Source organism: Acinonyx jubatus, chromosome B1, assembly GCF_027475565.1.
Source record: "Acinonyx jubatus isolate Ajub_Pintada_27869175 chromosome B1, VMU_Ajub_asm_v1.0, whole genome shotgun sequence".
Taxonomy (NCBI): Eukaryota; Metazoa; Chordata; class Mammalia; order Carnivora; family Felidae; genus Acinonyx; species Acinonyx jubatus.
Window position 1 is genome coordinate 40,443,974 of NC_069382.1, and position 126,104 is coordinate 40,570,077.

The following is a 126,104-nucleotide window of genomic DNA, read 5'->3' on the forward strand; positions in this document are numbered from 1 at the left end:
AACAGGGGAGTGGCAGACAGAGAAGGAGAGAGAGAGAGAGAGAGAGAGAGAGAATCCCAAGCAGGCTCCATGCTGACAGCAGGGCTCAAACTTACAAACCATGAGATCATGACCTGAGCCAAAACCAAGAGTCAGACGCTTAACTGACTGAGTCACCCAGGCACCCCAGGTTGCTCTTACTCCTAAGGCCATCTCCCCACGGTGGGTCCAGAAGTATCAGCAATTCACTTTTGCTCCTGAGGAAGAGAAATCTGTACCAATCCTCTAATAGTAATCAAAGGAAATAGAACCAGTCTTAAATTTTAGCACGGATCCCTAGAACTATATAAGAAATGCAAATATAGGTTCGTTTTATTATTTCCCCATGAATCTAGCCCATTCCAAGCCCCACATATTTATCCATGCCCTTCAGAGAGAAAAGAACCAGAAGGAAGTTTCTAATTTCTTTCCCTGTGTAAGAGAAAGTTAAGGTAACACACCTTCGATGACAGATAAACCTCAAAATGTCATTGAGAAAAAAATTTTTTTAGCATAGATCACCCAGGAGAGCCTGCTAACAAGCAGTTTCTGACATCCACACCTGGAACTTTCAGATTCCAAAAGTTTGCCATAGGGCCCTAGAATTGGAACTTTGAACTAGTGCTCTAGGTTTCCCACATACCAGCAATCTGCTGGATCTTACTTTGTAAAATATTTTGTTTGGACATTTTTTTTGGCCTGGGGATGACAGGCGGGATATTATTTTGGTATTCCCCCTTATCCCCACCCACATACTCCATATTGCTGCAGCCCTTTCTAAAGTTCTGAGTTATTCTTATTAGGTATTAGTTAATAAAAGAGGTCGGTTAGAGACACGAGGGCAGGAATGAGCCTATTTCCTTTAACTGGCTACATGTGGCTTCCCAAGTAGTGCTTCTCAGACTTTAATATGCACAGGAGCCACCAGGAGACTGTATGAAAATGCATATTCTGATTGGGCAAGGGGGTGGGGCCTGAGTCCTGCATTTCCCATGTGCTTCTGATGAGAGGCTGACTTCTGGTCTGCCAAACACACTTTGAGGTTGAGGCTGGAAGGGGTAGGTGAGAAGGGCTGCAGGGCTCAGCAGGATCTTTGCTTCCTGCCGCAATAATGCCATGTCTGGGATCCCTGTGTACAGCCCTGCTTCAGGTTGGAAAGAAAATCACACTGTGGGAGAGCTCCAGGTAGAAACCCAAAGCTGTGGGCTAACCCTCCCAACCCACTCCCTGGATTTCACTTTTGTCCCAGATCTTGACAGTTGATTCTTCTTGCGCAGACTCCACTTACTCTGGAAACTCACAGATCCCTTCTTTTTTTTCCTTAGCAATCTATTAACACTCCAAGCCTCTGCCCTCCGGGGAATCCCCTTAGTTCCCAGGCCTGGACCACCAGAGGTCGTTGAAGTTGACCAACTGGCGGTATTTACCTCGACAGCTGAAGTCATACCAGAATCTGACAACAGAATTGGGACTTTTCATGTTCCATTTGTTCACATCTGGGCAGTTTCAAGCTCAGGTTATGGGAGAGGCCAAGAAGAGGGGAAAACTGAAGTATTTGGAAGGGAAATCCCACCTCTTTGATAAATTGAGGACAGCCTGCCGAGCAGGGCTGATTTACTGAGGAACAGGCGTTAGGAATTTCTGTCAGCGAGGGCCTTTTTTGTAGGTTTGGAGAAGATGGGTACCAGAACGAGCTTCAAATAGGAGCAGAAAGCTCCTGTGTCTTTATACATCTGTGGACTATTTAGATAAGAAGGAGCTGTATTTAATCATGGAGAGAATTGTTTGCTTAAATAAAGGGAGGGAAAGTTGCATGTGTGTGTTTAAGGAGAGAAAGAGGAGGTGGGAGGAAGGAGAAAGGATCCAGCAATTTTCCACAGCTGAAACCCAACCACGTGGTTTTAATTAGGATGACCTTCCCATCACCTGAGTGCCAGAAGTGGTGGATGGGGGCTGGGGTGAAGGCTTTGGAATTCTCATGGTCCCGTCCTCAGGATTTCAGCTAAGCTCTGCCATGGGCAGTGTGAGCTCCAAGGAAAAATTCTTACTTAGAAAACTGAATTGATGGTGTTGTGAATCTTGATGAAAAAAAAAAAAGGATTATGGGTGGGTCCCAGTCAGTTTGGATCCTAGCAAAATTTCAACTACAGGGAAAGAGACCCAGTTTTACATCAACCCCTTCCCCAGAGTACCTGAGTCCTGGGCCCTAGAACCATGTACGCCCAGGAAGCCTGTTCATTAGCTAGCCAGGTGGGATCCCTGGCCAGAGTGTCTTTGAGATTCCTTAGATGTCAGGGCTTAAAGATAAATAAAGCAATCAAAACCTAGAACTTAGATTTCCTTTCAAAAAGGGGAAGTACAAAGAAAAGCCCCTGTTGAAGTGCTTTGTACATAAACTCATTTCTTGCACATTTTGATAACTCACACCAGCATCCACTGTCACTATTTGTACCAGGAATGAGTGAGTAGGGGGTGGGGGCTGGGGTAAGGACCTTAGTTTCCAGTTTTGCTATCTAGTTCTCTGGAGAGTTTATGCAGATCTGAGTAGTTGTGCCTCTTTGCCTAGAAGATTAAGCCTATAATCTGAAGGAATAAAGGCGACACATGCCAAAACCCAAGTGCCTATTTCACAACGTGGCCCACAACAGCCAGGGTGGGTTGCACAGAATTAACTGGATTCCTCTGGGGTCAGCGCTCCCTCCCAAGGCTGGCAGCCGAGGATACCGGGAATCGAAATTTGGCTGCTATGCTTGGCAGGTGACTTGGTGACTTCTGTGGTATAGCCTTCCAGCACGGTAAATCAGGGCCTGACCTGGGCCAGGCCTGGAGGAGGCCCCAAGGCCCCCCCCCCCCACCCAGGGGTGGGAGGGGACGAGGAGGCAGCTTGTAGTTGGCTAGAAAGAAAAATAAGCACCAGCCATAAACTGCAATTAATGTCAGCATGAAGCCTTCCTAGGTCTGCCCCCAACTTGCCAACTGCCACCACGAGTAAACCATTAGCATATTCTGGTAATTCTCTCAAGCTGCCTCCTTATGTTTGGATGCCTCATCTTTGTAATGCCAGGACCAATGACTGTTTATGATATGGAGGCCAGATATGGGTGATAGAGGCATCCCACAATGGAGGCTAAGCCAGGACAGTTTAGATATGTGCCAGAACCTATAGACTTGCATTGCTTTCCATTAAATGGAAGGAAAGAACATACCTTAAAACCTTAGACACTGGATCCTTGGCACCATGAATCGTGATTGAAAAAGGACAGCTGATGTGGCCTAATCCGTTTGGATCCTAGCAAGATATTTCTATCCTAGACCCTCCTCACTGTGATCCTACCTCTAGTCCTGGATTGGAGAGCACAGCTCTACAGTGGGGGAACGTTCTTTTCTCCAAGTCTGAACATTTTCCAGCAATCCTCAGACTGAACATAGAGCAGGTCCAGAGAAAATCCTGGCCTCTTTTCTGACTCACAATTTCCTCCCTGCCTGGTGGATGGAAATGTGTTTGCTCAAGAGAAGTGGTTTCAACTGCAGGGGAAAGAGATCCAGCTTTAAATCAAGTCTAATGAAATTCATGTGTTCTAAAAAGCATACACACACACACACACACACACACACACACACACACACACATACACACACACACACACACACACTGTCCACATGTGCCAGGGAAGGTCACAGCTCCGCCCCAGGAGGACTCTCTTTTCTAAAGCACAAACTGCTCCGGGTCTGAATTTGTTGCTATCATTTTTATAATCACTGTTATGTGTTCCGATGATTGTGAGTGGCGTTGGGAATGTTTGTTCTCATGTAATTGCTTGTTTCCTACTGAAATTTCCATGTCAGACCCTTTCATTGTTCTTATTATCGCTTGCCTCACATTCTGCCTGCTGGGGAAGACCCATCACAGTGCCTTTGGTATTGTTGGTACAGATTATGGAGTCCGGGTGCAGGATCCCCCCCTCCCGGGGAAGGCCGTCAGGCGGCTGTCACAAGCCAACCACAGGAATTCAGGCCCGGGAACTCCAGCTCTGTCCTTTCCAGCTGGGGTTCCTGGTTGCTGGGCCAAACTTCAGGGCAAGGGAGACTTGACAAGGTCTGCCTCCTAATTTGGGATTAGGCTAAATTTGGAGTGCATTTTGCACCCCAAGTATTTTAGAGGGAATGTGACCCTTGTGTTTCAGACTCACTCACATGTACTTAACTCATTCAAATGTTGATTTACAAAGGGGCTGTGATGTTCAAACAAACTTCTAGGGCTTCTAGTCCAAGCCAGCTTCCCCCTCGCCCCTTAGGACTTTTTGTGAATATGGTAGGTGGGAGGAAGAAATCAAAGGTTACGTCTTTGAACCAGGATGCAACCTTCCACTCAGGATGAAACGTGGCTGGGAGTCCAGCAACACAGACCTCTGGAACTGAGTGGGTCCTCTACTGGACAAGTCACGTGCTTCTCATCTGGTCAGAACCACCTGGATCTCCTCAAGGCCCAGTTACTGTCCAGGCAGCACAAAGCATTTGAACTTGACCTGTGCTGAAAATGAGCCAGACTACATTAAAAGACCATTATCTGTTTACAAAAATAAATGCATGTCCATGGAGAACATTTGGAATTCTGGAATAAACAGTCCATGCTTGCCATTTCTCTTCATCTGAAGTTTCAGCAACCCCCTCCCACGAACACTAATTCACTCTTTAAAAAAACCCGATGCTTCCAGGAACTTACGGTGCATTTTCTTTTGGGGTGCACACGAAACCTGTTTGGAATGGAGCCAAGGGGTGATGACATATAAGTTCAATCGTGAGTGCTGTCTTGGGTCACCAAACCTCGCTAAGGAGCCCTGGGCATTTGTCCATTTCCCAGTTCTTTCATGAGGAACTGAAAAATAATTTACCCTTGAACTTGTGTGTGAAAAGCACATCTCTTTTCGAGGTGTGGATATATACGGATGGGCATCTGTGTGTGGGTGTGGGTGTCTGTTAGGGTCAGAGCTCATGGGTGATGGTTTTGGGATATGTGTGCTTGCTTTTCTGTAGGTGTCTGTGGGGTGTGTGGCTTCAATATGAGGCCACTGGGATTTCCTTTCCTCACAAACCCCTCCTCTGTGATACTCACCGTACTTGCTGTCCTGTGGAATGTTCAACTGTGTGATACCAAGTCCATTTCATGCTGATAACTCTGGTTTTGGGGACATCTTTTTTCTTTTTTTTTATGAAGTATGTTTTTTTTAAATTTATTTATTTATTTTGAGAGAGAGAGAGAGAGAGAGAGAGACAGCACTGAAAGGGCAGAGAGAGAGGGAGAGAGAGAGAGAGAGAGAGAGAGAGAGAGAGAATCATAAGCAGGCTTCGCACCATCAGTGCAGAGCCGGATGCATGGCTCAAACTCACAAACCATGAGATCATGACCTGGGCCGAAATCCAGAGTTGGGTGCTTAACCGACTGAGCCACCCAGGCACCCCTCAGGGATATCTTTTAATCACTTCGACCTGTCTGTAGGCACCATGAAGTCTAATATTAATACTGAAGTCTACTAGAATCCATGTTATATATTACAATGCATTATACTAGTATTATACATGTGTAATTCAGTTCTGTGCTGCCCTTCATCACTGCCCTTGCCCTCAGCACTGTGTTGAGGCTTGCACTCAAGTCATTTGGACTGGATGGTTAAGAAGGAAGAGGGATGGATGCACACAACTGGATTATCGCAGCGTTGCAGATTGTGGCCTATGCTGGGCATTCCAGGAGAAAGGAACTTTATGCTAAAGGGGTGAAGAGCTTGGCAGCATTCCAACAGCTTTGCTGTCTCTGCACACGAAGCCTTTTCTTGTCCCCTGTTGGCACTATTGGATTGAAAGTGTCTTCAATAAACTGGCTCCACCCGCCCCCATTATGAGAGAAGAATGGTGAACTCATGCCAGCAGATTTGAATGTGTGAAGGTTGGTCTGGGTTCACAGATGGTGTCCATCAGTTGCTGACATAATCAATGAAATTAGGGAAAAGCTGGTTTTCCAGTATTTCTTTGGCAGAGGACCCAAGAACTGACACTGGATCTGAATTAGGGCTCATAAAGCATAGAGGCAGGACCCTGAGTGCTGAGCACCCTCTTATAAGATGCTTTCCACTCCTTATCTTTCTGAACAGTTAAATGTCTGCAGTTGGCTAACTTCCTTTGGGACCATTTATTGACTTTTTAGGATTACTCCCTTCTGCTGCAAATAGTGAAGATCTGAGCTGGCCAGAAAACCTGGGACCTTTTCTCCTCAATAAGGGGTTCATTTTGGATCTTTTGTGGACAGTTCAAGATTCCTTGCTGTAGGACCCAACCAGCAGCAAAAAAACAACACAAGCCAAAAACAAAACCCTAAAATTAGCATAGGTGTGCAAAGTAAGACTTTCTTTTTTTAAAAAAAAATTTATTTATTTATTTATTTATTTATTTATTTATTTATTTATATTTGAGAGAGAACGCGAGTGAGTGATGGGCAGAGACAGAAAATCCCACGAGGTGCAGAGAGAGAGGGAGGAAGAGTGCAGAGCCCAGAGCAAGGCTCGAGCTCACCCGATATGAAGCTCGAATTCATGAGCTGTGAGTTCATGACCTGAGCTGAAGTCAATGCTTGACTGACTGAGCCACTCAGGCGCCCCAAAGAAAGAATTTCTGATAGGCTCATTTACAAACTCTGACACGAAAAGAAACAGAAAGGAAAAGTTAGCTCCTAACCTGGTCCATGCCTGCTCCCTTGGGGCTGGCCTGAGCTACTGGGGCTCATACACTTGCATTCACTGGGACGGGGTTCTATCTTGTTCTTTTACTTAACAGCATCTTGAGAAGAGCTGTAATATTGAAGTTGGCTTAAAATACGGTTCCTTCTAGGCAAGAAAAGAAAAAAAAGAGATTAAATTGGATGACTTCCAAATTTAAAAATTATGTGCATCAAAGGACACAGTCAACTGTAAAAAGGCAAAGGCAACCCATGGAATGGAAGAATTTGTAAGTCATATATGTGATAATATAATATCCAGAATATATAAAGAATCCCTACAAGTCAAAAACAGACAGACAAAAAAACCCCAACCTGAATAAAAACTGGACAAAGGACCTGAATAGACATTTCTCCAAAGAAGACATACAAATGGCCAATAAGCTCATGATAAGATGCTCAATATCACTAATCATCAGGAAAATGCAAATCAAAATCACAAAGAGATACCATCTCACACACATTAGGATGACTTCTATCAAAAAAACTCAAGAGGGGCACCTGGGTGGCTCGTCAGTTGAGCATCCGACTCTTGATTTCAGCTCAGGTCATGATCCCTGGGTTGTGGGATAGAGCCCTGCATCGAGCTCTATGCTGAGTGTGGAGCCTGTTTGGGATTCTGTCTTTCTCTCTCTCTCTCTCTCTCTCTCTCTGCCCCCCTCGCCTATCTCCCCCATTCACACTCTCTCCTTCTCTAAAATAATTTTTTTTAAATCCCATAAAACAACAAGTGTTGGCAAGGATGTGGAGAAATTGGAACCCTTGTGCACTGTTCATGGGGATGTAAAATAGTATGGCCACTATGGGAAATAATATGGTAATTCCTCAAAAATTAGAAAGAGAGTTACTGGGGTACCTGGGTGGCTCAATCGGTTAAGTGTCCAACTTCAGCTCAGGTCATGATCTCACAGTTTGTGAGTTCGAGCCCTGCATTGGGCTCTGTGCTGACAGCACAGAACACACTTCAGATCTTCTGTCCCCCCCTCTCTCTCTGCCCCTTGCACACTCATTCTCTCTCTCTCTTTTAAAATAAATAAACTTAAAAAAATACAGCGTTACCAATATGATCAAGAAATTCCACATCTGGGTATATACTGAAAAGCACTGAAGTCAGGGTCTTGAAGAGATGTTTGTACACTTGTGTTCATAGCAACATTATTCGTAATGGCTGAAATGTGATAAGTGGATAAATAAAATGTTGTAATATACACACAGTGGAATATTATTCTGTCTTAAAAAGGAAAGAAATTCTAACACACGCTGCATCATGAATGAACCTGGAAGATGTTATGCGAAGTCAAATAAGTCAGTCACACGAAGACAAATACTGGAAGATTCCACTTCTATGAGGTGCCCAGAGCAGTCAGCTTTGTAGGGACGGAAAGTAGACTGGTGGTTGCCAAGGGCTGGGGTGGGGGGGCAGGACTGGGGTCTTGATTAATAGGTACAGAGTTTCAAGCTTGTAAAATGAAAGAAGTTCTGTAGACTGGTTGCACAACAATGTGAATATACTTAACACAGTTGAACTGTACACTTAAGAAATTGGTAAGTATGGCAAACTCTGTGATGTGTATTTATCACAAAAATAATTAAAAAAAATATTGTCCCTTTTCTCTTGGGCATTCTGGGACAAAAGAAACTCTCCAAAGTCCAGGGATATATAAATTGGCAGCTATATATGCAGCAGACCCTTATTTTGGAATTACTTACGCGGTTTAGTGGCCTCCTAATGGAAAAAAAACTTCGCGGAGTGTTTTTTCCACCTCCTCTGCTCACCACACTGGGGATTACAAGAGGAAAACAGCTACACCCAAATCAAAAGTGATCAGAACTCTTGCAGCGGCAAAATTTTCCAACCCTGGCAGGAGAGTTCCGCATTAGTCCCTCAACACACACACACATTCACACGCGCACACACATGCAGACACGCACACGCACACACACATACAGGCACATGAACACATACACGCAATACCCATACACCCATATATGCACACACACATACGTACACATATACACACATATGCACATGCACACGCACGTACACCCACATGCGCACACACACATACACGCACGGGCTTTTCCAGCCACCTCAGCAGACATCTTCCGTGAAATGAAACGGTTTTCTGGTCTCTGTGCTGCGCTGGGGTGGAGCCCTAAACTCACCTTGAAGGGCCTCCCAGGACTTGGGCTGCCAAGGAGCAAGAGGAAGGGACTTCTCCGGGCTTCATGGAGAGACTCACAGCTTTCCCTGGGGAGCCCTGCTCCTTGCTGGCGGGATCAAGGACTCCACCTTGGAGGGGAAATGCATTCAAGAAACATTTATACCAGTCTACTAGGCTCCCCCAAACTGTACCACTAATGTTTATTTACCATCTCTTCTCCCTAGCTTTTAAGATTTTCTTATTTTCCTTTTTTCCCCTGCTCTCCTTTTCTGTCTTTTCTCTTTTCCATTTTTTTCTTAAAGAAAATCTTTCTTCATATCTTCCCCTCTGGTTCCTCCCAGCCCTAGCCCCCTGCAACCTCCCTACCTGCTTTCCTAGCTACCCCCTTCTTTCTCTCTTCCTCAGCTCTCTTTCACAGCCAGATAATGATTCTCCACACAGACACTCTTGTTGGAGGGGTGGCACAGCAGGGCCTAGCTCAGGGACCCTGGCAGGGAACCTGTCCCTGCCATAGAAGTTTGGGCAGCCTCCTTCGCTCAGACTAAGTCAGTCTGGAGGCTGTCCCTGCTCCTCACATCTCTCAGTTGCCTTGTCCAGACTGCCTGTGACTTGGGGGTAGCCACGCCTGATTTATGGCAGGGCCAATGTGGGGGAATTGCAGGCACCACAGCCTCCCCAAGGGGCTGGAGGGACGTGGGTTTGGTTCCTGCAGGTATGAAATGTGGCACGTTGAGCTTGCATGCTGCCATCCGTCCCGGTGCACCCTTGGATGCAGGAACAAAAACAGCCCATGATTGTTTTCCAGCTGGGCGGCACATTCCTTCCACAGCCCATCACCCTGTAATCAAGCTTTGTGCCTGTTGTGCACACGGGAGTCTAAACAAAAGTGGTTTCCCTTCACACAACGCTAACCTATCTTCCATCTGTCAAGTCTGCTTCCCCATCTTGGGACAACTGCCATTGGGCTCTGACACCCCGCTGGGCAATAAGAGGCCTAGGAGAGATGAAAAGAAGCGCCTGCTTGACTGAGACAGGGGACAGCTGGTGTCCTCATTTTCTGAAGAGCTTAGAGAGGCACGGAGCCCTTCAAAAGGGTCCACTTAGCAACCAGCCATTTTCCTCAGTGCTGTTGGGAGTTCTCTGGCTGGGGTCCATCAGGGCCTGGAACTTCCTGGCACTCGAGGTAGGAAGAGCAGACAAACGGCTATTTATCTGTGCCCAGCCAGCTCCATCCGGAGTCAGGGAGAAGGTTGTCTTGTTTTCAACCATTGACAAAAGCCCAACTTTATTAGGTAGCCACCGTCCTGGCTATTAGGAAGTTTGCAAAGGTAAAGCAGAAATGAGTCCTGTCCCCAGGTATCTTACAGTCTCTTAGGGAAGGTAACATAGGAACATAAATCACCACAGTGCCGGCAGGACATAAACTATGCTTGAGACAAGTATGGCTCAGCCCCCTTGAGAAACCTCAGGGCAATGCTATCCAGGAGGATCTGAAAACTGGGGCAGGTGGCCCTGAAGCTGGGCCCCACAGAGTAGTGAGAGCTGGACATGCCAAGTCAGGAAGAGGGTATGTCAGGCCGAGGGAGTAGCATGATGTTTGAGAGAGAGAATTAAGGCATGGAGCTGATGCTGGAGGACCCAGAAGGTTGATGCTTGGAGTTTCACCCCATCAGAAGTTGGCCCAGGGAGCCTGAGAGACCAGCAGGGAGAGACTGAAGGTCTCTTGGCCTGGGTCTATCAAAATCCTGCAAGTTTTAAGGACTGACCCACATAGAAGCACAATGGCTCCCATTTAACTGAGCCCAGCTGGTGCCACGCAGCACCATCCGTGGCCTGGCTGCCACTTACACGCAATGAAATGAGTGCAGAAACTGCAATCGATTGGAGTAGCTTTGTGTCTGTCGAATCCAATGCAAATTTTGAGCTTGTATCTTGCATGCTTTGTTTTTATTCAATTTTTCCTGATCATTTGTCAGGATCAATGTAGTTCCATGACAGCCTAGAAAGAAGAAACAGCTAGTCTTTCATGACATAGTTTGAGTAGCACCCACCTTAGCATCTCCCTGCCATTCTTCTTAAAAAACGTTCCATTTTTCCTTGGTAACACATGTTCCCACCTCACGCTCTTTTCTGAGGCCTGTTGTCTGTAACTAATCTTTCCTCGTTCTCAGTGGAGCACAGAGAGCATATGTCCTGTCTGCATTGTGCTGTTGGAGTCCCACATAGTGGGGCAGGGACACGAGTTTAAGGTGTCTGTGAGAGCAGGGGCTGATATTTTGGGCCCCGTCCCAGCGGGTTCGCACTCACAGGTAACGAGGAGGATCTGGCCCCAAGTCCTGACACTGCAAGACCACTGATATGGACTTAGGAGAGACCTGGCCACAGCCTGATCTTTGTCTCTGACCTCTGGAGTCCCATATCTTTTCCTATAACCTATTTTCACATATGTAGGATTTGTAACTGGTTTACTGAATGAGCTGGACTTGGCCTGAAATAATGCAATAATGCTATATTTCCCAACTATTGCCTTTCCTACCTGTTCAGTTGGATCCATATCCTGAGAACTCATGTAGACACCATAGCTTTCTGGTCCCCTTGCTGGTACTAAGGATCAGTCTTATTCTCGTGTACCAAATAATCCAGACTCATCTACAAAGCTTAAAGTTCCTATTCAACTGAAACTCCTCCTCCTCCATCCCCCCACATTTGCCACGAAGAAAGGATAGGTGGTCTCTTCTTCATCTTGTCCTGTCTCCTCCCCCACCGGTTTTCTTGGTTATTGGGGAGTGGCAGGTGGGATTAAGGAGGACAAGTATGGGTGAAGTTATTATCTTTGGCAAATGTGTAGTTGTCTGGAATAGATGCCCTCTATTTTGACTCATGTTCAGTGCTAGGATCTTTCTCTCATGGGGACTTTTCATGAATTATTGGAAATCCTTTCTTCCTACCCATGGAGCACCTTATCCTTTAAATGATAACCCCTTTAGTTCCTACTTCTAGAAATACAACCCATAGCTGTCTGTCAGAGCCCTGGAGGGAGTTTTCATGAGTATACTCTTTAGATGGATTCAGCCCAGCCACCATTTCTGGCCCAGTGGAAAAACCCAACAGTCTGGCCCTGTTAGGCCCTAGAAAGCCACTCCCAGTGCAGCTTCTCATAATGCTGCCTTTCCTTGTAACTACCCATCTTCTACCTTCAGAGGTCTTCTGTTGAGAGTCAGACACATGATCCTGGACCTGCAGCTCCAGGGGACACTTTTTATTCTCCCCTAAGAACTTTCCTACCCACCTCTGCTCTGGTCCCAACCAGTGTTCCTTTGCTTGAGATGGGGAGAAGGACAGAGAACATCCATATCTACTTTAACAAGCTACCAATCCTCTTCCAAGAAATACATCTCACCAACCCTTTGCCTCCATCTCTTTTCCTTACCCTTTAAACTAAACAAAAGTGATTGCTCCTGACAGGAGAGAGGAAAATAAATAAATAAATAAAAGAATGTAGAAAAAGAGGAGCAAATTAGCCCCCAAATAAGTAGCAAAAGTAAATAACAAAGCAAAGAACCTAAGCTGATGAAAAAGAAAGAACAAAAAAAGTGAAATATGAATGAAATCCAACCTGGATCTCTGCACGGAATAAAATGGATAGACCTCCAGCCGGATTGGCAAGGAAAAAAGAAAGAAGACAGAAATTACCAATATCTAGAATGAAAGAGAAGACTAAGATGCCACATGCATTGAACTCATCATAAAAGGATATTATTTTTAAAACTTTATGCCAACAACTTTGACATCCTAGATGGAAGGGACAGTGCAATAAAAATCACCAATACCCAAAATTGACTCAGAAGAGAATAAAACCTAAGTAGACTCAAAGTAATGAAAGAAATTGAATTCATCATTTAAAACCTTCCCACAGTGACTGCTCCAGGCCCAGGTGGCTTTGCCGGAGAATTCTATCAAATCTTTAGGGAAGAAATTATACGAATCTTACACACATCTGGAAAATAGAGGAGGAGGGACACTTCTCAATTCATTTTTTGAAGCCATTTTTACTTAGGCGGTTCTAGCCACTGTCCCTTATACCTTTTGGCCTTTCCTCTGCTGCTCTCAAGTGACCTTCCCATTCCTCTAAATCTCCAATTTTTTTAGAGGACTGTACTGACTCCTTTTTGGAACCGTGGCTGCACTAACAAGTACCGAGCATAGATAGCATCTCACGCAGCATGGAGATTCCTTTTAACTATTCATGTGAAACAGTGTCACCCAGGATGGATGGATTGGAAACTCTTTGAGGGTGTGTGTTACATACATCACGTGGCTCCACATGTACACTACAGTTCTGACCTGGGCTTGCGTCCATTTTTGGATCTCAGCAAAGAGCTCCTCTTTGAAACTGGGATAACATTTTGCAGTCATCCACATGTACCAACATTCCCAGCACCAGCCTCTCCCAGCCTCTCTGTACTCCCCAGGTACCTCTTCAATTCTTTTCCCAGTCTCCCTCTCTGTCCATTTCTCATTTTGAGATAGGATTGGATTTTCATCCTGTGCACAGAGTGACCCAGTAGGAGGCAGAAACAGCATCCAGAGCCCTGCTTCTCAGCCTTTTGTCAGGTACCTCTGTTGGATCTTACAAGCCCTTTGGGGACCATATGACCCAGGTTGCCTGGTCAGTCCCGTTACACCATTGTCTGTCATAATTGTTTTAGTATCCTTTTCATTCTCAGAATTTCTGATCTGAATGACAGTTTCATGGTCACCCTAGAGGCCCATGGGAGGAAGAATCAGACATTCAGGATTGTTGTTAAGGGTTGAATTGTGTCTCTGAAAAATTTATGTTGAACTCCTCACTTCCAGTACCCCAGAAAGTGACCTTATTTGGAAATGGGGTCAGTACAATGCCAGTGTGATGAGGTCATACTGAAGTAGGGCGGGCCCCTAACTCAATATGACTGGTGTCCTATAAAAACCACGTGAAAAGACCGACATGCACATGGGGAGAACATCATGGAACATGGAGACAGAGATTGGGGCGATGTGTATACAAGTCAAGGAAACTCAAAGATTGCCAGCCAAACTCCAGAAGCCAGGGAGAGGCCTGGAACAGATTTTCCCTATATTTTCAGAGGGAACCAACTCTGTGACACCTTGATCTTGGACTTCCAGGCTCCAGAACTTCCAGACAATCAGTTTCTCTTGTTTTAAGCTGCCCAGTTTGTGGTACTTTGCTGTGGCAGCCCTGGGAAACTGACAACATTTGTGTTAGCTGGAGTGGCCCCAGGACATCTAAGCAAGTCTTCATGACAATGAAGAAACTGAAGCCCAGACAGATTAAGCCATTGCATAAGGTCACTATGCAAGTGACTGATGCTTGGCCCACTGGAGCAGTCAGTGTCCTGGGTGCGCCTTTCTAACAGCCCTTTCTGGACAGTCTTCCTGGAACCAGAAATTATCTTCCCTGAGTGGATGTTTTGAGTTTGGAAAGTTTATGGTCACGGCCCACTGCTTCTGGGGGCTGAGCCAGCCAGAGACTGGGATGTTGGGAATTAACAGTGTTTAGGGAGGTGAGGTGCAGGTACTTGAGTTGGTTGAGAGGCAAGTGCACGTTGTAACTCTCTCATGTTCACTCCTGGCCAGAGCCAGGTTTCTCTTATCTCTGCACAAAGCCCCCAGAACTGTAGCCTTCAGGTGCTGTAGATCAAGTTCTTGCCAGGTTACTAGGATGACAAGTTACGTAGGGTAGATTTCAGCACACTTGATCAGAGAGTATTTGCTGAATGAATGGTTGTCACAACTAATCTCTGAGTTCCCTGGGAGCAGGCAACATGCCATCCATCTCTGCAGAACCTGACTCTGCCTCAGGGATAGGCCTAGAGCAGGAGCCCATTCTTTCTTGTCCTGTGTTCCCTGCTTCTCTCAGGGACACCCCATCCTTCGTGTCACCCTTCCATGCTTGACACACCCGTCTTCTCCCAGGACCTTGCACACTGAACCTGGCTATGCATTCTTCCCGGTGACTTCTCACTTCCCGTCTTGCCCTTTCATTGTCTCCCTCCACCTCCAGTCCCTCATTAGCTGTCATGTGGATGGCCATGAGATAGGCTTTTGTACCTCAGGCCTAGAAAACAACAAGGATGCAAGTGACAGCGGGAATTTCACTAATATATATTCCAAGTGCCTGTAACAGTGTCTTGATGGATGCTGAGTGATTAAATCTTTCCCTCCTTCCCTTGTTAAGAGTCACGTCTTAAACTGCAGCTCTGATCATGGCAGTTGCAGCTCCAAAACTTTCAGTTATTCTTTACAGATAAATTGCATTTTTCTATACCATATAGTTTGGTTCCAAATTAGGTGACCCTAAGCTAGTTGGGTGTATACCACTCTAATACTCTTCTCTATATATGTTTTTGGACTATTTCTACATAGTACATATCCATAGCCATCCATCATAACAATAATAGCATAATTTTGTATTTTAAAGTTTTATTTAAATGGCCTCAAACATATCATGTATGTATATATCATTCTCCAAATTTTAGAAACTGAACTTTTTACTATTATCCATGTTGATAAGTACATGAATGAAGTCTATGGATTAGTATACATTAGACTGTGCATTTAAACTATGTATTATATGTGTGGCCATAATTTATTGATAAATGCTCTTATTGATGGATGAATAATTTGCTTCTATTTTTTGAAAAACTCTAAGAAACCTCTCTGGGCTCTGCTTTCCTGTTCGACTCTTTTCTGATCTTTACAATAAAAGCCCAGAAGTTGAACTATGAGGGAAGGTAGAAATCTTCTCAGCAGGTAAGAGGAGAAGAGAGGCATTGAATACTTGTGTGAAAAATATGTTTTTCCCCAATACATCAACATATTTATTGGGTGCCTTGCTAACTATGTGCCAGGATCTCTGCTGGGCACTCAGTATGCCATTGTGCATGAAATAGTCTAGATTCTGCCCTTAGGAGCTTACCATTCGGTGGGAGGTACTGGCATGGAGGAAAGGCAGAATTAGAAGAGGTTCTAGAAGGAATTAGGAAGTACTCAAGATAGGAAAGGTGTTCCTCAGTTCATTTCCAACACTACTACCTCAGACCACTCATTAGTGTCTGAAGACTTACCACCATACTGGCAATAGGCTGGGACATCAGTAATGAGCCAAAGCTAATGGAGTCTTGGGCAATATGGTTGGAGCCCAAGAAGGAGAGGTAGAGCTGGGTGTGGGATCCTGCTCAGATGTTAAAGAGGATTTAAGAGCTGTGAGTCCTCAGGGCCTGGTTGGGGCTGGACATTGAGCAGAACTGTGTTTACTGAACCCAACAAGGGCAGGTGCAAGAAATGGAGGGTGGGAGCCTCACACCCAGCAGGGATGCTCAAAGCTAGCTGGTCTGGACATAGGCATTTTGGTGGCAGCTCCGGCTGAATTTGTAGGAAGGGACTGTCTTCTTCTATAAATAATCTTTACAGTGTGGCCCCACCTTCACAGGGAGGACTTTCCAAGCTGGTTTCAAGAGAACCATTTTCTAAGCTAGTATCTGACAGACTAAATGTAGACACATTCTTTAAGATAACAGTAATAAAAACTAACCATGTGCCGCGCCCCTATCCTAAGTACTTAATTTGTTTTAACTCATTTAATTTTCACAGCACCCTGAGGGTTTTGTGCAGATGAGGAAACAAACCCTGAGAGGTGAAGTAACTTGCCCAAGTTTTCACAGCAAGGAAATGAAAGAGCTAGAAGTTGAACTTGACCTCCTAATGCTTGGATCTGCAATGGACCATGTGGTCCAATGGCTCAGGGCATTTCAGAGTCAGATTGCAAACCCTAGCTTTAAACATGCATCCATCTAATGACCCAGCAATTCTATTCCCAAGTGAAATGAAATCATATGTCTAAACAAGTCCTTCTACAAGAATATTCACATCAGCCTTTTTCATAATAGCCCCAAACTGGAAACAGACCAAATGCCCACAAACAGGAGAATGGATTAACATACTGTATTATATTCATACTCAGCAATAAAAAAGAATGAACTACTTATAGACTCAACATTATGGTTGAATCTCAAATAATTTATGCTGAGTGAACAAAGAGAGCTACTAAAAAGTACTTACTCTATGATTCCATTTTAATAAAATCCAAATATAGGCAAGTATGATCTGTAGTAAAAGATAATCAGATCGTGGTTGCTGATGGAGGTAGAAAGATTCTGTATCTTGATTTGGGTGGTGGTTACAAGAGTACATACAACTGTCAAAACTTATCAAATTGAATACTTTAAATTTATGGATTTAGTTGCATGTTAATTACACTTTAATCAAAAATAAAGTCTTTGCCACCTATTGTGTGCTCTGGTATTTGAGTTACTTTACCTCCTAGGCTCAAATTTTCTCATTTATAAAATGAAGGACACTGACAGTGTTTCCAATTCTTATATGTTGTGATTTTATATATTTTATGAATCTTCTTAATTACCTAAAAGAAAATAAAGGAAAACATCGCAACTGGTGTTGGAATGGCAGAGCTTTATAAGCATGGGATAAATCACAAAGAAAATGGTTGTTAGATTTAACTACATAAGACAAATAAAAACCCAAAACTGTCCATATTCAAAAAAATCCCTCTATAATAAAAATTAAAAGTGAAATGAAGAAAATGGCAGAAGTATTTGCAATGAATATGACAAAGAATAAACAGCTTTATCAAGTCAATAAAAAGATGCAAATACCCAACCGAAAAATGACCAAAGAAAATGAACAAGCAATTTGTAGAAGAAATCCAAATGGTCAACAAACCTAAGAATTGGTCAATAGAACCATTAATCAAAGAAATATGAATCAAAATAATGAGATACCATTTCCTCCTATTAATCTGGAAAAAAAAACATGAAAAAATACTGACTTGTTTATGCTGTGCTTTTGTGTTAACATGTTGCTGATAGGACTATAAATTGGTACAAAATTTTTGGAAACAATTTGGCAGTGAGACTTTTTGTAAATATATTTATGTCCTTCATCACAACAATCCCACTTTTAAGTATCTCCTAAGGAAAATAACCAGAAATGTGATCAAAGACTTGTGTGCAAGGACATTCATCATAGTTCTATATATAATAGTTAAAAATTATAAACACCCTGAATGTCTAAAATATTATTCAGCTATAAACATGGTGTTTTTAAAGAGTATTTAACGGCAATAAAATATTTACCATAAAATGTTAAGAGAACAAAGCAGAGTAATAAAACACTTATAACATCTGATTCAATTTTATTTAAAAATACAGTTTATATTTATATGCCCACCAAAAGGAATACACCAAAAGGAATACACCAAAATGTAAATGATGGTTGTCTTGAGGAGGAAAAAAAAAAGAACTTAGGTGGGGTACCTGGGTGGCTCAGTCGGTTGAGTGTCCGACTTTGGCTCAGGTCATGATCTCATGGTTCATGAATTCAAGCCCCGCGTCAGGCTTTGTGCTGACAGCTCAGAGCCTGGAGCCTGCTTCGGATTCTGTATCTCCCTCTCTCTCTGCCCCTTCCCTGCTCATGCTCTGTCCCTCTCTCTCTCTCTCTCAAAAAGAAATAAGCATTTAAAAAATAATATAAAAAAAGACCTTAGGTGACAATTGTTTTCCTCTTAAACTTCTCAGTGTATTCACCCCTCCAAATTTTCCACAATAAGCATAAGTTACTCTTTCACTTATTTGTTTTTAATGGACAAGTATTACTTTTGCCTTTATAATTAAAGAACAAAAGTATGTAGGTTTTTTTTTTGATTTTTTCCTTGCCAGATTTGGAGACACAAGTGTGGCCTGAAGCTCCTTGAAGGCCATGGGCCAGTTGGGGGCAGCAGAATTATTCTTCCATGGTGGTGCAATTGGGTGCATTGACATCTCCAGTCATTGAGCCAGCTATGGTTCCTCAAGGAAGCCTCACACTGACACTGGACCTGGAGGTTCCACATGATGGCTGTCCCGAGCAGAAGGTTTTGGTTTCGCTGTGTATGGTTAACACCTGTATCTCTGACTTGGGTGAGCCAATCCTTAAACACAGGAATTAATCATGGACTGGAAGAGAACATGTGTATCAATCTGTGTCAACCTATTCCACTGAAAAAACAACTAAGTTATAATTCATGCCCCTCCCACTCCTACCCCATGGCGAATGAGGAGTGGTAACCATGTCTTTCACACAGAGTGGATTTCAACTAGCCCCACCACTTCCTAGATCTGTAGTATAGCCAACCATGCACAACTTCAGGCTTTTCTAAATTCATCTACCTCTTATTCCAACGTCCACTGTGCACAGATGCCATTGACCTCATCCAGTCAACACTGACAATGCCTCACCTTATATTCACTTTGGATTCTCCTTGTCTTTAGCCCTGGGGCTTCCCTGGACTCTACCCAACAGTTATGCATATGTATCCTCCTGCCGCCAGATGCATGGTCATGAGTCGCATCTTATAAAGCTTCTTGTGGGACTGTCTGATGGGGTCAAGCAGTCAGCTGCATTTAGTCATAACCAGCTTGGTGATAATTACACCCTCTGTTCTTCTCTCCTCACTTCCTTTCCCTCTGGTTTTCCTTTCTGGGGGAATCTAGGCAAAAATATGTAATCCTGTGGAGATTTTTTACTTAACTTTTGTGAATGTCGTCATCTTTAAAGTAAGGATGATGTAATGGTATATCACTTGGAGGGGTGTTGAATGAATAAATGAGTCAGTGGATGTAAAGTGATAGAGCAGTGCTTGGCACATGATAAGTGGTCTGTGAGTATGAACTATTACTATTGCCTGTTAGTTGGTTACTATGTTACCCATGTGAATATCTCACTTTAAAACAGTTTTGCAAGATTCATATTACCTTTTATTCCTTCTTTATTATTAAGGAAGTAGATTCTTAAAGAATTGCTCAAAGTCACAAGGGCGGTCCCAGGTAGAGTCACGATCTCACTCAGAGCTCGCTGATGTGCATGATTGTGCCCTCTTCTCCCCTGTACACTGCTTCTGGAGCTCAAATCCAATCCAGGTCTCCTGCTTCTACATCCTGGCCCTCCTGCTCATCAGTGACTTTGGGGAATCACTTCAGTATTCTGAGTTCCAGGTTTTCATATGCAAAGTGTAAGAAATATCTAACTGATCTATTTCACAGGGTAGTTATCCTTCAGGACAAACTAAGTACAAAAATCTCTTTTAATGAAGTATTTGTAAACTGGTAACTGATCATAAACCCATAGCTTAGAGGCTGTATCAGTTTGTTCTAGCTGCCTTGACAGAGAAACCTCATTATCTCACTGCTCAAACATAATAAAATGTTACTTTTCATTCATGTAGAGTCCTATTGGTGGGGACTGGGCTCTGCCCTAAATGGGCATTCAGGGATATGGGCTGATGGAGCCTCTGGACGTGTGATTTCCAATGTTGCCTTGGGGGCCAACTCCCTGCCAGGATATAGGAGAAGACAGCTTGGAAAAGGCTCATTTTTCCTTGTTCATTTCAGATTCAAAGTGATCCAGTTAGATCCATTCATCACTTTGAGAACTAATCACAAAGGGGTCTGGAAAATGCAGTCCCTGGCCAGGTAGCTGCTTTCCAGAGGCAGGTCTACACTGGGCTTTGGTGGACATTGAGCATCTCTGTCAAGGACGCAAAATAAGCCAAGAATGGTGATGACATTCACTCAGGAGCATAGGTCTTCTGACTCACACCAAGCACTTCCATTGTTATTGTCATCTTTGTTACTATTATTAGGAGGTAACTCATGGGATAAACTCTTTTTTGTTCACTTCCCATTGTAGAGGCCTGTCAACAGCAAAGCTGGGGTGACTGTCTTCGCTGGGTTTTCTGTAACATCATCCAAGCTTTGCTGACATAATGTGATAAATTGGGGTTGACAGGACTTCGAAGACCTTCTTCTCTGTTGACCTGTGTACAGTTGTATTTTCATGATATTTCAGAAGGGACAGCCTTTTCTTCTGGTACAGACTCAGGCAGAATGTTACTGAAATGTCCCATTCTCCCCATGGAGGCAAGTTCATCTGTTACCCACCTCCGCCTCCACTTCTACCCATTCTTTCCTCCTTTTCCTTGCACCCTTGGGTCTGCTAACTGACTGTTACGCCCCCACTGATGAGGATCTCTGAGAAGGTTTTCATGCTTCACCTATTTTCACTTCCTCTCTTCCATAGACATTTCTGAGGGAAACTTGAAGATGTGACAACTTTCCTTCCTTTGGAGAGCTCATCAACATGTCAAGTTTCACTGCCTCTGGCTGGAGTGATATCAGTACAGGGTAGGAATGTTGGCTTTCTCAGGCTGATGAGCAGCTTTGATTATTTTTCAGTCATAAAAATGGAAACAAATTATTTGGTATTTAACAAACACAGTTTTGAACTGGGAACATAATTAAAAAAAGATACAAGGGAAAACATTAATAAGTGGGTCCTATACAGTTGTGAACCATAACCATCTCAACACTAGGTATTAAACAGCCTATGGCATCTTACTGGTTTGACACAGTTGACGGCTTCTAGCTGGACCTATGGCTGATTCAACATGTCAGTGCCTTTTAAGGTCTATGGCAGCATTGTATCAGCCAGGGTTCAGTCAGAGAATGGAAACCACTAGGATATATAATAAGATACTTTTATGGGGATTTGACTCCCTACGATTGTGGGAATTGGCTAGAAGACTAATGAGAGATTGTATCTTCTTTGTCTGGTGCTGGAGCCTGACGTCAACAAGCAGGCAATTGGGAAGGAAAGGTGTTCATGAAATGGGAAAAGCAAGGAGAAACTGACTGACACAGATGACCAAGAAGCCATGAGAATGGACAAGAACCCTTATTGACCCTCTTTTGCCACTTCTAAGCCTCCAACTTTGTTGACGGGTGGTGATGGGCAGGGGAAACTGGCATGTACTGTCACAGAGCTCAGCACATCTGGCCCAGGAATTGATAAGCTGAAGGGAGAGATCCGACAGGGGTTGGAGTTCCTGTGCTATCAAGGTGAGCCAGCAGATGGGTGGCAGTGTGTGTGAGCTGCAGTAGTTCCTGGTACCCTGCACCAACTTTCTGAGTGTAAGAAGAATATGGCTTCAGCTTTACTTTTGCCTTTCAGATCTCACACAAAATGTGTCCTGTGGCCAGTGCTAACCCAGAACTTCTGGGAAACATCGATCCAATATAGCTGAATTGACTTGATACAAATTTATGACAATTGACCCTTACATTTCTTATCCACATGTATCACTTTTAACATATTTAATTTCCTAACAAGGCAATATGAAAATTATGCTTTCACCTAATATAATACAACTATCCTTTATACAACTAAAAACAGGCTAACCCTTTCCCTAAAAGATAAAGTCCCTTTTTCTACCTGTGGATGAGTTTTATTCTACTTCTAGCTGGGTGACATCCCCCTATTAATATCCTCTAATTTAAATACTGAGATACAACGTTAACTATTATTAACACAACTCAGATGGTAGGAATTGGAAGACAGTGCGAAAGAAAAGAATTGGCCAATATGTACATAAGTATATGTTTATCAAAATAAAAATATTCATAACATTATCATTCCTATACTGTAATTGTGCACATGGTCACAGCTATGATACGTATCTTCTTGCTTTTCTCCATGCTTGTTTATTCCTTTTGTTCTTAACAAGCATGTTAGCTTGTCATAGTTCCCTACCTCATGGGGTGACCCAAACCTTCATTCCTGACAAACCTGGGCCATTTGCCGTACTGTCTGTAGTTTTCCATTAATTAGTTCTAATTCCATTAACATTAATTACAGTAATTTAATCATAGGGCATGGGAGTCCTAAATGTACTTTGTCATTGATCGAATTGTGCCCCTTAAAAATATATATGTTGAATAACCACCAGTCCCTGTGAATGTGACTTAATTTGGAAATAGGGTTGTTTCAGATGTCTTTAAATTACAATGAAGTCATTATGATAGGCTCTGATCTCACATGATTGGTGTCCTTATAAGGAAAGGAAAATTTGGACTCAAGACCACACAAAGAGGAGAACACCTTGTGAAGACATGGACACAGAAGGAAGATAGCGATGTGATGCTGGAGGTAGAGATTGGAGTCATGCTATAGAGACTGGAGTACCTGGAATGACAGGAAGCTAGAAGAGTCAGGGAAGGATCCTCCCTGAGAGGCTTCAGAAGGAGCATCTTGATTTTGGTTAGCTAGCCTCCAGAACTGTGAGAGAATGAGTTTCTGCTGTTCTGTGGTACTCTATTATGGCAGACCTAGGAAACTAACATACATAGAAGAAAGCATTTACTGGGTCAACACCTACATACAGATTCTGTGGGATGTATTGATTTTCCCCATCACCTAAAAAATATCAACAGCACCTGTAATTGGAGTCACTATCTGATTAAGTTTACGGTAATTTGCTGTCTTTTCTCAAGATCCATCTTTCTTTCCTTCTTTTCTTCTTTTTCTTTCTTTCTTTTTTTTTTTTTAGTGTTTATTTATTTTTAAGAGACAGAAACAGAGTGTGAGCAGGGGAGGGACAGAAAGAGAAGGAGACACAGAATCCTAAGTAGGCTCCAGGCTCTGATCTGTCAGCGGAGAGCCTGGCATGGGGCTCAAACTCATGAAGCACAAGATCGTGACCTGAGCCAAAGTCAGACGCTTAACCAACTGAGCCATCCAGGCACCCCTCAAGATCCATCTTGCTAATGCACAGCTTAAATAGGTGAGCTGAAAGAGGATGTGGTAGAAATTACCACCCATACAATTTTCAAGGTTTTAGTTGTGTTATTAATCTCTTCAGTCCTTCTAGAAATTGGTATTGCCTTAGGTTTAATATTGTTTTTTGTAGATAGAAGCAGTTGTGGTGACTTTTATTTGTCTTTCCCTGCCATAATAGCCCTCGTTCCATGGGTCAGTGTAGGATTCTGCCAGTTGCTGAGTGTGTGTATTCCCATTATGTGTTCCCAGACTAGGGAAATAGTTACAGAGTAGGCTTAGGTGTTTGGGGACTTACTGGGCATACTGTGAGGTAAACCTGGGATAATACTTCTTTGATTTTTGTTCACCATAAGCTTCTACACTGACTAGTGTACCATTGTGGTGTTTGGGTTTGTAGGAATTCATGTCAGTTCAGAGTCACTGTAGTATTCTCCCCAAATTCTGATTATCTCCTTTTCCCCAAAGCACAGTAACCCTGGAAAATGACTGCAGGTGCCTTTGGAGGGGACCAGGAGGAAAAAAGTACAGTGCAACATTTTGGTTTTATAGCAGGGTTCTTCCTTAAAAAGACCTGGTCTCCCCTTCATTCAAGGGTCTGTAGGATGTGAATTGACTTTCATAGCAGAATGATAGTGGCCATGACTCTCTTTTGTGACAGAAGTCAGACCCAGAGTTTCTTAGCTTAAATGGATCAAGAAAGACTTCAGTCAGTTGCCCATATATTATCAGTTCTAGAGATATCAAAAGTCTCAGCATTCCATTACAGAAACTGTGTCAGTTACCTTTCTCTACAATATGCCAGGGAAATTTTGGCATTTCAGTCATATTTAGTATGAGTCACCTTTTGGTCCAGATTTCTGTCAACCAGCCAAGCAAAATGTTAGAAGCCACTATCAGCCCCTTAAGTGAACATTTGAATCTGAGTGGCCCATATCAATAAATTTGGCTTGATCCAACATTATTTTCCTTCCAGTCTGATCCCACACCATGAGAAGCCATTTCACATGTTTCCTGGGTTCTCATCAACATAAATTGGAAAAATCATGTGACTCTTTTTGTGTATATCAGACTTCCTTATGGATCATACTTTGTACTTTATCTTTTGGGGCCTGTGAACTTGAGTCTGGCTAAAAACTTAGAAGCATGGAGAAATGGGAAAAGCAGAGCTAGAGAGATTCTTATCCCTTGGACTCCTATCCTATCCAAAGGACTCCAATCCCTTGCAAGTCACCTACTTTAGGGAGAGTGTAGTTTCTCTGGCCAAGAGAACTAACCTCCTTGGAATCTCCTAGGCTGGAATCTCCCGATATGTCTCTGTCCCAATTTTTAGGGTTGCACTCCTTCAAAATTAATGCCATAAGATAAGAAATTCATGGGAGTGGCAATTCAATTTGTGTCACAATTTAGCCACCTGCAGAACTAGACTTTAGGTTTAGATTTATTTTTTAGGAATCTCAATCTGATGGCTACAGGAGATAGGCTTATTCAGGGTCATAATAGAAAATGTTGAGTCCTTCATATGATGGGAAATTTAAAGCCTTAATTTCATCATTTTCTTCCTCAAAGTTTTCTGGTGCATGTGTAAACAGTTAACCAGTTCCACTATGTTTTTTATTTTACTAAAATTTTTAGTGACCACAAATATTTTGTTGCTAAATGTCTTACCTTTTATAGGCACTTGATTACAAGTATCTGCAGGTGATAATTCAGGTAATTATTTTGCCACCCAATACCATAGACTATCAGTGTCTCTTTTACCACTGGAAACAGGGTGATTAATGCCTTTTAATATAGTCAGAGCAGAAAGACAATTCCAGAAAAGCCAGGCCCAATTCAGAGAACCCATTCTTAAAGCCTGTTCCTCTGGAAATTTCAAGTACCTAATTCTGTATCAGACAAGGTTCAATCAGAGAAGCAGAACCACTAGAAGTTGTACACAATAAGGATTTATTATGGGAATTTGACCTTCGTCTATTGTGGAAGCTCCATGAGAGTCTGTTGCTTCTGAAGCCGATATTAGATCCTGAAACCAGTGAAGCACTCTGTCTGGAAAGATTGTCATGAAGTAGGGGAAGCAAGGACAAACTGGAACCTAGACAAATGACCTAGAACCCATGAAGATGGACCAGAATCCATGCTGGTCTCTCACCGTCTAAGCCTGTAACTTTGATGATGGGTGTTATGCAGGAGAAATTAGTGCCCTTTGTCACAGAGCTAGAATATACCTGACCTGTGAGTTGAAGTTGTTGAAGAGGAAGATCTGGCAGGATCTGGAGTTGCTGAGGGCATGGCTGCTTCCCCATGTCAATTAGGTGAGCTTCCAGTAAGTGACAATGTGCATGAGCTGTGACAGGCAGCAACTGGTATGCTGCCCTGACCTCCTGAGTGTCAAAGGAATGCGGCTTCTGCTTTCCTTCCAGTTTCACAAAGTTGACACCACACAAACCCACCACAGTCACAAAGCTTGGGATGTGCTCTTCTCAAGACTCCACTGGCCTTTGAAATGCTGATACCTTGGGAGACAAGGAACTTTCCAGCTGAGTATCTGAGAATGAAAACATATTGCCCTGCCATGCACTGATGTGGTCATCTGGGTATTGAGCAGCTGGTGTGAGTGACAGCTCCGGGTTCAGAGTCTACGGATGGTCACAGGCCTGCTCTTGCTTATGTCTTCCCATCCCAAGGGATCTGCAGGACTTTGTGTTGGATTCTGGGTGTCCACACAAAAATCCATGGTATTTGTTTCAACTTTGAAAAGTGCTTTCACATACATACATATTTCCTCATTAGATTCTCACAGAAACTGAAGCCAAGAGAGGGTTGACTTGTCTAAGTCATCTCCAAAAGAGACAAGGTGGTGTGAGAGTCCTGAGTCAAGGGTTCAGGATAATTTTTACCTTCAGAGAATCTTCTTGTTAAGGGCTAAGAACCATGATGCGGTTTTCAATTATCTCCTTGGCAATGTGGACAGAATTGTGCAGAACTGGGAACCAATCATATTAATTACTTATCACTTCAGCTACTTGGAAACCAATCATGCTTTGACAGAAACCCAGGAGCACCTTGAGTGGTTGGGTCTCCTGAGAAATTCTTTGAAAATATGCATATTTAGGAGGGGGGATATCACTTTTTTGAATACATATTTACAGTGGGAAAGTATAGAATGATTTGTGGGTTTTTGACATCCATTCCTCCAGTTATGAGCTATTATTCTATTCTTGACACTCAGCACAATTCCTGGAGATAATTATTCTAATAATAATAAATTTTGCATGGTGAAAGGGCTTATGCAGTTATAACGACACACAAATATCAGTTGAAGACCTTAAAAATACACTTAAATCTTATGTTGACATTAATTCAGGAGATGGTATATCTAGGTGCTTATAATTTATAGGTCCTTCTGGACTCTGTACAACAAAACTGTGTCCAAATTCAATTGGATGACCCAGAGAAGGAATACTGCATTGTTGATCTTGTTACAGTGGTTTCTCTTCAAGGAAATTCTTGGCTCTTTTCCATGAAGTAGTCATTTTCTGTAATGGAAATGCTGATGATGTACTCGCACTGCAGGTGTGCAGGAAGGGGAGAGGTCAAATGGCTAAGTCTTTTGGACTTCTCCCTCTTCTGCTATTATCTACCCCATTATTTTGCATTGCTATCATGCAAAGCAACTAAATCAATCTCCCAAATCAGTCACTAAAATAAAATGGCCTCCAAATTCCAGATCAAAATTTATATATGTAATCACTGTGTCCTGTTTTGAATTCAGAAAACTTTTTCTCACTGGTTAATGCATTTTCAAGCAGATGGACTCAGCTTTTTTTGTGTGTGTGTGGCTGACCCCTTCCAAATAGGTCAGCATGGTGCAGAATGTTTTAAGTTGGGTAATGTTGTTTTATAACAAATTCAATATGCACTCTGGTTTTTTAAAGGCAAGGACCTATTCCGCTTGACATCTCCTATAATTAAATAGTTTCTAGTATATAATAAATTCTCAGAGAGTATTTGTAGTTGAGGGTAATGAAAGACTTTGCCCCAATCAGATAGGAGGCTTCCAAACTAATCACAGAATTGTATGCTACACTTAGTTATAGGAACCTACTATATACTATTTAAAGGATCCATTCCCAAAAAAACAGCAAAGCTTAATATATGTCTTAAGCCACATTTTTCTCCCCCGGAAATGCATTTTTTATCTTCCACTGAAATGTATAAAATTCTCTAAAGGAGGAGGGGTGAAAAATAAGAAATTAATAAACAAGGGTTTTTTGAATACTTATGACATCCTGAGTATTGTGCTTGAGCTCACAGGAATACTCAGAATAAGGTATTATATATGCTTTCAAGGAACTCATGGTCCATTTGGGGAGGGACTAACCTGTAGAACCATGGTAAATGGTTCTGTAGGAGTAAATGGTATGGTTAAAGTGTAAGGTGACTAAGGACGCTTAGTGGGCAGGGAAAGTTTCTAAGGGAGTGGGATGCTGAACCCTGGGTTCAGCACAGTGGGTAGGATTTACAAGAGGATCACAGAGGGAGACTAAGAGGGTGAGGCAGGATCCCCTGAGCTGGCTGGCACCAACCATAGCTCATCACTTCAAAGAGAGAAATGATACAGGTCTGGGTTACTTGTGTCCATGGGCTGTCTCTCTCACTTCTGGATTTTCCTCAAACAACAGGCCCACTTCACTCCAGAGCAAGTCTTGACCACAGCAGGCACATCTCATGACCCATTCTTTGTCCCTTCCAGCAGTGGTCTTTCTATCCTTAAGGGTACTTCTGTACCCTGTGGGTTTCTTCTCTCCCAAGCTGCTGTGCTTGGCCAGTGTGTATGACTAGATTGTTGCTTTAATTCCTGTGTATGGTCTAACTAGTATGCTGAGGCCCTAACTGCCTGGTCAATCTTTGCCCTGGGAATCAGGCTCTGTTGTCTGTAATTCTAGTAGCTGGTAGGTACCTGCTCTAAACCAGAGGGTCCATTAGGCAGCTCTTCATGTATCTCCTTGCACACCACTTCCTGGGACTCCGGCTGTGGGGCTAACCCCACCTTCTTGGGCTTGTTAGGACTGATCCTTGCAAAGTCAAGTTTACCGTGACTCAGTGAGTCCTCAATTATTGTGTACATATAGGCCAGTCATTGCACACACTGATTTTGTCTTTCCCCCCAAACAATTCAGGGAGGCATAAATTATTATCCCCTTATAGATGATTGAATTGTATCCTCAAAAAGGTATATGTCCAAGTCCTTACCCCTGATACCTATGGATGTGACCTTATTTGGAAATTAGGTCTTTGTAGATGTGATCAAATTAAGATGATGCCATACAAGATTAGGGTGGGTCTTAGATCCAACGGCTGATGTCTTTATATAATAAAGGAGAGGCACATTCAGATACAGAGACACAGAACACCAGACATGGGGAAAAGTCCACGTGACAGTGGAGGCAGACACTGGAGCAGCAGAGCTAGAGGCTAAGGAACACCAAGGATCATGAACAGTAACCAGAAGCTGAAAAGAGGCAGAGAAGGATTCTTCCTTGGAGCTCTGCTGACAGGTTGATTTTGGACTTCTGGCCTCCAGAACTATGACAGAACACATTTCTGTTGTTTGCAGCCTCCCCGTTTGTGGTATTGTGTCATGGCAGCCCTAGGAGGCTAACATGAGTGCTTTTGACAGATATGGAAATAAAGGCTCTGAGAGAGTCCGTAACTTGCCCAAGGGCACACAGATCCAAGTAGCCTAAATGAAACATAAGCCCACTTCCTGTTGTAAAGCCTGGGCTCTCTCCTGCAGACCCCAGCTGGGAGACAGTAGCCTCATGTTTACACACACTGGCCCTCACTGCTAACGGCGCTATTCTCCCACCTCTCCTTCTCCTAGATGCTTTTGGGAACTCAGTTCCCAACATGGGCACTAAGATGGTATTTTGAAAAACGTACATATGGAGAGTGCCTCACACATAAAATGTGTCATTATATTAAAACAAAAAGAGAGTTAAAAATCCGAGCCCATGTAAGCAAATGCACATGTCTGAGGCTGTGGCTAGGCCATGCCAGCTGTTTGAATCGCAGAAGTGGTAAATGTTCTTTGAGCCAGTGTTCTCTACTATAAAAATAGCTTTGGGGCACCTGGGTGGCTCAGTCAGTTAAGCATCCCCGACTTTAGTTCAGGTCACAATCTCATGGTTTGTGAGTTGGAGCCCAATACTGGTCTCTCCGCTCTCAGCCTAGAGCCCGCTTCAGATGCTCTGTCTCCTTCTCTCTCTGACCCTCCCCCATTCTCTCTCTCTCTCAAAAATAAATAAACATTTTTAAAAAAATAATAAAAAAAAAGCTTTAATCTGGAGAGTGTTGAACCTTGTTTGTGGAAGTTCATAACTGATTCAGTTTGTAACAGTGAAGGCAATTTTTTAAAAAATTCTTTCTCCTTTCTTGGTGCCTCTGGGACTTAGTTCAACACAACAGAAATCAGGTCAAAGTTTGATCTCTGAGGTAAAAGTTGACGCTGTAGCTGCTCTGGACAGGCGCCAAGTTTTTGCTGTAACTCCCGGGGTCCCTGGGGTATATCCATTTAGGTCTTGGTGGGGCTCCTCCAGTAAGAGTCAGGTTGCCACCCCAGCTGCTGTGATTGCTGCTGGCCTGACTTTCTCACAGAAAGGACAGACGCTCCTTGCCTGGCCGACTAATACACACTTGTGCCAAGTGTCAGAGAAATGGCAGCTGCGGTCTCTGATTCCAAGGATTTAGGATCTCAGCAAGGAGTCAGGACTCATTTCCTCAGTACAAGTGAGGCAGCCAAGCTTCAGGCCTGGAGAGGCTAGAGGGTTTCAGGGAAGGTGTGTCCCTGTGGCTTGTAGTGGACAAGGGAGTCTTCATGAAGATGAAGGTGGGGCCATGCCCCCCAAGGGGAGGATGGAAGTTTAGGAAGGCAGAGGAGAAAGGAGGGAACAGATTCTCCACCCAGTGGTCCAGGGTCTGGGGATGCTGAAGAAACCAGGTAGCGGGGAGACATGGTTGAGAGGTAGTGAAGACCAGCATGCCTACTGACTTTGCAAGTCACATGGAGGGGTAATTTCGAGACGGGTAGCTACTTCTTCCCAGTTGCTTAATGAGGGGCTCTGGGCCAACTTTGGGGATGGAGGTGGTAAAGGATCTGGGGATATGGAATGAGTCCTTAACATAGACAATGGCCAAGATTTTGTTGAGGCTCTGGGGAAGGCTCTGGTAGGTGCATTTTGTTTTGTGTTTTACTTGCCCTCACGGAATTATTCTTATTTACTTGCTTTGTTTTGCTATGTTACATTCTTAAGTACGCCAGTTACTAGGGCTGGAAGGTGCAGTTGAAAGTGGGGAAGCAGGTCTCTTGTGGGGAGGTGAGTGTGGAGCGGGTCCCTTGTGAGGAGGTTGGTTCATGGTAGTTTCTGGTGTTCAGCCATCCCATTTATTTGGGGAGAAGTTAGTGTGTGTGTGTGTGTGTGTGTGTGTGTGTGTGTGTATGTGTGTGTAGGTGTTGTCCTAAGCAGACACACTCACTAACCTTATGCTTATGTCTTCTATGTCTGTACAAAATCAGGAATAAAATGAAGCACCAGGATTATTATCCAGCTTAAGCCCCATGGCAGAAAATTAAGAAAGGCTTCCAAATTTTTGATATTGCTAAAACTCACCCCTGCAACTGGTAGGCTGGCCGCCTTTCCTCTGACTCAGCCTTGCTCCCCACTGCCCTTTCCCTGGATTGATTGAAGCCATGTGAGAAATGAACCCGTGCAACTTAGCCACTGAGAAACTACACAGAAGCAAAAGGGCACCAGGAGATGCTTGTTTCCTGAAGCTGGTGAGGTTCCTGATCTTTATCATTAGTGTTCTTGTCACTCTAGTGGTCGCTCCTGTCCCTTTGGGCTTCATCTCCCAATGCCCCCTTTCTCTCCCTGTCTTCATTCTTCCTTGAGGTACCCCTGGGAAGAGCTTGGCATGAGTCTGTCATGGTACTTTCTGGGCTCTGGAATACTCAGGATTGGGGTTCCCAACTCTAGCTCTGCCATTTACTATGTGACCTGAATCTCAGTCTGTTTCCCCTTCTGTAAGAATACCTGTGTTATGGGGGTTGGTTTGATGCTTAAATAAGGTGTTTTGCTCTCAGTTGGGGACTGTTTGATCCCGATGCTGGCTTTCCTGCTGCTTATTCCAGTCACAGTGTCTTGGAGAGTGAGGTCCTGAGCCAGGTGGACTCTGGGGACTATCTGCTGCCTAGCATCTTAGGGCATGAATATCTGAGTCAAATCTGACTATCAAGACAAGCTTAGAGAACCAGTTTCTTTCCTCTGCATGTTTGCTGATTGGTACTTCATCTTGCAAAAGATAATTTTGCTTGGAATTTTAAATGCATCATCCAGGCCACTCCTAGCACTCTCCTAGCCTTCTGATCAAGATGGAAGAGAAAGCCTCCTCCACCCACAGAAAGTGTTTATACTTTCCTTTCCATTTCATATTCTGCCCTCTCAGTCATCCTAAATGTTTATTTAACGATGCTCAAAGACCTTTTAAGCTTCCTTGGTTTAATGTTTGCTAAACACCCTGTCACTTCCACTTCTACTGATAATTTCCTGCTTGCTGCAAAATTGCCCTTGGTTACGCACCGTCTGGAAACTCTTAATAGAATGACTAAAGGCTCAGTCTCTCAGCGATGGGCTCCCCACAACTGTGTGGGCAGCCCATGAGGTCAGGGTGCTCTCTGGGGCAGAGAAATGAAGAGGGACTGTGGAGTCGGAAACTCACTTGGAATTTAGGAGTTCCTAAGATTTTTGGGAAAAGTTTCAAATAGTTGGTGACAATTGTCAGAATCTCAGTCAGCAGCATGTTGGTTCATCCCAGATGGCCCCAGGCGCTTGGTTTGGCCCAAAGCCTGGCCCAGAGTTTCTTCATCTTGAGCAGGGAGTGAAGGACATGACCAGACTCCAGGTGGTGGTTTAGCGCAATTCTTGGCACATGAACTACAGAGTGCCGAGGAGAAGAAGCTGGCTCTTTCTCAGGCCACAGGCTGAATGCTCAAACTCTAAGCTCAGCTGATGTTCTGTGTGATCTCTTTTTTCTTCCTAGTGGCCATAAATATACAACCATAAAAAGATGGACTTCTGGCCACCTTGGCAACAGGAAGTTGGACAGTACTGCCAAATGCAGTTGCACAGGTTATGCACTGAGCAACTCTACAGGGCTAAGCCACATTGTAGCCTAGGTGAACGGCACTCTCTAGAGTTGTGTAGTGACACACATTAGGTGTAGATCCAGAAGCAAGCTGGGCAGTTCTGTGTTGAAGAACTGAGGCAAGTTCAGTTCTGAGGCTGAAGGTGATACCTGTATGGCCAAAACAAGGGATCTCAAGCAAGACTGTCCTCACCATGCCAGCCCCAGGGACATTCTACTCAGTACAGCAATTCTAAATGGGAAAGCTGCTAAGAGGTATATGGTAGCCTAGGATTGTTGGCACTTAAGTATGGCATCCAATCATTCACAAAAAAATATTTTTTGAAAAATGCAAGGGATTTCTCCACTTCCAAGCTTACAGTCTAGGGGAAGTCATAAAACTGAATCACCAGCTACATCAGGACTTCAAGTTCCTCCAGTAAGGATATTAAACAGCAAGAACTAGAGTATTTCAGAGCAGAGTTAGACCATTGTCAGCTGCAGTGGTTAGGAAACCCTTCTTGGAAGAGATGGGTCTTCATATGTGGCTTGGAGAATGGGTTAGTTTGGATGGGCATGGGGGCCAAAGGAGCAGTGTTCACATGTGCAGTGACTGAGGTGAGGGCCAGAGGGTGGGAAGCATGTGAACTTGGGCCTGGATTGAGAAGTGAGCCAGAGTGGGAGTGAGGAAACATGTTAGTTGACATTGTGTCCATGCCGAGTGGTGGCAGAGACATTGGGATTGTCAAGTGGGGCTAGATTTGAGAGGTTTTAATCCATAATACACTCTGTTGGGGAGCATAGAAGGCTTCTGAGTGGGACAGGCTTACGAAACAAGAAGAGTGCTGCAGATGGATCCCCCCTCCTTTTTCACCCAGGCTTCTCCCACTTAGGGAGAGCTCAGGAAGTCCTCTCAAGAGACCCTAATGGGGACAATTAGCCAATTGTCTTAGGCCCACACCTCTGCCCTTCCCCAACCCGAGTTCCATTCTCTGTAGGCCATAGTAGAGCTACCCACAGGGACAGTGGTGGCTGTCTTTCCTGGAAGCACAGCCAAATCTCTAACAATGACCACTGCACAGTGGGTGAAACAGGCCAAATTCCCTCGTGTTGCTCCTCATTGTTAATGGCTGGCTACTTCTAAATGACTGAGAAACTCTGCCATTTCATGTGGTCTGCAAAGGCCTTTCCTGACCACTGTGGAGGTGGGGAACCCAGGTAGGAAGAACCTCAGTGAACCCCAGGAGTAGATCTCAGCTAATGAGGGGCTGCTGCCCTACTGCTGTCCCTCTCCAGGGTGTCAGTGTCCAATGGCACACCCATAAGTTGCCATTGGCGTGTTCACCAGAGCAAACATGTATTTGAGGTGATGTTGCATGAGATGGCTGTAGGCAGTTTGGTTACTTCAGTCCCAAAACCTCAGCCAGTATTAGCACCAGGGCCTCCACACCAGTTAGCTTTTCCCTCAAGACCCTTGCTCCCCAGTTTGAGCTTGTGGAGATCTTTCATCTCATCCTGGTGAGGCTGAGGCTTCTCTGGGAGTTGACTATCCCAGGCTTAGAGCCTCCCTGTCAAACTCCTATTCTCAGTCTGAGAGCAAATTGATGAAGGACAAGAGCAATGGGCCTGTCTTGCTTCCATTCAGTCTGTCAGTGAGCAAAACCATCTGCTCCCAATTATAGCTGTGGAGGCTGAGCAATGGATTGATGGGGCTGTCTCCTAAGCTGATAGGAAAACCCCATCAGTCTGTAGCTTCCCAGAAAACCATCAATGCATCTCCTTATCAGCCTGGAGGAGCTGCCACTGAGCTTGAATGGTGACTGTCATTGGCTAGATGCAGGCTCTGCAAAGCAAAAACAGAAAGTGGTTCCATTTCAGTAGTTCCCAATTCTGACTTGTGAAGCTCACTTGAGAACTGATGAGGGTTTCCTATTCAAAACAATGGAGAGGCAGACCAGCAGCACAATCCATTATGTCTTCTGACTTCAGCATGCCACAGGGAACCTGGTGAAGCCAAGATGTATCATTTTAGAGCAAAAGAAGGTGCTTCAAAGTGTCAGAGCCTTACAACACTGTTGTTGAGGTCTGGAGTGACTGAGACTCTAAGACTGTGGAAGATTCTAGAAGTGAGAGCCACTTCTTGTCTTCTTGGGTTAGGAGGCCTCTAACCTTTTCTGTTCTTGTAGAATGGTATCTGAATTTCTCCTTTGGTGGCCTTAAAGCAGATCATGGGATGGTTAGCAATTCTCTTTTCTTTTACTGTTTGTTATATCAAAGACAGATCTTAGATCTCTTCCTATATACCCCCTGGACCTGGACCCTAAGAAACTGGGGCTTAGGAGGTGGAGTAGCACATTGAGGGTCATGCAGCTAGTGAAGGAGGAGTTGGACTTTGAAACCTGATCTCTTCACTTTCAACCCAGGGTTCTTTCCCTCCCACCAAACTGCTTTCCGCTTTCTGAATGTTTACATCTCAATCAGTGCCAGGAAGGAGGTGGGGATTCCACCTTTTGAGCCCTGGCAAAAATATCTTAAATCCACCATCCTCCCCATGCACAAACACACATAGACATGAACACACAATTGATTCTAATGGAAGGTAAAGTTGAAAACAGAAATTCTGGGGCAGATGCCTGGCCCCAGCCCTGACCTATTAAATCAGAATGTTCCATGGTGAACACAGCTCTATAGGAATTCTGAAGTTCAACCAGCCTTGAGAACCATGGCCCCATGAGTGCTTTCTGGGGGGCCCCAAGGACAGCAATGCTGATCTGATGGAGGTGAGAGGCAATTGAGGCTTCTGTAGGGCGGTTTGAACAAAAAAATCTCTGCTTTTCAATTCTTTCGAGTGAGGATGGCTTATGATAGGGAGGGAGCAGGTGGGAGTAAGTGAGACCTGATGCCATGACCATGCAAGTCTTTGAGGACAAGAAACCTCTTGACTGTACAGTCCTGGCTCAGTGCTGTGGACATGAGCAACCTCCCTGACTATTATTAAATGAATCGATGCTGCAGCTGGAGATTGTGCCCTCGTGCAGCTAGGAAAGGTCTCCATCCTGCTCTGTGGATGCTATCCATTCAATCCCAATCCACTTAGCCAAATTCAACAGATGCTGGTGAAACCTCTGCCGAGTGTAGTCCAGATGCTAGGGACCACACACATCTGGGTGAGCTGAGAGCTCTGACCTCAAGACCCCTTGCGTGGAGAGGGGAAAGCCTCAAAGTGCCGGGATCCCTGGAAGAATGGAAAACTGACCCCAGAAGTATTGGGTTCTGATCCATAAGTGCAAACCCAAATCTTAGCTGTTCTTCAAATAGCTTTACTGGGAAGAGAACTGTCATGTAGGTCTAATCATGTGTGTGTGTGTGTGTGTGTGTGTGTGTGTGTGTGTGTGTGTTACAAAATACTTTCTTAGGCAGCCTGAAGCACTCATTCACTTTTGTTGACCTTTTAGTTATCCTTAGCATTTTCAGGGTGATGATATCATTATTGGAAATGAATGGCTCTGTAGAACAAGGAGGTGGCTATGGCCAAAACTCAGTCTGTCCATCCATCCATCCATCCATCCAAAATTTGTCACTAATTTTTGTCTGAAGTAGACAAGGTGGGTACGTACATAGGTTCTCAGACAGTTGATTCACTGAAATGGAGGAAAGCAGCTTGGAAAAATGCAAATCCTGTATATGGGGAGGTTTTCAGGGGAGGTTAGCAAAACTTCAGAGCTTTTACAAAAGTGGAGTTCAGAAATGTTGAAGAAGTTTTAACTCTGTGGCCTCAGGCCAGTGGCAGGAGAGCTGACAGGGACTTTGAGTACATAGAAATGACTGCCAGGTCCCAGGTAATCCTGTGTCTGATAAGGTAAGGGATTCCAAAGTTTAGGCAAGAGGGAGACTGAGACCTGGAGGAAAAATAGTTGCTTTTCCTTATAAGAGTTGTAAAGAATTTTGCTTTTTAAAGTTGGAAAGATGATTACTGGCTGAACAAACTATCCTCCAGGCACCTGGTTAGTATGGTTACTTTCTGGGAGACCCCAACTCCCCTGTAGAGCCTGGGGAATTGCCTGTCAAGCCTCATAAATGTTGCCACAGGCCTCGGGACTCTCAGCGGGTGTGTGCCTATACATGGTCTCACCACCTTCGGGACTTGTTCTCAGCGAGCACTGTCTCCTTTCAGGTTTGGGTTTCTCCCTGCCCACACTGGGCCCACCTCTGCTTCTTGGCAGACCCTTGTGCTGGTCACGGCCACAATCAAATCATCCCTGACATTTGTATAATCTCTTTATAGTTTACAAAGTGCCTATCCTGCACCATCTCATCAGCTTCTCCCAGCAGCCGTGAGCAAAAGGGCATGGGTTAATTAGGCAGAGTCAACACACATTTATGGAGAGCAGACTGTGGGTGGGGGCCAGGCACAGCTAACCGGGTTCTTGCCTTTAATAACTAGATTGTAGGCTCTCCGAGAGCAGTGCCCTTGTGCATTTCTTCTCAGCATGCTCCCAGCTCCTAGCAGAGTGCCTAGCATACAGTGGTGCTCGATGAAAGGATGAATGAATGAAAGCTGTCAAGTAAACTCTTAGTTCTCCCTGTGTGGAAGAGATGAGGGACAGAGAAGAGACTGGACTGGCTTGCCTGTGGTCACGCAGGTAGGGCATGGCAGATGCAGAAATTCCTGCCTCCATACCCCACCCATCCCTTCCCCTCCCTACAGGCTTCTTGAGAGCAGCCTGGGAGCAAGCAGGACCTGGGTGGTGTGGCTGCAGGAAGCTCCACCCTCTCCCCCATAGAGTGACTTCAAAGAGGTCTGAAGCATCTATGCATCGGGAAAGCCAACACAGGCTGTTCTCAGGATGTTCCCAGGAACTCTGAGCTTCTTCCCAGAATGTCTCAACCTGAGAAAGCACATCCCAGGCTACAGCCACTTTCCAGAGGGATGCAGCCAGCTGGCAGGCCCAGAGCTGCTCAGGCTTGCTCTTCCCTCAGGAAGCAGCCTTGCTAGGATTGGGGAAGGGGCCAAGCTGCCCACCTTCCAGTTCCCCCAGGCCTTGGGGCACTCAGGGGAGCAGGGAGGGTGTGTCTTGGAAGGTGAGGCTCTTCAGGGGATGACTTATCTCTCGTGCACAGGGCTCCTTCCTGCAAACAGCTTCCAGGGGAGGCTCCTGGTCCCATGGTTGGCTGCACAGTTGCCTGTCCTGGCAATCTGTGTTTGTGGAAGCTTTGCAGAGCAGTCCCAAGGGAAGAGAATGTGATGACTAATGGAGACATGTCCCGGCAGATGGGTGGGCAGGCCTGGCACAGGACAGGCTTCTTGCTGACACAACACGGGCTCACAGCGCAGGCTGGCTGTGGCCCCTGGGAGGAGGCGGGTGCAGGCTCCTGGTAGGTGGGCACACAGGGTCTCTTCCCACGGACTCACAAGGGGCAGCATCTATTTGAGGACTGATCAGATGGGAACCTACCTCTCCCTGCCACAATGGCTGGAAAGGAGAGAAGCATGAAGCAAAGTGATGGAGGTAACTAGCTGGCAGGACATAGAGCCAGTGCCATGCCCAACTCCCAGCTGGGTGATAGGAAGCAAGCTTGTGAATGGCTCTGAGCTATGGCTTTCTCACCCATGTTGGGAATATAACGGTATCCTTGACTTAGCTCCCTCTATCACAGAGTTGCTGTGAAGGTCCAGTGAGGTGTGTGGGTTTTTTGTTTTTGTTTTTGTTTTTTTAACCTCATTAAGCAATAACTTGACAAACTGAAAAGTGTTGCCTGAAATAGGGGTTTCATGCTTCTACCCAATGGCTGGTGGCAGGCAAGTGCAAGCCAGAGTTATTGATCATTTTAAGTATTGTGAAATTCACCACCATCTTAGACTTCAAACATGTCTTATGTCCTCTCCAGAGTTTTTCCCGGTGACTACTTTCCTCATCTCTCCAACATATTATGCCTGGCAGCCTTACCTTTGTGGCTGTTCCTGTCCCCAGCCCTGCTCTGGAGATAGTCGCCCTGCCCCATCAGTTCCTGACATGTGACGTCAAACAGGACACTGGCCTCTGCAGAGGCTCTGCTTCCTCTTTCTACAATCAAAGATGTTAATAAAGCTGTTTGCTTTAAAGGACTGAAGTGAGATACTGCATGAAAAAGTGCTGGAAAGCTGTACAGATGACAGTTTTTCTCATTGTCATTGCCAGTTATTCCTCCTCAAACCGGAGCGCTATTGGCAGTGACCACTTCTGTGAGCCACACTCCAGACTGCACTGGGGGGTGCTTTTCTCTTCCTCTTCCTCTTCCTTTCCCTTTCCCCTGGGCGAGTCCAAGGGCACAGCATGATGACCTCATTGTTTGATAGCTCAGAGTTGGGGTATAAGGCAGGAGGTCCTCCTGCCTTCCCAGGCCTTCCCAGTTACCCTGGATTATCTTGTGATGCAGTGCGCATTATTGTACACAGGAGTCTCCAACAATCAGCCAGGTGCAGGCAGGCGGGCTCCTGGAAGATGCCAACATGACAGACACTTCCCAAAGAAAATAAGCTGAACCGGGAGGTTACTCATGCCTACGACCTCCTGGAGCCAGGGAGAAGAGGCTTTTATGGAGCTGTTTCCTGCTGTTCACTGACTCTCCTCCTAAAGATGCCTGAGAGGTTGGCCACATCTTAGCTGACACTAAGGGAAAAATCTGGAAAAAAAAAAAAAAAAAAACAAGGAAGATTTCTCTATGAGAAAGTCAAGGGTCTTGGGTAAGGATGTGTTTCTCTGGAACAGGGTACACCTCTTACAGGACGTTTTAGAAGATGGGGAGACATCGGGGCGCCTGGGTGGCGCAGTCGGTTAAGCATCCAACTTCAGCCAGGTCACGATCTCGCGGTCCGTGAGTTCGAGCCCCGCGTCAGGCTCTGGGCTGATGGCTCAGAGCCTGGAGCCTGCTTCCGATTCTGTGTCTCCCTCTCTCTCTGCCCCTCCTCCGTTCATGCTCTGTCTCTCTCTGTCCCAAAAATAAATAAACGTTGAAAAAAAAATTAAAAAAAAAAAAAGGAAGATGGGGAGACATGCAAGGCTGCAAAACCAGACATCAGTTACCATGTCTTTGGGCAAAGGCAAAAAGTTCTGGGTGTGAAGTAAGTCAGCACACAGAACACTTGTACTGGAATGAAGATTGTAAGATTACATAACTATTTTCTAGGGGCACGGGGTGGGGGGGCACCAGATTTTATCATTTTATTTTGCCTAGTGTGAGACCTTTACTCTAGTTCTGTGCTAGTCACTAGCCATGTGTGGCGATTTGAGTTTAAACTACCTGAAATTAGACAAATGACAAGTCCATTCCTCAGGCCCACTAGCCGCATTTGAAGTGCTCCACAGCCACATCTGGCCAGTGGCTACTGTCCTGAAGAGCACAGATGTAGAGCATTCCCACCACTGCCTGAATCTCTCTTGGACAGGGCGGCTCTCATCTGCCCAGACATTCTTCTGTTTGGGGGTGGGAAGCCACAGAGGAAATGAGAAGAGTTATTCAAGAAATGTGAAGAGGAAGAACAACTTAACATTCAGCCGTTGACGTCCAGAATCTGATCCTTCAACAATAAAATGGCTGTGCAAGCCAGACTGTTGTCCTGAGAAACAAATTTCCGTATCTCTTTACCCACCCCACCCTGCCCCCTTTAACATTTCAGCAACTGAGCATGCACAACTCAGCTTGGAAATTTCTCCACAGCATAGAAGAGAGCCAGGCTTAGCTGCAGTCAGAGGGAAAGTGGGTGTGAAGTAGGAAAAGCAAAATACAAACCAGACTATGTATTTTCGGAAGCACAGGCAGGGTGTGTGTTCTGCATGAAGAATGTGGACAGAAGAGAAAAAAAAGTGAGAACTGGGAAGCACCTGGACCTATGTTTGTGGAACCGTCCTCTCCAGTCCTGGGCTGGTGAGGGGCAGAGGAGTCCAGCAGGATGGAGGCCATACTGAACAGAGTCTGCAACACATCAACCTATGCACAGCCATGCTAAGGTCAACCTGTGGCATACATAGGGTAGCCTTGGAAGCCCCTGTGGGCTGACCTCCTCAGGCTGCCTTTGGTCATGTGTGGTGTGGACACTGGGCTGGCAGCCAAGGGGTCTTCCATGGCATACACCATGACAGGCAGAAGTGGCCCACTGTAAGGCTGGTGTTGGACTTCTAGGGCACTGAACCAGATGGTGGGTAGGCAAAGTGTCAGCATCTGTATCCAGTAGTGGGGCCAAGGCAATCTGAGGTAGATACTTAATTCTGCTAAAGATAAGCAAGACCAGCCTGAGAGAGATCTACACTGCAGCCTTCTGGTAGACAAAGGATAGCATCAAGACACTGGAGGAGGTTGAGAACACCAAACCCGAGGTCTCTGCTCCATTCTTGCTGACATAGGATGAGCAAGTGCCCCTCTTTTCATGCACCCAGAGAACATTTTATAAGGAGAAGCAGGAGGAGGGAAATTTTATCTTAGTAACAGAATTTTTAGCCAAAAGAGTCTGTCTGTTTCCTAAAAAAGCTTTTAACATGACTGGATTAGAGTAAGTTTAAACTGGATGTAGTTAATATTTTTCTTGTTAATCAGTAGGTGGAGACTCAAGAGGGGAAATATCAGATTAGCTATTGGCAAACTAGAAACACTACATTTTCTCTGTCCGTCTGTGTTGTGGTGGGAGTTGAATCTAGAGACCCTGACGTATGAGCAAAAACTGAATTGATGATCAAGAATCAACACCACTCAGAAGACCAGACATGGTAGGATTAGAGCAATGTGAGACCCAGAGAAAAGGACCCAACTGGGTGATCATGGGGACCTCCACCATACTGGTTCAGAATGATTTCTTTTGTCCTATTGAGGAGGAAATGAGACCTGCTGTCAGAATCTACTAGATAAGTTATACATGTGACCTTCATGGTTAGTTGTATCATGTCATATCAGTTGAGATACTGCAAGTGACACAAAACCCAACTGAAATTGGCAAAAAAGGGAGTTTACTGCTTCATGGAACTAAGAGTATAATATTCTCTCCCAGCTTTGGGTGTGGTTAGATGCAGGGCTCTAATGATGCCAGTACGTCTCAGTCTAAAGTTTTCTCTCATCTCTGCTGTTCTTCATCTTGGCTTCACTGCCAAGTAATTCTCCAGTGACAATATGGCTGCCAGTAGCTCCACGAACCCAGCAGGATCAACTCATGTCCTTTCCCCAGAGTGCCATAAACTGTCTCATTGCATTTCATTGCCACTGATTGTTTCTGACAGGCATCTCTCATTTAATTGCTGTGACCAGAAGAATTCCATGCTCTAACTGGCCATGTGTCAGTTCACACATCTACCTGGAGGCAGATGTGGAGTTAACCCCACGTGCAGGTGACACATGGATGGGTGGGGGAGGGAGAAAGGATGCTGAGCAGTCAAAAAACTGTGGTGTAAACTGTATTTGTTAATTGCTATACAAGGCAGTGGAGTTGGTCATTCTCAAGAGATTATTTTGTTAACATTACAAGGACTTAGGCTTTAGGTATTGGCAGATAGACTGTAGGTAAATATCTACTGACCTGACTTGGCTTTTTCATCATCATAGTCAAGATTCTGATGTTTAGAGTGGACTGAAGGGCACTTACAGAATTTGTCAGAGTACACGGTGTATTTTGAAGGCATGCCTTGCAGTACCAGTTCTCCTGAGTCCATAGGAAATATTGTGGCCAAAGGGTCATTAATGTCTAACCTTCTGTTTTATTCTGGTTGTGATTCTAAAGCCCAGACCATTGGTGACCCCTGGAATTTGCCCCTGGGTCACAGGACACTTTAAGATATTGTTGAGGAGGTTGTGCATATTTACATCAGCTTTCAAGGTGAAATATTTTTAGTGTTTTTTTGTGGCTGCTACTTGTTTTTCTTTCTCTTTCTTTTCATTTACTACCATTGATTCAAAGCCCTTAAGCCCAAAGAGGACATAAGATCAAAGAGACTCTGTAACTGGAGGGAGTGTAGCAGTGGAGACCTGGAAGGTATTCTAGAGGTCTGGACAAAGGACAACAGATAATTGTCAAAGTCTTCATTTTTATGTTCCCTAGACTTCAATTATGGAGTCAGTAGCAGATTGAATGTTGTTCCCTAAAATTTATGTCCCCTGAAACCTTAGAATGTGACTTTATTTGCATATAAAGTTTTGCAGATATGATCAGTTAAGATGAGTGCATACAGGATGAGAGTGGGCCCTAGATCCAATGACTGGTGCCCTTATAAGAAGAGAGGTCACAGACACAGGGAGGAAGGCCATGAGGATGGAGGCAGCAACTGGAGCTACAAGTCAGGGAATGCCATGGAATGCTGAACTGGAAGAGATAAGAAAGGATTCCTCCCTGGAGCCTATGGAGGGAACACGTCTGTGTTGGCTCTTGACTTTAGACTTCTAGCCCCCAGAACTGTGTGAGAACCAATTTCTGTTGTTTTAAGCCACCCAGTTTGTGGTAATTTCTCACAACAGATCTAAGAAACAAATACAGGGGCTTTTAAAGAAGTCTAAGGCCTGGAGCCTTTGATTGAGTCAGAGAGTAGACATAGTGACATAGAGGTCCCCTTGGAGGATCCTCGACAGGGTCTATTTGAAGGATTAATTTTTGCTTCCAGACAAGGTTGACCCATCCACACCACATTCTTCTATAAGGCCACCACATTTGGCTCTACAGTTCGCATTACTCAAGGGGTGAGAAGAGACAGGAATCTTGTCTGCTCCATCAGCCAAGCCCTGTGTGTTGGTGCAAAAATAAATACTCTGGAGGAAGGAGTTTCTTTTCTTCACTGCTCTGTCTGTTCCTCAAGCTGTGTGCCATAGGGTTGAGGTTGCCCAGATAGGGCACCACTATCTAATTCACACAAAGCCACCATATAGACAGCAGTGGCCTTGATCTGGCTCTACAGAAGCCCCAACATTGCCCCTCCTTAGGCAGGATCCTTTGTTCTTTCCATAAGCACACTCCTCCAATGCACACACTTTTTCAATATTCAGTTAATCCCCATTATTTGTGGATTCTGTGTTTGTGAATTCATCTACCTCCTAAAATTTATCTGTAATCCCAAAATCAGCACTCATGGTACTTTTGCAGTCATTCATGGACATGCCAATGAACATTTCGGTCTTCTAATGAGTGTGCTCCCAGCTGATGATCCACTGTCACCTTGTTTCATACCGTTTCAAACAAGTGTCCTTTTGGTGATCGATTTAGTGCCACATTTTTTTTGCATTTTTGTGCTTTTTGTTAGTGCTTTTCATGTTTAAAATGGCCTACAAGGGTGAGGCCAAAGTGCTGTCCAGTGTTCTTAAGCACAAGAAGGCTGTGATGTGCCTCCAGAGAAGATACATGATCGATAAGCTTCATTCAGGAGTGAATTATCTTGCTGTTGGCCTTGAGTTACACTAATGAATCAACAATAAATATTTTTTTAAAGGTGTCTTTAAATTGAAACAGGCATCAAATGAGGTTATGTATTAATAGGTTGATGAGAATGTGACTAACCCTGAATTTTCTCTAGGAGCAATGGTTCCACACTCATTCATTCTGTGTTGGCAGAGGCTTTATAAAACATAACTACTGCGAATAGCAAAAACCAACTGTGTGTTTTTCAACTAGGGCCTGTAAGGAGAATGGGGATGAATTGGTAAGCATTTATACCCCAAAGGGCCTCTCTCTATGTAACAAAATGAAGAAAGCCCTAGATTACTGGAGCTCTAGAAAGTTCTCGGTTCGCATGTGCAAAGATCACTGCTTTCATGTAGCCAGCAACTGCAGAGCACCCATGACATGGGGGAGGGCAGTGCCAGTGCGAAGTTAGGTTTCCTCCTTGAGAACTGAGCACACTCTCCACAGCAGTGATTTACTCAGCAACCATCTGGGCCCCCCAAACAAAGTGAGGCAAATGAAAACAAAATAAAAAAAACAAAACAAAACAAAACTAGAGATCTGGCTGCAAATAGGAGTACAGAAATCAGAGCAAAAAAACAATAAAAGCAAACTATTACTTAATAACAGGCATCTCACAGGAAGCCATCGCTATTGAGTCAGCTGAGTTACAGGGAGCAGATGGGAAGAAATTTCAGAATAGAAGTAATGGAGAAATCCATTCATTCTCTCTTCAAGATGTATCAGAGTCACTTTCATTATTTTAATTCTCATTAAAACCAAACCAAAACAGCTATACCAAAATACCAAAAAAGGAGAAGAAGATAAAGGGTCTCCCTGTTCATCATACCAACTAGTCTGAGAACTTCACAAAGCCAGTTAGAAAGCAACTGTGAAAATTCTAAGACTGGAAACATTGGCCCAGGGACCTGATTTATAGGAACAGTAATTCACCCACCAGTAATTCAGAATTTGGATTATTTTCAGAGGGTCAACATTTAAGTTTACCCTGGAGCTTACCTGAAGAAATTTAACCTTAACAAATGACTCATTTCACATTTAAAAAAAAAAAACGGAAAGAAATGACTCATAATGCAAACTAATATTGGAAAATAATTTACTCAAGGGGAATGTTAAAACACTATGGAAGAGAACAATCTTTTTAAATTAGCCTCAGGCAACAAGGGGCCAACTAGCACATATTTATGGTATTTTTAGTGCCTTCTCATGCAAAGTGCTCTGTAGATTCCTAGCTTAAAAGCAATTTTTGCCACTGAGTAAACTTGTGTGAGTTACGTCAAAGTCTTATTGAGCCCGAGTTTCTTTACATGAAAATATCTAAGTCATAGGGTCATTGTAAAAGTCAAATGACAATTCACAGGAAAGAGCTGTAGCAATTATGAAAGGCCATGCAAATGGTAGTAATTATACTTACTGCAGCCACCTGAGTGTTACCCCAGGCTCATTCCCCACCATGCTCTTCAACTGGCTCTGTGCTCCAGTGGAGCCAGACTACCACATGTTCCAGGTACTCTCTGCATTGATTCAGACTCTTCTCTTCCTTCTTCATGGGTCCAAATGCTAATCCTTTCCTCATGACCCAATTTATATTTTATTGTTTCATCCAGTTGTATGAAAACTCCCCTTCCTGTGAACTTCTATAGTATGTTGTCTGCACATAGATTAAGTCACATGGCTTGCTGAGCCTTATATGGCAGCCATTTTGTGTGAAAGTTTTATATTCTCTACTGAGAATATAAGCTTTATACTCTCTACTGCAGGCTCCTTGAGGACCAGGATGCCTCTCTTCCACATATTACTTAACCCAGTGACTTCCACGTAGCTTGTACACAACACCTTATTGAATGTGTTATACATTTCCTAGGAGGTCTCCTTTGAACAGGCTGTAACTTCAAGGGTTCTTTGAAAAGTATGACTGTCTCAGAACACTCAATTCTGCAGATGTGGTCTGATCCAAGGGTTTTAGGAAGGCTAATCCAGACTCAAAGTGTAGGTTGGAACCAAGGTACAGGTCCATAGCTCACATAGATTTGAGCTAGCAAGGGTCAGAATCAGTGCAGTGGAAAACGCCAAGGAAGAATTTAATGTGCTAATCCTTGCAAAAAAGGAGTTGCCCAAAATTGTGTTTGTAAGGGTAGTAATTAGCAAAACTTCTTGGTTGACTGCAAGTATTACAAATAATATCTGTTCCCCTTTACCTACCAATACCTGTATTTGTTTTGCTTCTGAAGGGAAAGAATTTATGAAGAAGCAAGGAACCCCCTCCACCATCTGTCCCCTCAAAAACAGTGGAGGGTGGATGGATGTTATGGAATCTGTTTCCTCGCAGCCTTGTGCCATCAGTTTGATCTTAACAGACAGGGGACTGGAGGTTAGTACTCACTGCTGATAGAAATATTTGAGGGACCACAGGACTCTACAGTCAGGCCAAGATGCTTCAGCCCCTAGCAGGGTTCCTGGCTTTTCTGCCTTTCCAGGAGCCAGCATTCCAGGGAATGGAAATATTGGGAGCGTCTGGAGTTGCCTTGGCAGAAGCAATGGGCAGGGGTGAGGTGATCTACTACAAGAGGCCTTCTTGGGGGAACCATGGGCAGATGAGAGGGTGAGTGGGAGCAGAAGGACAAAGCAGACTGGTTTAAGGCCACCTGAGAAGTGGCAGTGTAGAGCTCCTAGAAATGCCAAGAGTATATTTGGGCTTGAGTTCCCACTACTGCTTGGGAAGTCACTATGGAGCTGGCAAAACTTTGGGTGCCATCTTACTTACAAAGGGATTTGTGCTTCGGGCACACTAGAAGCATCACTGGTCACCAACAATGGAGGCACTTGATTAAAATGTTGTATTTATTTTGATGATCAAAATTCAAATGGTATGAAATAGTATGCAGTCTGCATCCAATCCCTCTTCCCCAGACATCATTGTTGCTCTCTAGAGGCAATCAGTGTTACCTTTCCCATGTGTCCTTAGAGACATTTCATACATACAGAAGTATAAGTATGTATTTTCCTCTCCCACTTTTGTTGGTGCAGATGACAACATTGTATGTCATATATCATCCTGAACTTTGCTTTTTTTTCCACTTTAACATGATATGACTAGCAGCTTAAAAGCTGCCCTAAAAACTACTCATCCCAATGTCTTGTTTAATAGCTACAGTAGTCCAGTATATAGATGTACCACAATTCATTTGAACAATGTTCCCTATTGATGAACATCCAGGTTTCCCCCAGTACTTTGCTATTATAAGCAGTGCTAGAATGAATAATCTTGGGTATATGACATCTCACGTATATGTGAGTTTATACTCACAAATACATGTGTTTGACAATTGCTTGCAAATGAAGTTGCTATGTCACAGGTGTATCCAGTTGTAATTTTGATACATATTGCCAAATTACACTTTAGAGAAGTTGTACCAAGTTATATTCCAAATAGCAGCTCATGAGCTTGCCTATTTCCTTACACCCTTGCTCACAAAGTTGGCAACAGGTATGGCACCAAAATTTTGTATCTTGTGCCTATCTGAAAGGCAGAAAAACAGTAAAGGATACAGTTTTAAGTTGCTTTTGTCTTATTGTGAATGAGGTTGAACACACTTTCCTGTGTTTAAGATCCATTTTTATTTTCTTTCCGATGAATTGTCTATTCATGCCCTTTGCCTGTTTTGTTATTGGTGGTGGTGTTTGGTCTCTTAATTTTGTAATGCTTTTTGTATATTAGAGAAATCTGAATTGCAAATCTTTCATCAATTTGTTGTTTGTTATAGATCATTTTAAATAACAGTAAAACATACTATTGGCCTAGTTTAGCTACTTTATTTAATCAAAATGTACACAATTACATTCCTGAAAAAGAGTCCTATACAAGTTAAATGTTCACAAGTGGGGAGACTTCCCTATTCAGATGCAGAGCAACGTGATAAATACTGATTTGCAAGAGTCAGAAAAGCTTACAGAACACCTGTGTTTGGCACTGTGAGAAATACAAACAAGTAGGTTTTAAAATCCATGATTGCATAAGCCAGAAGTGGTGGACCAGTAAAATGGTTGCAACTGGGAAGAGAGGCGTGGACAGAGAACAAGGGTGAGAATCCCTTTTACCCTGTAAAAGAGGACACTGCATGAAGGGACTCAGGAGTCCCTGAAAGGGCAGGAGCAGTGTGGTGAGGTAGGGGCTGTGTCAGCCACAAGGCAAGGCCTTGGAGAGGTCAGGTCAGCAGCAACTGGTCAGTACTGACAAGGGAATCAAGGCCCAATGCCTGGAAGGACCAATTTCCTCACCAGCAAACTGCCTTTGCCTCTTCTGTGGCTGGGTCCATAAATAAATCTCTGATCTCTTCCACTGCCATCCCCAGTTCAAACCATTACCCAGAGCTCCTAGAGTAGGCTTCTAGAAGCCCCAAACCAGTTCATAAGGTAGGTATAGGTCTAAGCCAGCCAAGGTAGGTAGTGCAACTTCATACCATTCTATCTCCCTCTTCAGTTCCTGCCTGGGGCTCCATTCCTCTGTTACAAACGCTAAGAGAAAGGGAAAAAGCAACAAAAAAATTTGTTTTTCTCTGAAGAATAAAACTAGCTGGAAGAACTCAGGCCTGCTAGGCATGGTGGAACAAGAAACTAAAAGAACTTCAGGAGGCCAATGCCAAACACAAAACTAAGATATATTATCTACAGTAGTAGTATCATTTGTTGATAGTTATTGTAGTTATATCTCAGTAAATAATTTTTGTTGATTAGACTGGTTAGAATCTTTAGTCTATTTATATTCTAGCCCTGCAGAATTTCTGTGGTCAGACTAAAAATGTTGAAAATCTGCCTTTTTTGGTAAGGTCTAGGAATGCCTCCTTTCCAATTCCTCACTTTTTGTATTTCCTATGCTCCTTGGCTAAGTTTCTCAAATTTGGATACAAATGAAGGTCACATTCCTTCCTGGACACATAGAGTATTGGAATAGTCAAAGCCATCTTCAAATGTGGCCTCAAGATCATCAATAAACAAGTTTTGTCTATAACAATGTGATAATGGCCTACTGATCACCTATTTGTGATAGATACTATGTACTTTATCTCTAAGTCTCTCAATTCTCCAAGGCAGGAATGATACTCTGTTTCATTGGTGAAGCAACCAGAACTTAGAAAGGTGAAACAATCTCCTGAGATCATATAGCTAGTGACAGAGCCGAGATTTGAACACAGTTTAAAAAACTTTTTTTAAATGTTTTATTTATTTTTGAGAGACAGAGAGTGAGCAGGGGAGGGGCAGAGAGAGAGGGAGACACAGAATCTGAAGCAGGCTCCAGGTCCTGAGCTGTCTGCACAGAACCCGACATGGAGCTCTAACTCATGAACTGTGAGATTGTGACCTGAGCCAAAACTGGATGCTCAACCGACTGAACCACCCAGGTGCCCCTGAACTCAGTTTTGTAAACCCAAGACCTGAACAGTTGTTACTACCCCCTGCTATATGCTCTACTGCCAAATTTCTTTTCTAATCTACCAGATTTAGAGCTCTGTAGCATCTCAAGATTGTTTCAGTTTTCTATACCCAAAATAGTAGGTCTTGATCTAAATGGTAAGCATTGTTCTTAAGATGCTGGTGACCTCACAAATGAAAACAATTTTCTGTTCAGTGCAACTGGAGGGTAATTAAACACACACACACAAACAGAGACCCTCCTACAATAAATTACTGAGCCATATGTTATAGGTGACAAGCACATTAGAAGCTTAGAGATACATTTAATATCAAGAATTGAAATCTCTGGGGAAGCCTTCCTTGAAGGAGAAAGTTTCTGTTTTGGACCTCAAAAAGTGATTAGGATTTTGAAAGGCTAATAAGAAAGAAGAGGCTAACATTGGCTTATGGCAACGTGGTCAACTAGATGTCCTAGAAAATCTCCCATACAATATACCTAACCTTGCTGGATGCAAAATTCTTTTGAAGTGTATCACTGAGTTTGCGAAAAGGTGACAGTAATTCCTAGAGGCTAAAAACAGAAAGTTACTGATGCCTTTGGCAGTCTTGGTTGTCTAGATCAGGGATTAGCAAACATTTTCTGTAAAGGGCCAGACAGTAAATATTCTTGGCTTTATAAAACCACGTGGTCTCTGTTGCAACTACTCAACTCTGCCTTTGTAGAATGAATGCGGCTATAGACAATACATAAACAAAGGGGTGTAGGAGGATTTCACTTGCAGTAAGCTGGAACTAGGCCATGGGCCATACTTTGCCTATCTCTAATCTAGAATTTTGGAGTTTAATTCCTTTTGTGAATCTTATGATCTCAAGCCCATACAAGGTGAGAAGATAGAACTGAGACAACACTCACACATCAATAGGATCCCCAGGGAAAATATGGATTAAGAGAATGTGGTCCCTGGCAAAGAAAAACAGACAGGGAAACTTGTTTCATCAGGTTGGTCTCTGGGGGAAAAAAAGAAAAGTATCTCCACTATGAATTTGTTACTATAAGTAGGTCTACTCATATAGTATTGGGTTTAAATTTATACTACCTGCATTATGCAAGAAACTTCAAACTACAAAATTAACTGAAAGTGGTTCTTGATTGGTAGTGTCTTAGAGCATCTTACCAAACATGAGTTCATAAACCCAAACTACAAACCACATAAGGAAATAAGCCACTGTGAGCAAGAGTCAACAGAAACAACAAATTGCAGAATTATTCTGTTAAGGATTTGATGTATTGCAATTCTTGGTTACAGAAAATGTTTAAAGAAATTTTAAAAGGAATAAGAAAGAATAAGAGGCTATTTCAGGCAATAGGAAGAACAGAAGCAAAGATTCAATGGTGGGGATGAGAACATATTAGGGTACAAGGAAAAAGTATTTCTCAATAGGGTTCATATGAGGGTATTAACAAATGAATGAATCAAGCATTGATTAAATTCATAGTGTTCACCCAGCACTATGCTAGGCACTAGTAGAAGAGATGAATAAGAGATACAATCTCTGTCTTCAAGGAGATTCCAATCTAAGAGAATCAGGTAAATAAATAAACTCCATAAAATGGAGTTAAATAAGGTACAAAATATAGCAGAGACCAATGTGGAAGTTGTCCATTCTACCTAAGGAAGTCAGAATCAGTTTCTTGGTGGACCTCATTCTTGAGTCAAGCTCTGAAGGATCTGTAGGAGTCTGGGCTTTATCCTGTAGGTAATGGGGGAACTACTGAATGGTTTTAAGAAGGGAAGTAAAGTATCATATTTACAATTTAAAAAAATAATTATGGCTGCAGTACCATGAGTAGAATAGAGAGTGAAGAAATGAAAGGAAGAGCAAATGTGACATCATTTGAGTAGTCATGAAAAGATAAAGAAGTGTAGGTAGATTTGAGAGATATTTAGGAATTTGTTCATTTGGGGATAACATAATGGCAAATTTAATGGCATTAGCTCCACTGAAGATTCTCCAATCTCATAGCACCTGCCCCCATGTGTTTTGGGGGGTTCTCAGGGCTGTCTCGAAAGTGCTCAAGAATGAGTGTATTTCCCCTGCACGGTTTCTCCACACCCCACCTCATGGTGCTTCTGCCACCACAGGCTGTTGTGCTATGACCTGGGCAGGGCGGGAGTAGGATGTCTCTTTTGGTGTTGAGCATTCTGAGGGCATGGCATGCTGCTTGTTCCCTAATGATTATACAGCTTTTGTGGAAAGGTTCTTCGAGTTGGTATTGACAGACTCCCTACTCTCCATGAGACTCAGAAGAGGACAGTGGGGTAGAGGTCCACCTTCCAGAGCCCATCCTCACAGCACACCTCATTTCTGACAACCCAGACCATTGTACCTGGTTCCTTCTTCCCTTAGGACATCCAGCAAGAACTAAAGCTGGGGTGTGAGGAAAGAGATGGGTTTTATTCTACCAGGATCATACTTACCTCCCGTGCAATGAGCTTCACTGAGCCTTCTCTGTCAGTTTACCAGAAATACCTCCCCTGAGACTTAAGTGGGCCATGCATGAGTCCTAGAGCTCTGAGTCACCAGTGAGATATGGAGTGGGGGCAGAAGGGAGGCTGCAGAAGTTTTCAAGACTAATGGGATATTTCACTGAAAAGACCAGGCAAGGTCTTCAATGCCTGCTTAATTAATCTGTTTTTCCCTATAAGTAAGTACTTCTCTAAGAGTGGACTCCTTTATAGCAACCTCTGAGTTATATGAAGAGCTGGCTCAAATTTTAAATTCTGGGGTCCTATCTGAATCAGGAACCCTGAGAAGTGGGCCTTGGGAAACACAGTTTTAACTAGTGCTCCCTCAGTGATAGTTTGAGAATCCAGACACGTTTCTGTGATTGGGTCCATATGTTGTCTCTTTAGGTAAACTGAGGGCTCCTGAGTACAGGTTCTGTGTCTAAAGCTTTTCTTGCCTCCCCATAAGCACAAGCACACAGTTGTATATGGCATATATTCACTGACGTTGGGCAAAAGGGTGAAATGCTGAAAGCAGAATGATTGTTACTAAATTGCCCCTCTAACAAGACATTTGACACTCATTCATTCCTGTATTACTCTTTTGTTCTGTAAATACTCATTAGTGCCATCTCTAGGCCATGCACTGTGCTAGGGACTAAGTCCCAACAGAATCAAAGCAACAGGGGTACTGGAGAAGGGAGACAGGGGTACTGGAGAAGGGGGCAAGCAGATGTGATTATGGAGTGAAACTTCTCAGAAGAAAAAGCTGTGCCCTGGCCAGGGAAAGTGAAAATCCCTCAGGAGGCTTTTCTTAGGATGAGGTATAATTTCTGCATTATTCTGTCTCCCTAAATGAAGAAAGACACTTCAATTCCTTCCTAATTCTCCAGCTTCAGGGCATGGCGGGCAGTTTGAACACTCTTGGAGTCAGGAGATAAAGGGAAGCATTATGTCCCATTGAGTCCCTTTTGATCTTTATACTATCAACACGGGGTCTAAGCTTCCCTGTTTCCCTTTCCTTTTTCCAAGGTCACCCAGAAGACCATGGGCTCTTTGATGTTCAAAGAAAGTTTGAACCACGTGCCTGGTCCTTTGTGCCAGAGCATGCTGCTGGCAGACTTTTCTGACTCAAGTCAGGGCAAATGAGGATTCTTCATCTCTTTCTGAGGCAGATCCCAAAGCTGTTAGGAGGAGCATGTGCATATTCTTTAATAAACTCTCTTTTTTTCCCCTGGGTCTCAAGTGGAGTTTTGGACCCTTCTCTCAACCTTATTCCTGATTAGGAAATCCTCTCCTTAATTTTGGCTACATCAGAGTAGCAAGGAACACTTAGTGAGCAACTAGACCTTCAAGTATAGCAATACATTCAGGAAAAATGCGCTGAACATGTATTCCTGAAGCACACAACTTCAGTAACCCCAGGGGAACAGGTGCCCACAATCCCAGAAAGAAACAAAAAGCATAAAGTGGAGCCACCTTATCCCTTTTCCATTAGTTAAATCTTTCAGCACTGTGTTAAGGCTGTCTATGTATTATGTGAACATTCTATGGGTCTGCCTTTCAAAGGTTACGACCAGAGGTTTCCTCCGAGAGAGGAGAGGTGCCAATGAGGGCTCAGGACTCAGCCAGCTTAGGAGAGGTACTGCTCCCCTGGCCAGGATACAGCAAGAGCAGGAGACAACTTTTCAGTTGCTCAACATGGAGAAGAGCAAGATGTAAGGCAAAGAGGGCATGCACATGTATTTACCTCCTTTGATCTCTCGGTGACTTCAAGGAATGGAGACTTAGAGCAAGGATATGTATGCAATAAGGGAGGTAGGAATGTCACAATATCCCTACACAGAGCTGCATTACTGGTCTCAAAGACACAGGAGCTTAGTTTGGGAACTGGAAAAATGCAGCTGTAGTTGCTAAGTTATTTTCACCCATCCCCTCCTTCCACCTTGACATTTATTGGTCCCTTACAATTATTATAGTGACTCATGTGTCTTAGTCACTGCTTTTAGCATGCAGGTGACTATCAACTCTGATTATCTGATCCTCTATTCTCCACATGTGTTTTATTCTGTTGTCTCAGATCTTTGGCTTACTCTGCATTCTCTTGGCCCCCATGGCCTGTCTTCTTTCTGTGTGTTTTTAAGTGCCCTTCCTCCTCCTCCAAACCTAGCTATTGACTCTCTTTCTATGTATCTCCTATTGAAGTCCAAGAGAAAGAGAATTTTATTGGGTCAAAAGAATCATCATTATCCTTCCTGGGCAATGATCTTTGCTCATAGACCCTTGTTCAACCTATAGACTGGCCAGTCTGGTCAACCTAGGGGGCAAGAGCTCACCTTTGCTCCAATCAGCTTGTCCAAAGACACCAAAAACCTGTTCACAGCAGGGCAACACATACAAGAAAGCCTCTAAGGTTTACTCCCCACACGGGTGGAGTGGGTTGAGTAGTTTCTTCAAAAGGAGACTATGAGAGGCACCTGGGTGGTTCAGTTGGTTAAGCGTCTGACTTCAGCTCAGGTAATGATCTTATGGTTCATGACTTCAAGTCCTGCATCAGGCTCTGTGTTGATGGTGGGGAGCCTGCCTGGGATTCTCTCTCTCTCCCTCTCTTTCTGCCCCTCCCTCCCTCTCTCTCTTTCTCTCTCTCTCTCTTTCTCTAAATAAACAAACTTAAAAAAAGAGCACAATATATTTTTAAAAAAGAGATACTATAACTGCCATTTTGAAAAATGCTATGCTTAATGCAATGAGTTTTAGAGAAAGACAGACTTAGATTTGGATTGTAATTCTACTTAGTAGTTGCATGACCATGGGTAAATTAATCTTTCGGAGCTCATTTCCTTTCCTGGGGAAATGGGGATGGAGAACCTATGTTGTATTGATGTGTGGATTAGAGATAAATTATCTGAAGTAACTGGGGCACCTGGCTGGCTCAGTTGGTGGAGCATGGAACAACTGATCATGGGACTGTGAATTCAAGCCCCACGTTGGGTGTGGAGATTGCTTGAAAATAAAACTATGAAAAAAATTAAAGTACTTAAAAAATAGTGGAGCTCAGATACTCTGTAGATAGCTTTTATTCTGGTAGTGCTGCATTGGTCTGTCTGATTCAAATTCCATGGTTCCTACAGTGCCAATGTTAGTGGGAAAAAGTGCTAATAAAGTAGATGCAAAAAAGAGCATCATTAAGAAGCATTCTGTATGCATTCATAATTGTGTTATAAGTAAGGTCTCATCTACATCTGACTGAAAATAATAGGCAAGATTCGAGATGTTTCCTTTTTAGTAGTTCAAGAAGAATGACGCTGGTTGTTAAATCTGAAATGAGAAACCAGACAAGTTTTCTTGGCTAGTCCCCTTCAACAATTCATTGAATATCTGTAATACCTTTGTAGCTGTAGTAAGACTATTTGAGTAAAGACTTTGAGAAACAATGGAGACAATTCAGAGATACATCGAGTCAGAAACCATAATGTCTGGTCACCAGCGATTTGCAATTAACTGGCTTAGATTTATGATTGATGCAACAGAAGCTATAGTCAGCCACAATCAGGAGCTATCTGGAGAGAGGCAGGAAAAACCCAAATATTCTATCCCAGATATGATCCCTGAGCAAGAAATATGGATGATTGATTGTCCCAGACTTCTTGCTCACTTCCCTTGACTAGCCTGGCACATACTCCATTCCTCTCCTTATTCGCAATCTCAAGATTAGATCTAGACCACCAAACAGAGCTTCTAGCCAATTCCTTCATATGAAGAATTCCTGGATAACCTGCTTATAACAGAGCCAAGCTTTCTGACTATCAATGTGATTTCCCACAGAAAGAATCCTTTGTAGGAAGATAGCTCATGGTGATCATTTATAAATGGTTTGAATTTCATCAGATAGCTTCTCTCTACACCCAGTTTGAGACACTGGGATCAGAGATTTTATGCAGCTAATTACAGTTAATCATCCTGAAGGAATGGGTCAGGGAGGTCTTCTAGCATTGATATTCCCACTGAAGTTTTCTGATTGGACTTGGAATCTGCAGAGCCCCAAGGCTCCAACTATCAGCATCTCACATGATTCATTCAGACTTGTTGACAAATATGGCATCAGTAGTACTGACACCTGATGGCATAATTAAGAAGCCAGAGAAAGACAAATACCATATGATTTCACTCATATGCAGAGCCTAAGAAACAAAACAAACAGCCACAGAAACAGAGGCAAGCAAACAAAAAACCAGACTCTTAAATACAGAGAAAATTAGTGGTTGCCAGAGGGGAAGTGGATAGCGGGAGGGTGAAATCAGTAAAGGGGATTAAGAGGTACAAACTTCCAGTTATACAATAAATAAGTTAGGGAGATTAAAAGTACAGCATGAGGAATATAGTCAGTAAGATTGTAATAGCATTGTTGGTGACAGATAGTGACTGCACTTATCATGGTGAGCACTGAGTAATGAATACAATTGTTGAGTCATTACGTTGTACACTTGAAACTAATATAACACTGTATGTTAAGTATACTTCCATAAAAAAGAATATATATAATTATGTTAAATTTTAGAAAACATGTTAATTTGGTGAGGATATGTTTTGGTGAAAAATATTTTTCCCCATAGGTGATAAGGGCTACTGTTTTGGGACAACATTCTTTTTCCAGGAGGCTGCAAAGGCTCTTTTTGGTAGAAGTAAAATGAAGCAGAAAAATGAGGAGTGAAAGACTCTTTCCTTTCACTCTTTTCCTTTCCCTTCACTTTCCTTTTACTTTGATTTGTTAAGATAAACCACAAACTCCTGGACCTTGAGGAGGTGAATCCCAGACTAGACTAGCCTGAGAGACAATGCTGAAAGTTCTACCAAAAGTTCCTTTCCCAACTTAGATTTCTGATAAATAGAGTGTCTTTGGGAATGTCTTTCTGCAAGCTTGCCTAACTTTTGCATTGATTTATTGATTCAACAAATATTTATTGAGCAATACCATGTGTCTGACACTAGTCTAAGCAAACAAGACAGGAATCTCCCTATCGATGCAAATGTAGATTATATCCAGTTTTCCCTATTACAAATAGTGTTGTTAAAAATATTTTGCAATTCTTCTGCTATATTCATAGAAATGTAATAGCTGGGTTGCAGAGTATGCACATCTTCAACTTGACTGTAGAGTGGTAAATCAAGCTGTAAAGTGGCTGTGCAAATTAAGCTCCTGAAAGCAGGGTATGAATTCCCATCATTCCATATTACTGCCAATTCATACCATATGGTCAGATATTAATCTTTGCAATTTTGTAAGTATATAATGGTATTTTACTGTGGTTTGAATTTTTATTTTCTGGATTACTGGTGTGGTTGGGAATTTTTCATATATTGATTGATTATTTGGCTTTCCTTTTCTCAGATTCTCTCTTCAGGAATTTGACCCATTTTATTTATCCTTTCCTAGCTTCTGAGGGCTATATAGTTGAAAATAAGTTTTCACAGCTGTAGAGCAATCCTCCATCTTCACTTCATTCTTTAAAATACCCTTGACTATTCTTGACTGCAAGTTCTTCCATATAATATTTAGAATTAGATTTTTAAGTCCATTAAAAAAAAAAAACAACATTGAGGAGTGCCTGGGTGGCTCAGTGGGTTGGGCGACCGACTGAGCTCAGGTCATGATCTCACAGTTCACGGGTTCAAGCCCCACATCGGGCTTTGTGCTGACAGCTCAGAGCCTGAGCCTGCCTCAGATTCTGTGTCTCCTTCTCTCTGGTCCTCCCCTGCTTGCACACTGTCGCTCTCTTTCTCTATCTCTCTTTATAAAAAAGAAATAGACATTAAAAATTTTTTAAAAAACATTAAGATTTAGGCTGGTATTTTATTGACTCTATAAAATAATTTGAGCGAAATTATTATGTTGAACATACTGATTTTATAAGCCATGGTCATTATGTTTCTCTTCATATACCCATGTCTTTAATGTTTTTCTGGTTTTTTAAAACATTAGACATATAATTCACATACCATGTAACTCATCCTTTTAACGTGTGCAATTCAGTAGTTTATGTTCCCAGAGCTGTGCGGCCATCACTACTAATTCTAGAACATTCACATCACCCCCAAAAGAAATCCCATACACATAAGTGGTCACTCCCCAACTCTCCCTCTCCCTACCCTGTTTCCAGTCCCTGGCAACTTCCGATTTATTTGCTGTCTGTATAGATTTGCTTATTCTGGACATTTTATATCAATGGAGTTTTTCACTATGTGGCCTTTCGTGTCTGGCATCTTTTACTTTAGAATAATGTTTTTAAGGTTCATCCATGATGTATTAGTCCTTCATTCTTTTTTATGGACGAATAATATTCCATTGTATGAATATACCACATTTTGTTTATCAATTCATCAGTTGATGGACACTTACATTGTTACTATTTTTATTGTTATGAATAATGCTGCTATGAATGCTGGTTTACTAGTTCAAGTTTTCTTTGAAGCACAAATATACTCATTTTTGTAAAGCCTAATTTATCTATTTTTTCTTTTGTCACTTGTGCTATTGGTGTCGTATCTAAGAAACTGTACCCAATACAAGGTCAATAAACATAAAAAAATTGGTCTATTTAAATATTTGATGGATTCACTAATGGAACCCCCTGGGTCTAGGATTTTCTTTGTGGGGAGTTTTTGATTAGTAGTTCAATCTCCTTTCTTGCTATCATTTTGTTCAGATTCAGATTTTCTATTCCTTTTGAGTCAGTTTTGGTAGTTTATGTCTTCCTAGGACTATGTCTATTTCATATAGATTATGTAATTTGATGGTATACAATTGTTCATAATATACCTTTATCATTCTTTTTATTTGTTCATTTGGTAGTTGTGTCCCCTCTTTCCCCCCCTCATTTTATTAATTAGAGTCTTTTTCTATTTTTTTAAGATCTTGTTTGTCTAGTTAAAGATTAGTCAATTTTGTTGGTCTTCTCAAAGAACCAACTTTGGTTTTATTGATTTTTCTCTATTATTTTTCTATTCTGTATTTATTTCTGCTCTTATCTTTATTATTTCCTTCCATCTGCTTGCTTTGGATATAGTTTGCTTTTTTTTTTCTAGTTTCATTTAGATTTGCCATGAGAAGAAAAGTATTGCAAAAAATACATTTATTTACCTATGTAGTTACCTTTACCAATGCTCTTTATTTCTTTAAGTGGATTTGAGTTATTGTCTAATATCCTTTCATTTCAGCCTGAAGGTGTCCTATAAGTATACTTGTAGGGCAGGTCTGCTAGTGGCAAAATCTCTCAGTTTTTGTTTATCTGAGAATATCTTAACTTCTCAAGAATACTTTTACTGGATATGGATTTCTTGGTTGGCATTCTTCTTTCAGCACTTTGAATATTTTATCCTACTGCCTCTAATCTACATGGCTTCTGACGAGAAGTCAGCTATTAATCTTATTTGTAATTCCTTATATATGACAAATAGCTTTTTTCTTGCTGTTTTCAAGCTTTTCTCTTTGTGTTCATCTTTCAATCATTTGACTATGATGTGTCTATGTATAGATGTCTTACAATTTATCCCATTTGGAGTTTGTCAAACTTCTTGGGTACACAGTTTTATACTTTTCATTGAATTTGGCAAATTTTAAACTATTATTTCTTTAATTATTTTTTTCTATCATTTTCTCTTTCATGGCATTCCCATACACTTGAGAGGGTCCCACAGGCTTGTAAGATTCTGTTCATTTTTCTTCTCCTCCATCATCATCATCTTCTTCTTCTCCTTTTCCTCCTCCTCTTCCTCCTCCTCCTCATTCTCCTTCTCTTTCTTCCCCTTCTTCTCCTTCTTCCCCTTCCCCTTCCCCTTCCCCTTCTCCTTCTTCTCTTTCTCCCTCTCCTTCTCCCTCCCCCTCTCCCTCTTCTTCTTCTTCTTTTCCTTAGACTGGATAATCTTAATCTGTCTTCAGGTTTACTGATTCTTTCATCTGCCAGTTCAGATCTGCTCTGAGTCCCTCTAATGAATTTTTCCATTTTTGTTATTCAGTTGTTTTACTTTTCAACTCCGGAATTTCTATTTGGTTTTTTAAACATTTTCTAATGGTTTATTGGTAATTTCTATTTGATGAGAGTATTCTCATACTTTCCTTTTACTTTAAATGTGGTTTTTGAAGTTTTTTAAACATATTTATAATAGCTGATTTAAAGTCTTTGTCTATTAAGTCTCATGTTTGGGGCCCATCAAGGACAATTTCTATTGACTGCCTCTCCTGTTTATGGCCTATACTTTTCTGTTTATTTACATATCTTGTATTTTGTTGTTAAAAACTGGGTATTTTAAATAAAGTAATGTAGTAACTTTGGAATTCAAGTTCACGCCCCTTCCAACACTTGGTTATTGTTTGATTATTGTTAGTATTTGTTGTTTCTGTTTGTTTAGTGACTTGCCTGGACTAATTCTGTAAACCTTTTACCCTCTATCATATGTGGTCACTGAATTCTTGGCTGGGTTAGTTTAGTGAGAATTTAATGATTGGACAGAGATTTCCTTAAATGCCATAAATCAATTAGTCTCCAACCTTTGTTGTGGGACTCTATGTGTGTATTTGGGACAAATTTCAATGCTCCCATGGGCAGTTTACAACTTTGCCTTAGCTTTTTCTTCCTGCTTTCACAGAACTTCAAAGTCAACCAGAGGTGAGAGATTAGGGCATTCTCCAGCCTTTCCTGGGCTTATGTACAGTCCTATATATGCATGTGGCTTTCTAAACTCTAGGAATTTGTTGGATCTTTTCAAAGCCCTCTGTAGACATCTAATTCTTCAATATTTATTTAAAATTTTTCATTTGCTTATTATTACTCACGACTGGTAACACTGCCTTAAACAGCTGCAATTTTGAACAATTGTCACTGACTGTTTTTGACAAATGTCCTGGATAAGGCTATTCGCACACAGAGAGCTCTGATGCAAATAAAGACAATTTCTGAAAAAAGAGCTTTTCAGTAAACTGCCAGACATATCAAATGATGACAATTCTCTGAGGATGGGGCTTTTGAGGAGCTCCAAATTAGTTCTGGTGACTTCTAGGCTTCTGGTTTTCACAGTCAGCATACTTGTGAGACTATTGCCTTTAAAGCTACAGGAGGGCTGGAAGACATGGATAGGATTAGAGCAATTTAAAATGACATGGAACAGGAAATTGTTCTTGAGATTCAATTGTTTTTCTTGAATTAAAGGATCCTCTGATTTAGTGCAAAGTTTAGTGGATTTCCAGAGTTCTGAATAGGTTAATTATGATTTTTTTCTCCAATGGACTAGATTTCAGAGGTTCTTATTGCCACCATCCTGAAAGTGCTTCTAGCTTGCCCCCCCTTCTTTCTCTCTCTCTGTCATCTATCTATCTATCTATCATCTGTCATTTAAAATCTTACATATATTTTGTTAGATTTATTTCTAGGCACTTAATATTTTGTGATGTTATTATGGTATATTTTAAAAGTCTTCCAACATTACATTTCTGCTATTTGTGAATGCAATTGATTCTTGTATAATGATCCTAGACAAAACTTAAAAATCCCCAGAAAATATATTTAATAAAACTGTCTCAAAAAGAAATATAGAAACTGAATACAGCTATAATCTTTATAAAAGTTGAATCAGTGTTTAAAAAAAATCTATTCTTTCCCATCTTTCTTTCTCCCCACAGGATTAGGTGAATTCTACTAAATGCTATTCAATTTTTCCCATTATATAGAAAAGCAGAATGATCTTCAATTCATTTTGTAAATATCCCTTTATATTTAATAACAAAAAAAAATAATAAACATATAAGTAAGGAAATTGTGACCAATCTCACTTGGGAATATAGGTGTAAAAATCCTAAGTAAAATCTATTAAAAATATATTCTAAATAACTTTAGTCTATCCTAGGAATACATTCATGGATTAACATTTTAAAATCTATTCATATTATTTACATTAACAGATGAAATGATAAGTCATATGTTTTGGTCTGCTAGGGTTGCCATAAGAATACTGTAGACTAGGTGGCTTATGTAGCAGAAATTTATTTTCTCACAGTTCTGAAGACCAGAAGTCCAAGATCAAAGTGTCAGCAGATTTTGTTTCTCCTGAGGTCTTTCTCCTTGCCGACAGAAGGCCTCCTTCTTGCTGCTTGTTTACATGGTCATCTCTGTGTGTGTGCTCCTCTGGTGTGTCTCTGTGTGTTCTGATGTCTTCTTATAAAGACGCCACCCAAAGTAGATTAGGGTATCGATAATGGCTTTATTTTAACTTAACCATCTCTGGCCATTCTTTTTTTTTTTTTTTTTATTTTTTTAGCACTTTTATTTATTTAAAAAACTTTTTTTAACTTCTATTTATTTTTGAGGCAGAGAGAGACAGAGCATGAATGGGGGAGGGTCAGAGAAAGAGGAAGACACAGAATCTGAAACAGGCTCCAGGCTCTGAGCTGTCAGCACAGACACTGACGCGGGGCTTGAACTCACAGTGAGATCATGACCTGAGCCGAAGTCAGACGCTTAACCGACTGAGCCACCCAGGCACCCCTAACACTTTTATTTATTTTTGAGAGAGAGAGAGAGTGAGCTGGGGAGGGGCAGAAAGAGAGGGAGACACAGAATTTGAAGCAGGCTCCAGGTTCTGAGCTGTGAGCTGACAGCACAGAGCCTGATGCGGGTCTCTAACTTACGAGCCATGAGATCATGACCTAAGCCAAAGTTGGACACTGAACTGACTGATTAACACTTTCTCTGGCCATTCTTTCTGGCAGCTCTCATCAATGTCAAGGTCATCCGGCCAGTCCTGTCCTTGATGGCAGAGCTCTTACATGGCTTTTACGTATGAATGGAGCAAAAAAGGAAGGGTTTCACCACCACTATGAAACTGGTTTATCTGCCGTGGAATGACTCTTCTCTCTTCTGCCCATCTGTAGCCCAAATAATATTCCATGCCTTTCATTTTACCTGGATGACAGTGCTCTTGCCTTCCTCCTCTAAAGTCCCTGGAAATTTCTGGTTGGAATTATTATGTACTTACATGCATTATACACACACACACACACACACACACACATATATATATTTATTCATTTTTGTTTTGTTTTGTGTTGTTAATTTAGCTTGTTATAGTTATAAGTTTTCTGTTTTCACTAAGTAATAATTCTTTTCAGAGTAGGGACCAGATCTTTATAAAATCTATAGTATGTGTTCATAGTAGTTAATGGCTATCATTTAAATAAATTTATGAATGAGGCACCTGGGTGGCTCAGTCAGTGAAGCGTCCGACTTTAGTTCAGGCCATGATCTCACAGTTTGTGGGTTCGAGCCCCACATGGGGCTTGGGGCTGACAGCTCAGAGCCTGGAGCCTGCTTCCAATTCTGTGTCTCCCTCTCTCTTTGCCCCTCCCTTGGTCACACTCTGTCTCTGTCTCTCTGTCTCTTTCTCAAAAATAAATAAACGTTAAAAAATTTATAAATACATTTATGAATACATTTATAAGTGAACAAATGAATGAATGACTGAAATACAAGAAGGCTGAACACACCTTAGTTTTTGGGTGCTTCTTTGTGATGTCATGATACTAGAGGCAGGAAGAAATGCCAGAGACTCCTCTGAGCCCCAGGCATATACAATTACAACCTTGTCGATGAGGTTTCAGCTCTGCTCTCCCTCTAGGGTTTATTTTACTGAGGGATTTGTCACGTCATTAACCCCAACTCTTTTCTGAAGATGAATGTTACCCTTGTTGACCAGGGTCCTCACAATCTCTGGTATAGTTATTGAGCACAATTCCGTGTTTACTCAAATCCTATCTCTAAGTAGCCAGTAGTAAGGTGCTGATTAACAACCCTTACCGTACATGGCAATAGCACTTAATAACTTCCACATGCTCCTGAACTTCATGTTATATTGTTTCAGCCACTAATTTTCAAAATCCCCGAGACAAGACCTCTCCTCTGAAACATGTGCTTTGGAGCTGTTCTTTTCTGCGTACTCTTCTAGAAAAACTTACATGTGGTTTAATTCAACAGCAGGACTGAAGGGGAGACATGTTCATAATTTTTCTCCCTCTTTTCCTCCTTTGAGTCCTGTTTCTGCCAAAGCTCTTGGCCAGGATCCAGAAATGGCACATTCAATAATACCCAATGTGTTTGGGTAATATTTCATAATTACATTGTTGTTGGGAAAATTGTTGCCTTGAGAATAATTCCTTTGCATAAACAGAAAGTCTGAGGCCCGTGTGCCCTTCACATTCCCCCTACTAGGGGGAGAGTGAGGTGAGAAGAAAGGAGAAGAAAGAGAAGAGAAGAAAGGAAGAAAAAGAGGAAGGAGAAGGAGAGAGAGGAATACAAAATTCATCTGTTTGGCTTTAGTAAGGGGATGCATTAGAGGAAAATTTATGAAATGGTGAAGGAAGAATATTAACAGCTTTTAGGAACCCTGCCAATTCTAGGCTTGGAACTTATTTTCTCCAGAAGGTAAATAGAAAACCACCTCCAAGTTTCTAGACGATGGAAGGGTAAATGTTGCCTTGGGCTAGAAACTTAGGAGATGGCTCAGTCCCCTGCTGCCCCACATTCCTGAGTGATTTCCCAACAATCACTGTTCCAACATGGCTCCCTCCCTCAGACTGCCACTTTTTCCAGACCCAGCATCTTACCTGGAAGTTGGGCTCTGAGACTCAAAGAGGATGGATAATTGGGAGGCCCCAAGGAAAGGCTTCTGATGGGTGAAGAGAAGGAAGACTGATGTTAATGGCAGGTTAAATTGGCAAGGCCAATTAAATTATGGTTTCTTAGCTGTAGCCCCAAGAAGCAAGTCCACATAGGACAGGACTGTTTCTAAGCAGCTGCTCCCCAGGTTGGGTAGAAAACACCATAGATAGTGTTCAATTAGGCTTCAGTCTCCATACCTGATTATAAGGAGCTTCATTGCACTTGAGCAACTAATGCATTTAGAAGGGGCTCATGCAGAACCCCACCCCTACCCCACCTCTAATTGGCTTTCATTCTAGACCTAAGTTCTTGGTGTGAGGTGCCAGAGTACATACAGCTCAGTCCCCAGGACAATGTCATTACTCAAAAGAAGAGACATCTATTCGGGGCAATCACCAGACTAATGATCCACAGGGACCATTGCAGAGTCTGGCAAAGAAGACAGCACCATAGCACATGGGCGTGCAGCATCAGAGGTCATTGGCCGGTTATTTGTGAGCTCTGACTTAACATTGGTGACAGCAGCTTATGCACTCATCTTCCTGACGTTTCCAAACAATTTGGACTAGATCATTAGAGTGGTTTCAGCCAAGAGGAGCTTTTAGTTACAGTCTGAGATGTCATTGAAACAAGTAAAACTTATAGTTTAAAGAACTATATCCCAAACCACCATTTTCAGATGCTCATCTTCCAAACAACAACAGCAGCAGCAACAGCAATAACAACAACAGCAGCAGCAATATCAACAGCAACAACAAAAGTCAAACCCCAAAGCAAAAAGCCATCACATACAATGCAGCACCTCATCACATCCTCTGAAGATCTCTGCTCTCTCTCCAGCCCCCACCCAGTTGGACTGTAAGTACCAGAGGGATAGGAATTCTTGCCAGTTTTGCTCTTTATTGAATTCTTAGCACTTAGTATAGAAGCTGGAATCGAAGAGTCCCTCAAAAACTTTTTGATGAATGAGTCAGTTGATGCATTAAAAATAATTAATTAGAGAAGAAACTAAGTCAGCAAGCAAATACACAAAAACCAACAGAAGAATAAGATCTTGAAAGAGAATTTCCATCTCCATTTAAAGAACAGTGCTTGACCAGGTTGAGCATGCATTCTGCTCTGCTCGTGTGTAACTTGCCATTGAATCTATGTATGGGTGGGGGTAGTCTGTTTCCCCCTCAACTCTGGAAATATTCTTAAACTTTAATATAATTTACATTCACTGATATTAGCTGTTTCAGATGACTACTGGGACAACAGGTGTTAGATGATCCTCAGTCACCTAGCCCTAACCTGTGGTGCATGGAGGAAATGATTCATATTCATTTTAATAAAGCTTTTATATTTGTGGAGGCCCTTACAGATATAAATTCAAAGGAATTTTCTCTCTGGAAGTGTACTGTTGGGCCAGAGCTATGGGTCAAATGCTCCTGCCACCATTTTCTGAATTCTCAATTTCCATCATTTCTGCTGCTTATGATGATCTTGGGTTTTCCTGTGGGAGAAGAGAGAGGCTGACAATCCCACCTGAGGCCTGGAGCTTCACTAAGAAAAGCCAGTGGGCAGATTTTGATTGATACATTTTATAAAGCATAGGACCAGAGCTTTTAGCAACTCCTTGCATCCAGCCAGAAGCAAATTCACTAAAACATGCTTGCTGTCTGAGATTCTGCCTCATTTTAACATGAAGTGCATTTCTTTCTGTCTCCTTCCCTAATTCCCTGTTGTCTTCCCCAACATCAGAAGCCAATAGGTTGGGCTGGTAAAGGAGACTTTAGAGCATGTTACAGCAACAGGCTGCTGAGCTGGGTAAAATGCCAACAGGACTTGATTTACAGGAACCTGGGGGGCCCCCGATAGAGCAAATCCACTCCCCCTAATTGACCTGGCTGGAATTTCTGCCACAGAGATTACCAAACTGGGAGCAATTAGGTAGAGATATTAATAGGTTCTGTCATATGAAGTATTTGTAACAAAGCCTTCAGTCGAATTCCAAAGTGAAATTTTTTACTCCTGAAGCCAAAGAAGCCTTTGTTCTGGGGTTGACATCATGAAACTATTTTTAGAGTCCAAGTCTTTTCTGGAGGGGGCACCAATGGTTGGCTGTCCTTCCTTCTTGCCTCCAGGTCCCTGTGTTAACACCCCTCCTCCCAGATCCTTTTCTCCCCCAAGCTGGGCACATGGCCCAGATGTGACTGGGAAGGATGGCTTCTGGAGGGTCAGCCCCCATGGGCTGCTGTCCCTGGGTGGCTCCAGACAGATGGGGAAAGGATCACCACAAGACTCAGCCCAAATAGACAAATTGTCTGAAGCTCCTGGAAACTGGGGTTCGGAGTTTTGAGAGAGTGGAGGAACTCATTTATATTCTCCTGTCAAGCTGAAATGGGGGACTTTGGTTTCGCATCAACAAATAGTTCCTATAGCTTCCTTATGGATGCCTTCACTCTCTCTTTGTGTCGGACCTATTACAGGAGCAAAGATCAGAGTGAAAGAAGAGGACAGGACCCTTAAACATAACAGCGCCACTCTGTTATTTTGTGTTTGTGTACTCCTTTGTATTTTTCATATCGATTTTATCCATCTTGTTTCATGTGATTGTCCAACTACTCTGTGTGGGACTTGGTACTCTAGAGATGGGGAAACTGAGGATTGGAGAAGAAAAATTGTTTTCCAAAGTTGGTTGAAGGAGATAACAACCCAGGTTTCTCAGTTCCTATTTCAGGGTTTTCCAAGCATGCTGAGCACGCTGGCCCAGCTGGAGAAAAGCTTTCCAGGAAGAGACAATCCAAGGGAGAAGTGTTCTCTTTTGGCCTGGCCTGACCCACCACAGAGATGGCTGGGGTGGGTGACATCCTTCAAGCATGTTGGCTCTCTCCCATCCTATCAGACTACTGGGCTGGGCAGGTCTCTTCCCATTTCTTCTTTCCTGGTGAAACTCCTGTGCTAAGTCTAAATCTCACAGAGCCCTGGGTAGTTCTTCTACATTGTCCAGGGCAGTCAGCCCCTGACACCTGAGGGCCATACAGACTTATGGGTCCAGGGCTGCTCCCTGTCTGCCTACACAGTGCTTTTGTGTGAATTAGGAAAAGGCACCTCCTCCCAGCAAAGGCATTCTCCCAGGGCTTGGGAGAAGGGCCCTGACTGCATCCAGCCTTCCCTGCTTCTTTGGGTCAGTGACTTTGTAATGAACATGAGGAGAATAGAGCTGAGACCCCAGGCTTCCTTCCCTCCCCAAATTATAGGCACAAGGAGGCCAGGAAATCACTGCTGGGGCAGGAGTAGGCAGTTCCCTTATACAGTGCATGGCTGTACAGCCTGACTGAGGAATTCATTCCCTGTTGTTTCCCAGCCTAGGGGAGCCTTCTGAAAGAATGAGTGGTATTTCCCACCTCCTTTGAGGACAGTCAGGACTCTGTGCTCTGGAGAGCTGGACTTCTCTTGCCCCAAGGGAGAAACAAGCATGGGCTTGTGCAGGGGAGGAGTTGGCTTATCCCAGAGTGGGATCTCTCAGGTTGAAGGGAGGGGTTGCCTAAACCAAGAAAAGATGCCTAGAGTGGAAGAAGGAGGGGTGTTTGGGATCCTTGGGAGTGAAGACCCGTGCTCTGCCTGTACACAGTGGCAGGTGGTGGCAGGACCTTGGACAGAATGAATGTGGAGCTGTCTGGGGTGAACAAGAAGTTCATGTACTTCAGAACTATGAAGGGTTCCTGGGGCTTCTTTCTTGGCTTGGGGGAGGGGGACTGGAGCAGTCTTGGAAGGGACCGCACTGGCTTGGACTCTGAGCATCAACCTGATGACCAACAGATACTGAAGGCAGGAGGTACTTCCTGTTTCTTGGATCATATAAATCATGGTTTTTGTTTTTTTAATGACCCAAAAGGATTTGAAGCTAAGCTGATTTAGGAGGCTGAGTCAGATGTAAGTTCATTTAGAGAAATAAAGAAATGAGTAGTTGCTGTACCCAAGATTTGTGGACTAAATTTGTATTGTTTACAAGCCCCAAGAGAAGCTTGCTTTCCCTTCAATCAGCCCCTAACCTCTTCCAACCAAAACTCATATATGTAGGACAGCCTCTTACCTTCATTGCACCTTCCCCAGCATAACACAGAAGGACTGTCCTTTTGAAAAGTATTTTTTTTTCAAAGCAGCCATGTTTTTAAATTTTTAATCTGATTTCACATGTAAAATATTTGTGTGGCTATGAGAGAGCTCACAGAGGGATTTGCTTTTATTCCTTAGGTCCATCCAGCTTCTGGGAAAAATGGTGGTACTTCTGGTCACCCAAGACACAGATATCATGTCACAGGCTTCTCCAGAGTTTTGAGAAGTGCTAGACTAATGGGAAGATTATAGTACTTGATTAGAGTGGAGAATGGGACTTACCTCACTATCAAAGTCAGAGGGGGCAGAGCCTGGGAAGGCAGCCCCTCTGGAAAGAATGCCTATAAATGTCCCGCATTATCTGCAAGTCTCTCTCATCATGCCACAGTCCATCTGGGCCGTTTTCCAAGACTTCTGTCTAACCTCACACCTTGACTAGGGGATAGGGGTTTCTGCCTCTCTTTTTCTTGAGTAGTAGAGGAAGCTATAGATGGCCTCTATTCTCATCAGATCTTAGATTTTAAATGGGAGGAGTTGTAAGGGAAGCAATTATTTTTTCTGCAGAGGTGAAGGCTGCATCAGATCCAAAGAAAAGAGTTACTACCCCTGACCACCTCCTTCTCCTGCTAAACATGAACCTAATTCTGAGGGTGGTTTTAAATCTGAAATAGACAGAAGTATTTCCAGTTCAATGTTCTGGTGTAAGCTCGTTCAAATATTTGTCCTTGGCCTAAACAAAGCTCAAACCAGGGTAACTTCAGGCTCACTTCAAATGTCATTAATATTTATTTTGAGCCTCTAAGACAAAGAAATGGAAGACCCCCTTGGACATTCTGTACTGTCTTAGCACCAATCTCTCCCTTACTCACTTATCTGGAAAACATGAATGGACTCGACCAAACTCTGCAGAGCAAAGATTTATCACTTCTACCTCTACAGAGCTTCAGAGCTACTGGGTCTGTTTAATCCCCTCTCCACCCAAAGGCAACATTTCTGAGTTGTCCACATGGACTTCCGTGTGGTTCCTGACCTATTCTGCTCCTCTAGGATTGGCTGTTTTCTTCATCCACACCCTGGAGATTGATGTCCAGAGTTCTTCACTCTCTTCCCTCCATCTGTTAAACAGAGGCTGTTAGTCTTTCATTAGGCCTGGCTGATGGAAGGTCCTTTCTCTTTTCTTTACCCTAAAGGTCACTCTTGAGTACCAATGGGTCCAGAGTTTTCTTGATTTCTAGGGCCACTTAGCCAGCTGGCTGCACTTTCTTCCTTTGTTGCCATTGCTCGCGGGCTCAGGGAGTTTGTTAGCCACCGCCCCCAGAGCATTAGCTCCAGCCAAACCTCTGCTCTCTTTCAGTTTTCTCCTTCGCTCCCTCACCCCTTTCCTTTAGCACTGCACACTTTGTTCTTTCTTTCTTCCCTCCAGGCAAAGTTCTTGTGCTTCTCTGGACAATGACAGTAATCATAAGCAACCGGGGCTCCAGAATGAAGAAGAGGGGTAACGGCTTAAGAGGCAATGGAAGCATGCTACAGAAGTGCTGTCAAGGGCGTTATTAGCACCGGGCTGACTGTGCTTGCTGAATGAGGCTGGACAACGCTAAATTGTGCACAGAGTTCATCGATTAGCACAGAGAAATCCCAACAAAAAGCTGGATGTGGATGTGGATCTTGCCATGGTTGTGTTCACATGAAGTATTAAAGTGTTGAAATTTCCCTCTACACCGAAGAAGCAATGGGGGAGACTGCTGAAAATCCAACCTGTGTGAGTTTTGCCTCAATCTCTTTCAACTTTTGAAAGATGGGATAGATCATGTGGGAATGGTTGCACTGGCTTTAATTCTCTCTACCAGGGCTAAACACTATCTTGTGGGAACTGTGGGAGAAATGAAAGGAAGAGGATGTTGGGCATTGCCGGATAAAAGCCTCAGCTGCTGGGGTGTCTGGGTGAATCAGTTGGTTAAGCATCTGACTCTTGACTTTGGCTCAGGTCATGATCAAATGGTTGGTGAGTTTCAGCCTGGCATCGGGCTCTGAATCCCGATTCAGTGCAGAGCCTGCTTGGGATTCTCTCTCTCTCCCTGGCTCTGCCCTTCCCTTGCTGGTGCACAGTTTATGCACGGTGTGCAGTGAGTTTATGTGCCTTAAGAAGGTCAAAGAGCTGAGAAGTTAGTGGTTAAGTGGGACCAGAACCCAACTCTACTATTGTTAGTATAATCTTCCTTTTTCTACTCTACTTTATGAGAGCACAGAGCTAGTTTTAGTTACCATGTCTTTTCCACTAAAGAGAATAATCTTCATCCTGGAAATGGTAGAATAAATATTGACTAGAAGAAAGTAAAGCCAAAGATAGGGAATATAGAATTTCACTTTAGATCAATGTTTTAAAAATATTTATTTATTTATTTATTTATTTATTTATTTATTTATATTTGTTTTGAGAGAGCATGGGGAGGGCAGAGAGAGAGGGAGAGAGAGAATCCCAAGCAGGCTCCATGTTGTCAGCACAGAGACTGATGGGGGACTGAATCTCACCAACTGAAATCAAAAGTTGGACACCTAATGGACTGAGCCACCCAGGTGCTCCCACTTCAGAGCAATTTAAGACTAAATTGTTGGGAGTTTTGCAAGAGTTCCAGATCAATCTCCTGCCAGGGTACAGAAAACATGACCCTTCCTGACAGCTGCAGCTTCAGGAAGGTTCTTTCTTCTTTTTCAAGCCATTGGTATATTTTTATATAGGACCAGGTCATTCAAACGAACAGCTAAGTTGAGGGAACCGTGTGTGGCTCAAGGTCATCCATATCCACAATGACAAACCTGGAGCACAAGACCTGCCTTCTGTGTGGCCTGGAGGAAGACCCTACTTCCCAAAGCATGCCCTTTGTCCACGAACATGACACAATACCAGAATCTACTTTAAGTGATTATTCCTGAGATTTTCAAGGATTTCCTGTCTTCCAGAACTCTCTCTCTCTTCTTAAGTGTTTCAGGCAATACACATGCAGAGAAAAATTGGTGAGAGGAGATCCAGAAGGATAGGCCACCAGATAAACTTCACCCACTTCCAGTGTGCTTAGCCCAACCCTGTGTCAGGCATCCTGCTTTTTGTGAGGCCTGATATTAACACAAACAGACTAGACAGGGCCAGACTTGCAGCAATGATGGCCAGCCCATCTGTATTGGGTCCCTGTCCCTCACCAAGGATGTGACTAACAAAACCCATCATCCATCCTACACACTTCACATATTCCAAACTCTGAATCACCACAAACTGAGACGGTCATTATATTAGTCAGGAATCTCCAGAAAAACAGAACCAATAGGAGATGTGTGTGTGTGTGTGTGTGTGTGTGTGTGTGTGTGTGTCTATAGACAGAGAGAGAGAGGGACTTATTTTAGTAAATTGGCCTACATGTCCTAAGATCTATAGGGTGAATCTATAAGCTGGACGCCCAGAAGAGTTGACAATGTGATTCCAGTCTGAGTCCAGATGCCTGACAACCAGGAGAGCTGATGGTGTAGTTCCAGTCCGAGACCTGGCTCAAGACCCAGGAAAAATTGATGTTTCAGTTTCTGATGGCAAGAAAAAAGCTGATTTCCCAGTTTGAAGGCTCTTAGGCAGAAGGAATTCTCTCTTATTCCGGAGAGGAACAGCAACTTTGTTCTATTCAGGTCTTCAGCGGATTGGATGAGGCCTCCACATCAGAGAAGGCAATCTGTTTTACTCTATCTGCCAATTTAAATGCTAATCTCACTCAAAAACACCCTCCCACTAAGAATAATGTTTGACTAAGTATGTGGGCACCAGATGGCCAAGTCAAGTTGACGTAAAATTAACCATCACAGTCTCTATTGCAATGCCACTCTATTGGAAGGGTAGGAGTGAATGGCATGTGGTGTAGCAGAGGTGAATGTGGCAAAGTAAATACTTTTTGTGCAAAAACATACAACATAAATTAGGATTTCAAGTCAAGAGACTCAGAGAACTAGAACTAGAACTGGAACTAGAACTAAAACTCTGGATTTTCAAACATATATGAACTAAGCTCCTTAGTATTGCTCTTTGTCCCAACACACACACACACACACACACACACACACACACACACACAATTCTGCCACAACTAACTGATTTGCAAATCCATGAAAATATGATTGCTGTTTGAAGTCACTGAATTTTGCCAGGTACTATTTTTGTGGCAATGGGTAACTTTTACAATTACATAAATAATAAGTGAATTCTAAGTGTGATATGTGTCATGAAGGATAAATATGAGGAAATATGAAAATATTTAAGAGAACAACTTGACCTCATCTGGAGGATTGAGGAAGGTTTTTCTGAGGAAAGAACATTTAAGCTGACACCCAAAGCCTGAGTAGAAATTAAATAAAGTGATGTTGGACTGAATGGAAGAACATTCCAGGCAAGGAAACAGCAAGCATAAGGTCTTGAGGTTGGAAATGGTTAGAACACTTGAAGAACTGAAAGAAGGTCAATGTGGTTGGAACGTGGAGAAAGAGATGGAAGCTAAGAGTTAGGGGATGAAGATGCAGTTGATGATGAAATGGTTGGCAGTGTTCAACCATGAAGTGCTTGGGAGCAATGTCAAGCATTTTCTTCTTTTCTTTTCTTTTCTTTTCTTTTCTTTTCTTTTCTTTTCTTTTTTACTACTAATAATTGGGATTTTGTAAGTAGTTTTAAATTAGGGAATGACACGATCAGATTTGTACTTATGCAACAATTTTCAACATAGTATGAAAGATGGACAGAAGTAGGGAAAGAGTGGTGTTGGGAGGGGTGCCTGGGTGGCTCAGTTGGTTAAGCATCTGACTTCAGCTCAGGTCATGATCTCACAGTCTGTGAGTTTGAGCCCCACGTCAGGCTCTGTGCTGATAGCTCAGAGCCCGGAGTCTGCTTTGGATTCTGTGTCTCCCTCTCTTGTTGCCCCTCCCCACCTCTCTGTCTCTCTCTCTCTCAAAAATAAAATAAATATTAAAAAAAAAGAGTGGTGTTGGGAGAGCAGACAGGAGACTCTTTTATCAGTTCCAGGAAAAGATATGTGACCTAGATGGTAGTCCCAATGGTGGAGATGGAGAAGAATATTTGGGAGATAAAGATAACAGGATTTGGCAATTGGTGAGATAAAGGCTGGGGAAGAGGCAGTGTCAAAAGCATCACCCAGGCTTCTGGAACAGATCATTGAGTAATTGGTAGATCCAATTATTGGTATGGAGTAAATTGGAGGAAGGGATATCTGAGGGAAAATTATGGGTTCTATTTTTATGGCTTTGGCAAGTGATAGCCCCTGAGCTTCAAGTTTTTATCTGTAAAATGGAGATAATATCTTTACTTGAGAAGATCAAATGAAATGATGTGCAGAAAGGAACTTTGCAAATTGGAATGCACAGCTCAAAGCAGGATCTTCTTGTAGCAGAGATAAAAGGGATGGGAGAAACAGAAGGTTGATAAGCTGAAAGGGTAAAAGGACAGGTTGACCTGGAACTAAATTCATCTAGTCCTTTTGGAAAAAAAAAAAACAGTGAAAGGGAAAAGAACCGAACTTTGAGACCTCATCCGAGATGTTCTTTTGTAACCAGCTGCAGACCCTAGGTCCCTGGTGGCCCTGCCGTTTGTAATTGCTACAGGCTGGGAGCAGAGAACAGTTCCTACTCCTGACTACCACCATTAGGACACACTGTCCCCATTAGTACAAATCTGGACAAGTCTTCTGTGCACCATGGAAAATCCTTGAGGTTAGACCCTGCTGGTGAAAATCTGCAGTGGGGTGGGCACGGGAGCCAAGAGACTGATGAAACCCTGCTGTTTAGGATTATACAACTTTAACCTGCTTAAAGTATAACAGTATGGGCTGCTTGCTGTGCTCCACAAACCACAGAGTTTCTTGTGAGGCCAATCAATGATAATTTTTATTTATTTAAAAACATTCATTGACCTACCCTTGCCATATTCTGCCCAATTTTAGCAAATGAAATTACTGTTCATGTAGTTCCTGAGGCCAAAAACATAGGGGTCCTTAATTTCTCATTCTTTTGCCCCCCACCTCCCATACATCATTAAGAACAACCAAGTCTATCTCTAAGACATACCCTAAATGCCCCGTCTCCCCATACCCACTGCCATGACTCAAAATATTTTCATCTATCAGAACTACAGGAGATATTGTCCCCCAATCAATTTTCAAATAGCAGCTCACACTATTTTTAAAAATATGAGTAGTCTACTTCACTCATCTGCTTAGAAGTCCCCACTAAATCTAGAATAAAATCCAAATTCCTTGCTATGGCCCACAAGACCCTGCATGATCCAGACCCTGTTCACCCCTCCCTTTTTTTTTTATTTTGAGAGAAAGAGAGAGAGAGAGAGAGAGAGAGAGAATGCATGGAAGGGGCAGAGAGGGAGGAAGAGAAAGAATCTCAAGCAGGCTCCACGTTCAGTGCAGGCCAGACTTGGGGCTCAATCTCAGGACCATGAGATAGGACCTGAGCCAGTATCAAGAGTCAGATGCTTAAGCTGACTGTCACCCAGGCTCCCCTTACCTCTCTGACCTCAGGTCACGTCACATGATGATACTGAAAATTTTCACTTTCTGGTTCTCATACACCTATCCAATTAGAATGGACAATTGGCCAATCAGAACAGATGTTAATCAAAAAACAAGCACCTGGGCAGTAGAACCTACTGGCTGGGTATTAGGCCTGCTCATGCTATTGAGTCTGCCTCAACATGTCTGCCTCCATGTTACTCAAACACAGAAGGTCATTATTGCCTTTGGGCTTTTGCAGGAGCTGTCAGGAGCTGTCCGCTCTGGCTGGCAGTTTCCTCCTCCAGCTTCTCATAAGGCTTAAACTTCCCTGTCATTCAGGCCTCAGCCCCCAGTTTAAAAGGCCTTCACTAGTACTCCCCACCTCTTGCCAAAGTTCTTTCCTCACAGTGTCCTGTGATGAATTACGTGGAAGTTTCTTCTTTTTTTTTTTTTTTTTTAGTTTATTTATTTATTTTGAGAGAGAAAGAGAGAGAAGTAGAAAGAGAGAGAGAGAGAGAGAGAGAGAGAATTTCAGGCAGGCTCTGCACTGTCAGTGCAGAGTCCAACATGGGGCTCAGTCTCACGAACTGAGAAATCATGACCTGAAACGAAATCAAGAGCCAAACGCTTAACCGACTGACCTATCCAGGTGCCCCTGGTAGTTTCATTTTTACTCACTTGAAGTGAGTACTGCCTGTCACTCTCTCACAGATGGTAAACCCAGAAGTAGAGGGTGTTTGGTGCCATCAATGTATCTCAGGGCTCCAAACAGTGCCTGGCACAGAGCAGGCACTCAACAAACACTGGGTGAGAGATGAGTTCCTAGAAGTGAAGCAGTATGCTCAGCTTGGGGTGTGGAAAGGAAGGCAGGAGCCATCAAGGGGCATCATGGGCTACTGACAGAGTAGATCACAACTCCACTATCAAAAGAGTAGAGCGCGGAGTGGTGGACAGTGTGGGCTGACTGTGAAACCCCTCTCAGGATTCTCATTCTGAATACAGGGTGATAGCAAGGAGAAGTAAATGTGAAATTCCAACTCAGTGGCCTTGTTAAAATAAGGACAGCAGACCTGGGTCTGCAGGCAGAAGAGCATCAAAAGGAGCTGCTTGAGATCGAGTTTCACCCTAGGGGCTATGAGAGTAGATGTTCAGTGGGCTCACTTGGAAAAGTCAATTCCATCCTCTGACAAAAGGCTGATTTTAGCTTTGCCCTTAAGAAGTTTTCATAGTGATTCCAGCGTGAGAAAAAAGGGAGTTTCCCCACACCACCAAGCAATTCTTTTTGCTTCTACAAAAGTTGAATTCCACAATTCAACTCAATTCTGACACTATCTACCTGGACATAGTGTCAGATCCCACAGTTCAACGTTCAGTCCTACAAAATTTCCCCCCTTCAACTCCACTTCAGATGCCAATCCCAAGTCCAAGTTGTCACCTGTGCTCTGACCAACTGGCTATTGACCAGAGGTTCTAATGACCTCCACCGGTTTGATTAATTTGCTAGAGTGGCTCACAGAACTCAGAGAAGAAATATTCTAGTTACTAGACTACCAGTCATTTTAATAGGAAGATCAGATGGAAGAGATACATAGGGCAAGGTATGGGGAAAGGGCAGAGAACTTCCACGCCCTCTCTGGGTGTGCTACACTCCCCAGATCTCCACAAGTTCACAAACTCATATGCTCTCCAAACCCAGATCTTTGGGTTTTTATGGAGACTTCTTTACAGGGGCATGATTGATTAAATCATTGGCCATTGATGCTAGGTTCAACTTCCAGCCTGTCTCCCCTCCCAGGAGGTCAAGGGGTGGGACTGAAAGAGGCAACCCTCCAATCACATGGTTGGTTCCCCAGCAATCAGCTCCAACCTAAGGGAACCTGGGGACAGTCCAAAAGTCACTGCATTAACATAACAAAAGACACTTTATGGCCTTCAGCACTTAGGAAATTTGGGTGTTAGGAGCTCTGTGCCTGTATCAGAAGGAAGACCAAATATATAATTATTGTTATAAATCACAGTATCGCAGTCCTGGAAGAGGATTTATATATAGCACTAAGTCACCTAATCATATTGATTCTTTTAACAGTTCCTTAGATGGCGACTCAATCTTTACTCTTCCTCTTCCCAGTCCATCTCATACATGGATTCCAGAAGCTCTTCCAGGAACAGCTACTTTTATTACATTACCGCTCAACTTGCAAGTCCCAACAAATGTGAGCTCAGGTGTAAACATCCCATCCTGGTAATGATGTTCCAGTCCGATTGGGTGGGAAGGGCACTGGGCTTTGGGTCAGACACACTGACTTTGCATCACAGCCTACCATGTTCCCCGGGTTGGGACCCTGAATAAGCTGTCACCTGTGGAAATCTCTCTGTCCTTATTTGATAAAAGGGTAATGAAGACCGAATCCCTAAATCACAGAGCCCTTCTACCTGAAACAGCTCCCGGTGTCTGCAGAGTGAAAGAGAATCAGCACGATCAGACTGAGCTTCTTGAAAGCAGGAATTGAAGATCATATTTTCTGTTCTTTCACAGAACCTCACGATGTACTGTGCAAGGAATTCATGTTCAGTGAACCTTACTGATTGGATACATACTCCCTCAACCTCTAATATTTCTTACCTAATGCTGAGCAGTGTTTGCGCCACACCTGTCAGAATGGTCCTGATGCTGAGGTGGTCCTGAATCCAGAGGGAGAATTGCTGTGAGGATCTCTCCAAAGGGCCAGGACACCACCAGCAGATCTGGGAAAGGGCCGAGTGTGCCCCAAAGGGCATGGGTAGTGTGTCTGGGGAGGAGGATGGCAAGGGAAAGTGCTGAGGACAGGGGCTCATGGGGGTGGGGGAGGAGGTTGGGGGCTCTGAATACCTTGTGAAATAAAGAAAAAGGAGGTGGATCTTTGGAAAACTTCTGAAGATCTCCAGGAATGCAGAGGGACATCCAAATAGCTTCCAAGAGCAAGTGAAAACAGCACTAAATATGGGATAAGACAGCTTCGGTGCCTGTCCTGATCCTTTCTGAGAGAGGGTATTCATAGCACTGCCCCAAAGGTCCTGTCCACTGTTTCCTGGTTTCTGTTGGAGTGTCTGAGGGGGCCAGTGTATCCCCCAGAGATGCAGAGAGATGGATGGGGTTGAGGATGGGGAGTGGCTGGTTACATAGAACCTGCCTGTGAGAGAGAAGATTCCAGACCTGCTCAGAGCTTCTCAGAACAACAGCTCTGTCCTTGTACAAAAATTATTTTTGAGCAGAAAAGCCTTTGGCAAGTGCCAGTCTCTAGTTCAAGTTCTGTCAGAAGGAAGGTTTAAGGCTTTAGTCAGGATGTACTAAATTTCAGACAAGTAGCACGGGTTCCGGACTGGATCACAGTAGAATCCTTGACCAAACTGCCACCACCTGCCACACAGGGATTCTGGAAGGTTTCAAATTTTTGATTCCTTAAAAAAGAAGCATGGCCCCAAGGGGAGCACAGAGCATAAGCCATTTGCCAGCAAACTTGTGGAGAACAAGTGTGGGGTCCAAGTTGTTCACTGCAGATTCCACTGATGGGGGCACAAGAGGGACCAAATGCTCTCCCCAGCATCTTGGGGTGCTCGGCCCCCCTTGTGAGTCTACCCCTGTGGGGTCCCTCCGTTAACACCCTCCCAGATCTAGAGTGTGACTTTAAACAGCCAGGCTCCTCTGCATAGCTTCCAACCAGGGATCCTTCTCAAGGATCTCAAAATCTCAAGAGGTTTTGAGCCTCTTGAGCTTAGCAAGAGTTTTATTCTCAGTAGGACACCACATTTACCCCTCAGCCTCCACATTCGCATCCACGTCTAGAAGGAAATTATTTCTTAGGCCAGAGGGAGGGTAAACACTGAAAAAACTGACACATCTTCCATAATTCCATAAAATAACACCAGCTAAATGTGGCATGTTAACCTGATATTCGAGTGCAAGGGTCTAATCCTTCCAGTGGCTCTGGAAATACGTCTGTTCTGTGCACATCAGCATGATGTTTCTCTGAAGGAAGACTGGCCAGGGGGAGAGGATAATGTTATTCCAACTAGGTGGGGCAATGTGCACTTGGCAGTAGGTTAATTTTGTCTTCTCCTCATGACCCGCATTGTGTTAGAAGGACAAAGAATCCCTGACTCTTTTCTTCCTAACCCCAGCCTGCCTCCTGCAGTTTTGTGTCTTCTTCAGGAAAAATGGCTGTGTTTCTGCAGACAAGTGATCTGGGTGTATGTGGAGAACTGCTCCATGTCACATGTGAGAGTTTTTCTTTAACCTACCAACAAGGTTTTGAGTGAAGTGATATCCTCCCCATTCTACAGATTAGGAGCTGAAGGCTCCTAATAAACCACTCTGATGTGGTTTATCTGTGTGCCCGAGACTGCCAGGCTAGGGGACCACAGGCCACGTCTGTGAACCACAATGCTCCCCTCCACCCTGTGAGACTGCGGCTCTGAAGCAGTCCCTTGAGAGTAAAATACCTCTGCACCATGGTTCGTACGTGAAGAAAGGAGGGTGGTACTTTCATGTCACCTTTGCAGGCCAATAAAGCTACTTAGATGGTTAAGTCAAGAGGAAAAACAGGGAAGAACAATCAAAGCAATCCAAGGAATGAGTGGCAGGGAGTCAGAGAATCTACTTCTGGGCACACGGTAGATGCTCTGCAAACATATGTCAATTGGACGGATGAGATTCTAAAGCAAAATGACCCAAGTCTAATTAGCTGATGAGTGGGATTAGACAGAAGAGAGACTTTCCAGAATACCCAATTTAGGCACACTTTTGGAGGAATTACAAATTAAGGAAGTACTGCTCTTTCATAGGTAGTAAATTTAGAGAGCTCAAGAGTCAGCATGGATTCAAAACACCAATCTCTGCAGAGAAAAAAAAAGACATTTGAGCATAATGAATCCATAAAAAACAGCCAGGGGCAACATCTCCTGCCTTGGAGGCCAAGGTCAAGTAGAAGAACCAGATCATCCCCAAAATACCCCTGGGCTGAGTGAGCAGTGCGCTAAATCTTGTGTTCTCAATCCACTGTTAACTTCAGAAAGTTTTTATCTCCTCCCTCCTTAGCTCTTTGGCACATTCTTGCTCTGTGTTTTGGTTTCAGGGAGTTAGCAGTTTGATAAACTATAGGAAATCTGCATGAATTTTGCATCCAATTTATAGAGCTCTGACTCTAACAGGGCCTAAGTAATCCATGATGAGGCTGCTAAATTGGCCATGTAATCCATTTGGGAATGACGAGTCCTGGCTTTTGAAAGTGTCTATGTGTCTGTGTGTATTTTCCTTTTCAGTGTTTCTGTGCTTGTACTGGGAGAAGGGATGGGGGTCATGATTTTGATGCCTTGCTCTCTTGTGTCCAAGATGTTAGCTTTCTTCCCAGTATAGTCCATCAAGAGAGAAGGACTTTTTTCTGGGGCCTGGCAACCACTGTTTCTTGCAGGTTTCTCCAGCTTCTGGCTCTTTGCCTAGGACCTTGGGTCTGGCCCCAAAGGCAGGGCAGGACTTGTCAGTGACACCAGGCCCTGAATCTGACCCCACACCCTGCTGGGAAGAATTGCAACCTTTCCCTGACTGCTCCACAGATGTTGGGATTGACTAGAAGTCTGTGGTGAGGACTGGGGGCCCACTGGGAGCATGCCTGCTCTCTCCCACTCTATGAGGCAACTCTGATTAATTTCCTCATGCAGCTCTGCAGCAAAAGCTGGCAGGTTGTGGGGTAGACTCTTTCCCCATTTGGCGTGCAGGTTCTTTTTGCCTTTTCAAGGGATCTGGACTAATTTCCTGGGCTTCCTGCTTTTGCTGAGGCCGAGGGAAGGATTTGAAGCTGATCACTGACACACATATACCACCATAGTCCTCTGCCTCCAGACATGGCCTCCCCACGCATGTCTTTCAGCTCATCTTCAAGGCCCCATTCAGCATTCTCTGTTCAACCAACCAGGAGAGGATTCTCCTTTCCCTCCAAAGTTCCATAGCACATACTGCCTTTGACATTCATTTGACACATGTTATATCTTGGCAGTCAGGAGCCCAATGGTAAACAGGTGGCACGTTGAAATAGGGTAATTTGAGGGATATTTAATACAGGGTCTCTTACAAAGGTGTGGGAATAAAGTAGGGAAGGGATGAGAGATAACGTAGAACCCCAGAACTGGCATCAGGGGATGCCTTAACCATCCTGAAGCTTGAAGGAACAAGGGCAGGAAACAGTATCAGAACCAGCTTGTGGGAAGCTGGTAGAGGGAGGCAGCCAGTCGGTGGTGACCCCACAGGGAGGGAGATAAGAGAGTAAATTTCCTGATCTTACTTTTTCCCCCTGTGTCTGCCATTGGTGAACCCAACAGGAAGTCAGAGGATGGGAGCTTGCTGTTGTGGTTCATATAGTTCATTCTCCAGGGGCTTAGAGCAGGGTGGAGATGAGTGGAAACTGGATCTAAAGGCAAAAGCAGAAGATATCCAAAATCGTGTGTGCATGAAACCATGTGCACTGCATTTTAGGGGAGACCTCAGAGATTTTTGGAGACCTGTCTTACACAGCGTGATTGGCTTCTCTGTACTGCCCCATATTGTCAAAGGTCTTGTTTTGTGCATTTAGCTCAACTCCTCCCCAGCGATGACACTAAGTTCTGATTGGCTCTGTTGGTTGAAACACAAGCAATTTGAGGACTGAAAGAGTCCTGGGTTGTTTTAGACTGAAAGCTTCTTCTCTCACAACCTGAGCTTGCTCAAAAGCAAGTCCCTAACTGTGACCCTGAGCAGCTGTCAGGTTTGTGGGTCTCAGTTTCCTTGATGCTAAAATAAAAAGATTTGTTTAGATTAGGGGTTAGCAAATTATGGCCTGGGGCCAAATCCAACCCCCCCACTACCCTGTTTTTGTAAATAGAGTTTCCTTGGAACACAGCCACACTCAATTTTTTGATATATTGTCTACAGCTGCTTTCCAATGACAGCAGCAAAACCGAGAAGTCCCGCTAGAGACCGTACTGCCCACAAAACCAAAACATTTACTATCTGGCCTTTTACAGGAAATACTTGCCAACCTCTGGTGAGATGATTGCAAAGGTCCTTCCCTGTTGCAGGGACCTGAGATCAGGCATTATGCCTTACACAGCTTTGCATTTCATGGCCTACACAGTGCTAGGGAGAGAGTCTGTGAATGCCCCTCCATCTACCTTAGAGATAAAGAGGCTGCCTGCAGCCCGGACCTTCCCCCTATCCATGTTCTGCTCGTGGTGCTGTGTCTGAAGAAACACAGCTAGCAGCCTGGCTGGCAGGTTGGACATGCTGCTCAGTCATCAGCCCCCTGAGCAAGTATGTTTGAGGAGGGGTGGGAGCTGGGAGTAATTAACCCAGCTACCTGGCTTCCAGTGGGTCCAATCTAGGGTGTTCCAGTGAGATGAGAAACTGCCCCACCTTCATGGGCTTTCTTCCTATCACTGTCTCACCTCCCCATGCCCTCCCAGTTTCCTCATGTCCCTTCCATTCCATCCCTTCTGGAATCAACTACTTGCACTTAAATCCTTGTCTCAGAGGCTGGTTTGGGGGAAAACTCAAACGAAGACATGCTATGTGGTTAACACACAACATGTTGTCCTTGCCAGCAGTCTTGAGCGTTGCATTACTTATCATATTCTGGACAGCAAACGAGATTGTTGGAAGTTTCAGCTAATGTTAAAATAAAAAAATTTACAACTGAGAGAGTGGCATATGGTTCTAGGAGACAAGGCTGCACTCTGTGAACTTGGAAAGCTTGTGGACCTTAGTTCCTGTATCTTTAAAATGAGAGGGTCAGATTGCACCAATTGTTTAATTGTTCCAAGATGCTATGAAATTGGATCAAAAGTTGTCTTGCTAATCTTATGGCAGTAAATAAAAGTAGATATAGTCACAATCTTAATTGCCAAGGTGTTTTGTGATAACAGATTGTTTTTTTTTTTTTTTTTTTGGCTTTTCCTAATAGGATGGAGGAGGGTAGGGAAGTAGCTGATAGGAAAGACAAAAACTCAGAATTAACTAGTAACCTTTACCTCTTTCTCGGGCAAATCCTTTGTGCCACCGTTATCACCCATCCCTGAATTCATCTCTCCATCCTTATGAGTAGCCACTTTAAAAAATTATGGTTAGTATATAGCTAAAAATAATGGGTCCAATCCTACTGGTTTGGCTTGTGAAAACAGGAAAATTTAGGGAAGTCTGCCCAAAAAGACTTAAAAAAACTTCTTGGTAATCTGGGACATGACTTCCCTTTTTATAAATTGTACCCTTTACCCCAAAACTCAAAGATTTGAAGGAAACTGGTTCATTTAGTAGTAAAAATGATCAAATGTAAATATTTATTAAGCACTTGCTATGTGGCAGACGTTGTGCTAAGAACAAGGAATATCATGGTAAGAAAAAGGCAATTACTCGGCAGAGGGGACACTCACAGAGTGAATAATCTCTCAGATCAATGTAACATTGCAACCCCGTGATAGACGCTGTGAAGAAAAAGTACAGGTAGGTATGAAACATGTGGTGGGAGCCTGAAATCGCTTGGGTAAGTGGGTGGTGCTGGGGGTAAGTTGGTGGAAGAGAGTTAGGTGTGCACGAACCCAAGAACAGAAAGTCGAGCAAGGGAACTAAAACCCAGGCCACCCAGGCACAGAGGTCAAGGAAAAGAGCTCAGGAGACTGAGCTGGAGAGGGTGAGGCACAGAAAATATCACCATGAGTCAGTAAACATTTATCAGACTCTTACTGTGGTGGGCATTTGACCACACTCTGCAGCTACAGCACTAAGTGAGGTGAGCTGTTGTCCTGCAGAAGCTTAAATTCTAGCAAAAAAGGCAGACCACGAACAGGCAAATGAACAAATGTATGATATAATTCAGGCAGAGGTAAGTGCTCTGAAGAAACAGAAAACGAAGGAATGGCAAAAGGGAGCCTGGGGTGAGGTGGGTGCGGGGAATATTTCAGACAGTGAACTTGGGACCATCGAGTGGAGACCACAGGGAAGACCTGACTTCTGTGGAGCCTTGTGATTCTATGAAGGATCTGGACATCCCCCAAGAGCAGTGCTGGCCTCTCTATCTGCTTTTTAAGCCAAGAGGAGCAAAGAGCAAGAATCCCTTACTCATTCTGGCCAACAGAAAATATTGGGGGAGAGCATGATCATAAATCTTTTGATTTTGAGCATTTTTATGCATTTATTTTCAGTCCTAGAAAATGTAGAACCTTTGTGAGAGGGGAAAATCCCAAAGAGCAGGTTATGGATCCAAATTTGAGGGAGACAGATAGAGAGATTGGGAAAGAGAGAGAGAGAGCGAAAGGGAGAAGGGTTTCTGCGCTTTGGCTTTGGACTGGCTTGGAGGGAGAGGTGGACTAAAGCTGTTCTCGAGCTGGGGCTGAACAGACAATCAATGGGGAGATGAAGTGGGTGTGGCTGAGGCGCCTGACAAGCTGGGCTACTTGTCCGCCTGAGAGATTTTCACAAGTAAAATGTTGTCGACACTAGAGGAAGAGAGGATTCACATATGCCTTAATTTGAGTCTGTTTGCTACCAACTTGATGTTATGTGGTGATGTCTGTATCCCTCTCCCAGCCTCCAGCCTGCAGTCTGCAATTATCAAGTATGAGACTGGGCAGTTTGGACCACTTTTGTCTACACAAGCTCCTTTCTCTACAACCTGGCTTTTGGAAAAGCATCCCTTGGGTGTTGGGAGAGAACGTCTGACCCTGGCAGCTCTCCTGAAGATTCCTGTAGAGTTTAGTTAGGTTAAAGGGTGCATTTGTAAGAGCCGAGGTGTGTGTGTGTGTGTGTGTGTGTGTGTGTGTGTGTGTGTGTATACTCACCTGTGTGTGTGCCTGCGCAACCCCTGCCTGTGCATGTGGATTCATCAGTTTTACAAATATTGTAGAGCATAAAACTAGCACCAAAGAAGAATGAAGCCTAGCTGCCTTTCTCAAGAAGCTAAGAGTGCAGGGTGGAGGCCCAAATATTTATAATTCAGAATAAGTTTAAGATTCTCTGGAGTATGTCACACTCAATTTTGGTAGGTCGAGGAAGAGTTTCTGGCATAAACAATCAACTGACATCTGATCCGAATACAGGTGTGTGTGTGTGTGTGTGTGTGTGTGTGTGTGTGTGTGTGTGTAAGAGACAGAGAAAGAAAAGAAAACCCTGAAGTTTAGAATCTGTCCTGGGGATTAAGTGAATTCAAAATGAAGCTGACTTTATAGATGAACCCCTGTACGCTCTGTGTATTTTTGTGTGTTTGCTGTCATGTAATTCACACGTACTACATTGATTGTGTGGTTTTTAAGTCAAATTGTTAGTGGCTTTTAAGTTGTTAGTAAATTGTTTAAAGTTGTGTTCCTTCATTCTTCCTCTTTCTCACCATCAGAGGCTCTATGGGTTGTGTACAACCCCAAGAGGATGTAACAAGGGATGCACACAGAGACCCACGGCCAAGGTCACAGGCAACAGAAGAAAGGTCTCTGATGGCTGTTGTGGCCACAGTTGCAGTGATTTGAAATCGAGATCATTCAGTATCATCCAATCTGTAGGCCTTCAGGAGGAAAGGTCAACTGGTAAAAAATAAATGTTTTGGCTAAATACTTTTTTTTCTCATCTATTTGCTGAGAATTTGATAGAAAGGCTTAGTAATCAAAGTGAGTTTAGAGAAAAATGTTAAAGATTTGGAAGAATGTGTCTTCTGGGGCAGAGTGTCCTCTGGGTGCTGTCTCCCCTTTGTCTACCATGACCTTCATCAGGGAATACTTAGTAAGTCTTTGACTCCTCTGCCTAAATCAGAAAGGTGGGGGGATGTGGGGGGACAGATGGAGATAAAGGGAGCCTATGGATTTGGGGGAATCTGGAACATTCTTTAAAGGCAGTATTTCAATGATAAAGCTGGGCTTCTCATGCTTCCCCGAACCTCCCTAGCTGAGAGCCACTGGAGGGCTCTGCTAAGCCCCTGCATACCTGCTCCATCACCCTCAGGGCAAAGAGGGACTGTGTCCTCATGTGCCAGGCAATTAATGCAGCCTGTGCTGATGTGTGTGGAGGACAGCTCCAGCCCCAGATGGCAGAAGGACACAACTTAGAACAGGGGTGCCACCCCAGACATTCTCAGAGTGCTGAGACTCCCTGCAGAGAGCAGCTGGAAGCTAGAATCCTGTCCACGCAGGGTGGCGCGGCCCGTGGGCAGAGGGGCAGTGTCAGTGTGGGAAACCTCCCCTTTCAGCTGCCACAGTCCTGGATGACCCGTGGAACCGTGGTGCCATCTGATGGCCAAGACAGGGAATGAGCTCAGGACGTGTGGAGGGACAGACCCTGAGGATCAGTGTGGCCCCAGCTCCGGGTGGGGTTTGACCTCTAAGCCACCACAGCGCTGACCAAAGCTGTCGGCTGCAGGGCTGAGGCCCACAGGCTACAGCGTGGGGCAAATTTGGAGGGGACCCACCATGGGCTTAGTTGGGTAGGGTTGGAGGGATGGGGGGGTGTGTGTGGAGGGTAATCAAAAAACAGGAAAGAACCCTTAACCTCAGTGAGTCTATACTTCAGATGAGGATTCACAACCAAGCCCAAGAAAATGACATCAAGATGATGTAGGTGAATGAAGGTGTGTCTTTCTGCCCAGTGGCTGTTTCCTGTAGAGGGAGGGAGCTGGGGGGGAAGGCAAGGGTGGTACTGAGAGCAGACCTGAGCCCCCCTGGGCAGGGCTGCCTCGGGGGAGAAGGGTTGGAACCTGCATCAGTGGGGGGAGGGGTGGGGAGCAGCACCCTAACAAAGACAGCCATGTTGGAATACCTCTTCCCTGTGCCTTACAGTCTTGCTTTCTCAAACGTGTTTTCTTCTGCCTAGATGACAAGAAGACCATCTTGTCACCTTCAATGTGATGACTTTGAGGGATGTTCTCAGCAGATGCAACTGCTCCCAGTGTCCCTTTCCATGGCTGGGGTTACTAAGCAGCCTTTGAGCCCAAACGAGGTCTTCATAGATGGCAGGGAGGGGGGCTTGGCTGATGGGGCTCCAGGTCAGAGCACCCGAAGGGCAGCTCTTTTTAAAGCTGAATAAATTCCACACAGCTCTGGTTCCCAGGAGTCAGTGATGATAGAGCATCAGTAGCCACAAATGGGGCACAGGTACATGGTGGTGTGGGAACAGAGAGTGGCAGTCCCTAGGTAGCTGGAGGATTTTCTTTCCTTATCTGAAGCCCCATCTCCTTTCTCTCTTCCTCCCTATTTTTGGTGTCCTTCATCACATCTTTCCTTTTTTTTATTTTTAAAGTTTATTAATTTATTTTTAGGGGGGAGAGGTAGAGACAGAGGGAGAGGGAGAATCCTAAGCAGGCTCCACACTGTCAGCATGGAGCCTGACTTGGGGCTCGATCTTAAGAACCATGAAATCATGACCTGAACCAAAATCAAGAGCCAGATGCTGAACTGACTGAGCCACCCAGGCACCACCTGCCCCTTCTTCATGTCTTTCTGCTTTCTGTATATAATCCCTGTCTTGAGCAAATCTTTGGAGGACAAAATCAAGTTCAAGTTCTTTAAAAACTAGCCAGGCTTTTGACTCTGTTTTGGCAATTCCCCAGGAAAGGAATTCTAACACCACTCTCTGGAATTTCAGGCTGTCTTGTGCTGGTTTTCCACACAGCAGGTTGTCCAAAGGGTGTCCTGAACCTGCGCTCATGGATGAGTACAGGCTGTTTCTCTCCAAAGCGACTCTTTTAAGCTAACAGTGAACAGAGGCAAGCCATTAACTTGCTGAGTTGCCATCGAGAGGCGGAGGGAAAGGCTCCTCTGCTAAATAAACTTTAATGGGCTAGTGGGAGTCAAAAACTAGGGAGGTATGCTTTTCCATATTCCAGTAGTTGTCTTGTTCAACATTCCAGCCCTTCAAATATGAGGCTGTAATTTGTTCTAAGGGGCAGGCGGTGGTGTGGACTGAAGAAGAGACTTAGCGTCTGCTTTATTTGTAGGCACAAATTAAAGACAGAAAAATTCTTCTCCAAGTGGATCTATTGGCCGCTCTCTGAAGACAGGGTGCAAAGCAATAGAGTTGGTATATATGTGTGTGTGGCGGGAGGGGGGCAGTATATTGTCAAGCAACGTGGGTCACTGCAGGTGGACAGGACTGCTCTCCATGTGAAGTTGGTGGCTTTTATCTTCACTTTCTGTAGCATATCCTTATTCCATTTTTATTGAATGGAACTGATGGAGCACCGATTACCTGTAAGGCTTTTTCTACTACCAGGGCTTTGCTTTCAGTGTTTCAGTGCTGGATGGAACCTCTCTAGGCTGGAGCAGTCTCTTAGATATATATATATAATTGCAAAACAGTAGGAGCTTAATGTCTAAACAATTACATATCCCAGAAAAGCATCAAAAGCAGGGAAATCATGACCTCCCAGAGGTGATCACTGATCACGGGCATCTGTTGCTTCTGCCTGTGCTGCATTCCCTTCTTGGGGAGGACACCTCCCCCCACCTCCCATCGTGGTCCTGGTTAGGCTGTCAGTCCCTGGACCATGCCCATAGCCGTAGATATATACTCCTACTCCTGCCAGGACTCTGCCAGGAACTGGGATGGTTAGTAAAGAGTTCAGGAATAAAAGTCAGCTGGAGATGACTCATTCTGATGTCAGCAACAAAATGGGACTATTCACAGTTTCGTCTCCAGAAATCCTCCAAATCTGCCCTTGCACTTGACCTTCCTGGTTGGTCAGCATGTTTTCCCAGTCAGTCCATCAACCCCTCTTGCTCAAACTGTTAAAGTAGATTGTTCCAGCTCACAACCAAAGGCTCTGAAGTGGACACACCACTGTTACATTTCGGCCAACTGCCTTCTAGTCTTTTCTCCGTTGTTTGCGTGCTTCGGTAGGATAGCAGAGAGGGCTTGCAGCAGAGGCTCCAGAGGCATGCAGCCTCCGTGAACTGGAGAGCACATGACAACTTTGGCTCTGGAGCTGGAATTAACTTGAGGGGTCCTCCTGGGCTCTCCCCAGGTTGGGCAGCCAAGGAGACTGAAGGCCCCAGGGAGGGGCTTGGTTTAGGGACACACTGCCTGTTGGTTTCACAGTGGGGCCAATTGTTGCTGATACCAGAGCTCTCTAGAGCACACAGCTGAAGGGATCCCAGTCTGCAAGCCAGCAGGTGGACATCGGGCCTTGGGGCTTTCAAAGGACATGATGGGATTTTATATTTTCTTGCTGATCCATATCCCCCATGAAAATACAGAAGAGGCAGTGACTTCTAATGTGACAAGGAAGAAAATGAGTTTTCTTGTCTTGTTGGTTGGTTTTTTAAAAATCTCCTCAAAGCTGTTGATGTGAGAGACAGAAAGTGAGGAGGCAGGCATGTGATGCCTGCCGGTGAGAGATGGGGGGGGGGGTCACTTTAATGCAAAGGACTCAGAAATCCCATCCACAAACTCCCTCTCCATCTCTGGGTCTCAGTAAGCATGGAAAGTAATTAGATTTAATGAGGCTGTTATTGTTCTCAAAACCCTCCTTTCCCTCCCCAGCTCCTCGCTTTGGCTGCCCAAATAGAAGAATAAGGACTCTTGTTCTTGCTGTGCATTAAAAATACATTTTGAGGGAGATTTTAATGGCCAGTTTATAAGGACTGTCTTTTTTGAGACAGAGTGGCTGGGATCAAGTTTAAACCATCTGCTTTTAAAAGTAAGGAGAAAGGACGACTAAGTACATTTAAAATAGGTAATTTATAGCCAGCGGAGCCTTGAACCGCCCAGGGTGAGGAGACAGAAGTGCCCTCTCTCTCCAGAGGCACAGGCAAGGGCCCCAGCCGGGGAAGAAACAGCCCCTGTTTGAGAGAAGGCCCAGTGTGGTCTTTAAGTTTCAGACATAGGTGTCTCTGGAGTGCTGTTTCCTGTCTGTAACGTAAGTTTTAAGCTCTTGGTGTGTTTTTTTGCACTCTGAAATAAACAGAACACCTGGATTTAATCAGTGGGATGGTAACAGAATCAGGCTTCCAGTCCCCTGTGGAAGTCCCCACCCCTAGGTATGGGCTGTGAGGTGGCACAGTAAGCCGGGTGGAGAGTCCTGGACAATGTACTTCCCTAAGGACTCGTTATGAATGAGCACTCGGAGCCGACTTTGGCCCTGGGGCCTCTTTGTGGTATTCTTGGACTCTTCTCTAGAACCCTGTGGGACCTTAGAGGGAGGGGGCTGTTGAGTCGGGGCCTGTAGCCCTTGGCATGTGTTACCCTAGCTTCAAGTTCCTGTTGGTCAATGGAATACATTTTATGAATCACATTTAACCTTCAATCTAAAAACATTCTGGCACTTTCTTTGGGTTTAAAAAATGTTGCAGGAAGAATGCGTTTCCTTCCAAATGAAGAATTTTTGCATTTGGATGCCTGCTCCTTCATTAAATTCCCGAAGTGAGGTCACAGGCTCTGATCTAATAAAGGACTGGCCATGTTGGCCAGCACGTGCCTGGCTCTGCCTGCATGCATGACTGCTGTAGATGGGACAATCGGTCACAGATTTGAGAAGGATGACGCATGTTCCATTCCACCTGTGGCACAGCAGTGCACTGGGAACCCACCTTTGCTAAGAGTCTTGAATGAATGGTATGTATAAGCAGCCAGAAAAAGAAACAGGATGACCAGAAGCTGGTAGATTTATTGAGAAGTTGGCACAGGTTTGCCTTCTTCCTGTTCTGAAGGCTGGTGTTATGGATAACGTGTGGGGCATGAAGTGGCCTGGTTTGGTATCTCTGGGTTTCAGCACAATCTTTGACCAGTGCTCTCTATCTCTTGGTAGGTAAAATGGAGACATGAGGGCCCCTCAAGAGCAGGCAATCAGCTGAAGCACCTGACAGGCCAGTGCGACTTTGCAGAGAGCCCTTGAGCATTTGGCTGGGGCCTCGGGCTCTGTCCTTGGCGATGACTTCTTCCACTGTCAGGTTCGTTATTTTGGAGCAGTCATCTTTTTCTTTTAGTCTCAATTTCATAAAGCAAATCTGTAATTTTCGGTTTCTTTTTCGACTAGTCTTTCTTTCTTTCTTTCTTTCTTTCTTTCTTTCTTTCTTTCAAGTTTATTTATTTTGAGAGAGAATGAGAGAGAACACAAGGGAGGGACAGAGAGAGAGCGAGAGAGAGGGAGAGAGTGAGAATCCCAAGCAGGCTCTGCGCTGTCAGTGAGGACCTAGATGCCAGGCTCACATCACAAATCGTGAGACCATGACCTGAGCCAAAATCAAGAGTCAGATGCTTAACCCACTGAGCCACCCAGCTGCCCTCTCCTAGTGTTTCAAGATTGGAATGAGAGCTGGAGAGAGGGCACAATCATTTTTCTCCACTGCTTTTCTCCCCCTCATCCTTCTTCCCCTCTTTGTGTTGGTTTTCTTACAGATGTAAACTAAAGATGGAAAAATATCTGACAACTCTTCACTTTGGTTTTTTAAAATCCACAAATTTGGGGAAATCATTTCAAAAGCTGGGTTCTAGATGTGTGTAATGCATCTCATAGCTCACAACAGATAATGGTAAGTGGAGATTTTGGAATTATTTCTGTACATGTGATCTGATGTCAAGGGAAAAAGAAAACACTCAAAAACCAAAAATAAAATAAAACACACACACATAACACATAACAAAAAGCTATCAGTGTGGTTCATCCTGCTGTAATCGTGTTGGAGACAAGCAGAACTCACTTCCCAGTGATAATTGCTTCAAACCAGGACGTTGTCACTCACAAAGAATCAGCAACTGGGGTTTTTCTTAGGTTCAAAATGCTTATCAAATCTTGGATTTCTTGACTTTTTTTTTGGAATGTATGTAAACATTAATCAAGCTTATTTCATTTTTTGAACCAATGTCAGATAGCAGGAAGAAAACAAAACACATTCCTTTGGGGAAAAAGATATCTAATTTATATACTTGAAGTCAGGAGGGATGTTTTTTTCCTCACCTTCTTTACTGAACACACTTATCCTAAAATATTTTTCCATAAAACTAGAATTCAGGAGAACTAGAAGATCAGAAAGGGAAATTAAAAAAAAATAAATAAAAAGACAAATATATGAACTTATAGCACACAGAGAACTGAGGCTGGTTAACTTGTGTCTATGACAGGCTATGGTCAGATTCCTTGAAACCTAAGGATGGAATTTATAATACTACAGAAGCTGGGTTTGTGCTATGGAGGGAAGACTTATAAGAACTTGGCTGCCTTTGGGGGTGCCTGGGTGGCTCAGTCGATTAAGTTTCCAACTTCAGCTCAGGTCATGGTCTCACGGTTCATGGGTTTGAGCCCCTCATGGGGCTCTGTGCTGACAGCTCAAGCCTGGGGACTGCTTCGGATTCTGTGTCTCCCTCAAGAGACAGGCAATCAGACCTAGATCATGTACTAAATGACATGAGGAATAGGCATATGTTGCTGTAAGAACATGAACTATGACTAAGCAGCCATCTGGAGAAAAAAATGGGTGGTGCACTTAAAGGGCACAGTATGTGCAAAAGCCCTGTGGTATTGGGAACATAGCATGTTTAACGATCTCAAGGAAGGCCAGTGTAGCTGGAGTACAAAGAACATGGGGTACAATGGATGTGGTGTGGGATTAACATGGAAGGGTTTGTCTCTTTGCTTTCTGTTATTGATGTTACGCTTGCAGAGGTTGGATTGTCACTAATAGAGCTGTTCTAGAGGCAATTCACACATGAGAAAGTTTAGCTAGAGTCAACATTTACTCAGCAAGTATTCATTGAGCAGCTATATGATGAGCAGTGTACTGGGAGCTGGAGATGCAGAGACAGATATGGTCCTTGATCTCTTGGGGCCATACAGACAAATAAGCAAGCAGCACAATATGCCCTCATAGGGTAGAACAACACTGGGACACATGAGAGGGCTACTGAACCCAGACCTGGAGCTTAGCAATGGTTTCTTGGAAGTGATGATTGACTGAGCTTGGAAGCATGAGAGGGAGTTTGCCCAGTGAATGGTCAGGAAGAATATTTCATACAGTCTAAATACCATGGATTGTGTCCACTGAGCCCAAGATCACCCAGGAGTATGATTCATTTATCTTTCTCATTAGTGGTATTTAGTCCTGAGAAAGTTTAATAAGCTGTGGAGACAAGCCAGGCTTTGACAAATGGGCTGGCCTTCTAACCTTATCACTGCCAAGCAGTTTGACCATGGACAAGTACTGTTGTTCACTTATTAAATGGTGGTCATAATATTTGGGGCACTGAGTGGCCATGGTGAACTAATAGAATAGGTGTCTAATAAAGGTCTGCTTCTCTCTCCTTCCCCCAAAATATCTTCTTGTACTCTTGCGGTTATGTCTCCAACAGTCTGCCCTGAAGTGGGTAGAAGGAATTCAGTGAAGAGACAGAGATGAGAGTTGTTTGAAATAAACCATTTGACAGAGGATCTGAACCTCTGGATGTAATGTAAAAAAACACTGATTTCCCATGCCAGAGGTGGGGGGTGGGGGGAAAGGGTAAACAAGGGGTCTGCAGCCCCCAGGAGTTATTGCTTGGGGAAGTAAGTACTCTAAGTATCTATCTGTCATCCTCAGGGGACCCTCCAGTTTCAGACTGCTTATTTTAATACAGAACTTGCTCTGACTTTTTCAGGAAAATTACAGTTGCAGGGGAAGAGAGAAAGTCTGAGCGCTCCCCATTCCTGTGGACAGTGAGGCCACTAATCCCTATGTCCTGACCATTTGTGCTCATTCAGGAAAGTAAGGATATTGTTTCACTGGGCAAGGAAACCAAATAACTTGATTTTCTCACTGAGTTGCCTGCAGCCTACCTGTCCCATAAGAGCAACAGGACAGATTTGCCCAAACCACCGTGGAATGCGTTGTTCTGTCTTTGGGGAAGAGTGAGGTTGGCAGCTTTAGAGTTGCTGTAGTGTTGTGTCAACTTGCCGAATTTCCTTTGTTGGCCATCTTTGCATTTCCTCCTGCTGAGCCTTGTAGTCCTCCTCTAGAAGTATGAAAAGCTGGATCAGAAGATAACAAGGACCTGAGTCCATAACATGATCTCACATGGCCTTCATGATAACCCTCTGAACTTGGAGGTTCATGGGCAGGTTATGGACAGGTATCTGTCCCATAAGGATGAAACAACTGAGTTAGGGAACTCAAAGCCATGTGATCTAGAAGTGGTATAACCAGTCTCATTGACTTCAAGTGCAAATTCAGTTCTGATAGGACTTTTTGAAACAAACCATCACTTACCAAAACTCTCATTATCTCCTTGCCAGGGGAAAGCAAGAGTAAAATATGGGTATATATATGCGGTCTGATTAGCTTTTTGATAGCAAGGAACAGAAACTTTTTAGTAGACCTCATGTAGCAGGATGTTCCCACAAGGTTTCTTCTGCCTTGTGGTTCCCACAGCCTCTTAGAATATGCAGTGGCGTCTCTTTTTGGATCTCTCAGTATTTGTTCTGACTGTTAACCAACCAACCAATCAACCAACCAACAGCAGTCAAACCTCATAATTTAAGGATTCTCTATCTGCAAAATCTTCTGTTCACTAAAATTTATTTGTAACACCCCAACTCAATACTCTGTTGCTTTTGAAGTCATCTGTGGACATGTACAGAACAATGACAAATTAGACTAGCTTAATGTGCATGTTCCCATCTGAATTCTCATACTGCAAACATGTTCTTTTTGCAGTATAGTGCCATGTTTTTTTCTGGCATTTCTGTGTTTTTTGTTGGTAATTTCACTGTTTAAAATGACCTTCAAAGATATTTCTAAAGTGCTGTATAGTTCTTAGGGCAAGAAGGCTGTGATGTGTCTTATGGAGAAAATATGTGTATTAGATAAGCTTCGTTCAGGAATGCATTATAGTGCTGTTGGCTGTGGATTCAATGTTAACCAACAATATATATTAAATAAGGTGTTTTTAAACAGAAATATACATACAATGAGGTTATGTGTTCATGAAATTATGATCAAAGGCTCATAGAAACCTAACCCTGTATTTCCCCTTGGAACAATGGTTCAGTATTGGCTAATTTACAGTAACTTTACAGTAACTTTATAGCACATAACTACCACAAATGATGAGAATGGACTATACAACTCAACAAAACTGCTCATGAGACAGGTCTTGATTAATTGTGCTGTTCCTTCACAGCCGTTTTTGGTCAGAGCTTTCTCAGGTTGTCTGCCTTGAGGTCAGGTCCCACCCAGAGAAGAAGGAATCACACAGAACCAAAGAGCAGGCAAGAGATCCACCCAGGGATGTTTCTCTGGGCACAGACTTGAGTTAGGGAACAGAGGAAGTTTCCTTCAAAATGGAGATGAGGACTGGTTAGGGACCCAAAGTGGGTGACACTTCTCTTCAGCATACTCAGTGTATTGAGTGACCACGGGGCCCAGAGGCCCAGTTACTCAGTAGAGTGTGGGAGTGTGAATGAAGAAATAAAGGAATCTGGAGAAGAAGCAAAATCAGATAAGAGGATGAATTGAGTCAAACTGGACTTCTTCAAGCAAGCATAATTTTAATACTTTAATTGACCAGAGGTAAGACATCTGGAGAAGACTTGCGAGAAGGGAAGAGAGGCATGTCTAGACATGGAGTAAGATCCTGGGGATGCAGTGCTTGGGAAAGATGGTCTTGGATGGATACTTGTGAAAGAGACAGCAGCTAGGTCAGGGCTTGGGGTTCTGCAGAGAGACAGCTGAGATCTGGATTGGGCTTGAAGGTGGATTGGGGCCCGCACAAGGGTGCAGAGTGTCCCTGGGAGCCAGGGCTGTAATGTTGGGGATTTATGCGGGCCAAGAGAAAACCATCATGAACAAGACTATCCCTAGCTTGATAAGGAAATAAACTAGCAAAAGCAATAAGAATTAGTTGGACAATTTATTACCTTTGTATAAGTTGTAACCTGAGATCTTTTTAGCTGGTAATAAAATAGTTCTCTGTCGGCAATCAGCGGATTGAATGTGAACAGGGAGTCATCAGACAAGATATTTTAATATCAGGTAACTAGTTATTGCCTGGCATCAGCCCTGACCACCTGTATGGTCAACCACTTTTGTGGTCAGAGTCCTACCTGGATTGGAAGATGCAGTGCCCTAGAGAGAGGGAGGGCACAGTCTTCCTTAACCAGGTGTAATTCTTCATGGTGATGTCCCTCGTCCACATGGCTGGTATCAGGGTGAAGATGGGTATACTAGTATAGACTTCTGTAGGAAGCAAGTTGAAGACTCACATTATTGATTCTCTCCTGTAAGGGGAGAGAGGCTGGGGACATGGTGCCCAAGAAGACACATTTCACTGTGCCTTAAAGATCGGAGCATTTGTATGTGGCCTGCAAATAATTCTATTTGGGGATAATGGAGAGAGTTTGGAAGAAAACTCTCTATTCCCTAAGTCTACAGATTGGTTTTTATCACTTTCTTAATCTTTCAGGGCATCTTTGTAAATGTCATTCAGGCATTCAGTTATGAAACTCCCCCTACACTCATCCGCCAGCCATTACTATAGCCTCTTTCCCATGACATGCAGTCTCCCTTAGGCAAGGGTCCACTGAAGTCTTCACCAAGTCCCCAGACATCAGTATTGATGACTTTTTAAAATGTTTATTTATTTTTGAGACAGAGAAAGACAGAGCGTGAGTGGGAAAGGGGAAGAGAGAGAGAGAGGGAGACACAGAATCTGAAGCAGGCTCCAGGCTCTGAGCCCAAGCACAGAGCCTGACACGGAGCTTGAACTCATGAACTGTGAGATCATGACCTGAGCCGAAGTCGGATGCCCAACTGACTAAGCCACCCAAGCACCCATGTATTGATGAGTTTTGACCACCAATACTCACTGCAGATCAATTAACTCCCATCTTAGCTGATGTGTTTGTGAGAAACAATTTTACCTGTTATGGAATGAAAATTCCACCAAAAAGACAAAGCGTGCCATTGGGTTTCCATGCTGATTGCCATGGAGATGTGGCAAGCTTTTGCTTTCCCTGTTTCAGATACATCTGCTTATATAATCAGTATTCTGTGTATCCAAGTCAGCTCAGCATCCTTATTCCTCCTTACCCTATCACTCCTCATTCTCTGCTGAGCCTAAAGTTCTCCTAGAAAAAAACTTTCATCTATAATGGGATGAACAAAAATGGCTTCCCTCTACTCCCCATCTACAAGAGAGAAATTTGGCAGTCAGAGAGAACTGTCTGAGGGTAGCTCTGACACAACAAAGGCTTTCATGCTTAGCAACCCTGGAGTGGGCTCTGAGTAGAGAAAACAGGCCAGGAAGGAGCACCAAGTGCCTTCAGTACAACAGTGGTAGGTTTGGCAAGAAGTCCATGTCATTTGAATGAAAAGGACATGTTTTCCTCATACTCCATAGAAAGCTAGACTGTGAGATGGTGTGGCCTTTGAAAGACAATTAACCCACATATTAGTACAATAGGGTGCTCCTAAATAATTGAGAGAGCTTGCCATCAATTGCCATTGTTAATGGAGAAAGACAAAACTAGAAGTGAAGTACCATGCACCATCTGCTCCCTGGGCCTATCATTTCCAACCCTTGGGTTTAGTGAAAGTCATTTCTTTTGCCCTTGAAGTCAAGAGAGGCCTGAGCAGAGGAAAATCCCATGAACATCTAGTAGGCTACAGGGATTGTCAGCGATAAGGAAGACCACAAGCCTTGACCTCACTATCAACTTTGTGGTCCCCAGAGGCCACTCCCTGGCTCCTGGGACTGGTTCTCCCCCTGTAGCCATAGTGATCATTATCAAGTGTAGATCTGCTCATTTTACCCCTTTGCTTCTGACCCTTCAGTGGCTTTCTATTACTCTTAAGACCTAAACCCAAATGCTTCCAAGGCCTCTGTCACCTGGCCCCTGTCCAACTCTCCATCCCTTTTCTGCACCACTCTTACAGAGGCAATTGTGCCACCTTCTTCTGGTTCCCAGGACCCTTCCTCAAAGCTCTTACACATCTGATTCCATCTACCTGTACCACTTTTCCTACACCTCTCCACACACCCTTTCCCTGTGTCTACCTAATTCTTATATTTTTCTTTGGGTGGGTCTCACGTACATAGAATTGGGTTAATTATAATCTTTGTTCCATCACATACTGTCACTATGCACAGCTCACTTTTATACAGTTAGCTATTTTTGATGCAATAAGCACTTGCAAGTCCACCATTACAAATGAGAGCCAGGGCCCTGATAATAACGCACATCCATGGTCTTCCCATTCCATCTCTCTCCTTCCTTTCACCTGAGGAAATCCTGTGTTCATTATGTCCTTTTCATGTGGTAAATATTCCTAGTGAGTACACATATGCAGAGTCATTTCATTGCTCTTATGTAACCTGTAGCCTGAGCTCTTTGTGACTCGCAATAAAATGGTTCTGTCCCTGTGATCAGTGGATTGAACGTGGGCAGGGATAGGCATTAGAGCAATATCTGTATGCTACTGAAACCCAAGTTCAGCTGCTCACCCCTGGAAAGCCAATACTCCAGAAACAAGTATTGGTTGAAAAGGAAGGTTTGCTTTGTTCAGTAGGCTGGCTCCTGGAGAGATGGTGGGTTGATGTCCAAAGACCACCTCCGAGATTCTGGGCTGAGGAGTAGGGTATTTATTTATTTATTTATTTAATTTATTTTTTAATTTTATTTTTAAAATTTACATCCAAATTAGTTAGCATATAGTGCAACAATGATTTCAGAAGTAGATTCCTTAATGCCCCTTACCCATTTAGCCCATCCCCCCTCCCACATCCCCTCCAGTAACCCTCTGTTTGTTCTCTGTGTTTAAGAGTCTCATGTTTGGTCTCCCTCCCTGTTTTTATATTACTTTTGCTTCCCTTCCCTGTATTCATCTGTTCTGTGTCTTAAAGTCCTCATATGAGTGAAGTCATATGATATTTGTCTTTTTCTGACTGACTAGTTTCACCTGGCATAATACCAGTTCCATCCACATAGTTGCAAATGGCAAGATTTCATTCTTTTTGATTGCCAAGTAATACTCCACTATATATATATATATATATATATATATATATATATATATACCACATCTTCTTTATCCACTCATCCATCAGTGGACATTTGGGCTCTTTCCATACTTTGGCTATTGTTGATAATGCTGCTATAAACATTGGGGTGCATGTGTTCCTTTGAAACAGCATACCTATATCCCTTGGATAAATACCTAGTAGTATAATTGTTGAGTCATAGGGTAGTTCTATTTTTAATTTTTTGAGGAACCTCCATACTGTTTTCCAGAATGGCTGCACCAGTTTGGATTCCCACCACCAGTGCAAAAGAGATCCTCTTTCTCCTCATCCTCGCCAACATCTATTGTTGCTTAAGTTGTGGACTGGTGGTACAGATGAATCCTAACATGTTATTAGGTTAAGGGATGTCCCAAAAAATTAAATGTAAATGAGACTCTTTTGGTAATTTAAAGTTAAAAATGCAAATAAAAAGTTATACACACACATATATTTGTGTGTTGACATGAAACCATGCCCCACAGGGTTAATGAAGTTGAAACTAACAGAAATTTAAAACTTGTTTTTCAGAGAATTATTTCTCCCTAATCAGCTACTGTGTCTTTTCAGACCTTACTAACAAATTCACTAGCTGTCTCTGCATAAGCCTGGACTCAAGGTCAACTGATATGGTTCCAGCCTATGAACAAGCAAGGCCCTGCATTCCTTTCCTTACCAGAGATAACAAGAGCCCAAGACCCCATCCAGTTTATACCAGTTATTGGAGCAGACCCATAGCCTCTTCTTCTTCTCCTAAGATAACCTCCTGACAGCAGGGGCTGAATTTTGCCTCATTTCAGTATTAAGTCTCCACCCCCCAATGAACATGGGATGTATGTTACATATATGTTTGCTTAATGCACATGCTTCATCTTTCCTCATGAACAGTTATAAGTTTCCCTGCCTTTTCATCAATACATATGTAATCTTCTACCCTGAATTGCTCCTTTAAAAACCCTACTCCTACTATAGATGCTGGAGAGGATGTGGAGAAATGGGAACCCTCCTGCACTGTTGGTGGGAATACAAACTGGTGTAGCTGCTCTGGAGAATAGTGTGGAGGTTCCTCAAAAAATTAAAAATAGGTCTACCCTATGACCCAGCAATAGCACTGCTAGGAATTTACCCAAGGAATACAAGAGTGCTGATGCATAGGGCCACTTGTACCCCAATGTTTATAGCAGTGCTTTCAACAATAGCCAAATTATAGAAAGAACCTAAATGTCCATCAACTGACGAATGGATAAAGAAGATGTGGTTTATATATACAATGGTATATTACCTGGAAATGAGAAAGAATGAAATCTGGCCATTTCAACGTGGATGGAACAGGTGGGTATTATGCTAAGTGAAATAAGTCAGGCAGAGGGACAGATACCGTATGTTTTCACTCATTTGGATCCTGAGAAACTTAACAGAAGACCATGGGGGGAGAGGAAGGGGGAAAAAAAGTTACAGAGAGGGAGGGAGGCAAACCGTAAGAGACTCTTAAATACTGAGAACAAACTGAGGGTTGATGGGGTGTGGGGGAGAGGGGAAAGTGGATGATGGGCATTGAGGAGGGCACCTGTTGGGATGAGCACTGGGTGTTGTATGGAAACCAATTTGGCAATAAATTATATTTAATATAAAAATAAATAAAATAACAAATAAGTAAAATGGAATAAACTCAAAAAGTAAAAAAATAACCTACACTGCAAATAAGTAATTGATATATCATACAGATAGAAAATTAATAAGGATTAATAATATAATTTAGAAGGCTCACATAAGAAATATATATATATATATATAACTTTCTAGTTGTACTATATTGTGTCATGAGAAAGTAGTTTTTTAGTATTTTTGTTGAGATTTGTTTTGTGGCCTAAGCCCTGGTCAGCTTTTAAATGTTTCAGGACTGCTTTCCAAGCATGCATATATATATATATATATATATATATATATGTGCATATATATATATGTATTATAAGTTACAATTTTTATAAATGTAATTTAATTATAAATTACAATATTATTTTTTACAATTATAATTATAAATAAATTATAAATTTGTAAATTACAATTTTTATAAATGTAATTTAATTATAAATTACAATATTATAAATGCTTTCCAAGCATGCATCCTGATATATATATGTGTATATATATGTGTGTGTGTGTGTGTGTGTGTGTGTGTGTGTGTGTGTGTGTATATATCAGGATGCATGCTTGGAAAGCAGTCCTGAAACATTTAAAAGCTGACCAGGGCTTAGGCCACAAAACAAATCTCAACAAAAATACTATAAAACTACTTTCTCATAACACAATATAGTACAACTAGAAAGTAACATCAAAAGTGGGCCCCCAAAGCTCACATATCAGAAAAATAATAAAATACATGTGAATAACTCATAGGTTAAAAAAATATAGTAAGTATTGTTAAGTAATTAGAACTACTTGTAAAATCCAGCTAAATTAATACTTAGAGGATGATTTATAGGCCTGAATGTATGTATTGAAATATAACAAATATTAAGAATTATGATTTACATGGCACAAAAACAGACACTCATATCAATGGAACAGAATAGAGAACCCAGAACTGGACCCACAAACCTATGGCCAACTGATCTTTGACAAAGCAGAAAAGAATATTCAATGGTGGCTTATGGGCCAAATCCAGCCTCCTTGATGCATTTTGTATGGCTATCACCTGAGAATGGTTTTTAAATTTTTTAATAGATGAAAAAGATCAAAAGGTTTTTGTTTCATGTGAAATTCAGTTTTTAGCGTTCATAAATAAAGTTTTATTGGAACACAGCTATGTCCATTTTTTCACATATTGTCTATTATTGCCTTAGAACGACAAGGTAGAGTTGAGTAATGGTGATGGAGACTGGCCCCAAAAGCCTAAATATACTTGCTATCTGGACCTCTAGAGAAAAAGTTTGCAGACCCCTATACTATCAAATGCTATATAATATTTTATTGTTTGTTCTTCCATTTCTGTATTAATGAATTTTTGGTCATTATAGTTGAGAATATCTAACTTAATTGTGTTGTGTTCAGAGATCATGGTCTGTATGCTACTTATTTTTTTGAAGTTTATTAAGATTTTCTTTATGCTATCACTCATACTCAAGTTTTGGAAATCTACCATGCATTCTCAAGGGGAAAAAATATATATTCTCTAAAGTTAGGTATATCATTATTTGTACATTAAGTTACATTTTTAAATTGATTTTTATAGATCTTCTATATTCTTGATTTTTGTTTTTGGTCTTCTAGATCATTCAAAAACAAAAAAGATATATTGAAATATTCTATTATGATGATGAACTTATTTGTCCCTGAAGATTGATTTTATTTATTGCTTTGTATATTTTCAGACTATTTTTTTAAAGGCATGTACATTTTAAAAATAACATCTTAGTCTGTTTGGGCTGCTATAACCAAAATTTCATATACTGAGCGGCTTATAAACAACAGACATTGATTTCTCACAGTTCTGGAGGCTGGAAGTCCAAGATCAAGGCATTGGCAGATTTGGTGTCTGGTGAGAACAGACCATTTCCTGGTTCATAGATGGTTGTCTTCTTGCTGTGTCCTCACATGGTAAAAGAGGTGAGGGAGCTCTCTGGAATCTCCTTTATAATCCCTTTCATAAGGGTTACATCCTCATGACCTAATCACATTCCAAAGCATACACCTCCAAATACATCATGTTGGATATTAAGTTTTGAGATATGAATTTTGGGGTCATACGAACATCCAGGCTATAACAGCATCTTAGCAAATGGAGCCTATTGTCATAATGTAGTGATCCTCTCTCTCTCACCAAAAATGTTAGCTATATTACTATAGATAATATTAATTATATAGATATATAGATTAATACAGATATACCAGCTTTCTGGTCCTGAAAGCTGTGGGTTCTCAAGTTGGCCAGGGGAAGAACAGACTCTTATTGTTATGTCCCAGCAGGTCATCAGAAATAAGATGGATGTCCTGTAGTCTCAGGATGACCCAGGTAGTTGTCAGGTCCTCTTGGTAGGATCTGTTGCGTGGAGTTCTCTTTTCTGGAGTAGCTGTTCAAGTCAGGCCAGGGTGACCACGTGGTTACATGATGGGGTGTGCAAGTACAGAAAAAATGGCCTAGCCTTTGGGATTGTCTCTTAGGCAAAAGCATCCTAACAAATCCATCAAAAACACATAGCTAAGGCAGCCATGCCTTTATGTTAAAAGTATCAGAAGCACCTGAATTCAAACCACCATATTACAGTCAAGTTATACTGGCAGCTTTATATCCATCTCAACTTTTGAGAACTTGAAGGGCTGTCTAGTGATGAAAGGAAGTTTCATTTCAAACTTAGATCTGGGCTTCAGGATGGGAACCCTTGTGACAAGTGCTCAAGTACCTGTTGTACATGCTTATAATACTTGTACCTATCTTTCATAGAACATATTTCAATCTGTAATTATATTTTTATTTTGTATCTATTCACTGCTTCACATAAACTGTAAGCTCCAACAGGGAAGGGGTTGCATCTGTGTGCTCACAAATATATTCACAGTAGTAAACAGAATGGCATAAAAGAGGTGCTCAATGAATATATATGGAATTGAATAGGCTTAAATTGAATGGCAGTTCAATAATCTGCTACCTTGTCTTCTGAACCCAATCTTCTTATCTAACACCCTGTATATACCCTTTTTCTTTTGTCCTATGTTACCTCTGGAACACAACTAATGCCCAAACACAGGCACTTCAAGGCATAGATTTTGGTTCACAGCAAGAAAAGACATTTTAGTAGAGCCCTCAAGCAATGCACAGACTTTGTCCTGAGGAATGTTCTCTGACAGCAGAACTAAGTCAGCTGTGAAGTGAAAATTCAATAATGTAGACGTGGGTGGACCTGAAGCTACAGCTTTCTTCCTGAGGTTCAAGGAGAGGCTGAGTGTCCAACTGTCAGAGATTCTGGCTTTGGGTGGCAGTTGGAGTAGGTACCTTCTGTGATGGCTTCCAATTCTAACATTCTGTGAGCTTCCCACAGTCCTGACTCATCTGAATCATACTCCTAAAGACTCTGTAGGGTTTTAGCAGGAAAAGTTAAGAAAAAAGAAAGAAAGAAAAAAAAAGCTAACTCTAGATTGCCAAGATCAAGTTAGGTCAGGTTGTGCTTACTGTGTTAGTTTTCGATTGCTGCTATAACAAATTATGACAGACATAGTGGTCTGAAACCACACAAATGGATTGCCATATGATTCTGTAGATCAGAAGTCTTACTGCACCAAGGTGAAGATGTTGAGAGGGCTGCATTGTTTTCTGAAGGCTCTCGGGGAGAATCCATTTCCTTGCCTTTCCCGATCCTGGAGGCCACTTGGAATATTTGGCTTATGGTCCTTTCCTCCATCCTCAAAGTCAGCAACAGCTTGTCTCTCTGACCTTACTTCTGCAGTCACATTTTCTTTTCTGATGATGGCCAGGAAAGGTTCTCTGTGTTTAAGAACTTGCATGATTACATATGGCCCACCAGGATAATCCTGGATAGTTTCCCCCATCACTAGGTATTTGACCTCATTCACATCTTCAGAGTTCCTTTTGGCTTATCAGGCAACATATTCACAGGTTCCAGAGATTAGGATACGGACATTTGGGGGGTCATAATTCTGCCTATCTCATTACGGAGCTGTATCTTATGATAGTCTGGGATTTCTTGGGCATCAACAGGGAATGCTAAATCTTCACTTTATAAAAAAACATTTGACTTTTAAAGAAATCTCTAATTTTTAAATTCTTGTGTACCTTCCAAGATCCAGTTGGACATTTTCCACTCATCAGAATGACAAAGACTTTTTAAAAAATATTATTACCTGTAGAAATCATTTGCATACACCATTATAATGACATCATCTGAGGCAGATCTGGTTGAAACTGGCTTTGGCTCAGCTTGGAAGGCTCAGACTTGCCTTTTGTCAGTGCCAAGGGATGAACTGGCCCTGAGAGGCTGAGTCAAAGCAAGTAATTAATTAAGTAAATTGGAGTGCAAATGGACAGTGTCTAGTTAATTATATGCCATGGCATGGAGTTCATGGCATGCTATCATAACTGGTTTTGCAAAGCTCCCATATAGCTTTAAGTTTTTAGCTTAATTTTTTCCTCTCATTCCTCATCCCTCTTCCTATCGTCTCTCCCAATATGTAGCCAGTTCGATGAGTTTCACATGTGTAATTGGAGATGTGTGTGTGATCTCCAGGTGGATCTATGCAAACTGTCTCAGGAGCCTATCCCCAGGAAAGGCTATTCCAACTTGCAGCCACATGCATTCCTGATATCATGAAGGATGGCCCAAAGGTGTCTCAGAGTGGCTGTCCTACTTACACACCTATCAATATGCTGAGAGCACTGACTTCCCACTTACTCCTACCCTGATGAGCATAACGTGGTGCCTTGTTTTAATTTCCATTTCTTTGAGTAATAGGGAATTTGAGTGTACATATTAACAAATAGTGTTGAAGCCTTATCAGTTGTGAGGAGAAAACTCAGGCTACTTTATCTACCTCTTCTTGTATCTAAAGGAAATGCAGCTTCCTGGGATTTTGCTTAAAAATCCTTTGGCTAATGTGAGACTATCCTCTGAATCATGATCCTGGTAACTGTCTCTTCTCCCTTCACACTTCTCAAGTTCAAGGCTAATTTTATTCTTTCACAAACTATACCATATTTTTTATTTCTTGGGATGTTATGGCCCAGATTAGATTTTTGAGGGAGACATTTCATTTGTTAGATTTTGTCATGCTGCCTTTGTTCTCGTTAAAGACTTCCTTGGATGCACCCACAGCAGAAGTGATGTGTCCTTCCTGTCTACCTGCTTAAGCCGCCACCACATCGTATCCCCACCCCACCCCCACTTGCTTCCCTTTCTGCCTTTTCCACTAGGTTAATGGATCTCAGCCCTGGACGCATATTATAGTCACTAGAGAGATCTTTCAAGCTTCAGTTACCCAGAACCCACCAGCACAGACAAGCTTTCCATTGCCTACAGGGAGGCCAGGCATGGGTACTTGTTAAAAGGGTTGACCAGCAAAAAGCAATTGGACTTTTGCTGCACAATATGGGTGTGATGAAGAGTATGTCTGAAATATAGAAGCTCCTTCAAGGCATCTCTTAGTACTACCATGCTCTGTGATTAAGGTCACTGGAAAACTAAAACAGCCCAATGCAGGCAAGGCTACTAATGGCTCAAAACCTTCAGGAATGAAGGTTTGGGTCACCCCACAGGTGAAGAACCAAGACCAGGGGTGCCTGGGTCGCTCAGCTGGTTAAGTGTCCATCTCTTGATTTTGGCTCAGGTCATCATTTCACCATTTGCGACACTAAGTCCCGCATCCTGCTTCATGCTGACCACATGGAGCCTGCTTGGGATTCTTTCTCATCCTCTCTCTCTGCCCCTCCCCTGCTCATGCTTTCTTTCTCTCAAAATATGCACTTTAAAAAATTAAGTTAAATTAAAAAAAAAAAAGCCAAGACCCAGTTACGTGCTTACTGAAGGAAAAGAAAATACAGAATGGATAGTGACAGAAGATAGCCATAAATATCAGCCATGACCATGACCATATGACCAGTTACAGAATAAGGCAGAATAAGGTGTGTCATTGTCATGGGTATTTCTTCCTTGTTTTGTTATGAATATGTGTGTGTGTGTGTGTGTGTGTGTGTGTGTGTGTGTATGCAGATATCCCTGTATCGTAACATAAGATGTATTGACTTCATATTGTAGTATTGTAAATTTTACATCATAGTATTTAGTTGCAGGACATCAAAAAGAAGCATAACTGTCATGCAAGGACTTTGTACTCTCTTTTGGGGAAGGGGTTCGTGCATTTCTGGTTGTATTCAGGATAGTTGTATCATGTTGTGGAAGTGTAACCTTGTTGTATCTTTACTTGGAGATTGTTTGGTTTAAGGAGATGTGTATGAGCACCAAGCAGACAAAGGGGTAAAACTTGTGATGTGTCAGTTGGCTGGGCCACGGCAGTCAGATATTTGGTCAATCATTATTCTGGATGTTTCTGTGAGGGTGTTTTTGGATGAGATGAACATTTAAATTAGTGGACTTTGAATAAAGCAGATTGCTCTTCTTAATATAGGTGCATCTCATTCAATCAGTTGAAAGCCTGAATGGAACAAAGATGGACTTTCCGTGAGCAAGAGAATATTCTGCCAGTAGATGGCTTTTGGCCTTGAACTGTAAAATGGGTCTCCAAGCATTTGGGACTCTAGCTATAGGTCTATTCGCAAAGAGGAGTAGTAGTGGTGGGTCCAGAGGAGAATCAACAGTGTCTAGCAAAGCAACTGCCTCTGGGGAGTCCATTACCATTTCCTCAGGTAATTCAGGGTTTATCCCCTCTGAGTCCCTCAGGAGCAGGGTCCCTAGTTTTATCTCCCTCAGGAGAGAACTTTACCAATAGTAGGTGCTCACTAAATTTGAATTGAAGAAAGAGCAAGGGAAGTAAAAGATGACTTAGAAAATTACTAGAAATTCCCCAACCGGGCACTGTCTTTTTGTCCCAGCACCATCAGTGCTGGGGAGGGGTGATAATCAATCCCCGCTTGTTAGAATCTATTTAAAATAACCTCCCCACATTCCTTCCCAGTTTAAGGAGGCTGATGAGGAAGAGTTGGCCTGGTTCAAAAGGCCTGCAAACCTCACCCAGCCCTGGCCCAGAGGCCCAGCACCACTGCCTCCAGTTTGGCCAGCAACAAAGGACTTCATTGTTTAGGCCTTCGGATGTTTTTTCCTTTTCTTATCCTGATCCCTGCACAGAAAAAGCCCTAAAGACGCTGCCTTCTCTAAGAACTTTGAAAGCCTGAAGGATTTTGTTTGCCTCAGGGGGAATAGAATGAAGAGTGGGAAAAAGGGGTAATTAGTCACTGCCTGGCTCTGCTCCAGGGGCTTGACAGGAATGCTTGCTGAGAGCAGAGGCAGGGAGAGCTGCAGCTCCCCACCTTTATCTTTCCTTAGCTGTTGAATGTAGAGGCTCTTGGAAAAGGTCCAGCAGGATCTTGGGGTGGGGTGTGTGGAGGAGGGGAAAAGGCCTGGGTGACCATCTTGTTTCTGAAGCTCTCTTAGGGACATGCATCCAGGTTTGAAATACAGATACATCACGGCTTTCTGCCATGTTCCCCAAAATCCACTTAGGGAGGCCAGTGGGAGCATTGGGAAGGAAGCCAGTCAGCTCCTCCATGACAGCCAGTACAGAGGTTCCGGTGTGACGGGCCATACCGGGGTACCCCAGAGCAGGAGAGGTCTCAGAACAATCTGTGGAATGATGGGGCAGGACTAGGTCAGGGCATGGAGGCGTAGAGGGTGGTGAGGCTTGCCTGAGCCTCCACAGTGCAGGACAGATGAAGAGATTTTTCTTCCCTCCCTGCTGGTCCCTTCAAAACCACAGCCCTCTTGCTGTGCACTCAGCCACAGTCACCCTGGCCTACCTTGGGTAATTGTGAATATGTGCTTTGAGGGCACTGCCACTTTGATCTAGCTAAGCAAGAGGTATATAAAAGGGGTCCTGCCATCTCCATCACCACTCAGCCTCCCTGATGTACACTGAGAAGGCACAGGTGTGCTCTTGTGTCCCTCCAGAGCAATTCCCTTGGAAGAGTCCCTCTAGGTCACCCACTGGGTGACCCCTGCCTGCCTGTGAGCCGCCACGCAGTCTTCATCATCTCAACCTTCGGGACAGGGACTCTGTCTTCCTGGTGGGCTCGGGGCAGTCTCTTTCCTCTTTAAAGTTGCCACCAGCCAGCAAAGTGCTTCAAGGGTGTGAACAATCTTTCCTGAGGGGCAAGAGACTAGTGGTGACTAGAAGGAAAGAAGGTCTAAAGTGCATCTGAAATGGCCCTTTTTTTCACAACTCACTCTCGTGTTAACCTCTTCACAAGGTGCTTCCCTCCCACAACATCCTTGATTCCTAACCTGCTCCCTACACCTCTTGTCAGTTCTTTTCCACTAAGGGCTTCCTTCTCTGTCCTTCCCCAATCAAATTCCCACCCCTCTTTCAGAACCGTCACCAGTGGAGGGGTGGGGGGGGGCACAATTATTTGCCAAAAAATACCACTTTAAGGTGGCCACTCAAATCTGTCAAGGGGTCCCTTGGGAAGCTGGGAGAGGTCAGGAAGTATCCACCCCCCCAGAGATTTGGAGAGGACCGTGACCCTGCTGACACCTTGATTTTGGACTTCTGGCTCCAGATCTATGAGAACACGTTTCTGTTATCAGACACCACTCCATTTGTGGTGCTTCCTTACAAGATTCCTAGGAACTAACGCAGGACCTACAACTATTTTTCACTTCCAGGTCATCATAATTCATAGTGAAATTTAATGTCTCGCTCCGGGCTCCTCCCTGCATTCAGTCCCACGGATACTTGCTGAGATCAGAAGAAATGCTGTATGTGTTTTTGCCACACTGACATGCATAGTTTGGGTAATTTAGTTTGAGATCCTTGCAGGGACTTTTCTGTGTGCAAATGCTGGCTCTAATCCTGGCTAGTTATGTAAGTTGGCTTGTCGAAAATTCAAAAGGGGAAAACACTAACAGTGACATTTTATAGAGTTCTTTCAACATGCCATCTTTATAAGTCTTTCTCTAATCCTCGTCACCATCCTGTAAATGAGTTAACATCAATTCAAATGTCAGAGGAGTCTTCTTGGGGGAGAGAGACTGACCGAGGAGGCAGGCCATGTTCTGCCTGGCTCTGAAGCCAGAGTCCATCCCAAACTGCTTCTTTGGGGACCAGGGAGAAGGGAGAGAATGGGCCTGGCACAGAGGAGGAAATGCAGGGGTGTGCTGGATCTAGCTCATGCTGAGTTGCAAGACCTGACTATTAAAATTTCAAGACTTTTGCAGGCAGGTTGATGTTATGTTGGTAGTTTGAAACTGGCCACAGTGGGAGCATTTACACCACAGAAATTGGCAAGTACCACAAATCAGAGCTCCTATCTCCCCCACTATGTAGTTTTACTGGGACACTACTTGATTAGAGGAGAGGGAAAGCCATGGGGAGGCACACTGAGGCCTTCAGCCTGACATTAGCTGGAAAGGGCTGATGTGGTCTAGGTGGTGCTTAAAGTATTGATGGAATGGACAGTGAAGTTGTACATGACCAAAACTACCCAATCCTGGGGGTTTAGGAAGGGCCAATCCCTCCCTGGGAGCTTAGGAGCACTCACTGAGAACTCCTTAGTGACGGAGAAATATTCATCAAAGCTGCTGGCCCGTCACCACTAAACTATAGCGACATGACCAGGAAAAGAGGTCCATTTCTAAACAGTTAAATGAGCACTCTGGCCCTCAGTCTCAGGGTACCTTTGTGGCTCAGTCCGCTGAGCATCCAACTCTTGATTTCAGCTCAGGTCATGATCCCAGAGTCATGGGATCAAGCCCCATGTTGGGCTCTGTGCTGAGCATGGAGCCTGCTTAGGATTCTCTCTTTCTCCCCCTCCCCTGCTCATGCTCTGTCTTTCTAAAAAAAAAAAAAAAAAAAAAAAAAAAAATCCCTGTGTCTACCCCAGATTTGCTCTGGCTGCCACTTCCTGAGGTAGCCACCTGGCTGCTGACTCCCCTTCTCTGCATATGGACGCTGGGCAGCCATGTCTGTACTAAGTGTCCCTGCCCTGCTGTGACAAACTGATCCAGGACACTAGCTGGCTCAGCCACACCTGTGTCTCCCAGAAACTTGGAGTTTTGAGCTAAGATCCATTGATCTCCGACATTGTTGGTAATAATTTGCATCAGTGGTAGTGCTCTAGAGCTGTGCTGCTGGATAGCGAACTCACATGTGGCCACTGAGCACTTGAAATGTGGCTCATGCAAATGGGCTACGAGTGAAGAGCACACGCTTCAAAGACTTGATATGAAGACAGAGATTTAAAATACCTCATTAACAATTCTTTGACTATATGTTGAAATGACAGTATTGTGGATATATTGAGTTAAATAAAATGTATCATTAAAATGGATTCTTCCTGTCTCTTTTTACTTATTAAGATATGGCTACTAGAAAACTTGAAATTGCGTACGTTGGAATTATATTTCCTCGGGACAAAGCGGCTCTAGAGGAGAGGTCCATGAGGCCCCTGGGGCCAGGTGGTTCCCAGCCTCCGAAGACCTGGGTTATTCAGCTGTCTTTTCTTCCTTGAGCCAACGCAGCTTTCTTCCATCCTTCGTGGTTTACCCTACCAGAGCAGTTTGGATTATTTGTAACCAAAGACACTTTAATAGACCAGCTGAACTGAAATCTCCTTGGGGAGTTGCACAGATCATTCTATGGCTCTGCCAGAGAACCTTCTAACGCTTCCAACAGGTCATGTTCGGGCCCACTCTGAAAGGATGAGACCACCTGGACTGCATCATTCCTGCCTCCACAGACCCGGATTGCGCCTCTGCCTTGATCTGACTACAGATCAAGGGACCTTGAGCTCTGGCCACAGGAACTGCATTTGGACTAGGAGGTTCTACTGGTCAGGCAGGACCAAGGAATCTGGTTCCGGCTGAGGTTGTGCAGAGGAACTGGATTATGTCACCAGAGCCTGGAGTTTAGAATAATAACAGTTTTGTTCGACTCTCCCTGAATCTATGAGGAAGTCCAGGTTTGAAAAGAGCAGTTTCATGAAGCACACACAAGGGTTCTCCCCTCCCCCACACCCCTTCCATTCCCCATCTGGCAAATCTGCCCACCCTCCTGCATGGTGATCAGAGAGTTTCGTGTCTCTGCACCCAGCCTGGGAACTCTCACTTTAGAAATGTGGTTTTCCTAAGACATTTCAGTTGTTCCAAGGTGTGAGGCGAAACTCCCACAAAAACCTGTCAAGGGCTGGCTTTGGAGTGGAATGTTCAAGGTTAACTCACTGGGGTGAACAAAAATGGTTTGCCAGATTCCAGATAATTATTCCTTCAGGAACTTCTCGCTCCAAGCACTTTAATGAAAAATGATAGAAAGAGTTATTGCCCTCTGAGACATTCAATTCCACCGTGCAGCTAAAGCATCTGCCGTGGATCCAGCCAGGGAAGATTACATCTGCCCGACCATGGAGACGCTGCAATAGTTTATCTTCAAAATAAGCAAAGAAAATGTGTCTAATGAATCCCTAAAGACTGGTATGTGCAGATGGGTTTGAAAACTGCCTCAGGCAATTTTTCATCCTCATTGTAATGGGAATCCCTTGGAAACAAGTTGGAGATCATATGTAAATTTGCTACACTTATAACATTCTTGGGAAGACTTGGAATGAGATGGTAAATGAAGACATTGCAAAGTTAATAAATTGAGAGAGAAACCCTTATTAAATTTTTTTAAAAATGGGCTGCATGTGCCATATTCGCAGGAGCTATGTGGTTTAATAAAATGAAATAAGCCTCTAATGTGTTCCACATGGCTCTGTATTGAGTAGAAGACAAGTGTGGGTAAGACATGGCCCCTGCCCTCTAGGAGCTTGCAATCAAATGGGTGGTTGAGACAAGACTTAAGTGTGGAGAAGCCGCCTCACCATGCCAGGTGGCCTCAGCCAGGGAAAAAGAAACAGTCAGATCCTTAAATCAGAAAGGTGGGGGTGGCGTGTGTAGCGGGAGCAGAAATCAGTCCCTGGGGTGTATTCTGTTGTCACTGTCAATTTTTCTTTTTCTTTCTTCTTCTTCTTCTTCTTCTTCTTCTTCTTCTTCTTCTTCTTCTTTTTAATGTTTATTTATTTATGAGAGAGAGAGAGAGAGGGAGAGAGAGGAAGGGGCAGAGAGAGGAGACACAGAATCTGAAACAGGCTCCAGGCTCTCAGAGGTCACCATAGAGCCTGACACGGGGCTCGAACTCATGGACCGTGAGATCATGACCTAAGCCGAAGTCAGACCCTTAACTGACTGAGCCACTCAGGTGCCCCTGTCAATTTTTCTCAGTTCATAGCTTAATTCCCAGCCCCTGTCCCCATCTGATTGCTTCCCAACTCTGTCCTTTCTCAGAGATAACTACCACATTGTAATTGGAGTATAACCTCCCAAAAGAATTTTTTTTTTTACTACATATGTTTAAATAAAGAGCTGAAGCAAATGTGGCAAAATGTAATCATTTGATAAATCTGGATAGTCGGTATTTGGTTCTGTTTTATCTTTTTGTTTTCTACTTTATTGTATCCTTGCAATATTTCATAATTAAAAGATTATAAGTAAATAGTATGTACAATATGTAAATAATAAATTAGAGACTCAAAGACAGAAAGGAAGAAGGAAAGAAATCAGTAAGAGAAGTGAAAATTTCTGAGAATTCATAGGACTGCAAGGTCTCCTTGCATGGAGGTAGTCAGGAAAGACTCTGCCAAGATGAAGTACAAGACCTGGGTCTTGAAAAATGGAAAAGAGGGAGCATAGTCTGAGTGGGAGGAACCCTGTTAAAGAACAGCTCTTCTGTAAAATGAGGAGGTTGGACTCATAAGTTCTAAATTCACACTCAAATCTGATGGCTTATGTCACATTCATTGATTCAATCCACAAGCAACATTTGGACACCTGCCATGTGCAGTTAGTGATACACTGTGTGATTTTCTAGGATGGGTACATGGGAGAGGGACCACCCTCAATCACCATATCCATGCTCATTATTCATAATGCTTAAATATGAAGAATTGACTAACTTTTCATCTATCTCTTTATCAAATCTTTTAAATTCTAAACTCTTTTCAGATGGAAACTATTTCTCATATTTCTCTGTATCCTCCATAGTGTCAAGATAGGACTACATAAATAAGTAGATATTCATTAAATACTCATTGAATGCTGGATTAGCTTATTCATTGAAATCATAATCAGGAGGCTATTATGTCCTAAATCACAAAAGAAAATACTCTGGAGATGCAAAGATAAAAATAATCTCAGTTTCTAATAAGCTTTCAAGTCTAATAGGGGAGATAAATTGGTGTAACTCACTTATTGCAAAAGAGGTTATTAAGGACCAAAAGAATAGTACAGAGAAAGTGCTGTATGGGTTGACTGATTGCATAAAGTGACACATACGTGTTTAAGCTTCTAATATCTGTTAGAGGTTTATTCAGTATAAATTTTAGATAATAGACATGCTACTTTTGGGAAAGTGAACGCTTAAAAATATCTGGTACCACCTTTTTTTAGCTGAAGTAGAGTTGACATACAATGTTATATTAGTTTCATGTGTACAACATAATAATTTGACAATTATATACATTAGGAAATGCTCTCCATGATAGGTCTAGTTACCATCTGTCATCATGCACAGTCATTACAATATTATTGACTATATTCCCTATGCTGTTCTTTATAGCCCCATGACATTGATTTTATAACCGGAAGTTTATACCTCTTAATCCCCTTCCAACCATCAATCTTTGTTCTTCATCCTATGTTCTTCCACTTCTTGTTAAGTGGTAATGTCTGTCTTTTGCACCTCTCCCTTCTTCCTCTTTTTTAACACCACAGAAATAGAAAAAGATACCATCAATTTAATTTTTTTATGTTATTCTTTGTTGTAATTTTTTTTTAATTAAGGATTAGAACAGAACCTTTTTTTTTTTTCAAGTTCAATGCAGTAGTAATTTATTCTAACAAACCAAACACTGAATTCAGATTCGATACTTAGGCACTTAGGATGCATCTTCTAATGGTTGCAATGACATTCTAAAACCTGAAAGCATGTCTGCTTCGATAGGTGCTCCTACCTGGACAGGCTCCCTTGGTAGGAGAGATGGGCAAACCAGTGTTGGGCTATGCTCATGTTCTGACCTTTGTGGAATTGCAACCTGGTTTTGAGCCTTACACAGATGCCAGTATAGATCAGTGGATACAGAAATGATAATGGTGGTAATAATAATAGTAGGCAACATTCATTTGGAGTGCTTCTGATGTACTTATACTGTTCTGAGGACCTGACACAAGTTAACTCATTTATCCTAACAACAATCACATAGAGTGGATATTCACCTGAAAAACACAAAGGAAAACAAACAAAACCAGATTCTTTCTTCCTTCCTCTCTTCCTCACTTTTCCTTCCTTCTTCCCTTCTTCCCTTCCTCTCCCCCCCTCCGTCCCTTTCTTTCTTTCTTTTCTTTCTTTCTTTCTTTCTTTCTTTCTTTCTTTCTTTCTTTCTTTTATTCTTTCTTTCTTTCTTTCTTTTATTCTTCTTTCTTTTCTTTCTTTCTATGTACAGATCACTACAGAACACTTCATATTTCTCTTCTGTAAGTCCCCTCCCCTTCCCTCCCTTTCCTTCCTTTCCCCTCCTCTCATTTTTTGGTAATACTCTTCTAGAGCTTACCATTTTACAAAACAATGCTTTGTAATACTCCTTAGCAAGTATTTTAAACTCCCCACTTATGGCTTAGATGTTCATATTTAATAGAATGTCTTTCATTTTTGTCTTTTATTTTAAGCACAATAATTGGGAAGCATTCATGGGTAAGAAAATGTTTGATTTTGCTTTTGATCAAGGTGATATGAAACACAAGGTACTGGCTTGTTGGGAGACAAGGATCACACCCTGTAATCCGGCTGACTGGCCTCTGAGTGCTCTGGGTGGGTTTATTTATTTTTCTCTCTTTTTGAAACAAGATCTTCAAATTAATTGTTTGTTATTGATCCTTTACATACTGTTTAGAAATGGGCACAGGATATTGCTCTCATTTGTGGATTTGCATATTTGCACAAATCATTACTTTCCAGTGTTTGCATTTTTAATTTCTGTGGTCTGGAATTTTGTCAGGAGAAGGAGGTCAGGTTTGGGAATTAAACCCAGCATCCCTAACCAATGTCACTGTGGGTATGTTACTAGTTCTTAACCACCCCCACCAGCTGGCGGATGTGAGAAGGAAATGGTGTTAAGCTTGTGGTACACTATAGGGGTTTAATACAGGTTCATTTCCTTCTGTTTTTCTAGATTACTCTCTTTGCATCTGTAATTCTTGGTGACTTTTTAATCTCCTTAAATTCCACTGTTCTACTTACACAAGAAGCCAAATGAAATAAAGACCCTGTCTCTTGACCTCTTCATGTTATCATTTCGGTTGTTTCCACCAATTTCCAAATGCAGAAAATGGGGATTACAAAGTTACAATGGTATTTTATAGAAGTAAGATAATTTTTTTTTCCAGAAAACAGGATTGCCAGTGAAAACTCTTTAGTTTCTGGAATTGAGCGTATTATTTTGCAAATCAGGTTTTGTAAAGCCTGCATGGTGGTTAACTGTACATCAGTCTTTAGAGTCCAGGCAATCTGTTCACCAGGACTCTGGCTAACTGACTTCTCTGAGCCACAGTTTTCTCATCTGTAAAAATGGGGGAAATCATCTATCTTGTAAGGCTATTGAGGGGATTTAATGAAGTAAAATGCTTGGCACCTGGTGCAATGATTTGAAACTATTGTTATTTTTCTGAATATTCATGAACAGTGATAGCCTTTTAATTTTCTCTGAGAAGTCACTTGTATTTTCTTAGAGAACATACGAGGAACAAAAATCACCCAAATGTGGTACACATCACTAAACTTGGAGTCAGACAGAGAGTGGGGCTTGCCCCCTAGCACTACTCTCTATCAACCTGAACTTGGATTGGACTCTACTCAGCCTCAGTTTCCTATTTGAATTTTGGGTATGATGGGTATAATATCTGCCCTGACTACTTTGTAGCTTTATGTTCTCAGAGAAGTTAACTGATTGGAAAGCACTTTGTAAATCATCAAGTATTGAACCAAAGAGCTAGTGAAAAATCTTCTCAGGGTCTATTTTCCGTATCAGGAAGAGCTCAGACTTTGGGGCCAAGTTGTCTGGAGTCTGATGCCAAGTTCTCCACTTGCATGTTGTGTGATCCTGGGAAAATTTCAAAACCTCTCTGTGTCTCAGCTTTTACATATCTGTAAAATTAGAATAATAATACCATCTCAGGCGATTGTGGTGTGGATAAATGAGTTAATGCAGTAAAACACTTAGAAAGTGACTGATATATGTGAACACTAAATAATGTTACTTATAATAATGTGTATTTTAAAATGGAGGAGTTGGGCTACCTAATCTCTAGCATGCCTTCTAGTTTAAGCATTCTTTGAGGCTTACACATGTCTTGCTTTCTAGAACAAGAAGTGTTTTGAATGCTCCAGTAGGTTTTGTAGTAAGGGTCTTCTGCTGATAGCAAGTTCAGATGTAGATTTTTGGAAATTTCTGATTACTTGGTACTAAGGTGAGAAGTCTCCCACTTCCCATCATTTTCCACTTAATACTATTTACCTAACTTTCCGGAAACCTATGTGTGGCCTCAATTTTGTCTTGGGATAGATCTGTGATTTCCAAACTATGTGCTAAGTCACCTGGATTCATAGGAGTGAAATTTGGGGGGGTGGGGGATGGGGGACAACACATCCAACAGACACCTCATCATTTACTCACCCCATGAATTACTAGCTTGAGACGGTCCATAGCTTCAATACGACTGCATTAATTTCTTTCGGTCATATCTTTGTGAGGCTGTGTTTTTGAAAGTGGCTGCTGAAGGGTAACAGAATGTGAGCCCTCAAAGTCTTGCTAGGTAGAAACTAGATACGAGCAGTGGAGGAAGCGCCCCAAGGCAAAGTCCCAAGTCCTTGAAGGGAAATGATAGCGACATGAGCTGGAGGCAAGGATGTTGATTAAAAAAGCTCTACATTATGAACTCAGAGCCTACTATCCTGACCTTCCCAGACCTTGGGCCCAACAGCTCAAGAGCCACAGGTGTAGAACATGTGCTCTGCCTTTCCATCTCTGCCCCAGGGTAGCTCCTACACTCAGTATAATTCATTTGCAAGGCAGGTACAGCCCCGTGGATGGAGAGACGCTTCCCCTGACAGTTCTGGTACAAACCTTGCAGGGTCAAAAGCACCCCCTCCCAACCTATGGGAGGTCCCCAAATGATTGGAAGTAGCCTCTGTTAAAGACCACCCCACTGCACCTCACAACTCCTCTTGGCCCACAGACACCCAATAGCATCCAATTCCAAAAACACCTAGGGGCAGGTTCTATCTCTAGGAACCTGCCACCTCTCCCACCTTGAGAGTGTAGAGTTGCTTTAATATAAACTGCTTTGTGCTTGCAATTTTCCTTTTGGCTATCTGTATTCGAGCACAGATCCCCATGAAAATCTTCTTGCGGGGAATCCAAGGACTGAGACTACTATTCACACAATGCATTCTCCCTCTCACCCCTAATAATGTGACTGTAGGAGTTCAGGACGTTCCACCTCAAGATAAGTTACTTTGGCATGTTGATTATGGAGTTATAAGAACCTCAAAAACAGCAAATGCATGGGAAGGCTTTCTCTGAACTCCCATTAGCTGCTTAAAAACAGAGCCTCTAAAAGAGCTCAGTTGTCATAAATACACTCCCTGGGAGTTTCATCTTCAGGGAAGATTAACTCTTACCACAGAAGAGGAACTAGAAGTGGATAACACACCAGATAAACTTTGTCACAAACTATCCTATCTCCCATTTATTCTAAGGACTATTCATCTTTCTTAAAAATCATTTGCGTTTTCCTAAAAGGCCAACATTCTCTCTCCCTTTCCCTATTTTGATGGTATTTAAGCCTGAATTTTAAGCCACCTCAAAGAGTTACTCATTTTCCCTGGGTATGTCCCGTGTACATATGAGCTATCCATGTTAATACACTTGTGCTTGTTTTTCCCTTGTTAAGCTGTCTTAAAAATTTTTTTGAAAGTTCATTTATTTGAGACAGAGCAGAACACGAGTGGCGGAGGGGCAAAGGGAGAAGAAGAGAGAATCCCAAGCAGGCTCTGCATTGTCAGCATAGAGCCCCACATGGGGCTCAAACTCATGAACTGTGAGATCATGACATAAGCCAAAATCAGGAGTTGGATGCTTAACAGACTGAGCCACCCAGGTGCCCCTGCCCTGTCTTTAAAAAAATTTTTTTATAACTTTTATTTATTTTTGAGACAGAGAGAGACAGAGAATGAACGGGGGAGGGTCAGAGAGAGAGAGGGAGACATAGAATCCGAAGCAGGGGGCACCTGGGTGGCGCAGTCAGTTAAGCGTCCGACTTCAGCCAGGTCACGATCTCGCGGTCCGTGAGTTCGAGCCCCACGTCGGGCTCTGGGCTGATGGCTCGGAGCCTGGAGCCTGTTTCCGATTCTGTGTCTCCCTCTCTCTCTGCCCCTCCCCCGTTCACGCTCTGTCTCTCTCTGTCCCAAAAGAAAAAAAAAAAAACAAAACAACGTTGAAAAAAAGAATCCGAAGCAGGCTCCAGGCTCTGAGCTGTCAGCACAGAGCCTGATGCAGGGTCCAAACTCACTGACTGTGAGATCATGACCTGAGCTGAAGTCAGATGCTTAACTGACTGAGCCACCCAGGCACCCCCTCCTGCCCTGTCTTTTAATACAGGGGTCTCAGCTAAGAATGCAGAAGGGTAGAGGCAAAACTTTTTTCTTTACACTGTAATAAAAATGAAGTATCATGTGTGAGAGATAAGACCATGGACCCAATCAAAGGAGGGGTGTGGAGACTCAGAGCACAGTGAGGTGAGGCTTTAATCAACATTCTTGCAAGAGCAGGTGCCTGATGGATAGGCACACTCAGGGCAGTTACAGCAGACAATTTATCTCCTAGCATGCCAGTCCCTCCTCTGGTTCCTCATTGGCTGAGCACTACAGAGGTTACAGCCTCACCCAGAAATTGTCTATGCCCAAGTAAGGCCAAAAGTAGTTTGAATGGAACAAATGTACATTCCCTGAGGTGACACAGAGACTTTCAGTCCCTCCTCCCTTTGTTCTTTGGCTCATGCTCATTACAAAGCCAGAGAATATAAGCCCGTGAATCAGAGAGGGGAAGAAGAACCAGGAGGTGAAGTGTCTATGGGTTTGGGACTCCAATGTGTGTGGAGGGTGGTTCGTACATATTTCTAGTAGGTTGTAAACCTATTGTTAACTAGACAGCACAGCTTTTATCTGGTATTGCTGATAATAAATCATCTCCCTTACTTCTCACACTTCTCACTTCCCGTGAAAAATTAATGGGGAACAGGAGATGAGGACGATGGTGCCCAATGACACGTGCACAATGAGCACACATCCAGGGGCAAGTAGCTGTGGTTAAGAACGAAATACTATTCTCCTTTCACTTTATGTGCATTGTTTTTTCAACTGGCCATCAAATTAGTAGAACATAAATATGTATGAAGTGGTTTGGAACCTAACGGTGTAATAAAGTGAATTGTTAGTTACTTGCTTCTGCCTGCAATGCTGGAACAAAAAGTTACTGAGACACTGAGGGCACCATGAACCTAGAGAATCTGGGAACCTTTGGCTAGATCCTTCCGTTTCAGGATTTTCTTTGAAAAAGGCACATTCCTTGAAAAAGGCACAGATGCATGAAATAGCGCAGTGCCTACAGTTCAGTGAGGCTTGGGGGTTAATGAAGGCCTGAGAAATTTGTGTGTGGAGCGGAAGCTTTGCAAACTCAGATTTATCTTGTGTACACATCCTTTGATAGTCCAAAGAAGGGCATAACATATTTGGAGGAGGTGGGGAAATCACATTTTCCATAATAAAGTAGAAGAGGCTTCTTTACTTTGAAGTATGTTCCCTTTTGGCTTCTTGAAAGTTTCTCTGCATTAACAATTTGTACTGATTTTAGCTACTGATGAGCAACATTGTTTTGGTGAGTTCTGATTAGCACATGAATACCCTGCCAGAGGCCTCAGGGAATGCAAAGCAGACACATTTGCAATTGAATATCCACTTAACATTTGGTCTGGAGTTTGAAGTCTCAATCAGTTTCCATGTGCCCGGCATACTCTCCTGGGACTCTTGCCCAGATGTGAGTCCCCTGGGCTGTAAAGGTTTTGTGATCACAGTTTTGTGCTACATCCTTTGAAGGGATTGAGGACCCTGAAGGGAGAACTGCCCTGTAAACTGTATGAAGGTGGGAACACCTTGTCCTCAGGCATTGTGGGGACCTTCTTCTACATTCACTTCTTCTGTTTTCGTTTCCTTAAGGCAGTATGTGCGCATCCAGAAATCAGAGACTAATAACAGAGTCTGTGATGAAAAGTGCCAGTCTTCTCCTCTCCCTTCGAAGCCCCATTCCCATCCCCCCAAGAAGCTCTCTTGTGCTAATTTTTTTTTTTTTGCGGTTACCTTCATAACTGTAGACAATATGTTTATAAAATGTACTTTCCTGTTTCCTGACTTTATCAATTTTACACAATTTTGGATATCTATGTTAGGAGGAAAGCTGGCCTGTGAATTAGCTGACAATAGGCAGGTTAACAGGAGAAGAGTTTATTATGCTTGTGGGAGCACTTAAGAATTAGTAGTAACTGGCTCAATGGCCAGAGGTAAAGGTTTATATACCAACTTAACAAAAAAGGGAGAGGTTAGGATTTCAATTGGGGAAGTCTGGAAGTTTCGATTGCTCATTTTGATGGTAATAGGTAGCTGAATTCTCACTTTCCAGCGCTAAGGGCCAGACTTCTCACAAACAGGAAGCTCCCTGGGTGGGATGGAGGGGGGACAGTCAATGGCAGCTGTTTTGAGAGAGCTTTGCTCAAGTTCAGGTAATATTTCTTTCTGTGACCCCTGATTGTTCAAATATTTTTGAATTAGAGTAATTTTCATATTGCCTTGTGGGCTGTTAATCCCTTCATCTTCCCCATTTTGAAACTTCCCAAGAAATTTCACAAAGAGCTGGTTTAGTTGCTATGGAGAGAACCCTTGGTTTACAAGTTGGGAGCTAACAACTCTCAAAGGGAGAGAATGTAGATTCCGAATCTAGAGGGTTAAAGATTGGATTCAAGATGGTGGAGTGTGGGTGGCAGTGGTAACTCGATGGATTTTCTGGTTTTCAGTTTGAATATCTTTGGTGATTGAAAGGGCGGGCCTACGCCAGCAGACTCCATCTTGTTCTGTGTCCTTCACCTTGACCACACCTCCTCCCCTTGAGTAACCCCCCCTCACCGGCCTAACAGGACTCGGACCCTTCCCCAGGACCCTTCCCCAGCCAATCGGCTGAGGCCATAGCCATTACCTCACCAACTGCCCCCAGGCCCCAATAAAACCTTTGTCCTTTTGAAACTCGCTTTCTTTCCCCGGTATCTCACCGCTGCGTCGGTGCAGGTAGGGGATTGAGCTCGAGCTAGCTCGTATAAAGGCTCTTTGCTTTTGCATCGGACTCTGCTCCCTAGTGGTCTTTGGGGATCACGAATTCTGGGCATAACAGTGATGGCCTCCCATACATGGACTAATGTGGTGATCAGTCCTTTGAAGTTTTTATCAAGTCAACCAGCTTCAGCTTGCAGGATTTTTTCAGCTCCTTGAGTGAAAGAGCAACTACAAACCAATCTAGAATCCCAGAAAGGATCTAAACAGTTGGGTCTTAGTTTTCAGTGACACTAAGTCAGTAAGGTGGGAGAAAAATGAAAAGCATGAAGTTTGAGAGTTATAACCAGATAGTGAAGGAAGCTAGAATAGACAATTTGGCGAGGACCAACAAAATGTATAAGATGGCATGATCTAGTCCCGTTTACAAATAGATAATAAAACCTCAAAAAAAAAAAAAAAAAAAACCAGAAACAGAACTAGAATATGATAGCCCACAAAGGTGTGTTATAGTTTTCTATTGAAACGTGAACTCTCTCTACAGCTATCTTCTGCTTTGATCAAAGATAATCACAGTGGGATTATTCTCATTTACAAAATAAGTCTGGTCTCATTGAATCTGGCCTGATTATTTACCTAAGTGCAGCAAGAATAGTAATTGACCACACACACCTGTTTAAGTTTGTTTTCCTGGAACTTTTATAAGGAATCTCAGATATTTTTTAAAAGCTTCTTGGGACTGGGAAGCCAAACCAAGAACCTGCCATCAGACTTCACCTGTATGCCCTACACATGTGGTTGAATTCTTCTCTTCTTGAGGTCCCCAATTCCTTATATCCAGAAAATAAAACAAAAAAGAACCAGAGATTTTCCAAACAAAAGCTGTAAAAAAAAAATCATAGTTATTTTTCATTAGCTTATTTACTCCCGGGTAATTAATTCTTGTTCTGCTTGAACTGGGGTTTCCATTTCATGAACTCATCAGCTTCCCCACTAGAGTTTTTGGAAATCCTGACTTAGTCCAGTGGTATGATCTCAAAATTAGTTAAACAATGCCATCATGGAGCACCTGGGTGGCTCAGTTGTTTAAGTGTCCAACTCTTGATTTCAGCTCAGGTCATTATCTTGTGGTTCCTCAGATTTAGCCCCACGTTGGGCTCTGCACTGACAGCATGGAGCCTGCTTGAGATCCTCTCTCTCCCTCTCTCTCTCTCTCTCTGCTCCTCCTCAACTCTCTCTCTCAAAATAAATAAACATTGAAAAAAATGCCATTGGAAGTTTTTACCCCAGACATGGTCTTTATCATGGGTTTTTGAGACAGTTCCTTCTTGTTGAAGGTGAGAAACTGTGGTTATAGCTGTTTGCAAGGGGTCTCAGGGAAGAACTGGAGAGAAACCATAGCTATCTGTGAATGGTCAAACACCTGACACAGCCATGATTAAAGATCTGAGGAGCGTTCATTATAAAAATAATGCAACTGACTAAGAAATTTGGTTACTTGTTTGACATACAACATTTAAGATAATAACTGGAACTATGTCTAGTAGCATTATACCATTCTGTCCATTATCCGACAAGCAGCATAAGGGCATACCATGAACAGCAAGGTCATTGACAAATTTCTAAGAATTTCATGTTTTCCTGAAACTTATATTAATAACATTTAACTATACAAATATAACCCAGGGAAGAGTAAGTATCTCTTCTTACCTGACAATGCTTTTCATACAGTGTAACATAGCAAATAAACCTAATTATGTTCTAACATTTTTCTTTTTAGCTCAGCTTCTTTCTCTACTATCCCCTCAAAAGAAGCTGAATGGTCGTGCACTTCATGGTCTAAGGATCGGTCCTTCCCAAACAAGAGACTCTTGGAGAAGCTTCAACAGCAGCTGTTTTTTGGAAGCTCCACTTAAGTTTTGATAGTTTCGATAGATTCTGTGGCTACTGGTCATCCAAATGTTTTCAGTTTAAAGTAATTTTTATATCACTTAGGTGGACTTGACTAATGTGCACTCCAAACTTCTCTCCTGTTTAATATTTGTGTGACTATTTTTGCTTCTTTACAGCCTTGAATAATGTACTTATTTATTTATTTATGTATTTATTTATAAGGGACTGAAAGCAGGGAGAGGGGCAGAGGGAGAGAGAGAGAGAATTTTAGACAGGCTCCACATTCAGCGAGGAGCCTGACGTGGGGCTTGATCCCACAACAGTTGGATGCTTAACCTACTGAGCCACCCAGGTGTTCCTGAATAATGTACTTTAATTATTAATTCTTCTTTCAACAACTTTAAAGTCCATCAATATTTTGCAATTAAGATACTAGGATTCCTACACCTTCCCTTTTGCATTTCCACTCCCCATCCTCTGCCAGTTACATGTAAGTTTACCATCTTCAGATTGTTCACATTTACTTTCTCTCTTGTAACCACAAAGCTAATTCTGAAAGTGCAAAACCAATAAATAGTTCTAAATAAACACTACTAAATTTCTGCCAAGTGATGTGAGTCTTTAAATGATGATGGGATTTCTACAGAAAAGAATGTATATGTGTTCCTATCTATAGATGCCATTTTCATTCAAAGAGCAATGTTCTAAAGCAAGATAGGGTGTTTTTTTTCATACTTTATTGTTGCTCCAAATTATGCCATAATTTATTCTGCTCTTATTTGGAATGTGTTGGCATTTAGGGTTTTTTCCTAAAGTTTCTAATTACCTCTTTCTTTCCTTTTTTCTTTCCCTCGCTTTCTTTTCTTCCCTACCTCTCTCCTTCCTTCCTTCTTTCTTTCTTCCCTCCCTTCCTTCCTTCTTTCTTTCTTTCTTTCTTTCTTTCTTTCTTTCTTCCTCTTCCTCCCTCTTTTCAAATTATCTCCTAATTTTTTTCATAAGTTCTCAATAATAATTTGCTTTATCAAATTCTCATCCTCCCTTCTTTATTTCTTGGAGACTTCCCAGAACTTCCTAAGAGAGGATGCATGAGGTATAAAACTTCTGAGTCTTGGAACATCTCAAATTACTTTTATTCTCTCTTCACAGTTGATCATTGATTTCTTGGTTGACAGAATTTTAGAATTAAAATTATTTCCATTAGAAAGCAGAAGTTATTACTTCATTATTTGGTAGGCACCAGTGATTCTAAAGAGTAACCTGCTGCTAGTCTGAGTTTTGTTTCTTTGTAGGTAATTTCTTTTTCCTCATTGGAAGTCTATCGATGTTCTCTTTATCCTTGGTATTCTATAATTTCGTGAGAATAGGTCAAGGCCTTTTTCATTTATTGAGTTGGATCCTCCCTCAGGAGGCCTCTTTTTAAATATATAAGTTTATTTATTTATTTTGAGAGAGAGAGAGAGAAAGCTTGCAAGCAGGGAGGGGCAGAGAGAGAGGGAGTGAGAGGATCCCAAGCAGATTCTGAGCTGTCAGCACAGAGCC

At 42.9% G+C, this 126,104-nt stretch overlaps 1 long non-coding RNA gene across 3 annotated transcripts; it reads left to right on the plus strand.

The window, feature by feature from the left end:
• Positions 1-27,613: 27,613 nt before the first annotated feature.
• LOC106978363 (uncharacterized) lies at positions 27,614-86,974 on the plus strand. Of its 3 annotated transcripts, none has more exons than XR_008295976.1 (4): positions 27,614-31,516; positions 70,417-70,752; positions 77,622-85,322; positions 85,924-86,974. It is a non-coding gene; the product is annotated as an uncharacterized LOC106978363 (long non-coding RNA). The 3 variants fall into 3 exon arrangements; XR_008295977.1 differs by having other exon boundaries at positions 31,257-31,516; positions 77,622-77,748; positions 85,122-86,974; XR_003424327.2 differs by having other exon boundaries at positions 31,267-31,516; positions 77,622-86,974.
• The last annotated feature ends 39,130 nt before the right edge of the window (positions 86,975-126,104 follow it).